The sequence below is a fragment of the Pelmatolapia mariae genome, linkage group LG7 (genome assembly GCF_036321145.2).
Source record: "Pelmatolapia mariae isolate MD_Pm_ZW linkage group LG7, Pm_UMD_F_2, whole genome shotgun sequence".
In the NCBI taxonomy this organism is placed as follows: domain Eukaryota; kingdom Metazoa; phylum Chordata; class Actinopteri; order Cichliformes; family Cichlidae; genus Pelmatolapia; species Pelmatolapia mariae.
Window position 1 is genome coordinate 41,940,097 of NC_086233.1, and position 121,885 is coordinate 42,061,981.

Here is a 121,885-nt window from a genome sequence, read left to right on the forward strand (position 1 = left end):
AAGTTTCATTATGAGAGTCTGAAAAGAGGATTATCCAGGCTAAGCACACTAGCTCATAATTTGTCAGTCACAAAGTATGAGCCAATGAATGAGCGCCATTCCTCTACAAATCCGTTTCACTTCGCAGGTCAGGTCCGGTTTCAAAACACCAAGCCGGTGATGCTGAAAATGCTGAGCTCGAGGTTTCAAAATGCAACTTCGTAAGCCACGAGCCTCTGTATACCAGCTATGTTTGACATAAAGCAAACAAAGCACACTGTGACTACATTTATTTATGCTGTAAAGTAGGGCATTTTGACATTGGAGTGTTTTGTTTCAACTAGCCTTTGGAACTGGCCTCAAGTGGCCATTAGAGGAACTGCAGTTTGCCACACTTGGAAGCTGGCTTTAATAGCCTTAGAGGTTGCTGCTTGGAAGCAGACTTTTGGATGTTTTGCAGTGTGTCTGGAGATCCCTTTTTAAAGAGGACCAGAAATGTATTTTATGCATTTCAATCATGCTAATAGTGTTAGTAAAAATAATTTTGCTTGAAGTAAAAAATAAAAGTGCCTACACAAAGCGACTTGGCATAGCCTTCCAGCTATGCAAAGTCACTACATAAGCCCCAGGGCTCACAACTCCCTGAGGCAGGCACAAAGGCGATGGTGGTTTTATGCGATGCTTACCCACTTAGAATAAATAAAGCGGCTGAAGTGACATGCTTTGAGTTTGTGTAGCTATAGGTGTAACACGTTGCCTCTTTAAGGCAGAAAATCCAGAGAGAGAGAGAGATAGTGCAGGGTGGGGGCTGGAGAGAAGAGGAGAGAAAAGTGGGAGCCAATAAGAGGCAGTGGGAGCAGACACAGTGTTTGTGACACCTTGTGGTGGAGCGTGAGGGGGTGGGAGAGTTTGAGAGAGAGAGAGAGAGAGAGAGAGAGAAAGGAGGGGGGCACCACTGGATAGAGAAAGAGAGAGAGAGGGAGAGATCAAAGCGAAAGAAGAGACAGAGGAGGAGAAACAAGGATGAGAGATAGCAGCATTGCAGCGAGAGCGAGCGAGCGAGAGCCCTTCCTGCCTTTGCAACGAGTGTTTACTCCACTTTTCCTGAGAGCCGGTTATCTCCCCTCTGCGTGAGTCATGGAAGTGATTTACTGTAGGTGAGTGGAGCGGCGCGGCAGCAGAAATACACAGATCTGTGTGTGTGTGCGTGTGTGTGTGGACCGTGGGGAGGTAAGATCGCTCCGTATCTCCCTGGATGTTATTTTCACAGTTTGGTCCCTTCATCCTCTTTTTCTTTCCCATCTCGTCGTGAGAAGCCGCACAACCAACTTCTGCGGAGTTTGGGTCTTGTTCAAACAGCCGCTTCTCCTCCTTTCCCCACATTTGTCCTCTCAGGCGTAGGATACTTTGTGCTCGTGCAGGCTGTACACACACTGTGTAAAGTGTGAAAGGCATGCTGCAGTCTCTCTCTGACAGTCTGAGCAGCATTTAGTGCTTCTGTATTGACAGTCGGACTCAACGGGACTGAGGGCTGGAAGAGGATGAGAGGGAGATGACTCAAATCTCTGCTTGAGGGACCTGGAGGGTAGCAGCATCAGCGATGATGATGTCGATCTGTAGAAGAGCAGAGATGGAGACAGAGAGAGAGAGGGAGGGAAAAAAAGAGATAATCTTGCACAAATAAGCCTTGGCTGCTTGTCAGATTTTTACACAGTATTTTTATGTCTGTGACAAAGCTGATGCCAAATGTGTGCATGTAGATCCTGTGTGATGGCTCCACAGCTGGATCTTCTCCCTGAGCATCTCTCTATGTCCCCACTAACTGAGGTGTGCAGCCTGTGGTTTTGTGTGTGTGTGTGTGTGTGTGTGTGTGTGTTTAAGGCAGGTGATCAGAGATTTGTGGCTCAGACATCCTGAGTGACAGCTGAGCTCTATCACAGCTTTCATCATGACTCAAGCTGGTAAACTGTAGCTCAGCTTGTGACACAACCCCCCCACCCCCCACCGTCATGAGGAAATAACCTGCCTTCATCTCATGGCTGGATTAGAGTGATTTACTGTCGCTCCCCGTTAGCCTGGATGTGTTTGTGTGGGGTCTGACCTATTATGGCACCTAATGGCCTCATATGTTATTTCCAAAAGGACATTGTCAAATGGTAAACACTGTTGTCAGCCACATCCAGCTGGACTGACAACACTTGTTATTAATGTTAGCTCTAGTTCTGACCCCTGTGAAAACTACTACTGGCAGAGGTGCTGGACAAGAATTAATAGACCCTTTAAAATTAGAAATTACATTTAGTGCAGACTGGATTTACCATCAGCCAGGATTTCCTTCACTCTTGCTAAAGGACAAATTTTTATCTTTTCTGGCTGGCCCACAAAGTAGTCCTCAACTCTTGATTGAATGTACAAAATATTAGGGTCACTGCCCTCGCATTGATCTTCAGGCCCTCTCTCCACATCCCTGTTTTCTTGCAGCTTAAAAATCCTTTTTCATTGATTCGTCTCCTCCTTTCTACCTGCACTCCCTCTGTTGTGATTCATATAGATTTAATACAGGGAATCAATGAAGGAAATGGCTGGATTGACCTCATCTGTGTTGTTTGTGGAAAGACAAAGAGCTTCTGACACCTTTTTAGATTCAGTTTGTTACCCTGTGAGAACTGCCCGGGACTTTTAAACAAACACATTCGCCTTCTTTTAAATTCGAGACATCATATGAAAGATTCAGGGGTGCAGACAGGTGAAATAGCTCACGCTCATGGATCGATGAACAGGCAGGGAAAAAAAGTGTAAATGAGAGAAGCAACAGAGCTAATAAATACGAATAGCAAGTTGTACCACGGTTGGTATTACTTACAAATCAGTGTCAGTCTGCTACCATCATATCGAGCGAGCAGAGCTAAATTGGGCAAATAAAGTTTTTGAAGCATGCACCGAATTTCTTGAGAGCAAAACAGTTTTTTTGTTTGCTTGTTTTTTACAGTACAGTCCTTTCATGTTCACTCACATCACTCACTGCACTTTGAGAAACAGGAGTACATTAAAAGTGCACTGCTGTCCTTAAAAGTGCAGTTTAAACAGTAAATGGACAAGTACTTATATAACACTTTTCTACTCTGAGCACTCAAAGCACTTTTTACTACAAGCCTCCTTTACCCGATCACACAAGCATTTTTTTTCTCTATATTCAAGTACCTTCTCTAATATTCACACCGCAATAGATGAATTGCAACCTAAGGATCTGCTGACATGCAGACTGTAGCTGGGCATCGAATCGTCAACCGACTGGTAGACAATCGGTCGCTCTACCTCCTGAGCCATAGCCGCCCAGTCAACACAGAAGTAGCCTGCAGGGTTAATTAGTGGTATCCAAAGTAATTAGGCGTGCAATCTCAAGGGTAAAAAAACACAAACAATGGTATACATGTTCCCAAGCAATAATAGGTGCATCATTGCACACTTTCATTTAGCTTTTATGATTAAATATAAAGTTTGGTAAAATATTAATGTTGCTCTTAGATTTTAAGATTTTTACATTTTACCATACAATAGTAGAGAGAAAACTCCAACAATGAGGTGACCCCATAAGTCAAGCACTTGGCAACAGTGGGAAGGAAAAACTCCCTTTTAACAGGAAGAAACCTCCAATAGAACAGGTTCAGGGAGGGGCAGCCATCTACCATGATGACCAGCTGGGCTGATGAGAGGGAGACGGGACAAAAGACAAGCTGTGGAAGTGAGCCAGAGATTAAATATTAACTAATTACTAAATGCAAAGTAGTAAGTTAAATAAAAAGCATTTGATTCAAGTCTCATATTGTGTTTCACTTCTATATTGGTGGCAGACTGTTAGCACTGTTGCCTCACAGCACGAAGGTTCTAGTTTCAGTGGGATCATTTCTCCCTAGGCCCGTTTGGTTTTCTCCAGTATAAAATAACAACTGAGAACAATGAATTGAGGTGAGGTTGGTAAGAGTAGAAATATGCTATATGAACTGCAGTGCATTTCCGAGGCTATGAATTTATAATTATAAAAATATGTACAGTTGATTATTACCCCAGTATGCAGTATTTTACTTTTTTTTTGTAAAAGATGCAGTTTTGTACTCTTACATTAAATTTTAAAATAGCCCTTCAAAGCTGTTCTCTATTGGGGAAAAAGATGTTTTCTGTCAATTATCTTATAGGATAGCACCCCAATGACAAGCTTTTGTACCTCTAATAGGACAATAAAGGAGCATTTTTAACACTCTCGTGACGCAACTTGTCTTCTGGTTACAAAATATGAAATGTCCACTCAAGATTTGTTTTATGTCTATGAATGTTCCTCAGTGCATTTTAAAATCTCAGTTGTCACGTTACACCTCTGTCTTTGAGAAATATTGTTAGTTAGTAAGAAAGCAGAAGTCTGATGGGAGCAATTAGACTTTTGCCAGTTCATAATAAATATTCACTTTCTTTGTCACTGAAACACAGTTAAGTGTTTATGCTTGCTCAAAAGCAGCACTAGGCGAGCCTTGCTGGTTGAAAAGTTTCACATTTGTTACCGACAGGAGGTGCTGGGTGTGGTAACACTTGTGCTGTAAGCACACGCAGCTAAAATGTCTTGGTGCTACATCACTGCAGCTGGTGTGAGAGTGGAAGTCAGCAAAAAACAAAGAAAATCTTGGTTGACTGAAATTGTAGCTTCTCTTCGATTGATTTATGTTGGATGGGTTTGTGGTTGTCATTAAATTAATTAAATCTCCTTCAATACACTGAGTGCACACTCAAGGCTTATTCACCAAAATTAATTAGAAATAAAAGTAAAAAGCTAGCATTTTAAGTGATATTACACCTTGTTATGATTACAGATTTGTACACCTGCCTATACACTGCTTAGTCAAATCCAGGTGTTTTTTGTAATGTAATCTTTTACATTACATTATTATGCTGAAGAAAAACAAACCTTTCTGAGTAATAAATCCCACACATGATATAATTCTTTATATATTTGATGAAAGAGGAGGCTTCTCTTGTAGCATGGTCTGCGTGTTGCTGCTGCTGGCAGGTACTGGGAAGCTGCTACAAACCTATAAATAAATCACACATATTGAAATATGTCAATTCTGCTGTGTTTACACTCAAAGCCTCGAGTGGTAAATGCAAGATGTGTTGAAACATCCGTACACAGACAAGTTAGCTTTCTGTTTTTAGAAGATATGGTGTGTGGCTTGCTGAGTTTGTGATATATAAAATGAGATTCAACTCGACTTTTTCTTTTTAATGGGGTCCGTCAGTTTGGAGATAAGTAAACTTTCTGCAAATTTAGGTTAGACTTGCAATGTTCATTAGGTTATCATGGACTGAGGAAGAAGGACCCAAATACATACCAAAACAAGTAAAACTGTGAAAACTGACTGTAAAAAGTCCATTAGGTACAAAAATCCAAATAGTCCCCCCAAAAAATAACTGGTGCTCTAAAAAAGAACTCAAGGACAGGCTGGGCTAATAGGGAATGAGCTAGGAAACTAAACACAGCTAAATCACATAAAGTAATGAACAATAGTTGAACTACAAAGATTAATCCAATGACATGACAGAGAAGGTAGAACTACGCAGCAAGTGACTACCACAATAAAACAGGAAACAGGAAACCCAAACATGAAAACTGAGACAGAGACTTAATTAAGACACAGGGAACACAGGGGCAGCAGGATAAACTGAAATACCGAATTATAAAATATTAACAAAACTAACCATGACCAGATCCCACATAGGTAAACTACAACAAAGATGAAAATAAACAGAAAGAAACCAACCTGGAACATTTTGGAATACAAAATATGAATCTCTAAATATCACAAATGCAAATACAAAAACTCAAATTCAGGCATGAAACCTGACGTAGGTTTGGTGTGTTCAAAGCTGTCACAATTTAGGGTGTTTAAAGTTTCTTTTTCCTGCATTACAAAATTAATGTATTGGTCTTATTCGGCTATTGCAGTTTCCATTATGTCCTTTTTAAAGTAACACATTGTCAGACCAACAAGGATGTGCTTGCACGAGAGCATGTCAACCAGCCAAGCTGTGAGACCTGAGACTATAGCAGGTCTTACAGGTTTAAGATAATGTTAAGCAGTTCTTTAACATAAAAAAATCAATAAAATAAAAAATAACAGTTTTGCTTGCTTTTAATCTCTGGGTCCCTTCTTTTGTCCTGTCTCTCTCCCTTAACCCCCAACCAATTTCTTTTTGTTAAAAGGGAGTTTTCTCTTCCCACCATCGCCAAGTACTTGCTTATCGGGGGTCATCTGATTGTTCGGGTTTTCTCCGTTTATTGGGTCTTTACCTTACAACATAAAACACCTTGAGGCAATATTTGTTTTTTATTTGGCACTAAAAAATGGAATCAAATTGGATTGAATTGAACTGAATTCTGCAAAAACAGAGTAGCTGAACATAAGCATATTTGAGTAGACAAAATCTGAAATTCAGTACATATTCCATTTTTTGATAGTTAACCTCCAATCAAATAAGTTTCACTTCTGAATCATTAAATGAATCATTTAATATCAGTAATTTTATGTTGTAGCTGATGCACAAAACACAATGCAGTACACAAACAACAAGGCTCAAACAGAACAGATATGTGAACAAAAGAAAAAAAGCATGTCAAAAAGAACCTCATAACTAGAAAAAAATAATGACAAAACAATTTCACAATGGAACAATAGAGAGTGTGTTTTGATGTGCCTTGGCCTTGAGTCGTCGCGCTCCTTTTCAGCTTTCTCTTCGACAAAATAAAGTGTGAAAAATATGGAAGGTGGGTGGACAGCCTACTTTTAAGCAAGCGAGCGAAGTCTACACGGCCATCTGCTCGCACCAGAATTTTCTTTTAATCAAGGCTGCAGCCCCACAAGAAGCAGACTCCCTCTCACTCCCACAATTTAGCATCTTGTATTAAGTGGGAACAGAACACTCAGCATAACATGGTAGCTACATCAAATCCAAGTTGAAATCCAAGAGTGGCTTTGGTGCCATAAACAGATGCTCCATTTGACAAATTAGTCAGAGATTTGCTGTTGGACGCTCGATGCTGATGCTTTTCCTGAGCAGCTTCCTTTTTTATTTTTAGATTCCTTTTCTAACTTTGTCACAAACACACTTTATGTTAGAGTTTTACTGAAATTCATTAAAAATGTGAATCGGATTCTTCGGATACACATTAAAGCGGAATATAACACATTTAAAACATAAGTATCTATGAATACACATTCAGAAGACAAAGTACTTTATTGCAGTGTTTCCCAACCACTGTGTCATGGCACATAGGTGTGCTGTGAGAAATGATCAGGTGTGCCATGCAAGATTATCTGGTTCCACCTGATTAGTGCTCTAAACGATCGGCGTAACGGGCAGAACAATTACATTCTCTTCCACTAGAGGCCAGTACAACTACCTGCTCTAATTAAATGGGTTGCCAACTGGCAGTAAAACAGAAGAAGACTAAGAAGAAATTACATAATAGTCATGCTGTGAGCTGACACAGCCCGTAATGGCGATAGATAAATATTTGAAAATAAAAAGTAATCAATCTGACCTGGGTCCTGGAGAAAATTCTGACCCAGATGAAGGCCCTAGTATGCGTAGTGGTCAGAAGAAAGCAAAAAATGGGATATTGGGGACAACCCGAGCCAATTCTGCTATACCTGGTGCGCGGGGAAAAATTATCAGTATGCTTTTTGTGACATTCTTGTTTGGTGGTGTGTGCCATGGCTCCAAAAAGTTGGGAAACACTGCTTTATTGTACATTTGGTGGTACAATAGCTTGCTACTGCGGCAGTACCCTCGTATGGACCTTCTTATTGTGGTAGAACCATTGTACCCTTAACAGAGAGTATTTGTTTGTACTTTTGTGGTTTGTCCTTTACAGACACCAGTCTTCAACTTCTAGTGGCAGTTTTCTATGTTTATGTAAAGCTACAAAAACTGACATTTAAAAAAAATGTATTCATTCATACACAGTGGTTTTCAAGTCTTACTAGCACCTATAGCACATTTGTATAGATCGTACCTGTAAGACAAAGTAAGTCTCATTTCATATGAGGTTCTAAACCATAATACTATATTACATTTAAGTTTATCAAATGCCCTATTTTATTAATATTTAACTAAGATCAAGATTAAAGAAAAAAAAGTTTTATATTATGATGTACGCTCACTTCAGAGTTACACCTTGCTAGTACCATGTCAGACCCCCTTTTTGCCTAATTGTCCTGAAGGTAAAAGATAAGCTTAAAATCTTAATTTTTTTAGCTCATTTTTGTAAACACAAAGACAGCATGGAGACAGCTACATCTTTTCCTTCCCATTGCAGATAACCTGAGAAGGGTAAACCTGTGTTTGTTAGTTTGTTTTGTATAAAATATGATTATAAATTCAGTCAAACATTAACAGATAACACAATAAACAGGTTAGGATAATCCTTTAATGGCCAGCACCCCTGTGGGTACACAGTACCGTACTTGTATTGTTTAATTCAATTCCATTCAATTTTATTTTATTTATACAGCGCCAAATCACAACAACAGTCACCTCAAGGCACTTTATATTGTAAGGTAGACCCTACAATAATACATACAGAGAAAAACCCAACAATCATATGACCCCCTATGAGCAAGCACTTTGGCGACAGTGGGAAGGAAAAACTCCCTTTTAACAGGAAGAAACCTCCAGCAGAACCAGACTCAGGGAGGGGCGGAGCCATCTGTCGCGACCGCTTGGCTTCTTAGGTGTTACGTAACGAAACACTTACCAGACACTTTATATCTTTCTAGAACAGGAACAATGTGCTATAAACATTCCTCAAATATTTTGGTTCATATTGACATGATAGCATCACACAGCTGCAGATTTGTTGGCTACACATCCATGATAAGAACCATACATGCATCACATCCCATAGGTGCTCTATTGAACTGAGTTCTGGTTACTGCAAAGATAATCTGAGTAGAAAGAACACAATGTCACGTTCAAGAGGATAATTTGAGCTTTGTGACAAGCTGTGTTATCCTGCTGGAAGCAGCCTTCAGACCATGGTACACTGTAGTCAAAAAGAGATGGACATGGTCAGCAACAATACCCAGGCATTGTTGTGCCTGTCTGAATTTTAGCTGCAGTTCCCTGATGTTAGCTAACAGGAGTGGCACCTGGTGTGGTTTTCGGCTGCTGTAGCCTATCAGCTTCAAGGTTTGACTTCAAGGTTCAAGGTTTACATTCAGAGCTCTTCTGCATTCCTTGGTTGCAACAAGTGGTTATTTGAATTACTCTTGCCTTCGAAGCACTCTGGCCAAGCTTCTTTGACCTCTGACAATAACAAGGGATTTTCAGCTAGTGCCAGCCACTGGATATTTTTTCTCACATTGTGTGGGAAATCCCAGCAGATAAGCAGTGTTTGAAATACTCAGACCAACCCGTCTGGTACCAACAGTCATGCTGCATTCAAAGTCCCTTAAATCTCCTTTCTTCCACATTCTAATTCTTGGTTTGAACTTCAGTAAGATGTCTTGATCATGTCAACATACCTAAATGCATTGAATTGCTGCAATGTAATTGGCTGATTAGATATGAGCGGTTGAACAGGTGTACCTAAAATGTCTGCTGTTACAGAGATGCTCAATAATGAGAGTGTTCTGTCTGAACACATACGCAATGTTTTGGGAAAAAAACATGTTCATCAGAGAAAATGCTGTTTGTGAAAGTCTAATGCTCAAGTCTGACTGAACATGCAGTCCTTAGTCTCTAATGGACAGACACTTCATTAGAGTGTGCGTGGGTGAAAGAACATTATAGTCTTTTAAATGATAAAAATAAAATGTGTCACCTTATATTTGTTTCTTTTCTGCTCTGTTTCTTTTTCCTTTCAGGCTGTCTTATTGTTGTGATTAAATCTGCCCCATGCCAGCCCAGAGAGCGTACACAGGGGACAAGCAGCACACAACCTGACCACATCAGCAGGCAGGTACTGGTTTTGTATTCTAACACTTGTAGTTTCTTTTTAAAAGTGCTTCAGGGTTCAGTATGTGAATGATTTTTTTTACACAATGTTGTCAAGTTTGTTGTAATCACACATTTTAATTGTTGCCACAAATGTGACTCTCGTCATCAGAACAGCACAGGCACTGCTAATCATTCTGTGTCATCATTTCTTCGAATGTGATAATTCGCAGCTGTAATTGTATGCAAAATCTGTGAATACTGTTTGTTCTGGAATTGGGCTGTGAATCAGAAGTCTAAAGAAAACAAGCAGAGTATCACTTTGATTTTTACAAACCCTTGAATACTTATCAGTTCTGACCTACCTGAGGCAAAAGGAGATGTGTTGAGAACTCAGATCCTGTGAGAACATTTTTCTGTTAATATCATTTTATTTGTATTTTGAAGCAGTGAAGAAGAGCATTTAGTTCTTTCAGGTTATGACAGTTTTTCTGGTTAATGTAACTAAAACCAAAACTAGGTGTAAAAAAAAACATTTTAGTTATATGAAAAAATATAAACAGAGGAAATGTCCTTGGTTTTGATCTTTTGCCAATTTGTCAGTTGCCTGTCGTGCCCTGTTGCCTTATTTAATGCCACTTAAAATTTTGCCAATGACAAAGACTTTATTATAATAACTAAAAAAGATGCATATGGTTGATGCTGCTCTTGCAAGCCACTTTGCAACCCACCTTCACCAGCACCTCTATTTCATGTTATTTCTGACTTGATCAGTGCCATTTCCAGTTGACTGTGAAGGCTGCTCTGTTCTTTGTGCCTGCTCTCCCTCCTTTTTAGACTTTCCAGGTAAAGCTTGCAGAATGGCAGGGAATTCCTAGAACAGAGCTATACCAAATATAACTGCAGATGAAATAATAGCCCCATTTTCTCTAAATGACTGCAACTTTAACAGTTAAACAGGCTCTACTGGTTTATACCTCAGAGTTCCATAATGTGGGTTAAAGGTTCATCAAAATTGATGCGTCTGAATCTAAATAGCATGTGTTCAACTTCCAAGCTATATTTCTCAGCAACACTACTGCTCTATATGATAAACACCCACAGCTGTTTGTGTCCAGTAAAAGGGAGACTTTTGACATGTATAAAGATTATTGGTGCTGATCGGGTATATGCAGTTGCTTCAGGGTGCGACCTTAATCTTTGCCTTTCCTGGAAGGAAAGTATATAGGAGATTTATGCTGCACTTATAATCTAACTTATATATCTAAATAAAGCTCATTTTCTTTCGTGCTAAGAGTTGGACGAAATGATTCACAATAAACATGAAGCTGCAATCAGCTTAGCTTAGTATAAAAACTCGAGATTGAGGAACAGATAACCCGCTGTAAGCTTTGAAGCTTCCCTCAAACTATTTTTTTTTGTTGGGTTTCAGTTAAGCTGCTTTTGACTCCTCCCTCGTCACAAAGGGTTGCTACAACAGGTAGCTCTGCATGTTTGATTTAGCACTTTTACACCAGATACCCTTCCTGATGCAACCCCAATGAGTATTTGTGTCTCCAGCTAGAATCAAACAGCAACCTTTTGTTTGCCAAGGAAGGTTTCAGACATGTCAGGTATCAGTAAATGTAAATGTTTCTCTGTTGCTGACTCTTTCAGATTGAGAGAAGGTATTGTCAACACCAACACTTTGGTCCAGAGTTCTTCTAAAGTAGACATTAAATTGTGAATGTATTTATTTGCTGAATTAGATAGTACTCTGGCAAATAACTTATAGCATTAAATGTATTACTCTGGGTCAATCCACGTGTACGATGACGTTTGATATTCTCCACAGGCTGCTTTGCTTTGCTGTAGCTTCTAATATACTAAACCATGTGGATGATTAATGGTCACATTCAGTACTTGTTTTAGTTTTCTTTCAGCTTAAGTGTTGATCGCTGCTAAGCGATTCCTGATAAAAAAATCAATAAAATGGGATACAGGGATGAATTAAAAAATACTTTTATTAACATGCAGCATGTATGTCTGCAAGGACAGGCATCCTGAAAACATTTAATTGGAGAACCACAGACCATAAAGTCTGTAAGTAATATTTCATCCAACAATCCACATATTGAAGTGGAACAGACCAATTATTAATTATTTAAGGGTACAGCTGGTATAGCTTTCCTGACTATTCTCAGATTAAGACCAACCAAGAACTGACTGCTAACAGCTTCTGTCTGTAACCAAAGCCTGATACATCATATTTATGTGGAACTGCTTGGAACTTCACTGTTGTCCCGAAACTATTAAAAACTCTTCCACATGTCATTAAGAGATATCTTCCTTCATTACCATAAATACATATCCTCCTGCCAAAAATGCTTCTCTTGGAAGAATACACTTAAATTAAAAATTCACAGGTCTACACTACCCAGTATGTTACAGTTTTCTGTTTTTTTTAAATACAGAAACTACATATTTTGTGAGTCTTGCACCATCGCCAATTTCCTTATTTTTATATAAAAATGGGAAATATGTGCAGTTATTTACTGAAGCATGTGGAAGCATAAATGGAAAAGAGTTTGTACAGTTCTAACAAGCTTGAAAGTCGATGTGTTCTGAACACCTTTCTTCTTCAACACAGTCTGAACTCTCTCAGGCAAGCTTTTCTGTAATATCATTAAGTAGTCCTGACGAATAGTTCTCCGGGCTTCTTGGAGGACATTCCAAAGCTCTTTAAAAGCTGCCTTTTGTTCTGTTCTCTGCTGAGAAGATCCCACACTGCTTCAGTAACGTTGAGATCCAGCTCTGGGAAGCTGATCCATAACTGATAATGTAGTGTGTGCTTTCCTATCCAAGTATGCATGCAATAACTTGAGAACAAAGCGACGTCGGATTTTTAAATTCATACCACAAGTGCATCTGCTGGGAGGCTGAGGGGTAGAACTGGCCGCTTCTGTATTTTTGCTGTTTCTGAACGACATGACTTTTGGATAATTTTCATTTGCTGTAATTTTTCTTAGGCTTCCCACTGCTTCTTTGTCCCCAGCTTGTCCAATTTCCCTATTATTTTTATACACTGCACACAATGATAGACATATCTAGTTTTCTTGATGCAAAAATATTATTTTATGTCACACCGTGTTATCCTTGACAATTTTCAAAGATTGAGCTAAAGAAATATGAACATATTTTTGGCTGCTAGTAACAAGTCCCTTGTTAGTTCCTTGCCGGTGCATCCCCTGGTGCCTTTGTCCATCCATCCATTCGCTTTCGCTTATCCTTTTCAGGGTTGCGGGGGGTGCTGGAGCCTATCCCAGTTGTCTTAGGGCGAGAGGCAGGGTACACCCTGGACAGGTCGCTAGTCTGTCGCAGAGCTAACACATAGACAGAGACAACCATTCACTGTCTTCTCATTCACTCCAGCAAACACACCTATAGGCAATTTAGTGTTAACCTAATTTAGTGTTTCCAGTTGACCTATCCCCACTAACTGCATGTCTTTGGACTGTGGGAGGAAGCCAGAGTACCCAGGGAGAACATGCAAACTCCGCACAGAAAGACGGTGGAATGGTGGAATTGAACTCAGGACCTTCTTGTGAGGCCACCATGCCAGTGTGCCTTTGTTTTTCTGTAATAATTCACAAGTTAGTGTTAAATATCTTAACAGACAAGAACAAAAATCATCTTCTGAACTTTTGGAAGCAAAATATGAAGAAATGAGACTTGTCTCATGATCTTTGCACAGTAATATATGTATTATCCTGTATGTCCCTGCACACCAGTAGGTGTGGAGTCCAAAATCCATTTAGAGTTGAAGTTAGATTGGGAAATGAAAAAAATAACTCAGTGCAAAAGTGCCAAAAACTGCAGTTACTCTGATGGTCATGTGATGGTCATGTGAGGCTGGCTCCAAAAGTATATCTATCACTCCAAATTGCCATCTCTGATATTTAGCCATGAGCAAACTCTAACCCTTTTGCGACTTCAAGAAGGAATAAGGGAGTGCCGCACCACTTAACAATATATTAAACTTTCAGCCTAAGAAAATAGATTTCAGTCCAAAACCTTAAACGATCATAATTAAAATGATATAAAACAGATTCATCTTTTGCTAAAATTAATTCTTCATTTTTGGGAGTTCTTTCATATTTCAGTAAGAAACGCTGGTGTGTATTTCTCCTTGTTGCAGGTTTGTTTAGAAGGCTATGATTACAAAATCTGCCTCGAGTCTGACTGAACTTTTATCCTGAAGTAAGATAAGGGTCAAAGGGAAACCAGGCATCATCAATAATACGTTTGTTGTCTCTGTCAGATTAGCTCTTTTATTTCGGTTGTGTTTCAAAGGCGTTTGGTCTGCCTCCCTCTAACTTTTGACAACTTAGAAGAGGAAGGCTTATTGTAGTCCCACAAGGCTTAATTATCCCTCCGTCTGATAACAACCTGGTAAGAGAGGAGGTCGGCCAGAATGAGAACAGGAACCAAGGGAGGGGTGGGGGTGGGGGTGGGGGGGTAGGATTAATGTAGATTGTCTGATATTACCTGGCCTCTGATCAAAAGACTGTGTTGGCAGGCGGAGCACATAATCCTCTTGATTTCGCCTGTCAGTGCCAAAAACTTCTGGTACTGTGTAGCTCAGTGGGTAGGGCAAGACATTACTGACCAGCCAATGGGAACTCTGCCATATCGTTTCAAAAAATACATATCTTAAAGCATGAATCATATAAAATATTTCATCAAAATGCACAGGTAAGTACTGACCTCACAGCCTTAGAGCAGAGTGATTTTTTTTTCCTGTCATTTTTGTATTTATAAATATTGACAAATTTTCGTATGATAGTACTAAGAGTTTTGTGGCATTTTAATATATCCATCCATTCTTACATTTTACTCGCTCTCTGTTGTATTATCTGTGGATCTTTGTGTCCAGAGAGAAAGCAATTTTGAGCAAATTTTCATCTTTAGTCATCATCTTTTTTTTCTCTTCTGAAGTGCATCTCTCTTGCAATAAGATGCAATGAGATGAAATATTATTAGAATGGGGTTTTTTTTTCAACTCAAGGACATTTTCTCAAAAAAAAGGAAAAAGAGACAAAAAAGTGATGTTTAAAAAAGAGAGCAGCTCAAAAGACACTGACAAAAGAAATGTTGATGATTAAGATAATTATGATGTGGGGCATTATATATAATAACTACTAGTAGCAGCTTACATACAAAAACCACCATATGCATATCTATGTATCTGTCTATGTATCATATATGTTTAATGCTAAGCTTACTGTGCAGTCAGACACATGAATATGTCCTCTATAGAAAACAAAGAGCAACTTGCAAACCATCTATCAAGTGCAGATCCTGATGCCACATTCTGATGGAGAATGTTTCTTTCAAAACCCCCTTTTTTATTTAGATCTGTGCTTTTGGCTTCCTTTAAAAAAAGTTTTGTGCATAATCTAGTTTGAAAAGAGAATCTATCCTTTGAAAGAGCTGTCCTAATGCTAAACTGCTTAATGGATAGAAAAAGCAGCAATTTGACTTTATACTCAGTAGTGCTGATCTGGCACCTAAAAGAGATCTACCCATATTTTGCAACATTACCAACCATGGTTAGTTACTATATCATGATAATTGATTTTTCTGACATTTGTCCCTATTCACATTAAGAAACTTTCCCACAGTGGATTCACCTCCATGCTGAAGGTTACATTTTAGAGATGATCTCAATCGATGATATATGATTATATCAGATAGGAGGAGAGGAGAGCCGAGCGTCCGTGTCTAATGATTCAAATAGCCGCTTTCACCTCTGTTGGGAAAAGTAATTATGAGAAAGTCACGTGAGGCTGAAAAAGGGAACGTGGATGAGGACAAGATCAGAGAAATGCACCATTCATCTTTTGTAAAAGAATTTTTTCCGTCTGAAAAATTGCGACATTTGTTGACAAGAAATTGTTTTGCATGCAAAGCAACAATTTAAAAGTCTAAAAAAGGGACGTTGATTATAAGAGGAACATAAAAGAAGAGATGAGAAGAGTTTGATTAAATTGTGTGCAAAGATAAAAATGTGCAAACTCATTGGAGTATGTAGGGGACACTGGGGTAGCATGTCCTATACAGTAGATCTGGAAATAACAAAGCGTTGTATGATGCAACACAAAGAAGGAACATTGCCAAAGTCTCCATTATTAAATGACTGTGAGCTCCTCTGTACAAACCTCAAAATTTTTAAGTTATATGACCTCTTAAACTGTTCAGAGATATATGCATCAAAAGTTGGTTCAAGGAAATAAACTTGCAACCTTTGTTCATTTGTTAGGAATGCTGCCATTGCTGTGCCTCACGTTTCCAGCTGAATTTTATTCACCAAATAGAATCGTGTCAGAAGTGTCAGAAGTCCAATTGTTATTCTAAGCAATGACAGGCCTTCTCTGCATCAAATCATAGCAAGACTCAAGGTTTCTGTGGAGGTGAGGCAATTCACTTTAAAACACTGTGAGGAAACTGGAACATTTGTTTCCCAAACACGATCAGGCAGGCTGAAAGTGACCACACCGTCAGAGGATCCAGACATTTAGCTGTATTGGCAGAGAGACGGAGAAGCAATTTGATCACAGATGATGTGAAAAATGCTTAATTTACCCTTATTAAGGGACTTCTTACAGATAATGTAAATAAAGAAGAAGAGTCAGAAGAAGGCTGTCCAGCAGAGGAGTTAGGGGCCTCTAAACCGCTTCTTTAGAGGCGGAAGGAAACAAGGTCAGATTGGCGAGGTAGTCTGAGACTAACATTTCACTGTGATTGACTGAAAAAATTGTCCTTTTTCCTGATGACTGAGGTTTTAGATTTTAGGTTAGTTTTAGATTACTGGCAGTAACAGCGAGGTGTGTGTAAGTGTTATCTACATTGAAACGAGTGGGGAGAATATTCAAATTTATGGCTATCATAATTTAGACCCCTGCAGTGAATCGACATCTTCCTGACCAAGGAGCATTACAGTCCTCGGAGTCATACTATTCTGACTGGTTTATATATTTATATATGAGTATTCATGCCTCAGACCAACGTGCGCTGACTGTCATGGACTGAAAAAGCAGCCACAAAAAAATCCGTCAGTCAGATTTTTCCTACAGAAATCAATATAAATGAATGATAAGCAATGATAATGCTGTTCATAATGAGCAAATTAGTTACTTAACAGTTCAGTAATCACTGAGTGGGCCATAAATTTGAAGCCAGAAGGACAATCAGATGGAAGCTTATCAATCCTCCATTTATATCAGCACCCTGCTGAACTGTGAAGAGCACACGAGTCAAACACATGGTCTGTGACATGTGTATGACGGTGTTTCAGATCAGGGATTATTGCATTAATTAGCATGGATATGCTCTTCAAAAATTGAAACCCGTCAGTGATTGGATCAGATAAGCATTTGACATTCAGAGCTTGCTTTTACCCCTCATTTTGCAAATCCCAGGGAGGATTTCATAACAGACGCCTGCCTGCTACTGAGCTCTCAAATTCTATTTTCTTCTTTTCCATTTTTACTGTCTGCAGTAGTGCTGTGCTGTGTATCAGTGTTAACTCGTTTTAGAGTAGTGCCATCATCTTTTCCTGCTGAATATCGAGTAGTATATCTAGACTGTATATAAAAGATGAATATAGCCTCTGGGTCTGAAAAGTGAAGCCAAAGGGGAGCTTCTTTAAACCTGCATTCTTCCTAATAACCAGCAGGGGGCGACTTGTTTGGTTTCAGAAAGAAGTTTGTGTACGGAAGTCAAGTGTCCTTTTGTTTTAGTTTCTGTTGGATTATTCTTGCCTTTTTCATTACTTTACACCTATGACTTAGTGAAACCCCGTCAACCTGAGTGATCTTTGTCCTCACCATCCTCTGTATTTTCAAACTGGATTGTGATGAGTGAAGAGTGGATCTGATTGTGATGTGCTGTTTATCTTGCAACCTATTAATCACAAGTCATTAGTCAATGGCCAATACCTTCTTTCTGAGTCTTTGAATTAACATAATTTAATAATGGTAATTCTCTTAGTATTACCCAAAAATGAATGACAGAGCCCATAATGTCACCAGAACATTTTTCATTAAGGTTAGAGTCAAGTCCTGTTTTCCCACAGACGTTTACAGGATCAGACGTCTTTTTGCAACCACAGGTATCACCTGCTGGTGGTCCAGCTTTCATATTATCTGGAGATGTAAGTGAACTTCAATGTCTCTTTTTGTGCTCTTAGTCCAAGTCTAAATCCTTTATTAAATGCACATCACTTTGTGATCAACAAATGCTTTCTATTCTGGATATTCCAGGCTCTGGCATTGTAGGTAACCCTTGTTTATTTTGAACTCTATCATGTTGTTCAGCGATAGTTTTTCTGTGTTTTGTACATTTTTGACAGGGTTATATTGTCTGAAACAGAACACAACAAATTTTCACTCTACTAAAATTACAGTTGAATGATTTTACAAATATGAGCACGCTGCCAGTCCTCTGACTACATATAACACTACAATTTTGACAATTTAACAAACAGTCCCACAAAAGAAGACATCATTGAGTAAAAATACATAAAAAAATCTGGTGCTGTTAGGGCTCACTCACTCAGACCAAAAAACAGGTTAGTGACCCCCTGGCAATCACAGTTGGCTAGGGAAAAAAACATTCCCCAATCAGTTGGTAAATGGTTGCTGGAGGTCCCTGGCTGCTGATACAGTATGTAAAACTGGTCACGAAGAGGGTGCTGCACCAAAAAACTGCTTGTAATTGGTTTAGGTGTTGGCAGGTTGCCATGGTTGGTTGTTGCATAGACAATGCCAGCTTGTCTGCAAACACTTGCCAACTGCTTACCAAGTAAGGAAATTGTTTATAGATATGTTGTCATCTTCCAGGCAAACTGTGGGGAACCACAGCAACCTGACAGTGACCTCCATACGCCTGTTTGCTTCAACTAGTAATAACCAACAGCCAGTCACCAACCAGCTGAGGAATACACATTTTTTTCTAGGAACCATGACTGCCAGGGGGGTAGCTGACCCTACTGGCTGAAAAATTATTAGTTCCTCCTCTTCAGCAAAATGTGTAGTCAATATGATAACCTTTGAACATTAGAAACTTTCAGCATTCATTCATTTTGATTGCAACAAGCACCAGCATCTGGACAGTTGGTAGTGCACTGCAAGTAGTGCAAGCTCAGGTAAGGCCACAGCTGTTCTAACTAAAACAAATAATTCCTTATTCGAGGAAGACATTTTGAGATGTCACGGTAGGAAGACCACATGTGTAAATTAACAATAGCAGATTCTTAACAGTTTCGGGTTATTTAAAAAACAATTTAAAGGACATTTTTTAATACTTAAGATTTATTTAACACTTTAAATAATAAGTATGATCAAATACTTTTTAACAAAAGAGAAATTCTTGGTAAAATGACTACATAAGTGATGTAAAGAAAGATTTACTTCTCTTTCCAGTGCCCTTCCATCTCGTGCTTTTCACCATCTATGTTGAGTCATTTCAGAAGAGAAAAACAGTAAAAGGCTCTTGAATTCTCAGAGTGAAAAGTTGCTGCCCATCTTCTTTTTTTTCCCCGACTGCCATATGTAGACAAAGAAAAGTATGCTGGCTTCTTTCATTCTATTATTCTGTTACCCTTGACTTCATTGAGTACTTCTTCTGCAAAGCAGCCCTTAAGGACATTTTAAAAGTAGAAGCATAAAGCAGAAATGCACTCAGGATCTAGCTTTAAGTGTGTCAAACTGCAATTTGAAATGAACTTTACACAACTAACCAGATATATTCTATGCTTACAATAAAATAGTGATTTTTCTTTTTTACTTTGGCCCTCCAGTATGTGAAATAAATTTGAGAAATGATTCTAGTTTGCATGTAAGTGACTGAGGGGGCCTTTGGGGTATTTTTAATCTGAAAAATATGTCCTACGCTAAATTGGTCAGTCTGTTTCTCTTATTCCTATTTCTCCCACAGTTGGCCCACTGGTGTGGCAATGATGATGGAAATTTTTATATATACTTTTTTAGCATTATAAGCTTTCATTGTATTGTAATTTTTCACTTCTAATCACTACATTGTAATCTTATGCAGTGAACTTCCTGACAGAACTAGAGTAGAAAGATTTATGGCTACAGAAGTCATTGATAGATGCTTATTGCCCAAAGACAGATATATCGATACATCAGGACTCTTTTAAGAGCTGGCAGCCCAGCCAATCTGAGCAATCAGGGTAGAAGGTATTTAGTCAGCGAGGTGACCGAGGACCTGAAAGCACTCCTGCATTAGTCTGTGGAGAGAGGCAATCCTTCCAAAAGGAAAACATTTTATGTAGCACTCCACCAATGTTTGTGTCTTTGTGGTAGAGTGGCTAGATGGAAGCCACTCCTCAGTAAAAGGCAGATGACAGCCAGCCTGGAGATTGCCAAAAGGCACCTGAAGGACTCTCAGACAATGAGACACAACATTTTCTGGTCTGAAGAAACAAAGATTGAACTCTTTTTTTCCTGAATGCCAAGTATCATGTCTGGAAGAAACCAGGCACAACTCATCACCCGTCCAATACCATTTCTACATTGAAGCATTGTGTGGGGATGTTTGTCAGTAGCAGGAACTGGGACACTGACTAGTCAGGGTTAAGGGAAAGATGAATGTAGCAATGTACAAAGATATCCTTGATGATGTCCTGCTCCAGAGCGCTCTAGACTTTCAACTAGGGCGAAAGTTCAGCTTCCAACAGGACAATGACCCTAAGCACACTACCAAGATAACAAAGTGAGTGGCTTCAGGACTATTGGGTAAACGACCACGAGTTAACCAGCCAGAGCCCAGACTTGAACCCACTCTAGAGAGATCTGAACATGTGTGTGCTCCGAACCTCCTGATCCTGAGTTTGAGAGGTTCTTCAAAGAAAAATGGAAGGAACTTCCCAAAAATAGGTGTTCCAAGTTTGTAGCATCATAGTCAAAGACTTCAGCATGTATTTGCTTCCAAAGGTGCTTCCAAAGTATTGAATCTAGGCTGTGAATACTTATGTACATGTTATATATGTTTTTTCCAATAATATTTTTTTTCACTTTGTCATTATGGGGTATTATGTGTAGAATTTGGAGGAGAAAAATGAATTTAATTGATTCTGGTATAAAGCTTTAACATGAAAAAATGTGGAAGAAGTAAAATGCTGGTAATATTTTCCAGATATACTCTGCTTTAAATTTTAGCCTCTTAAGGTTTCTCTTCTTCTCTGCGCCCTTTGACTACTATTTCTATTCTGTGATCAGTCCCCAGTTCATCTATTTTCGGGTGTTAAAATACTACCATATTAGTTATAAATTATATTTTAGTTACCAAAATAGTTTGGTTCCTTGACGGTCAATAAATGTAATTTGCGTAATGTTGGGTGAGCCTCACACACTTTCACAGTAGTTTGTGGTGACTTTTGTATCATTTTATACTATTTTCATTCCATTCACCATTCAGATTTGTCACACTGGATTGCAAAAAACAGGACGGTGATGACCAAAATTCCAAACTAGAGGTTTAAAAACAGTAGTCATCAAGTCACAACATAGGAACATTGACAGTAATTCAAGGAATGGGGAATTGAAAATGTTTAATTTTACAAGTATGCAAGATGCACCTGAATGCATCATTTTTTTCTGTCTGTTGAGACTTTGTTAGTTGGCTTTCAGGTTTCATTAAGAACACAGATTTCACAAGGTCTTCTGTTGATTCAGTCATTAAACTGTAGACGGTTTTAGTCACGTTTAACTTCGCAGCCGGTCGTGTTTGATAGGAAAGACACACGAAAGGAAAAGGTCGACCTCTACTATTTGTCTGTGAGTAGGTGGGACAAACTGCATTATTCAACACCAGACCCTATTTCTAAACACATTGTTTTCTACATATCACCCTTTCCTATCAGTGTTGGAATTCCCCTACTACACAAGACAAGCAAAGAAAAATAAAATCCATAAAAAGGTAAAGGATAAAAGCAGACAGCATACAGATTCAAATACAGTTTAACAGTAGAAGATTCTTTTCTTTCAGCTTGCAGGCATGCATAATATAAAGCAGAATGTGCTTAAACTGGGGCAGTATGGTTTGGCAATTGTTCTGACATTATTGCATGCAAAATGATGCAAAGTTTGCCTTGCTGCGATGTTTAAAGATCCCAGTTGGCAGCTATAGACAATACGCGGCTCCTCCAGTCCTAACAAGCTCAGCCTGTCTCTTCTGTTGGTGGCAGGTTTGCCAGACAGCCACACCTTGTGAAGGACCCAGTTTCAAAGTTTCCTGACAGATCCTTTTGATTATCGTGAATGTTGGCAGCATGAAACAAAAGGCATTACAGAGTTATTTTCTACGGGAACAAAGGCACTGGCTCACCACATTCTTAGAGCAGCTAGACTATAAAAAAATGAAACTCCCAACATACTTTAAAGGGGTTACAGTGGGAATTGCTCTTTAAAATTACTTTTCTTGTGTCAGATCTGATGGTTTGAATCCAGCTGTCCTCAAGCCAAGGTCTCTACAAATCAGAAAGAAGATGTCTGCGTGTTAGGATCTAAGCAATGTTAGGAGCTGGTGGTTTCTTGTAGTCTGCAACAATATTTAGATGGGTGGTCAGATACTGAACAACCATCCCTGTGAATATTGAGTAAACAGCTGTCTGTGTAGATTTGCATTCATCCGGGTTATACAGCCCGTTCTCACTGCCGAGGCGTAACATCCTGGCGATTTGTCACGTCCCGCGACGTTCCTGAGGAACGCGAAAGGTGACCTTCCGCATTCTTATGCTACGTGCCGGGTTATGGGTGAAATACAGTAGAATGACGGTCCCGCGGTAACATACGTTCCAGCCATGTATTCCAGCTCTAACCTTAACCAGCACTTTAATGATGTTAAATAGTGTTTTCCAAAGCGATTTAAGTAAAATGAACGAACATGTGTAGATTGATTCCAAACGGTTCTCATGTTTCCTCATTTTTTTCCGATCTTCCGTGTTGTGTGCCCGGAAGCGTAACATGTTGACAATTTGTCACCTAGCGTTGGGAGTGAGAACTTGTTGGGTTATAGTAGTGCTGAGAGCTTGAAAAAGGCAAATGGATATTTCGCCCGTCTTCCGAGAGGCTTCTTAACTTCTAGAACAGCCAGTGGCGAGTCCCAGGGACTGGGATGAGGGGGTCGGTCCAAACATCTTCATATTATGTTGCTATCAGCTCAAGTTCATTTGGGACTTGGCTGTACTTTCAGGTAACACCAGTGTACCAGCAAGTTGTGAAGACCCCGTTCCTATATGTAATGGCAGCTTGGCAATAGGCAAAGCTTCTTGAGTAAATGAAGTTCAGGCTAAAAAAAAAAAATCCATCAAGGTTAAAGGTCAACCAGCACCCACCCTAAAACACCTCAACGGCTACTTTAAGGTTTTAGATAAATACTGCAAAGGTTGAACATGCTTCATGTACATCCTGAATATAAATAAATGAAGACAGATACCTAATACTCAAGTTTGAGTATACTTTTATTTCTGCATGTTAAGGCAACTATAGTAAAACTAACTAACTAAATAAATAATATAAAAAATAAGGGAAGGAAGGAGGTGACATTCTGTGAATGAAACCTTCTTTCAGCTGCTCGCTTATTGACAAGATGTCACTCCTCATGTTTGATTTGGCAGATGCCATATGCCAGATGCACTTCTTAAAACAACCCTAAAGGGATCTGGGCTTCCTCCTGGGACTGAACCAGGAATCTTTTACTAGTTAGACAAGTGTGGTTTGCACACTTGTCTATTGGGCCACTGGGCAAACTTCAGAGACAAAGACTGCAAAAAAGTGCAATACAGAAAAAAGAACCCATGAAAGACACATATACATTAATAACTTTGCTCTCACATACTGTCAGCAAGATGTAGGAGCCCTACTTTGCCTCGCATTAAATTAACTTCTTTAAATTTGGTTACTGCACTTTCAGTTAGATATTCACTGTAATTAAAATTTCCCCCAAATGTGCGTAGTCTATAACTGAAAATCAAAGGTTGTAAAATGCACAGACGATCTCAAAATCAGTTAGAAGTCACATTTATAGACCGTGTGACTCAACAGGACCCCCTGCAGCGTGAAATGTAAACAGTGCCTGAACATAGTCACCTGTGCTGCCAGCATGTCTGCCTTACTGACATGGTTGGAAATAGGTGTTGTTTGTCTTCTAATACAATTTCTTAGGAGTTGTTGATCTCAAGAGTTCAAATATGCAAATTTCTTTCCAACTCAGCCTTGAAAAGTGAAGCAGCATCACTCCTTCATGAAAAAATGTAAATTTTCATCTTTATTTTTGCTCTGAATTGAACAGGTTTGTTTAATAGAGTTATGCCGTCATGCCATTTCACAGAGGAGCCCACAGTAGAGTGTTACATAAAGAGGTCTCCCTAAAGATGAGAAACAGAATCACAGTGGACAAGATATCTGTGTCTTTGAACAAAAAAGGTGCCAGATCAGATCACAAAGTGGAAGTGAGAACCGTACGAAAATGCATCACACATTACGAGATCAGTGAGAAAATCAGATTGAATTTAACCCTCTACATCCACACAAAGGTCCAATAAATAAGGTCATTGCAGGAAAAAAAGGGGGATATGAGGGAAGTATTGACTTTAGGAACAAAATTAGAATTGATCCAGTCAGCAGAGAGAAGATGGTTTACACTTCCTGCAGTGAATTGTTATACTCGTAGTCGAAGTAAACCTCTGGTAGAGCCATCCTCTCATTATTCTTCCAGGCAGGCGTGCAGTTCTCAGACTCGAAATGAGAGTAACTTCAGATGGCTTAAAAATCTTAATTGATGAAGCTGAGGTTGATGTGCAGGTCCTTCTCTGTCACTTTCTCTTCTCATCAAAACGGCGCCTCTGTGAAGAAAAACCGTCAAGGAGCGAGACTCTGCTGCTCTCTGCCAAGAAAGAAAAAATGAGAAACCCTTTCTCCCAGCACATCCACATCTCCACTTTAAAGCAGAAAGATAAACTGTGAGACTGTGGGATGTCCTCAGCTAATCCTTTTGAGAACACACAAACAAAATCCCACCCCAACAATCCTGTGTTAATGCTGATGAAATCTTTAGGAACAAGGAGGCTTACAGCAGCTAAGTATTAGCTGATTAATATTCATCTATTCATTTATTGCAACTAATTTAAAAAGAATTTAGAAGTGATGTAAGACAGTTTGGTTTAGCATTTCAACTTCTTTTCGTCTTAGAGGACCAAACAGCAAATCCTCTTATATAAAAGTCCGTAAGTCATGTTTTTTCTTTTTTCTAACTCAATTTATTATAGGTATATCCAGTCTAATCCAATCCACTCCAATTTCATCTAATCTGAAATATGAAATTCCCATCAAAACCGCTCAACAATCTTCATGTGACATTTTCACACACGTTAAAGGCTCATTTTATTACCGACAAACTGTGTCAGTCGGACAATTTTCGTGTCAGCATGATGAAGAAACCTCATGATGACAGTTTAAAACCCCTGGAGTCAGACATGTTTTCCAAAGTGAGACAGGAACATGTCAAATATAAATATGTTTGTGTGGATTTCATAAGATGTGTTTCACAGTGAGCACTGAAGTTCAGTCTTGACAACAAAATGTCACACTTAGCTTAAAGCTGCATCCATCCATCCATGCAAAATCCATCCATCCAAAATCTATAAGGCGAAAAAAAAGACTTGCTGTAAGCAATCAACCCTCCACCTGCAGCCTTCCCTATCTAGTTTAATTCCCTTCCATAAACATGGGCTTATGCATATGTTTCATAAACTAAGAACAAGCAAGTACTTTTTAGATTGTCCAGAATAAACAGGGCCCAACAGAGCTGTGGCCCTAAAACATTCATTGGGTAACAGTTACACAATTGTGTCTTTGATAGAAGTGGTCAGGATAATATATAAAAATCCATCCATCCATCCTCTGCTGCTTATCTGGGTCTAGGTCGCTAAGGCGGCAGTCTATAGAGATGCCCAGACCTCTACTCAGCCACCAGCCTCTAACTTTTCTGGGGGAATGCCAAGGCCTTCCCAAGCCAGCCAAAAGTCATAATCTCTTCTCCTCTTAGTTGCTTGAGGAGAGTTGAGAGTGTCCCACCAAAGAAGTGGAAGAGCCGTGGAAAGGGAGGTGTGGGCATCTCTTCATAGACTGCTGTTCCAATTCCCAAGGCCTAGACCGACGGCAAAAAATGGATGGATGGTGCAGATGGTGTCCTGTTGTTTGATAAAGCATCTGTCCTACTTTGTATTTTACTTGCTCAGTTTAGCAGGTCCACATGCATGCTGCTCCTTACACTTTAAACATTGTGCCTAACTCATGATATCATCTTTAATAGTAGTGGAGGGGGGTAACTTTATTATACCTGTTCCATAAATACAAGTCTGAATTTCAAAATTGTTATTTATCCATCTTCTTCTTGGCATGCAGTCATGATTTTGGTTATCATTACCTTGGGTGTTAATTTGAGCAGTAAAAGCGTGGAGGCTTTTCTTATCCCTTGAACGCTTCGTGACACTGCTGTCAGCCCACATTCATATCAGATATTTATTACGTCCAAGCAGAGATGTAAACAGTGATCCAAAAAATCAGACAGGAGCAGTAATTTGGAAACAAGCCCAAAAACCCACATTGTAAATGTAGCTAGAGAGTGCAGAAAAACAGCAAGCCATCATTTCTCAGCTGTCTGCCAAAAGTGTGCACAGGAAGCTGCTACTATAAGATGAACATAATAGAATGCTAATAAATCCTTTGGAGATCACCGGGAGTTCAGACTGATGTTTCCCAGAATGCTCATCAGTCAGACATGTGAGGGGTTGACTTGCTCCTGGAAAGCATCTTGTTTCACCGTTGCTTCGCTTCATCTCGTGAATAACTGCCATTCCTTTTTTTTTTTTTAGACTGATGTAAATAATTACAGACTGCAGCTATCATTTACAACTTCACTGTTACTCAGACTGGCAACTCATCACTCCTCCAGCGTTTTCCTGCTCACAATGTCCTGTTTTCTTAGGACATTCCCGACAGTCCTTGCTAGTTATCATCTTTACTGCGCTGCTGTAATGCATGAAAAATTATATAATTTAAAACACATACTGGTACTTAGCCATAGTTTTGTAGGTGTTACTTTGAATTTAATCCTCGTGAACTTAAGTTTATGAATGGACTTTTAAGCATCCTTTCATTAGTTTCAATGCACAAATCACTTGCTACATGTTTTTATATGAAACCTGAAAGGTCAAATGGCCAACATACTCATCCTTTCTCCAAGGGTTTGACTTGTCTTTGACTCTAATATAGAATATAATTTACAAAGTTATATTCAGCTACCAGTTCTGTCTACACACTGGTTGAAATCTGATCACTGCAAGGCCATAAAGCCGTTCGGTCATATTTCACGCTCTATAGATTACACTAGTCAAGACAGAAATGTGCCATCACAGGAAAGTTAGAAGTAGACAGATGAAACCATGCTGGAAACGCACCCCTCCACTGCACAGCTGAGGCACTGGATCTCCTCGTTGTGGAAGAGTTCAGAGTTTTTCCTGAAATATTTCTTCTGTCTGTTGCATTGCAGCAAAACAGGAGGAAGGTTTAATTTTTCACACAGTTTTTGCTTACTTGTTACTTTTTGATGAGCAAATCCTTGATTTCTTCATGACAGGACTCTACATAACAAAGATTTCTCATGGAATGCTCTGTGATTAACGGCAAAACTGTCATGTATCCAACTCCAGTCTAAACAGTGATGGGTTGGAACTAATCGGGAAAGAAAAAATATGACCAGGCAACATTAGGCCTACACAAAAACAACATTAATTAAAGATGGTAGTGATGATAATGATGATGAACAGTTGGTGGACTAATGCCAATAAAACTTAATTTGATTGTATAGAGTGATATTACTACAACTAAATAATGTCATTACCAGAGATGGGCAGTAACGCGTTACTGTAATTCGATTACTTTTTTCGAGTAACGAGTAAAGTAAGGGATTACTATTGCAAAAAAGGTAATTAGATTACTGTTACTTTCCCGTAAGCACGCTGCGTTACTGTGTTACTAAAACCGTGATTTTTTTGCGAGAGTGTCTCATGACAATGACGTAAGCGAGTGCGACGTTCGTGGCAACAGCTGTGTGCAGATCAACAATGGATAATATATCGAGTGCGGGAGAGAGTATGACGTGCAGCGTTTAAAGCGTGGAAGTACTGACCTTACTTTGAGTTTGATTCCGTAAAAAGTGACAAAAACATCAGCGTCCGCTGCTCACTGCGTGGGAAGAAAACTTCGAAACTTCCGAGCAAGCACCGACAGTACGCTGCCACGGGAATGAGAGACTCCCAGATCCTTCCACTGACCGCTGCAGCACACCTGCACCAGGGCAAACCTCCGCCTGCCCCACTCCTGCTATACAGGTGAAAATAGAGCAACAGGACCGCTAGTCTTTGATTTTATTTATTTTCTGCTGTGTTTTACGTGCATCTATTTGAAAGAGTGAGTGTAAACACAAAAAACGATTTTATTTTATATGCTGGAATGTGCAGAAAATAGGTTTAAATGTTAAACAAATTTCTTCCAGTCAGAGAATGTTGCATATAATTTAATGTTTGCTTCAGTTAAAAGATTAAAACTAATAAAACTAGTTTCAAAAAGAGACTTTTTCATTTGATTACATTTTATATGATGGATTATGCAGAAAAAATAGAATTGGGCTGAAAGATCTATTGCTTTATCACCTATTCAGGTTGTAAATCTTTTTTTTTTTAAGTAACTAAGTAACTAATTACTTTTGAAAATAAGTAATCAGTAAAGTAACGGGATTACTTTTGGGGGGAAGTAATCAGTAATTAGTTACTGATTACTTTTTTCAAGTAACTTGACCAACACTGGTCATTACAGTGGCATATAGCAGTCAAATTTAATGTGATGCAAGACCCCGTGGACTGTATCAACTGTAAAGCCACACCTGATGAACTGACAGGTCAGTTACATGTAGTCCTTAGTTGATGTGGGAACTCCTGCTTATTATTTTTTTAATGCTTGTAATCTTTTGAGCACAGCTTTGAGGCGATGAATGGGCTAAAAATGCCAGAAAGAGCTCATCAGGTATATTTGTAAATATATATACTTGAAAAATCACCTTAACTGGAGTTTAAATCTCTATTCTAATCCTTGCTTATGGCCATGACTGCAAATACTGAAAGAATGAGATCATGAAACGCAAACAGCTGGAATGAGTTTCCTTCATATGGGTTGAGCTTAAAGTAAGATAGGTGTTATAGTTTCTAGGGATGCACCGATCAACCAGCCAGGGACTTAATTTGGCCATTTTCCAGCTTTCTCGGTCCGAACCTATGAGCATCTGGTCAGCCTGCTGCTTACAATTATGAGCTGATTGTTTCATGCATACACAACATCCACACAGTGGCGCATGCAAATAGTTGCACACACACTCACAGCCACACACTAATATATTTATAGTGTTAAAGGTTGTCACAGTAAGTAAACACACAAAGTTTGTTTAAATAAAACCTGCAACAACACAATGAAAACGCTTGCGACAACAGACCGAATCAGACACGTAAATCCCCCTTACCTAGCTTAATATTTGAAAGAAGCTAACAAAGGGAAAGTGACTAAAGCCAAAGCCAAAGCTATCCAGAGCCAGCCACAAGCCAGCAGCAGGGATCAAAACAAAGGATCAAAATTTTCAAAGCAATTTTTTTTCATTATGAAAATAATATTTTGTATCAAACAATTTTTTTTCTTGATGTAATTCTCAGAAAGAAAATAGCAATGTGCTATTTGTCATGTGCCAAGAGAATTGCAATCCATGCATCTCTAATAGTTTCCAAGTTTGTGGGTTACCTCTAACCTATGGGAGAATTTTGAGATGCTATTAGGACAGTTTGCCCACAAATAGCCAATTAACAGCTGAAACAGGAAACATTTAAGCCAATCATGTTGTTACTCACAGTGAATGTTCTGTGTTCTGTATTACAACTATTTCTGCGTCATAGTAGACGGCATAGATTTCAACCTCTGATTGTGGTATAGTGACTTTTTTTTTCTTGTTCTTGGAGCCTGGGTCTGCCAGAGGTTTCTTCCTGTTAAAACATTTTTTTTCTTCCCACCGTATTTGCTCATTGTCCTCTGGTTGTTGAGGTTTTCAATCTACTATTGTAGGGTCTTTACATACCTCATGGTATCAAGCACTTTGAGGCAAATACTGTTGTGATTTGGCACTATATAAATAAAACAAGATTTATTTGAATTGAATTGCTTGTGTGGGATGAGTAGAGGTGGGTAGAGGCTAGGGCCATTAAGGAATGTATAATGTAATACATGCGTAGCAGAAGTACAACTTGCTTTTTAAACTTTATTTTTGTGCAAAGCCAACAAACTTTTAAACTGACTTTCCTGGTTTTGACGGACATTTCTATAAATGCACTTTTTATATCTTAGTGGCCATTGAAATTTAAGTTGTCTTTCCCCCCATTCATTTTCATACATGCTTTAAAATAACATCCACATTTTTTTTTCCATCCTTTGAGTTGCTACACTTGCTTCTAGAAATACTGACAAAAACCTTTGCTTACCCTGATACCACCACAACCTGACTCCAGATAGGCAGAAATGAACACACAGATGAACAAACACAAGAAATTTTATGGACTGTGCACTTTATATTGGAAGGTTAAAACAAAACCCTACAGGAGCACTGGTAGAAACCCAGTGATCTCCTGTGAGCACTCGCTAACAGTTGAAACTTGCATGTCCATTTATAGTTATAGTTAGTTAGGAGGACGGTGTATTTTTGTAGCTGTTAGCAGTACACGGTCACTTTGAGTGAAAGTGCGATACTTCGTCCTCATTTGAAGCCAAAGGATTTATCATGAGTCTGCTCTTTTAGCCTGCTGACTGACTGAACTCGTACATTTTTTTGTTTTTTGGTAGTGAGCTCAAGGTGACAGCTTGGATAAATAATAGTCTGAATGCTCTACTGGACTGAATAAGCGTCGAACATCAGACTTATTGTGGCATGCACTGACAACAGTTTGAATGGTGATGTCTTCTCATCACTGCTGTAATTAGTGAAATAGATTTGAACTGAAAACAGACTACAAAATCAGAATCTTCATAATCCTTCAAATTATTTAAATCAGTTGAGTGATCTTTGATTTCCATCCCTACTGTTCAGTTTCCTCCGTTCTGTCATCAGAACTCACTACGTGTCACATGGTGACGACTTGCTTTATATCACATGCTGTTTCCGCGCATCACTTCCTCTATAACACTTCTGAATTAGGACACCAAGCTGTAGTGTGAATCAAGCTCTATTTTTTGATGATGATCATATTTCTGGGGGGAAAAAAAATTGGGAATTTAAGTGACAGCGTGCGCTTCAGAGCAGAGCTTTGTGCGCTCTGACACCTCTCCCTCCTCTCGCTCTCTGTAGAGGTGTGGGATGATTTCAGAGTGAGCTGTATCGTTTCAGAGTCACAAAGATTCGGGCATCTCAATGCCACTCTTCCACTGAGCTCACACTGATGTTTCTATTACACTTGTCGCCATGGAGACCAACATCCTCTCCCCCATATTCTGCTGCATCTCTAAATCTTTTCTGTTTCCCACATATGTACCGCCCAAAGTAGTGGTAATGAGACTGCGCCCTTTTTAATGCTCTGTGCGGATTTCCCTTGTTCCTGCAAAACTGAGAGGAAGTGATGTGCTTTGAGAATACTTAATATCGTCTGTATTTCCCACTCAGGCAGTTTCATTTCAGATGTGAAATCTCACTGCGGGCAGCTAGTGCGTGTTTTGCACTGATGCAGCACACATTGTCATGCGTCTACAGTGACAAATGGCATTCTTCTCACCTTGGGGCATTGTTGACTTCTCACAGGAGGGCTGTTTGTTACTGAAAATGTGGTTCAGACTAGCTTGACACTTCCCAGAACAACCCCCACCCCTTGGTCTTTTCTCACGTGTTGAAATTTATTATTGGCAGGTCCTCGGTGATATCAGATCCCTTCGCCCTATTGCCCCACAGCAAGTCAAATGCAATAACAGCAGAATTGATTATATGTGGACCACAGAGCAGCACTCAGAAAATGTGTTTACTGTAGTCTCCCTCTCGTCTAAATGCCAAGAATCAGCTCTCAGCAGACGCTCGCCTGCCCGATGAATGTTTAATGAGTCACAGAGCTTCTATAACTGCCCGCACAAACACATTTTCACACAGGTAGATCAGCAGCGTGTCAGTCCTGAGGCATTAAAAAAAAGGGAAATGCAGGAAAGTATGTTTGCAGAGTTATGCCTGTTTCCTGGTTTAAACCCTGGACCAGCTAGATTGTGTTTTGATGATTAGCTTAGCAGGTAACTGGGAGCAATTCAATTATAGATTCATGTAATTATACACATATTCTTAAAATCTATATAGTTGATAAGAGTCATGCTGACAGATTTCTTTTATTTACTACAGAAGCATTTCACTGATCTGGCTAACTTGCTACTACAAAAACACAACCTCCTTGACAAAGGTAGTAATAATAATAATAATAATAGTAATAACAATAATAATAATTATTATTATTATATGATCCCTGGTACAGTGTTCCTGATGTGATGTAAAAAATCTAATATATTTTAATGTTTTCCTGCATTTTGTGCGACAAACAACATGTTATGTTGCTTGTAGCCGTCTGATAACACCTGCATCCTCAGTAAATTCTGCTGAAGTGCCCTTAAACCACACAGCAGTACCATCAAACTGTCCATCAATGAAACAATGACAGGATGAAATGGGAAGCAGCTGGATTCACCTATTTTAGTCCAGGACACTCACACTCTCAACACAAATATTTGAATCCTTTTTCCTCTCACAATGTTTTGGTGATTTATAGTTTTGTGTATTAATTTAGATTTTCTGGGGGGGGGGGGGTTGGGTTTTTTTTTACACCACATAACTTTCTTGCAGTAAAATATACTTGATTAAGAATTGACCTGCGATAAGCTCACAAAAGCTTTTAACAGAAGGAAATGCTGAGAGAATGAGGCTGTGAATTTTTCTCTTAGGTGATGGTGCTGGTGGTGTTAGAGTGCGACAGTTACCTGCAGAAGCGTCACGTGGACGTTATGTAACACCACACAGACTTTCTAACAAGGAGCTGGCAGGTTTTAAGAGTGTTTGAACTCTTATGCACTCTCACATGCACCTCTGTTGAGTAATGAGGGCTGCTGAGCATGTGTGAAATACACTAAAATTTCATCACATATGAAATTCCTTCTTTATTGTTTGTCAGATTTTCTGTCCCACTTCCTCTTGTCCTCTTTCTTCCCTTTACCTTTTTTTTCATCCTTTTCTTGGATTAAATGAACTGATTAATTTTGTATCTGCAATCTGGTCTTATAAATCCATATTTTAGTCACAGGAGAACACAGAAAACATTAAATGTTTATTGTGAGAAAATGTACCATTTTTGAAAAAAACATTTAGCTTATTTTAAATTGATGGCAGCTCTCAAAAAGGATTGGATGGGGCATGTAGCATCCTTGAATGCCACCCAATGCACGCTACACTCAGCTGCGTGTGTTGCAGATAGTGGGCTTACAGGATGTTACACCCATGCCTCTTCTTCACGCTGTGCCCAGCCAGGACCTATGGGCTAAGGCCACCAGAGGCAACCCTTGGGCACCCTCCCCAGGCCTGGCTCCAGGGTGGGGCCACAGTAACCTTATCCCAAACTGGTTCCATGGTTTGTGTCAGAGTTTTACCCCTGATACTGCTGGATAAACAGAAACTCACTCAGGAACGAGATCACACAGAGCTCAAGTTTTCACTCGCGAGAGGGAAGCAGTTGTCTCCAACCCACTTCAACTTGCTTTCCCCCTGCAGGTTGTTTTTATTGGTTACACACATGAATATTCATAAAGCTTGTTGCTGTATTACCTATGAGAAATTACTATAACTGGTTACAAAGTGTGATTGTGCTGTGCAAGCGTGATTGTGCTGTGCAAGCGTGATTGTGCTGTGCAAGCATGATTATACATTGTGTGTGGTTATATGATGGGAGTGCAGCTCTCCCAGATTGTTGTTGGTAGAATCTGTTCTTCTCAAGGCTGCTTGTTCCCCTTATCAATGTCATGCACGTATTCATATGCGTAGGTTACCTAGATAGCAAACAGAAGCATTCTAGCTTTCTAAATGGCATTGTGTAGCTTTTTAAATGGCAACCTACCGCACATACATTAAACCTAACAGTTTGCCTCTCAGAGGTTGCCTGATACTCTCTTCATCTGGCCCTTCATCCAGAACCAATTTGCCTTGGTCCTGTGCCCCCTCACAAGCCTGTCCTCCACCATGGTAAGGCGGTGATTCACGAGCATCTGACTTGCATGCCTCCTGGCTGGATTCTGGGTGAGGCCCCGGGACATACTGGAGAGATTAGATCTCTCAGATGGCCTGGGAACACCTGGGCTTTCACTTGGATAAGATGGAGGAGGCTGGGGGGAAGGAGGTCTGGGGTTCTCTGCTTAGGCTGCTGCCCTGTGGAAGAAAATACATGGGTGGGAACTGCAGTTGTTGGAAGGATGTTACATTATTACAATGTTAAACTATTGAAGAAAAATGAAAGTGTATACTATGCTGATACTATCAGAAGGTGACTGAACTACCATTAAAGAACAATAACAAAACCAAAACATTTAGATCTCTGTGGATTAAAGGTGTGGTATGGTGAAATTAGATACTACTGCACAAATCAAACAAACTAATACTACTACAGCCGTCAAAAAGGTCTGAAAATATATTATATATACTAAGCAGTCATTTAAGAGCAGTTTGGGGTGGAGAAGATCTTTGAAGAAGCATCCCATAGTTCCCAGTGAATATCAGATTTTTTTATCAGTTTTTTGCTATAAAGACCTGTACTACCATGGCAGTAATTTCTCACTGTGAGTCATTATATCTGCCACTAAATACTGCTGGACTCAGATAAACACCTAGAGCACAGATAGAGCTGAGACCTTTATGTGAACCAAGCACGAAGAAACCTGACCAAATGAAAACATCTCTTTCAAAATGTCTCTCTCTCTCTTACTCAGTTTTTAAGGTTAATCCTTTTGTATGTTTTGAAATGCTCTTAAATACCTTTGAGCAAGGCACCTGACCTGTTGTCCTTGTCAGTTCCCGGTGTACGTCTATAGCCGGCGCTGCTGAAAGCATCAAACCGACCAACTTTCCCTTGACAAATTAATGGAGGAAGAAAATGTTATCAAAGTCATCAAAGGCTATTAATGTTTCCAAGGCTACCATGTTTCTCAAAATGACCCAGCGCTACTCACTCCCCCGCTACCACCACAAAACCAACCACCTCCTAACATTTCTACAGAATTTTGTCATTTTCCGACATTCAGCTCAGCTTTGACATCCCAAAAACCTTGGGGAGAAAAAAGCTCACTGGGTTAGTAACCACGCCCCATCATTGATCCTGACACTACATAATAATCAGTCGAGCTTTTTGCATCCTGGCTCCAACGAAAAGACCGACACACTGAATGCAGAGAACGCTGATACAAGCAAGCCGGTTCTTTAATAATAATGAACCAAACTACTTTAAAAACATCTTTTAAACAATAATAGACATATTTATGCTTTAACCTTGTAGTCAGACAGGCTTTATTTCCCCCTTTGCTCAGAGCTGAAAGCTCTCATCTGCATAAGCTACATTTAAAATATACAGTATTTTCCACAGTTCTGCTGACTGACAGATGATGAAAGCGAAATATATTACAAAGTGTTTTTGAAGTCTACATCAGCGTTGAAACAGGCGTAATGTTTCCTGGGAGATTGATTTACTTTGAAACTCTTCTCCTTCTGTCATAACTTTGCTTGTATCAGTATTTTTTCCTATACGCTTACAGGCAGTTTGTTAGCATCAAGCAAAACAAGTTGAAGAGGCGGAAAATGATTTATATGAAAAATTAGCAGTATTAAAAATAATTTAGCCTTTGGCAGATGAAATAAACACTAACATCCTCTGCTTTCTGTACCTACAAATCTTCCCTTACATGTTAATGTTTTATCTTGATGTTAATTTCATCAATTCTACATTTAGAAGCTACCGACACCAACCGAACCCCTGGTGCTGGGGGCTTTGTAGATTGTACGCTTGACTTGTCAGAGCACTTTACACTGTGTGACTCTGGGAGAGAAATGTGGTGATGGTGGTGTTCAAAAGACTGGCCCCATTTTTCATTGTGAGATGCATCCACCAACAGCAAGATTTAGAGCTTTGGAGACAAAAGAGGCACTTCGGAAAACTCTGCAAGTGTTAGAAGTTTAGGATCAAAGAGAAACATAGATAGATGACCTGAGAGGCTCTCCTTGCATTTTATTCTTTGATTCTTGGGCTGCCGTTCACCGTACTGTTATTGCACTGCTGGATCTGACCAAAATAGATATCATACAGCCTGAAACTGGCTACAGCCAAGCTTTTGTTAGACTTGTCTCACACAGAGTAACATGCAATTAAATTGCAGGATTACTGATATGTCTGTACAGCAGGGGCGGGCAATTAATTTTCTCAAGGGGCTGCATGTGAAACTGGGACTGTTGTGGAGGGCCGCACCAATAAGCTAAATTCAGTTTTGCTCGGTATTCATTTTATCTCTTTATAAACTGCTACTGGTAAGAACAGATGTTACAATTAGGCAACGAAAATGGCATAGTACAAACTGCAACATTTTTTCACTACTAAATCAACATTTCCAAAACCAATTATGAAAAAAAATTGCATGTTTTTGTAAAATTTTGAAGACTTGCTATTTTGCTCATAGTTCAGTTACTTTATCTGCAGATTCTTTTTTTCTTTCAGTTCAGTCAATTTCAGTGTCTGAGGTAGGAAATGCGATGGACCGTCACGTGAACAGCAAATGTAAGATCTGCCTTCCATTCTGCATCTGAGAGTCCCGGATTATCCTTGCCTTTGTTTTCACAAAGCTCGTGAATTTCTGCTCTCATGTCCCATACTCTTTTTAGCCCAGGCTGAGCCACCTGACACCCGTGTGTTAGCCTATGTCACCATGTTCAGTCTCATTCTCCTCCAAAAGTGCAATAAACGGCCTTTATATATTCAGTGCTCTCCTCACCCTCATGAACATCAACAACATGATTAGTTTTCATCACTAACTTGCATAACACGTCCTAGTGTATAATACAATGCAAAAAAATATCCATTCATTGCTGGGTTCATTTGAGTAAATCTATCTTTCATCTACTTCAATAGGATGACATTTTTTCTTTTTCACATTTGCACACCCATTTGTTGTAACACCTGCCAGTTTGTCCCACTGCATGCTGGAACATTCAAATGTAATTATCAAATATAGAATATAATGTGGGTTTAATTCTAGGCTAGGCTAGGACTGAGTTTGTTTTTTGGTCCATGAATTTCTAGTTTCTAGCATTTTATGTGTTAGCACTAATCACATGTTATCTGTATCGCGCAGTCCATGGAAGCATCATACTAAGAAAACAAGTATTCTGAAGTGTAGCTAAAAATTTAGCACTCTTCCCTTGCATCCAAATATAGTAAATTCTGGCTCAAGAAAACAAAAACAAAACTAAAAAACAAAATGACAATGGCCAAAATGTCAAACTCAGCACTTCAAAGTGGTCATCCACAAATCATGTTTCCAGGGATTTGTCCATCTTTTATATGCAGTCTATGTAAAGACAAGTTCTTTAACTGGAAAGTATACAAGTATCAAGTCATGACATTTGAAGTAAAATGTTTGAGGTCTGAAGTAAACATTCGGACCAGAAATATGTAAACTTTTGCTGTTCTGTCATCCTACTTGTATTGTGAATTGAGACAAAGACCCCAAAACCTAAACGCAGGTCTAATATGCTGACTGTTTCCAAATTCTTGTCTGTGTATAAAAGTATTCCCTTGAAAACCTAGCTGACATTTTAGACATTCAGAACAAAAGTGAGAACATGTTACAGATTATTAGTGTAAGCATAAAACTTGCAGACAAATTCTAAAAACTGTCAATGTGGTTCACCCTCTCTATCATTAACAGACACATTACACTGCATCACATGTGACTTGAGCTTTTTACCACTCTTCTTGTGGAGCATGTCATGCGTAAAAAATGTTGCTGCAGTTAGCCACCCACTTGATGTCATCCCCCACTTAATTATACAAGTCAGGTTTCTAGAGATGAAAGTTTGGGTTGTCATATCTTGTTTTGATAGTTGTTTTTTACTGATACCACCCCTCAGAACTAAAACTTGCATCACCGCCTCCCTGCTATGTTTCCTTCTCTTCCCTTGGTTAAACAAAAAAAAAAAATCACAGCTGTCAAAAAAAGAAGCTAAACTTCAATTAACACTTTTCTTCCCACTCTTTACTGCAGCCCCTGTGCATGTCCTTTAGTTTAAATCATAAACTGATCATTTTTGAATGCATTAAATGAATTCAATAACTTGCATGAAGAAGTTGGTTTCTTGTCCAGAATAAAATCAGTTAGACGGCAAAACTCGACCAACAGCTGTGCAATCTAAACTGGTCTGCCTTGTTTGTCTCAGTGTTAGAATTTAATCCTCAACAATAATCTGAGGATTAGGATTAGGCAGAGACCTTGTTGCCATTTTTTACAACACTTCAGTGATGTTTCATTCCAAGCTGATGATGCTGTGACTTTGTCCCTGTACTATTTCAGCTGTCTGGTGGACTTCCATGTATTGTGTAGGCATGCAGCCTCAGCTTACAGCTCTTCACCTCTGCAGTTATGTCAATCATAACTAGCTAGCTCTCACTTCATATCAAAATGTGTGTAAACAATACATGGAATGCCACAACTGCTGCTTTATGTTAATTAGGCTGCAGCGCTTTTTCAAGGTGTTTATTCCGCATTTGATGTTGATGCAAACAAAGTTTTGTCACAAAGGCAAATTTTGGTGATCATAATTTATGTATGGATGACATACATAGACGCTGAACGTGACAAGTAAGGAAGAAGCAGGGTACAAACATACATAATGCTGGTTTTATGCTTGCCACGCCAAGCCATTTTTAAAATTCAAAGGTGTCACAATCACTCCCTTGGCAGTTTGAGTATTAAACTATGAAAATGTATAATCTATTGTGGAAAAAAAACAACAACAAAAAGACTGCTAGCAACACTCTGTGAATGTAAAGTTGCTTTTCCACAGTAACACGCACACTGTGTCAGAACAGAACAGCTGTTTGGCATAGGCCTGCTCTCCTTGCTTCAGCCTCTTAGTAGCCTAAAATTAACCCCACAGCAAGTCATACACACTGCTGCCACTGTGAGGAGAACAAGTGAAAGAAAGAGGGAGAAGCAGAGCACTGCCTGTGTTTTGGTCTGCCATAATTAGTGACTGAACTCAAGGGACAGATATAAGCTGAAACACTTAAAGTAAAAGTCGTAACATTTTCCTGATTCTTATTTATTCCTCATTTGTACATTTTTTTTCTTCTGGCTCATTCAGGGTGTTTTGTTTTTTGTACAGTTAGCAGTTGATTATGACAATAAACCATAAAGACATATGTATAACCGCTAGCTTTATAGTTGTTGCTTAAAAACATCTTAAAAACAATGCATATTCAAAAAATGTGATTAGCTTATGTGTATCTTGTTACTACCATATTCACCACATCAGAGAGTCATCTCTGTGTGCTGCAACCAAACATGCAGCATGAGTGCATGAATACTCCTCGCAGGTCTTGCAATTGCACATGTTCCCATTCATTTTTAATCACGTCTACCCCTCATGTACAACAGCAGGAAGATGGTAACTGTTGGAGTCTAAGAAACTTGCTGGCCGCCTCCACCTTGATGAATAAGTAAACACATCGAACCAGGCAGAGATGCAGTTGGTAAAATTCCCAGCTGGAAGCAAGAAGATTTGCTTTCTTCTGGAAGAAATGCTGTTTACTCGCTGATAATTCCACTGCTCGCACTCTCTGAACTCTATTAACATTTTCCTTTGAGTCTGGATTCCTGCATCAACTTTAATTCTGGTCGGGAGATTCAATTTTAGTGCCTCAATCATACTCAGAGCAACTCTAATTAAAACATATGCAAAAATCTTCTCGGTCTTGATAGTTGGCTTTTAATAAAGTGGCTTTTGCATAACTCTTTATTTACCTGAGTTTCTGATTCAAAGCGCCTGACATGCCTGCTGTGTTGTTAAATAACTACTCTGCCAATCTGCCAGAGATAGAGCAACAGTGGGTTTTTCCTGTTGAGAGATTGTGTTTAGTGTGTCCTCAGTGATTGAAGTGGGCAGAGAGAGTTTTTTAAGGGAATCTCATGCATTAAAAAATTACAAATGTGATAACAGGTGTTGCAAATTTGCTTATTTTTCCTTGGAGATGGGATTAGATTATTTTTAAACAAACTGGTTAGGCCGCTTTCTTTCTGCTAGATTTTAAATATATATATGTTTTAATATATATGTTACTGTTGTGTTTTAGCATTGCATGATATGCTCCATAGACCAATAATCCTGTTGCTCCTTTTTGTAGTCAAATCATAGATAGATAGATAGATAGATAGAGCTTTAAAAACAAATAATAGAACCTTGAAATCGACGCTGTACTTACCTGGCAGCCATGTAAAGATGCAAGTATTGGAGTAATACTGTCTCTCTTTTTGCTACCAGTCAAAATCTTTGCAGCTGCATTTTGAACACGTTGCAGGCAGAACAGACTTGACTGACAGTTGCCTAAATAGAGAGAGTTACAGTAATCAAGACATGACAAAATAAAAACATGGATAACTCTTTCCAGGTCCTTAGATGGTAAGATAAGTTTAAGTTTAAAAATGTTCTTAAGTTGGAAAAAACTGCCATGAAACAACTGAGTTTAGTCTTTTGTCCAGCTTGAGAGTAGAACTGAAAATGAAACCAAGGTTTTAAATGTGGAGAGGTACATTAGCTGATAGTGGGCACAAGTTATTTCTTATAAGACAGACTTGCGGTTGGCGAAAATTATAATCTCAATATTGTCGTGGTTTAGTTTGAGAACTAGGGCATCCAGCAGTTTATGTCACTAAGACAATCTGAAACTTTCTGCAATGTACCATCATCACCTGGCTTCAGAGAGAGATAGAACTGTGTATCAGCTGCATAACAGTGATATTTATCCAGAATACTGTGTGTATTCAAGAATGAGGACAACTGGTGGAAGACATAGTTCGGTGTAGGTTCTCAGTCATCTAGGTCATGGTAACCTAAGGAGCTTGGAAAGAACAGCGACTGCACTTCTGTAAGTTTCTTGAAGACCTTTCACCGCTCATCCAAGAAGCTTCTTCAGTTCTAAGACAGTGGAGGGTCCCAGATCTTTAAACCATACTGGGAGTTTTCCCTTAAGAGGGTTGTTGACCCACTTTTGATCATATGGCTCATCACATGTGCCAAGGTTTGAAAAAGTGTTTGGATCATTATCAGAAGAGGTTTCAGGCGAAACTATCGTGAGACCTTGCCTCAACTGATGCAAGATGGGAATGAATGTTGAGGTCCCTCGGAAGGGATCTCAAAACTGGATTGTAGGTGACAGGTGTAAGTGATTTTTGGCCACCCCCTCTGTTCAAAGATGGTTGTTCACATCGAACATAGATGGCTTCTTTCACTCCTCTGTCAAACCACCATCTGTCTCCTCTGTCCAAAATGTGAATATTGGCAACCTTGAAAGAGAAGAGGAAAGGAAGGAAGACGAGTTTCTCCAGAACCTTAGACAGAAATGGCAGCTTAGAAATCAGTCTTAAATTGCTTAGAACTGATAAATCCAAACCAGTTTTTTTAGAAGCGGCTAGACAATAGTTTAAGAGAATGAGGAACAGTCCCTTTGGAGACACTGCTATAACAATAGCGAGGATGTTGGGGTCAACTGTCTTCACCACATCTCTGAGAAATGGCGTAGGCAACACGTCCAGAGAGTAAGTAGTTGTTTTCATGTGCATGATTATATCAGTAAGATTAGCTAAGGAGACTGGTTTGAAATAAGTGAGAAAAGAAGAGCATGTTTGTGGCTCACAGGGGTCCTGAGATTAGAGCAGAATATTTGCTCTGATATTATCAATTTTTTTAGTAAAGAACCTTGTGTGTGTGAGGCAGTCTTAGCTATGGCTGTAGTGGCGGGATGCAGGACAGAATTAATTGTGTTAAATAGGACTTTAGGATTACCAGAATTCTTTGTAATAATCTTAGTGAAATATTTAGCTCTGTCTGCCTTGATGGTGCGCTAAGAGTTATTCAAATAGTCTCTAAACACATTCTACTTTTCTGTCTTACTGCACGAGTGGCATTATTTAACCAAGGTTGAGTTTTAGTTTATACCGTCTGCATTTGAAATGAGCAATTGAGTCCATAATGTTGGTGCGAGGTGAACTACAGCATGCAAGTAGCTCATCAGGAATATTGCAATGAATAGAACTTTCATTAATAAAGGAGCTGTAGCAAAAGCAGCAGAAAAATGGGGAAGGTTGAGACGTTTAGGACGTATTAAAAAGGGGGTGAGGGTTTGTTTAGGAGGTGAGTGAGGAATGGGAATATTGAAGAAAATGAGTTTATGATCAGATGGACATCAATCAAGATGAGGTCTGTGTGTCCTTGCTTGTATGTAGGGCCATTGACAGACTGGGTTAAATTAAATGACTCCAAAGTTGTAAAAATTCAGCAAACAAAGGTTTGGAGTGATAACACATGTAAATATTGAAGTTACCAAGAATTAGAAGCTTATCATTGGCGGCATTGTCACAAACGAAAAGTCTGAAAATTCCTGGATGAAATCTTTGATAAGAACACGTCTATACACTAAAGCACCGAGTACAGGAGAGGACAGATCCATCACGAACAGCTCTAGTTCAGAAGTACTGTAGTCTCTTCTGAGCATCACTCTGCATTCAAAGTGATCTCTGAAAACTGTTGTGGAGGTGGCCTGGCAACATGAGGTTGCCAGGTCACCTCCACAACCTGTTGTCGTGGAGGTGGTAACCTCGTGTGTTGAGGAAATTACAGTTTTCAGGAGTCAGTTTAACAAAAGGAGCTAAATCACCGGCTGGTAGCCAAATTTCTGTCATAAAAAAAGGCGAAACCATAGGAAACAAAGAGGTCATGGAATATGAAAGTCTTATTCACCACAGAACTTTCACTGAACACCATTTTAAGTGGCGGAGAATCCAGTCTAGTTGAGAAAAATGAGAGACTGTCCAGATGGATGGGACTTGCAGAAAAAGTCAGTTTCCCAAAAAATGAGTAAATACATGTATAGCGTGGGCTTCAAACGATCCCCAAGGGGGCACAGCACACATAAGTTTGGGGAGACAGCCGAGTCCTCGTATTTAGATGTAGAAGTTCAGATTTTGAATAGTGAAGCATTTCGCTATTCGCATAAAGGTCCAAGCTTTTGATATGGCTATAAAAACAGCACAGTCCAACAATAAAGCCAAGCAACACTCGGCAAGCATACATTTAAAAAGGGAGTCATAGTTTCTCTATTTGTTCACACAGCCAGGTTAAACCACGTTAGCCAACAAGCCACAGGGCTACGATTAACAAGCCGCTGCCAGAAAAGGAGTTGCAATTACCTGCTTGGCACTATGTATACCACCCACAGCTTGAGAAGCCAGATACTTGAGGTGCGTTAACCAACCAAACAGTAATATGTGGAAAAGAGCAGTGAGGGCTCGTGTTAGGCTGGTGAGTTAGGTGCTCAGAGGAGTTGATTAGCACGATAAATGATAAAGCCCAGGTTTTCCAGTCAAATCAAAGATAGTGCTCAAGGGCTAAATGGTACGTTAAATACTTTACAGTGAAAATAAAACAAAATCAAATAAACAAACATACAGAGAGCAGCGGCAGAAAAACGCCAGCAAACACTACTCCACTCGCTACGCCCACCTCCAGCTAGTATTTTGGTCTTAACAAGGGCAAGTGGGTTTTTTTTTTAACAAAGCAAAGGATTTACAACATAGCATTTCTAAACTAGTTTTCTTTAAGAAGGATAAATTATTTCTATTTGTAACAGAATGATTTTAGAAAGAATTAACAGGGTCAGTATAATTAGGCCTGTGAAAAACTGACCTTTGTATTGAGCCATAGCACAAACCAGTGCAGTACAATGCTTTAACTCTGTAATACTCAAAGCTTGTAAAACCAAGTTACAGCTGAGTGTTATCTTCCAATTTGCATACAGTAAGTTTGAGCTGTCACATGAGAAAGCATCAAACTTCAAACAAAAGATATTAATTTAGACTTGATAAAAGAATTGTTGATGTTCACAGAGCAAGAAATGAATATACAAAGTTATCACAGTGTTTCCAAGTGCCAAGACTGGATCATCATCAAGAAATTCATAGAGAGCAACACAGCACAGAACAAGTCTGGCAGAGATAGGAAGTGAGAGAGTTCAAAGACACCGGAAAAGAAATCTAGTGAGAGATGTGTCTGAAGACATCAGCCGAGACACGAGTGAATGACTTTGCTATAACCTATAGACAGTCACTATAACCTTACACAGAAATGGGCCGCAAAATTGCAGACCAAGAAAAACTCCACTTCTGCAGAAGAGACACCTTCAAACCAGACTGAAGTATGCTAAGAACAACCTGGAGAAAGATTATGGGTACTGGAAGCATGCCTGTTGGTCAGATGAGATTACATTAAAGCTCTTTGGTGGTGGTGGAGGTGCTGTTTATATTTGGAGAAAGAAAAAAAGAATACCATCCCCACAATGAGACATGGTGGTGGGATTATTATGCAGTGGGAATGCTTCAGCCCATCTGGAACCGAGAATCTTGTACAGGTGGAGGGAATCATGAAGAAAAAAAGACACGCAAAGATTTTGGAAAAAAAACCCTCAAGCAGTCAGCAGAGGTCTGGCTCTGGGTCACCACTTTGTCTTCCAATATGACATAGACCCAAAACCGTCACTTCAAGTAAATAACTACCTTCAGAAGACCAAGGTGAACGTTACGAACTGGGCTGCACAAATTCCACTGAAAACCTGTGACTGAAGTCCAAGTTCCATGCTACAAGACCATTAAATCTGGAAGAACTTGAGAGATTTGCCAAACAAGAATAGGCTGCAGTTTCTCAGGAGACACGTGTGAGACTTGTTGAAAAGTACAACAAATGACTGCCGGCTGTTATCCAGCAAAAAGAATACACAACTGACTATTATTATGAAGCAAATAATTACTTTTACCCTCTAGTTTGTATTTTTTGTGAAATAACTTTCTTTCATTGTGTAAAGTAAGCTTCCAAAATAAAGCTTGTTCTGATTAACGACACTTGGAAAACACTTTTTTTAAAAATACAAACACGGCTCAAAAAATAAATCTGCAGAAGATCAAAATTATTGGATAAAAAAGATCAACATGTACAGTATGTATTTTTTCAGCCAGCATGTACGCTTCAGTACTAGCTAATAGCAATTAATTTTTTAGCGTCCTGAATGGCAATTTAAGAGTAATTTTTGTTAAGTCACCAACAAAACATACATCTAATTTTTGTGTTTTTTTCATTTGGAAAGACAAACACAAAACAATGAGGCCAGGTGTCCCCGTAGTCTGTTTTTCAAAATAATTCCTACCATAAATGAGTGTGTGTAGTTTTAGTATGGTGACCACGGTGTAAACAGACTCCTCTGTAAATAAAAACTCAATGTTAAAAAAAAATTGCTTGCGTAAACATTTATCATGTTGAATATATCAGAAAACTTCATTGAAAAGAATCATTGAAAAACATGCAATGCGAAAACACTGAAATGTTCTGCCTTCATCAAAAGCTTTCCTGATGCCTGCTTTCCCGACACACCCACACACTCCAACCCACAAACACACAGCAGCGTCCGTGTCAGTTCATGTGCTGCCCTGGTGTCAACAAGCAAATGAACAATGGTGTTTACCAAATGGCTTTGTTGTTCAACACGCAGGCTTATTAAAATGGCATCTCATTACAGGCGCTGAGCAGCAGTTTTAAGAGATTATTTGCATTTTGTGAAACCACGTTCTCTTCATTATTATTCCGCATTGCATACGGATTTTCCGTGACCATAATAGCTGTTGATATTCATATTACAGGAAGCTTAGGAAATGGGTATGAAATGAGGCAAAGGCGGAGCTGCGATGGTGTACACACAGATGCTAAATTTTAAGCTTTCTTGCTTTTGACATTTCTGCTGCTAAAGTAATGAAATGTCCAAGAATTTATCTTCCACTGATCTTCTGTCAAGCCGAGGTTAACAAAAAGCACAAGATTCGTCTAGTAGCTGTTTTGTAGCTTTCAGTAAATTCCACTGATCTTCATAATTATCTTCAGTCAGCCAGCTATCCATAAACGCCAGACGTTCAAACTTCAATCATCTCAGAACACAATCACATCCTCTTATCTGCAATAGAGCATTTGATCGTATCTTACAAGCTCAGTCTTTTCTCTCAAGACAAATTACAGCATCAGTCAATTCAGAAAATGCACCAGAAAAACAACGTTTTTTTGCATCTAAATGAGAAAAAAAAGTTTTGGGGTTGTAGGAGTAATGTCTGACCGGATTGTTACATAGCAACAAATTCTGCACGGATAGTTGCTTGTGGTGGATGAATGAGAAGCTAATTATCATTTTACTGATTTTGCTTTAAAGTCAGACACAGTTCTCCGTGTTTTATTTCATACGAATTGTCAACTTGGTGTTATCACACTAATGATCATTGTATAACCCTGACAGTATGTCTTGCATGTCGTGCCAAACAAAATCTTTGAAACAGCTGACTTGAATGAGATGCTGTCATCTTGTCTATAAGATTGTCCAAATTTATGTGTGCATCAGTGCCTACAGCCTATTAACTGTTAATTAGCTTGGTGTGTTTATGGAAAACAATCCTAACAAGGAATTTGGAGTGTGTTGACCTGAGCTCACTAATGAGGTAGAAACCATTGTCTAATTAAATTCAGAAAATACGACCAAATGAGCTCTGATCTTTGGTGCTTAGCACTAATATGGTAACCTCCAACTTAAAAACAAAAACAAAACAAAAAACAGCAAAGACAAATATGACATAACTGAGTATTCAAAATCGCAATCAATAAAACAAAACAACACATGGCATCACCGTGGCTACATCTGTCTTTTAAACTCAGTGGTTAGTATATTAGTACCTGCTTTGCAGGTAGAACAACCTTAATTCTTCATGGCAGAAATTCAACAAGGTGCTGGAAACATTCCTCGAAGATTTCGGTCAATATTCACATGATAGCGTCACACAGTTGTTGCAGATTTATTGGCTGCACATCCATGATGAAATCTCCTGTTTCACCACATTCCAAAGGTGTTATATTGGATTGAAATCTAGCAACTGTAGGGGCTATTCGAGTACAGTGAACTCACTGTCACGTTCAAGAAACCAGTTTGAGATGATTTGAGCTTTGTGACGTGGCACATCATTCTGAATTATGTTGCAAACAAGATGGGTACACTGTGGTTATAAAAAAAATAACATGGTCAGCATCAATAGTCAGGTAGGCTGTAGCATTTAAAAATATGTACCAAGGGGCCTAAAATATCTCTCGCACCATCGCAACAACACTCCCAACCTGAACCACTAATATAAGGATGTATCCTTATAAAGCCCAGCAGCGCCTCCATTTCTTGAGGGTTTTGAGATGGAACAGGCTGCAGACTGACCTTCTAGTGTCCTTCTACCGTGCCACTACCGAGAGTGTGCTGGTGCACGCCATCTCTGTGTGGTACGCTGGTTGCACAACAGCTGACAAGAAGAGACTACAGAGGGTCATCAGAACTGCAGAGAAGGTGATCGGCTGTCCACTCCCCTCCCTGGACTTAATTGCCAGCTCAAGATGTCTCTCCAGAGCCAGGGCAATTATAAAGGACCACCCCTAACCACCACCTCTTCAACATCCTGCCCTCTGGAAAAAGGTTCAGATCCATCAGGTGCAAAACCAACAGACTAAAGAACAGCTTCTTTCCGTGGGCTGTCAGAACTCTTAATGCAAACTAAGAGTGTGTAAAGACTTCCCCAACACATCCACTCTGACACTGCTGTTGATCATCTATGTGCAATATCTCAGTCTCTCCATGTTCTATGCAATATTTTTGGCTCATGTGCAATATCCTTGGTATGTGCAATATTTTTCGGTCCTGTGCAATATTTTGGTCCCAGTAGAACTACCATCTCCACCCTAAATGACCATAGCCCCTCCACCCTTATTTAATTATTATATTATATAACTGCCCTTGTATACAGACCCACAATGTTTCTGTTTCAATGTTTCTTACACATACACCATGTATATAGTTTCACTCACATATTCACATAGCTTTTTATTTTATTTTTTTATTTTTTTCCCCCTCGTTGTATATTGGTTTCTCTTCTTCTTACTTTTGCACCTTTGTGGTCCAGCTACCCAATTTTGCTGTGCAAGAAACTGCACATTGACAATAAAAAGCTCTAAGTCTCTAAGTCTATCCGTTCTTTTGTGTTGCTTACACCAAATTCTGGTCATACCACAAAGAAACACTCAGGCGAATCAGTGTTTGTCCCCTCTTGTATTGTCCAATTTTGGGGACCCATGCAAATTGTAGTTTGCCGTGTTGTGTATTCTGTGCATTTGTTGCCTACCCATCAGGTTGAAGGTGTCTCCATTGACCTCATTAGCAAAGCTTTATTGCTCAGAGAACTGCTGCTAATCACTGGATTTTTCTCTGTTTTGGACCATTGTTATAAACCATGAAGATGGTTGTGTGAGAAAATCCCAGCAGATCAACAGTTTCTACCATGTTAAAGTCACTGAAATGACCTTCCACATACTTATGCTCACTTTGAACTTCAGCAGGTCATTTTAACCATGTCCACATGCATAAATGCATTATACCCAATAAACTATCTGGTAAATGTATAGGCTCTATGATAAAAACAAAAAAAAAATGTTGTAAGATACTAACTAATTTCATAACAATATTTTAATAAATATAATTATTAACAAGTGTTTTATGTTAATGCCCAGCTTTGCCTGAAGTTGATATCAAGTACAAAGGCAGTCTATTTTTAACTGGATTATTATGTTTTCTGACTGGCGATGATCACCTGTACATCACGTTTATCTGCTTACTGTGAGTTCATCTCAGCTTCACAGCACCAAAGAAAATAACAGCGTTATCACTATTTCAGTTTTTGCATTTTGGTTTTTGTCAGTGGCCGTACATTGAAGTTAGTCGAAATTTATTTTTAAAAAAGAGTAAAAGCTGGTTGAAGAACAGAGATCATACTTTAAAAAGATGTCATTCTTAAAAAGCCACAAACCATTGATGCTGCAAGGACGTTATCCTTTCAGTGGGTGTGTTTAAGACTTTTCTTTGATTGTTAAGTTTTTTTAGTAGTTTTGAATCTAGGAAATCAAGTGTAAACAGTTTTTATAGTAGCACAACACCCAAACACAGAAGAAAGAAAAAGAAAGAAGAGCAATCAAAAATAGAATATACTCTCAGTATGTTCATCAGGTACACCTGCTTAGCTTTTAATGCCCAAAAAAGTTACTCAAATTCACACTTGTTACAACCAACGTGTAGCAAACAGCATCTTTAAATAAACACAACATCCAGACTTGAAGCGATGGACTACAGCAGCAGCAGATCACACTGGGTGCCACTTCTGTCAGCTAAGAACAGGAAACTGTTTGCACGAACTCGCCAAAATCGGACAGTAGAGGATTGGAAAACGTTGCATGTCCTGAGTCTCAGCTCTGCATCAACATTCAGATAGAGTCAGAACATGCTGTAAACATCATGAAAGCACCGTTCAGGCTGGTGGTGATGATGTAATGGTGTGGGGGATATTTTTCTTGGCACACTTTGAACCCCTTAGTACCAACTACGCACCGTTTAAATGCAACAGCCTACGTGAGTATTTTTGCTGGCCACGTCCATCCCTTTATGGACACAGTGTGCCCATGCTCTGATGGCTGCTTTGAGGAGGACAAGGCGCCATGTTACAAAGCTCAAATCATTTCAAACTTGTTTCTTGAACATGACAGAGTTCACCGTACTCAGTCACCAGATCTCAGACCAATATTACACCTTTGTGATGTGGAGGAACAGGAAGTTTCCATCTGACTGTGCGTCTGACAAATCTACAAATGTGATTTCATGTAAATATGGACCAAAGTCTCTCACCTTGATGACCCCCTGTCATGAAGAACTTGTGCAGTTCTAAAGGCAAAAGGGGGACAAACCCAATACTAGCCAGATGTGTGACGAGTGAGTCAGTGATTATATTTAGATAAAAAGTCTACAAACAAAAGATTACAAAAGATTCAGCTTTTTACACCAAATTGTGCCTAATTATTTGATTATACTATCATGAGACTGTGACTGAATTGCATATCAGCATCACACAGAGACAACAAACAGTCCACAACAGAAATCAGCAATCAAATGAAAACCAAAAAAGCCTCCAGTATGTACTGATGGAAAACATTTAAACTGCAGCTTTTGGACTGTTGTTTTATGAACGGGTCTGTTGAGGTGTTTTTCCCCCATAGTTCTCTCCAGGTTCCCCTCAAAAAACAAAACATTTTTGATAATGATTCGTGTAATTGGGATATTAAAAAGGTGCAGCATGTAGCATTTGTGCTGAGCAGCAGATCTTAGTTGTTCATTGCGGGGACTGAATTTACCTTAAAGGGTAACTGCACCGATTTTACACATCAAAGTCTGTTTGCAGTTCTCGCACAGGGGGGTGAAGAGCACACGTTTGAAAAATGAAAAAAACAAAACAAAAGATCTGTGGATGGGGAGCTGCATAGTTAGAAAGACGTGAGCTTATCAGACCTCTGTAGACTGGACCTAATCTTCGCTTCAGGGTAGCAGGAAGTAGAATGCATGGAATAGAAAAGATGATATCTCTGCTCCTGCTTCTGCAGATTTTTTTTTCTTCCTTTTAAACAGTTGTGAGTTTAACTGGAGTGTTATGTGTAATCAAAGGGCCAAATTTTCCACAGCTCCAAAATATGTATACCTACTTAAAACTGTCTGAGTAAGATCAAGCAAGTATAGGATACTCGAGCTGTAGTAGTCCCAGTAACGGTCTCAGATTTTTGCCTAAAATAATCAGATCTCTGTGAGTTACTGCAAAGTGCAGATGCTCTGTATTAGTGATTAAAGTAGGCTTTCGCCCTAAGCACACATAATTCTCTACTTCTAAAGCATGATGTGTGCTGCAGGCCTGCAGTACATGTAAATTGCAGCTGGAGTGTATTTACCTTTCAGGTCATAGACGAACATAAAAGGCTTTTGCGGTCCCAGTGGTGGCGACTGTAATGAGGATGGGCTCTCCACAGCAGTCAGTGCTTTGACCCACATTAGCTCTCTGCCCAGGGCCCGCCGAGGCAGGATGGAGATAGAGAATAATAGCAGGATAGAGTGTGAGACGCACAATGTGTGTTAAATTATATTCACAAGAGTTCCACAAGACGGCATGAAGTTCATAAACTGGAGGGGATTTTAAAAAAGCCATTAAGAGCCCTTGGCACAGATTCCCAAGCACGTCTCAGCGCTATGATGATCTGTTCTAAATCACAAGTGAAACAACCCTACTGCAAAAGCATTGTCATTACTATTGTTCAGACTGCAGTGACTTTGAATGCAATAAATTTGATGTAACATCACTCACTCAGGGCGCTTTTATTTTGTTCAAGGTGACACACAAGGAACTCCTTTCATTTTAGGCTTTTTAGTGGGATAAAAGACTGAAATGGAAAAATCTGAGACATGTGACTGGAGTGCTAGCATTTTGCATGCTGGAAGTCACAAAAGCAACAAATTGAAGCTATATATGCTGTATCTAATCAGATTTTTAATCTATAATTATCAAACTAACGTAACAAGAAATCAGTGGGCACCGCTGTTAATGCCTATGCTAATGTGAAGCCAAAAACAGTCAGCAGCAAATCCACTATTTCCACATATTTGAACAAGTGTGAGGAAAAGACTGAGTTTGTTAAAAATAAATGAACTACACATTTATGAGATTTCTTTCTTTCTTTCTTTTTTTATCTTCAGCGGAAACAAATGGGCTGACTCCTTTATGCAGCAATATCAGACTGATCGTTTAAAAGATAAATGCTCTGTGTGATCATGAGCAAAAGGTTGTTCTTATTTTTGTTTTTGAAAATAAAATTATAGTGATAAGGAGTGTGGGAATATACTTTATATCTAGTTAAATCCACCTAACATCAACATTTTCTGAATTTCAAAAACAGTTTTAAATGTATCATCCACAGTCTAGAATATCAGCAGATGCAGAGTTATTTCTTTCTCTGCAAAATTTGAGAGATTTTTTGAAGTCATGCTGTCTGTAAGAAACAAACAAAAGAATTATTAAAAATGCAAATCTCACTATAGAAAATCAGTTTACACATATATAAGAGCTCATTTCAGCTGCAGATGACGATGGATGTGGTTTGGCATTGTCTTGCTGAAATATCCAATGCATTCCCTGAAAGACTTCATCAGACTGGAAGCATATGTTACTCCTGTATACTATAAACTTCTATATATAGCTTTCATATCATATGAAAGCTGCTCGAGTGCGTTCAGAGGCAGTAATGCCGCCCCATACAGTCAGAGATGCAGAGACCACAACAGAGTTTTCTACTTTGCCTCAATCTATTTTAAATGAGTTTTGGCCCAGAGAAGACAGAAGTGTTTCTGGATCATGCTCACACACGACTTCTTTACATGACAGAGCTTTAAACTGCATTGGTAGACGCCACGGTGAAGCGTGTTCACGGACAATGATATCTGGAAGCGTGGAAGAGTCCACACAATGATTTCCACGACAGAATCATGCCAGTTTTTAATGTGCGTCCAATATTGGTTTTCAGCCTTGTCCTTTGCACACAGACATTTTTCCAGATGTTATGTACTGTAGACTGTAACAGCCACTGAATTTGATAATAATAATAATAAGAAAGACGATGAAACAAATGCTCCACAGTTTGTAAATGCAGTTTTTTTAATCTCTGCCCATCTTTATCTCTGAGAAACTCTGCCTCTCTAGGATCATCTTTTTACACTCAATCTTGTCACTGACCTAATCTAAAATTGTCTCAGTTTTTTTGTGGGTTTTTTTGTCTGAGAATAAAATATGCATTTATGTGATTTGCCAGTCAATGCAATTCTGTTTTTATGTACATTTTACACAGTTCAACTTTTTTAGTGGTACGGTACTATAATGCCGTTTTGTCAGAGCGCACGTGTTTTAATGTTTCATACAAGATATCTTCCTGAGGGTGGTGTCTGGGCATACCAAGTTAATGCTCCCATTTTAGAATCAGAATCACCAGTGTGTGTTAGAAGGTTGGAGTGATGGTGGTGGAGGTGGGATGAGTTGGTTATTCAACCAGCAGGCTGTGGTTTGCATTCGTTGAGGATCTTTGTTTGGTTTAGGCAGTTAAACTGACTTATGTTATGTTTAGGAAAAGGTTGTTATGTGAGGGAAAATACACTGGGCTTGAAAAATGACATCATTACCCAGTCTGCGGCTGTGACAAAACTAATTGATGTTCCAGGAATGAACAAGCTTGAATACAAGTATCGGGCAATATTTGCCTTGTTGACTGATATCCGCCTGTCTCTAAATGGCTTTTATAGGAGTCACATGCTCATATTTATCTTTCGTGTCACATGAGTTTTGCACTGACTAAATGTTCGAATATAATGAAGACAGCGTGAAGAAAACAGACTTAAAACAGTTATTAAAGACATTTTTAAATGACAACACTTGAATTAAATAACAGGGGGGGGGGAAAATCCGCAAATAAATTATATCAATTCCAGTCATCATCCAAATTGATATAAACAATATGAACAATCAGTTTTGGAGTTTCACATCTAGGGAATCAGCAACGACTGAATCAGGAGGAAAAACGAGTATGACTCGAGTCTGCTGACAGTAGCATGTTGCTGTTTTCTTTTCCCTGAGAGGCATTTACAGCATTTGCCTCTAAGTGAAGCTCCTACTTTAAAACACACAATGAAAATAGAGAGCAGGAAAGAAAAAAAAAAAAGCTTGGCAATAAAACAGAGGAGATGTGTTTTGACTTTAACTTTTGTTCTGAAACCTATTAAAGATAAAATGGTGCCCCTTCACTGTGTTATACGGTACCTTTCTTTCATTTCTGCTTTTTCAACCTTAAGTATGACGATCATCCAGGCGCTAGCTGTCTCTGCTCTGTTTTAGTTGTGCCGTGCTTTGTGTGGCAGAAGCTAATTGAAGGGTAATTAGCTTCATGAGCTACACCTGGGCACAGTTAGCTGTAAAAGCCACTTTCTTCCTCCAAACCATCCCTCAGGCTCTTCCTGGCTTCCTGACTTTGCCCAGTGCGGTTCTTTTTCTTCCCGCGATTGTTTGTGCATGTAGTTCACTACTGACCTGCGGAAAAACACCCACTCTTAATTGAGTTATGTTTTAGTACATAAATTTTAATTTTCTAACTTACCACCGTGTCTTGTACCCCACTCCTTGTCGTCGTCCAAAAGCCCAGTTTGCACGGAGCTGAAGGGAGGGGTAATGTGGCTGAGAGCTATCTGTGATGAATGTCTTTACACAGCAGATGTGGTACAGTCTCTGCTAGTGTCATTAATTATTTTAAATCATCCGTGTTCATCGAGTCAATAATGAGCCAGCTGTCATGTATAAGAATACATCCCTGTGGAGTCTCTCAGCACTTTCTCTGCGGCAACAAGTATCTCATCCATCTTTTCCTGTCTAAATGTATACAGGCGAGAGTTTTGCTGAGCAAGCGGTTTCTGTTTCAGCATTTCACACAGTTACACGCGTTCCCACTTGGGAGCCTCCCAGTACAATCACAGTCTCCTAGTGCTGCTACTGACACTAATGGGGATTAAGTGCCTTGCTGAAGGGTACCTAGATGGGAGTTGTTGAATTCAAAGCATTTCTCATTTATTTTCTCTGATCACACTTTCACAGCACTTTTCACAACACACTCACTTATTAAAGCTTCAAAAGCTTGGCTCCTATAACTTTCATACAGGCTTCAGGCCTTCAATTTTCCAAATTATTCCCCAAATCATACTTTTTTTTTCCTTTTTTTTTTTTTTAAAGAAGCTCTAAATCTTCATTTTGGCTAGAGTTGGAATGAAGAACTAGGCACATTGGAGTTTGAAACAGAGAATGCATTGAATAAAAAAGCTCTAATATTTATGTCAGATTCATATTTGCTCCATATTTGGGTCTGAAGCTAAAATACTGACAATGTTCCCTCTAAGCTGCGCGCGTGCGCAATTGCGCAATGCTGGCACGGTCTCTGCGCAGAGAAAATCTGCGTTCCGCACACAAAAAAAATGGGATTAGTTGACAGGCTATGACAGCGTCCTTATGTGCCGACACCGGTGTTTTAGCTAGCAAAGCGATGTGGCTGATGTGGAGTGAAGCCATGTTAATGACAACGTGTACAACCACTGGAGATGTGAGCAGGACAGACGGAACAATTGTGTGGACTTTATACCAGTTTTTAAATTGTGTTGATAGGCCACGTAAAACCAGAGTTATGATAAAAAAAATATCTGCAATGTTTGTTTTCTTCCTGAATACTATCTTTGTTTATATTTACTGCGGGAAGAAACGGTAAAAACGGCGTTTGGCCCCTAGAGACAAAGCACGTACAAACTCCAAAACACTTGCAAACTCCAAAGCACTTGCAAAATCCAAAACACTTGCAAACTCCAAAACACAACGGAAGTGCTCCAGGATGCTAGGGGCAGTGTTGAGCTTTTGTTACCTAGTAACTACACAAGCCATGCAATGACCGGATTTGGGCTGTAGGCCGCATTTTAAGGCCGATTACGTCACAGCGACACGACGAAGGCTGTCCCAATTCAAAGGCTGCTCGAAATGCGGCCCTCAAATGCGTCCTTAATTTCCCTGAATTTTAAGGATGGGTCGGTGTAGCCTTCATGGCCCAACATACCCCAGATTTCATAGCGCGGCGGTGGTGTGGATAATTTTGCCGAAAAAACGGCGGAAGCAGAGCGGCCAAAGAGTAAACTTTCAGAAGTAAGTACTGAATATTAAGTCACTTATTTATGCGCAAATGTTTTTATAATGAAGAAATTAAAACATTACTGTTGGACACATGTTGGGAAAGTTATGTGACATTAGCTTGGTTTTAAAGCCTTTACTTAAAAATATTCGCCGTTCAATGGTCGACCTTAGTCTTACAGAGATGTGATGATTTCATGGATAATTAAAGTCAGTCATATATCCACAAACACAACAAGCTGAAAGTCAGTGATGCTGCTCGGTTTGCAGTCCTGAATATCACGGCACAAGCAGGATTCACTGCACTGTTAATGTTAGCTATGTTATATTGCTGCCTCTGTTCGGTGGTGTCGAGCCAAACGGACTTTAACGTGTGTTTGAACGAGCTGACGGTTCACTCGTTAAGCTGAAAGAAAGATGCTTTAATCACAGGAGTCACACATGTGTCCACTGGACCATCTGGGAACTCTTCTTGTTTAGCACTCGTAATAACACAAACACTAAATCCTCCTTCTCTTGTGCTGTTCTGTAGCAGTGTATACACCTGAGACTGTCACCTGTCTGTCTGTCCTGCACTCTCTCTCTGTTTCTTTCTCTCTGATTGTAGAATAAAAGTATGAACATGTATTTATAAGTTACACTTGTGTTTGAATCCTGCAGCTTATCACACATTTGATTTCCTTGTGTGACAACTGCAAGTGTCCAGAGTGAGGACAGACTGAGGGACCCACTGCTGCACATCATCTGTGAGGCTTTGCACCCCTGATGATCCACCAGGACAAACTCAGCAGTGTGTGAGGAAGAAGAGGAGGAAGAGCCAGCAGCAGCTGACAGATGGAGAGAATAGACAGACTGTTCCCTGTTTGTGAAGGACTGCTAGGAAAGTTTAACATAACTAATGTCTGTCCTGAATCAGTCTTATTAGGTAACCTTCAAATAATGTTATCATTCCAGTGTTTTCAGTGTGGGAGAAAGTACTCAGGGCCTTCAGGTTACACACTATGAAAGGCAGCAACAAGTTTAATGTTCAGAAACCTAAAGTATGTATCAGCAGCAGAATGGAGCTAAAAATAAATGTTTGTTTCAGTTCTATGAAGCTTTGAGTATTTTGGATTAGTAGTACTGCTGTGTTTGTTGCATCATATTGCTGTAATTGTTTATATGCTTTATATATTCTGAGGTAAGTTGATCTATAGTGTTACATCATATTCTATAAGGATGTTATGTGTTTGTAGACTTTCTGCCCAGTTTGACCCATTTAGCAGAAGTCAGTCTGTTTAAGGCTCTGATATCTATTCTGTATGACTTAAAGCAGTTATGACATGGTCTGATTTTCTCACCCAATAAAGGAATATTTCATATATCAGTCTACTCTTCATTTTATCAGAAACAGTTATCACAGCTCGTACATTTTCTTTTTATAAATATATGTAAGCAATGAGCCAAATTTAGTAATGCCAACATACTGAAGGAACAACATTTGTCTCTTATATATGATACACATATATATATATATTAGGGGTGCAACGATACTCGTATCGATATTGAACCGTTCGATACAGTGCTTTCGGTTCGGTACGCAAGTGTATCGATCAATACAAGATTTTTAATTTATTTTATCAACTTTTCTTCTGACGATGCTGTCTGTGTTGAGAGCTCAGTGGATCTGCGTTCGACTACTCCGCCTAGGCTGCACTGTCGAGCGCAGATCCACTGAACGCAGCGCAAGCTAGCAAGACAGAAGCTTAGCTCGTTGCAACATGGTAAATTGAACCTCCCCCGCCCTAATTCAGATCTGGCCTTTGGAACTATTTTGGTCTTCATGTGAAGTATGACCCTGAAGGTAAGCGCATCATGGACAAAAGTAAAACAGTATGTTGGATGTGCCACGCAGTGTTCAATTACATGGGTGGGAACTACTGCGTTAGTGCAGTTTGCTCGTTAACGTGTTGACGCTGTCCAGCCCCACGCACGGGCGATCCGCGGTAGCTCGTTAATGGAGATTTGCCGTGTTGTGGCGTTAACGTCATTTCAGATTAATGCTGACAGCACTAGTGGGAACACAACGAATATGACTGCACATTTACTCCGACATCATCCTAGTGCAAAGACAAGTGGAAGCAGACAAAAACAACAAGCACGCATGCTACAAACTTTACCCGAGTCATTTAGACAGCCGTTAGCGCATGATTCTCCTTATGGGGACCTGATATGTTTAATATGCTGCTGAGAGTATACCCCAGAAGAAGCGTATAGTATAGCTTTTATTTTGGAAAGAGCCATTTCTCTGTAATAAACTCTCTTTTCCAAAGATGAGGGATTTCTCCATCAGATATTAATTTTTTTATTACTTTGTCGTTTCAGCAACATTAAATTTAAAAACTGTACTTTTGAGTTAAAATATATATTTATAATTTTAATAAATGACAAATTAAAAAGGCATGAACATTTTTTTGTATCGAAAAAATATCGAACCGTGACACCAAAGTATCGAACCGAACCGAACCGTGAATTTTGTGTATCGTTGCACCCCTAATATATATATATATATATATATATATATATATATGCACTGTCAAAGATACTTGTCTTTGAGTGAAGATTTAAGGTGATAAGACATATAAATAACTGCAACTTGAATCTGTAAGCTCAGTATTTAACACAGAGTTCATGTTAACTGCCATAATAACTAATAATGATTAATATAATAACTATAATATTGGCCATATAATATTTACATTACCAAAGTGATATGACTTTAGTCTCATGAACAACATTAGCAAATTGTTATTTACTAACTAATCTTAAATGACTGTTCAGTACAGAAATGAAGCCCAAAAATCATGTTTTACTGTCCTGTGGTCTCAGCCTCAGATACATATCAAATCACACAAAGCTCTTGTAGAAACAAACAAACAAATGAACAAAATATGTTCTCCTTCGTTTCTGTCAAACAAAGTTGTATGACACGTTTCCAGCCGTTAGTATCATGGTTGCTAGGCAACCTGGGAAGCGCGTTGGTCATTGGTACTTCATGGCTTGTGTAGTTACTAGGTAACAAAAGCTCAACACTGCCCCTAGCGTCCTGGAGCACTTCCGTTGTGTTTTGGGGTTTGCAAGTGCTTTGGAGTTTGCAAGTGTTTTGGAGTTTGCAAGTGCTTTGGAGTTTGCAAGTGTTTTGGAGTTTGCAAGTGCTTTGGAGTTTGCAAGTCTTTTGGATTTTGCAAGTGCTTTGGAGTTTGCAAGTGCTTTGGAGTTTGCAAGTGTTTTGGAGTTTGCAAGTGCTTTGGATTTTGCAAGTGCTTTGGAGTTTGCAAGTCTTTTGGATTTTGCAAGTGCTTTGGAGTTTGCAAGTGCTTTGGAGTTTGCAAGTGTTTTGGAGTTTGCAAGTGCTTTGGAGTTTGCAAGTGCTTTGGAGTTTGCAAGTCTTTTGGAGTTTGCAAGTGCTTTGGAGTTTGCAAGTGCTTTGGATTTTGCAAGTGCTTTGGAGTTTGCAAGTCTTTTGGACTTTGCAAGTGCTTTGGAGTTTGCAAGTGCTTTGGAGTTTGCAAGTGCTTTGGAGTTTGCAAGTGCTTTGGAGTTTGCAAGTGCTTTGGAGTTTGCAAGTGCTTTGGAGTTTGCAAGTGTTTTGGAGTTTGTACGTGCTTTGTCTCTAGGGGCCACCGTAGGAAAACGCTCGAATGCACTCTCCACCTGTGAGCAAAAACAAAACCAAAAAAACCCTCCACTCTTTCCTATTGGTCGAAAAATGTACCATGTCGACCAATTAAAAAAATTATATGGCAACATGGCATTTAGTTGTTTAAGAAAGGGGGAAGTTTTAGGAGTGATGGCGGTGTTTTGAGATGTGAGAGATTTGCAACGTTTAGCGTGTTTGGAGTCTAAAGTTAGTGTGTTGTCTTGTGTAGTTAGTGTGTAGTGTAGTCAATAGTTTTGTTGTGTGCGTCAGAACAATGAGGCGACTGCTGAATGTTACAGGGGTTACAGGAGAGATACATCTCCTGTTGTCAGGCCTGCAGGTATCAGGCTGATGTTCTCCTTTATCTCATAGTGGACAGAAATTATTTTTTGGAGTGGCACAAATCATTTGTGTGGCATCAAATTTGATGCAGAACAGCTGATTGTTCTGTAAATAGTTTGAAATGTTTATTTAAAAAAACGCATTGGCTGCATTTTTAGGTAAACAGCTGCAAAAACAAACTTTGTTGTTTGCAAAACTCAGTTACTTTTTTGAAGAAGTAACTATATAAAATGGTAAATGGCCTGTATTTGTATAGTGCTTTACTAGTCCCTAAGGACCCCAAAGCGCTTTACACATCCAGTCATCCACCCATTCACGCACACATTCACACACTGGTGATGGCAAGCTACATTGCAGCCACAGCCACCCTGGGGCACACTGACAGAGGCGAGGCTGCCTGACACTGGCACCACCGGGCCCTCTGACCACCACCAGTAGGCAACGGGTGAAGTGTTTTGCCCAAGGACACAACGACCGAGACTGTCCAAGCCGGGGCTCGAACCAGCAACCTTCCGATTACAAGGCAAACTCCCAACTCTTGAAACACGATCGCCTATATAATTAATTGCCCCACATTGGTCATTATATACTGTATTTTGCAGACAGAGAGTTACAGTACTCTCTCCCAGACCACAGACTCATACTCATAATACAAGTCAGAGCTTTATTTTTTTTAAAAAAAGAAAGTTGTGTTTTCAAAATTGGAGTTCAAGTTATTTTTACTTCCAATAGTGTTAACATGCTACACAGGTCATGAACAAGATTTTTTTTAATTTTCATTGTAAGTGGGCTAAAGCAGTTAATTAAAAGTAGTCTAACATAAATGTAAATGCTGTAACTTGATTATTTTAATAAACCATGTAACTTGGATGGATTTGATTCTGGCGTGACCACAGTGCACACGTCTAATGTTGCTCACAGTGGTCCAGGGGACCGCTCAGCGAGTTTGTGTGTTCGCTCAGACACGTGAAAAATTAGAGGGAACATTGGTGCCAAAAGGTTTCATATGTTTGGAAACTACAGAGCTGTTGTTGCAGAAGCTCAAAGAGGACCCACCGACTGTACATACTTTCCATATTTAAATAATGTGTTGTGATAACCTGTGCATCTGCCAAGAGGATCAATATGGAAAAGAAATAGAAAAGGTTAACATTATAATTTATGAAAAAAATGCAAATGGGGCGTCTTTCACAAGCAGATACAAAACAAAAAAGTTGTAACTCAAGGTATAAAATACCCACCAGCCTAATATCATGGTAGCTTGGTGCTGTAATAGGATGCACCGCTGGAACAAGACAGTTTGTGAAATTCCTTCTTCTAAATATTCCACAATCGACTGTAAGTGATATTATGCGGTGGAAGCACTGAGGAACCACAGCCACTTCAGCTATAAAGTGGAAGACCATGTAAAGTTACAGAGGTGCATAGTGTGTAAAGTCACCAACGATCTGCTGACTCAGTAGCTGCATAGTTCCAGATCTTCTCCTGGCATAAACATCAGCTCAAAAACTCTCCACCAGAGCTCCGTGGCATGAGTTTATAGGGCTGAGCAACTCCTGTAGATGGCCCAGTACTTTTGTCCATATAGTGTAGCTCATTAACATTGTCTCACAGAACCCTCACTATCAGAGGAACCTACCTAATCAAACTAGTATATCCTGCGTCTTGACATATCTGCAGTATCCATTATGGGGTGTAAAAGGTGGCATTTGCTGACCTAAACTGCCTCAGTGTTTGACCTTGTTTTCCTGAAACTCTATCCCTTTAAATATTAACAGAAACTGAGATATCAGTAGTGTAAAGAAACTACTTCTTGAAGCTCCCTGAAGAAGATCAAGCAAGCTTGAAATTGCAACACTTAGGAGCTGCAAAGGCAAGCTGTGTTCTTTTTCACTTTTCCATATCAATTTAAATAAATCTTTCCCTGCTTTTTCTAATGACTGGGGATAAAAAGAAAGCGACAATATAGACAGTATAGACAATATATACATAGACAGATACATATATCCCATTTGGAAAGGAGATACAAAAGGAGGAAAAACTGAAACCCTGTCAGCTGGGCTATAAAAATGGCTTTGATTTCTGGCAGCTTGAATATGCAGTTCAAGAACAGTCACTCTAATTTAATAAATTTTGCTGCAATTCTCTGACTTCTCAGAACAATTCAGGACTACGTAAAATGTCTCCACGCTGTATTTGAAGCAGCATTTATTTAGTTTTCTCAAAAAATGTATTTTTCCTCCAAAAACCTTAGCCAGGACGACCTGGCTTCTAATACCTTTACGCATTGCAGCAATTTCCCTTTCTTTCCGTCGGTTTAAGAAAACACGTCAGGAAAAAAGGAAATTACCGCCGTTCTTGCTCTTTTTTTTTTTCCTGTTGTGTTTGTAAAACAAAAATATTACTGAGCAGGACAAATCTCCCCCTCATTTCTGTTTTTGGAGAGGCTGTTGTTAATGCGCAGCACTTAAGATAAACCCTCCTAGGACGCATAACAATTTTTAACGTTGGAACTCATTGGTATTCCCCTCTACCTGTTATTATTTCGCCGGCTCTAATCTAAAATGACTTCAGTCCTAGAAATGAGCTCACAGGGCAGACGCACTGATAATTTGCTGAGGGGGAGAAAAAAATAACAACTTGGCAGAGAAACATTTTAAACTAAAGCAAACACACTAACAAATGGCACTTATTTATTCACAGACGCACCTTCATTTCCATATAAATGTACGTGACCTATAAGGGGCCTGTTTGTTGTTTAGACGCACTGAGAGAAAGCAAACAAAAATCTAATTTCTCAGTATTTTCTCTTGCAGTGCAGGCATGTGGCTCTTATTTGGCCTTGTTGGATATTCTTTCATTGTCTCAATATCTGATGTTCGCAGGCTTCTATCTAAAACGACGGTTCCTGTGTGAGTTGGTGTGTAGGTGGAGGTGGTTTAGGGAAGACGTTCATAATATTGACTTACAGCCGTCGTTGTCTTTCCACTTATTTTCACCGCTGCATCTCTCAGGTGCCGCCGTGGAGCTTTTTCATGACAGAAACATAAAATGGCTTATTTCTCTTGCAGATGGCAGATCTTTTGTTTTTTTCTCCCCCACCTCTAAAATGGAACTCAAGCAATGAATAACACAATGAATAATAAGTTGTTTATTCAGTTATTGGGCCCAGCAGCAGGCCTTTGCCAAAATTGTCCCTGTCACCGGGGAGCTTGTGGTTTCTCACACTGAATGCTGCGTTTTCGTGTTACGAAACATCAAAATTAGAGAGCGTGTCCTGGGATGCTTAGTTTTTGTTTTTTTAGATGAGGTTCCAAATAGGACATACTGTATAGTCGGGGTGATTCTTTTTCGTTAGAAGACACTGAGCACATATCACCCCAAACAGGGCTGAGAGCGTTTGGTTTCTTTCAAGAGATGTCACTGATGTTTAATGACTTCTGAAACATCACCGGGCGTATGTTCCTACTGCACGCAAGCTAAACAGATGACCGACAGACCCCTGCACAAGCAGGTAGATTAATGACAGAAATTATCCATTAATAGCAGCCGTTTTGCATAATCCAATGATAAACCTTCAAAATGAGCCTTCTATAGCCTATTTGTGCCGTTGCCATTGGCCACATCTGTGATGTTGAGCAGCTCATCAGAATCTAATTAAAGATGGATATCCTTCCAGCTTTGTGATCAATACTCCAGGGCTGCAAAAACCAGCAATTATTATTTTTTGATTAAACCCTTAAGGCCTAGTTTGATGTAAAAATGGCTCAAAAACTGTGTGGCCAAAATGAACATTGAGCCCTGTTTGTTGGAGAAACTACTGGAACACAAAAAGTCTCTGAGCTAGCCTGAACCACGAAGTCAGATGATGATGAATCTAAACCAGAGCACGCAGCAGCCTTGTAACAGGGAATCAGTGTAGTACTGATGCTACTCAACCAGCTTTAAAAACTCTCAGTTCCAGCTCTTATGAAGTCATAGTGGTAGTGTTTTTATTAAATAACCTCGTCCTGATACAAGGACCACTTTGAAACAATTGGAAATAAATGTTTTTGGTCTGGCCTTTAGTGCTATTTATGCATCTATATTGTTTCGTAGAAGTTACCCAGTTTTAGTGATGTCGGCTGTAGAGATGCCTCCTTTTTCTGTGGAACAATGGGAGCAGCTGGCACTCTGTGTGGGTGAAAGTGTCATGGGATGGTAGCAGTGAACTGGTTCTAGTTAGAAATGGCTCCTATGTACTCAGTTGCAGACATGCACATAGACACTGTCATTCCTATTAGATTTTTTCCTACACAGAGCCTTGCATTCCAGTCTGTGGGTGTTAAAGGACAGCCCAGGTCACAGACAATAACATAGGATCAAATGCTGCTAGAGCCTCGCATTCCAATCCGGTAATGCCATTTACATCACTCTGACCCAAGTCGACCCTTAACACTGGTTTAAATCTGTTCACTGAGTTTCTGGATTTTTCCAAGTAACTGGGTCAGGATTTCTGGGAGTGATACACGGCTGTAGAGTTTTTCAACAAAACAATGAAGCTGGATCAATAGTAACACGGGCCACAGGAAAAACATGTATTTTTGAATTCGGAGTGAAACGCCCCTTTAAAGCTGCACTAATTAAATTTTTTAAAATTCAGTTTCTTGTATAGCAACTGTAGAACTATATAACTATAGAACAGGTGTTTCATATTATAAGGTAAAGATCCCACAATATTATAGAAAAGACCGCAGTGATCAGCTTTTCTATGAGCAAACTCTCTGTGACAGTGCAAAGGAAAAAAACAAACTCCCTTTTAACAGGAAGAAACCGACGGCTGAACCCGGCTCGAGGACGGGCATCCTTCTGCCATGACAGTTTGGGTGTGATGGGAATGAGAACAGAAGGGAGAGCATAGAGAAACCACAAATGAGGAGAAAAAGGACAAAACGCAGGCTACAGGAGACTAGACAGAACTTAGCGAAAAGGAGTGAGTGGAGGATGAGCCCACAGTGTATCTTAGCGTGGTGGCTCAAACATCCTAAGGACATACACAGCCTGAGGACAGCTTTGCAGATCACTGCTGTTGTAGATGTTAATGATAGTGTCACTATCTGGCTCTGGGATACTGTACTTGTGGTGTTGATGGTCCTGCAGAAGATGTTTGATGCTTTGTATCTTTGTGATTTGTAGTAACAAAGTTCTAAAGACACAATCTAAAAATTGGTCCTTTGCTGGGCTGTCTTTCACGTGTAGACACAACATTAGTTCATCCCTTGAATTAGTTTATTTTTTATGACTGAATAATTGATAGGTCAGTCGTTTATCAAAGGTTAAGCCCTTTCTTTCCAAGCGTGACTTGGAAAGTGTTATTCATGCCTTTATTACCTCACGTTTAGATTATTGTAATTCTCTTTTAATAGGGGTTGGGCAGGGCACTTTGTCACGCTTGCAATTAGTGCAAAATGCTGCGGCACGATTTTTAACTGGCAGAAGGAAATTTGATCACATCACTCCGATTTTGGCCTCTCTACACTGGCTTCCAATTGAATTTAGGATCCGTTTTAAAGTCCTTTTATTGGTTTTTAAATCTCTAAATGGTCTGGCACCTGTTTATTTGTCTGACTTGTTGAAGCCCCACGTCCCCACTCGTTCCCTTTGGTCAGCTGAGCAGTTGCTGCTTTCGGTCCCAAAGTCACGGCTGAAACTTAGAGGAGACCGAGCGTTCTCTGTTGCAGCGCCGATGCTTTGGAATAACCTTCCTCTCCATATTAGACAGGCTACATCAGTGCCAGTTTTTAAGTCTTTATTAAAAACCTATTTTTATTCCCTGGCTTTTAACTCTGTGGGTAACTGATTGATTTTTTATTTTTATTTTTATTTTTTTTGTTATTGTTATTGCTATGTCTGTTTTTTATTACTATGTGCATATTAGTATTGTACAGCACTTTGGTCTACCAGGTGTGTTTTTAAAGTGCTATATAAATAAATGATGATGATGATGATGATGAAATGGCTTAACAAGCAAAAAACAGTCCTCTTAAAATTAGCAGGTGCAAGGACTGGACTGAAAATGAAAAAACAGTCAATGTCCAAAGAAAAACTTTGAAATCCTGGAGAGCTATTGCTCAAGACCACAAATAACAAGCCTGTGTGGAGGCACAATATGAAGAAATCTGGGGCAGGTCAAGAAATTGCACAGTACTGTATGGAATTACTGCAGTCCAGTCTAATAAAAAGAAGGCATTTACTGTTCAGTGTCACTCTGACACAGACTGTCTGCAGTGTTGACAATGTGACGCGGATAAAAATAGGCAGAGATTTGCTTAATGTGGGAGTTAAAGGACATCCCCAGGTCACAGACAGTACGAATGGATCAAATGTTACTAGCTTGACAACGGAGAGGGTTACCATCTGACTTCACAGTTCCCTCTGCTCCACAAAGCTTTTTAGTGTCTGTATTTCTATGGCTTACACCTTTTAATGCAAAAAAGAAGCAAAAGCCGAAGCACACAGAGACTTACCTTGGTTAGGTTTTTCTCTGGAATTAGTGGCGTTGGCAACAAGAGTGTAAATATTGGCCATAAACATGTCAAGTGCCAGGCAACAACATCTCAAATGAATACTAATGTTACTGGTAGATGCATAAAAAGGTGATAACACATCAGCCATAACAGCCAGAGAAGGTGATAACATCTTACTGTTATAGTTATAGTTTGCACGCCTACCACCAGAAGCCATAAAGACATTTTTCCTTATTTAATACAACAGATGTCATTTTTGAATGATTTAATCAATTGTAAATCCTTTAAAATGTTACAAGTTTCTGAAAAGCTCTTTGAAGTTTATTCAGTGCAAACACAGAGTTTAGTTTGAACTGAGAAATTTTCCTATTATTTTTTTTTCTTTCCAGCAAATTGAGCAACCTCACTCACTACGAGCAGTCACGATTACCCCTCTTTTGTTTTCTTTAACAACTCTGCCTTGCCTGTGATTTTCTTCCTTTATGTGTTTTCCTTCTTTATATGTCATGTTTTATTCTTCTTAATTAAAGAATTTTAAAAAAGAGAATCTCTGAGGTGGAAAAATTGTCACATAAGAATCTGAAACCTGTGAGTATTGGGCTTTTTTGGAAAGATAAATTACATAAAGCAGCTCTGTTAACAAAAATAAATAGAAATGTTGTAAATTTACAAAATGGTTTATTGGCAACTCCTATCAGCACTTTCAGGACTTCTTTTCCAGTTAAACATGAGGTCAGCATACCTTGCTCTGTAGTCTTCACAATGCACAAATTAAATTACAGCTCCTGATTAAAACAGATCACGAGTCCTTGTTATTCTATTACCGTAAGTCTTCCACTAATCCTTCATAACGATGTTGTAATCCCAGTGTTCACAGGGATTGAAATAAAACCGAAATTACTTTGCCAAGCTCTCATAAAGTTTTATTTGCTTTTTGATGTCTACATTTCTGTTTTATCTGTCATGTTCAGCAGTGAGAGACGTGATCATGAGGGTAATGTGGAAGTCCATGGACAAGATGAGGTGCTTCAGGAAACGATCCGTCTTCCCTTTCCTCGGCTTTCTCATCGCCTTTCTGCTCTTTTTCAACCTTTATATGGATGATGGATATGTGCTGGTAACTTTAATCATGTTGTTGTTTGTTTTGTTTTTTGAAATTTTGACTCTTCTGCCTAAAGTGTTCCTACAGGTGTTACTCTTTGTGTTTGCATGTTTGTGTGTGATTTAGGAGGCTGAAAAAAGACAGCTAGGAGAGACGCTGATCCATCCTCCGAACTCTGAAAGATATGTGCACACGTTCAGAGACTTGTCCAATTTCTCTGGGACTATTAACGTGACGTACCGCTACCTTGCGGGGCTTCCTTTACCACGTAAAAGTAGGCATTTCTACCAGATACCAGTTTGAATTCATTTTTACTTCGAACAGGAAAATATTTACTGACTGAACTAACTGTTTTTCACTGTTGGAACAGAGTACCTCACCATTGGCTTGTCGTCGGTCAAGAGGAAAAAGGGAAACTACCTCCTGGAAACGATCAAATCCATATTTGATCAGTCCAGTTACGAGGAACTGAAAGAGATTGTGGTTGTCGTCCATCTGGCGGACTTCGACCTGGTCTGGTGTGAGAACCTGGTGCAGGAAATCACCAGGAAGTTTGCACACCACATCATAGCTGGACGTCTCTTAGTAATCCAAGCTCCAGAGGAGTACTATCCGTCTCTGGACGGATTGAAAAGGAACTACAACGACCCAGAGGACAGGGTCCGTTTCCGCTCTAAGCAGAACGTGGACTACGCTTTCCTGCTCAACTTCTGCACAAACCTCTCCGACTTCTACATGATGTTAGAGGACGATGTGCGCTGCTCCAGGAACTTCCTGACGGCACTGAAGAAGGTGATCACCTCCAGAGAAGGTTCCTACTGGGTGATGTTGGAATTCTCCAAGCTGGGCTACATCGGGAAGCTGTATCACTCCAGAGACCTGCCGCGCTTGGCTCATTTCCTGCTCATGTTCTACCAGGAAATGCCCTGCGACTGGCTCCTCATCCACTTCAGAGGCCTGCTGGCACAGAAGGACGTGATCCGCTTCAAGCCTTCACTGTTCCAGCACATGGGCTACTACTCCTCTTATAAGGGTGCCGAGAACAAGCTGAAGGACGATGACTTTGAGGAAGACTCCATAGACATTCCCGACAACCCCCCCGCCAGCCTTTACACAAACATCAATGTCTTTGAAAACTATGACGCCACCAAGGCTTACAGCAGTATTGTTGATGAGTATTTTTGGGGGAAACCTCCGTGCACTGGAGACTTCTTTATCATAATCTTTAACAAACCAACAAAAATCACCAGAATTAAAATCCTGACCGGCACAGAGGACAGACAAAATGACATTCTTCACCACGGAGCTCTGGAAGTGGGCCAGAAGTCTGTGGACACCAAACAGGGCAGGCAGTGCACATCCTACATCACACTGGGGGAGTTTAAAGTTGGAAACATTGAGATTAACAATGTGGACCACAAGATAGGCTTTGATATTGAGTGCGTACGAATTGTCATCACTGCCAGCCAGAAAGAATGGCTCATCATAAGAAGTGTCAGTTTATGGACCGCGCAGCCTGTCGCTCAAATATAGAAATAAAGCTTTTTAAATGATTCTCTGCTCGTGGTGATTTTGGATGCAGATGCTGTGACTTCATTCGGGACTTCTACTGTTTGCTGAATTCAAATCAATCCACATTTTTCTTGGGTTGGCCAGAGATCTGCTGTATGTTTTCATTGTGATGTATTAAACTGACTGATGTGTACAGTATGGAGCTTTTATACTTCTGTTCATTTTCAGAAAATCTGTGTATAAAAATATTCAAACTTGGCTGGTATTATCTCTCTTTTTTTCAATTAGTGAACCCCAAGGGTTTTTCCACAGAGTCTGTGCTTCAAAAGATAAACTTGCTGCTTACTTTTTGAATCCACAGTGGGGGGCAAAATACACAAGTGTAAAATAAACAAAAACATTTTTATGGCACAAAGACTCATCAGCTCCCTTTTTTTTTTAGTATTGTCTAAAAGAAGTGAGCAGGAGCATAGAATAGCTGTTACCTACATCTAATATTAAACACAGTTTTCAAAAAATATAGGGAAGGATTTTCAAAGTTCATTAACTGTGCGTGATGTGTGGAATGAGGACTTCTAAGTTCCTGAGATAGAGCTGTCTGACAATCTGTTAATGATTTACAAAAAAGAAGGTTCCACCTGCTGTTCAGTGTAAGTACATGCCTAAAAAAGAGAAGTCAAGCTGTGTAATACTGTTTAAAAAAATATTCAGACGATCATCATCCCTGAATTGAGTAAAAAGAATCTACCACCTGTGTGAGGTTACTCTAACAAATGCAAAATGAACTGGCAAAAAATTTAGATGGGCAAGAAATTTAATTAATCCTAGAACACTATCGCTATAAATAGTAACACAATCACTAATGCCGGGTGATTTTTACCCGATATAATATGACCAACAAAAAGTACTTTTCATCAAAATATATCAAACACATGACAAATCAGAGTGGTCAGCTTTTACTTTCAACTGTGCCATGTCTAACAAAATGAAAAAAGTGTCATGGGGGGATGCTAAAGTAATGCTCCAAAATTACAGAAAAATCTGGAATTCAAGAACAAAAAATTCCTAAAAAAAAAAAAAATGACGCTGGAAAGCTGGTCTTTGATACACCCATTCCTGGGACATTTGAGACTTCCCTGGTGAAGACACAATCTCCTCGACACACTAACAGCTGCAGGAGAGAGAAATCATGTAAATGTATTTGCTCGGGTGAAAATCACCCAGTGATAGTGTTCTAGGGTTAAATACTATAATATTAACTACAAGCTCTCGTTTTTGTCATTAGGTAATTTTTTGGTGAGTTTTAAACGAATCTGTGAGATTTGACAAATATGCTCTTTGGAGTACTTTGCTGCCACCTTGTGGTAAATTATAAAAATAACAACGGAAAATATACAGATTACCTATTGACCTAAGAGGTACATATATCAGAAAATATGACCAAAATAGTGCATTGAAGGTGTATAGACTGTTATTAATTATAATAATAGTCTATACACTATAGTGTAATTACAAGTAAAATAAAGAGTAACTTTAAAAAATCATATAACTCTAACAGGCAGTGCAGAAAGTGAGGCACCTAAATTTTAATGTCATAATTTACACCCTCTGTTTCATGCAGCGATATGTCAAAATCTACAAAGCAAGAGTAAACCACAGTTTTGTCCTGAAGAGCAATATCAGAATTATACATAAAGTGTGAAATGTGCCATAGTATGTTTTTTGTATGCGGTACCACGGGCCACACTTTGAGAAACCTGGCTCTATAGAGTGAAAAAAGCTTAAATTATTAAATATTTATATTTTAGCATAATACCATTTTGGAACTTTTTATAGTAAATCTTTGTGTGTGTGTGTGTGTGTGTGTGTGTGTGTGTGTGTGTGTGTGTGTACGGGTTCGTACTATCCTGGTGGGGACCAAAATCTGACTTTTACTATCCTGGTGGGGACTTTCTGCACCGTGGGGACCAAAATCCAGGTCCCCTCGGGGTTGAAAGCAATTTTCACACTCAAAATGCGGTTTTACTGTCAGGGTTACAATTAGGTTATGGTTAGGTTTAGGGTAAGGGTTAGGGTTAGGCATTCATTTTTAATGGTTAGGGTTAGGGTAAGGGGCTAGGGAAAGCATTATGTCAATGGGATGTCCCCACGAGGATAGCAAACCAGACATGTGTGTGTGTGTGTGTGTGTGTGTGTGTGTGGCCCAGAAAGATTCACAATTTTGCCTGAAGATGCTTCACCATCTGGGAAACTTATGGGACATAATTCTTCTTTCAGGATGAACAGATATGCAAATAAATATTATGCATAGTAAACAGAAGGAATATCATTACGCTGCAGAGACGCAGGGCTGACTGTAAATAAACAAAGTGCAACCATGTATGAAGCACAGTAAGCCATGAAGAATGTCCCTGCTCTGGTCGGAGAGTGTTACAGGTGTTGCCTGCGCTGCAGCTTCTCCTCTGCGTGAGTCCCCTTCAGGTGTTGAGGTTGCCAGAAATAAACAGATGGCATGATTACTGATGGAGCCAAACACCAAATGAGTTTTCAGCTCACAAGAACTAAGTTCAATGCTTTTCCTTCATTTTTATTCATCCTGTGCACATCCTAAACCTCATTTTCAGCAGCAATCTTCTGGGACTTTCCCCCTCATGCTTCGGTTCAGTTGTAAGTGTTTCTTCACCTTTTTGAGGCTTGAGGCTTACATTATATTCACTTATATCTGTCCCCAGGTAGCTTCCAGTCTAATGTATTGTCCCTTTCATCCTCTCCTCATCACATTCTCTACCTCCTCTTGCTTTTTTAAAAAATCACCTTCTGCTGCCCTGACCTCCTACCATCATGTGCAATCCAAATCACTCTCCCATCAGCGTCCCCCTGCACTTTTATGAGAAAGATGACAGAACCACTATTTTTCAACCTTATACCAGACATCTGATCATTAATATTCCTATTTCTTCAATTACTTGGAAATATTAGGACCTGACAAGTTAAAAAATTGTGAGCATGAATTTTTTTGACTGTGCATGACAATAAAACTTAATTCTGTGCGTCAACATGGTTGTCTAGAAATTATAATGTACAGTCATGTGAAAAGCTAAGTACACCTTTAATGCTCTGCACTTGATTAACTAATCATCAAGTGTGACCACCTCTGTGAAAACAAAAGCTAGTAGTTTGCAGGTCTGGAGCATTCAGGCATGTGTAAAAGCAACACCATAATCTTCTCAGGAGTGGACGTCTTAGCAAACTCATGCCAAGATCAGACTGTGCAATGTTCAGAAAAACTGCAAAAAAAACCAAGAACTACATCTCACTCTATTGGTCTCAGTTAGCATGTAAAATGTTAAAGTTCATGAGAGCAAAATTGGAAAAAGTATGGCTTGTTTGGAATCCTTCCCAGAAAGCCTCTTCTCTCTGAAAAGAACATGGCAACATGGCGTAGATCTGCAAAGTTACTAATCTAAACAAACAGATGAGACCAACATTTGGCCATAATGCACAGAACCAAACACAGCATATCAGCACAAACAGCTCACACTGACTGTCAAGCACAGTGTTGGAGGAATGATTGTTTTGCAGCCACAGAATCTGGGCACCATGCAGTCAACCGTGAATGCCTCTGTATGCCAAAGTATTCTAAAATCAGATGTGAGGCCATTTGTTTTGCCCAGACTGGGTCATGCAGGACGAGGATGCAGCTCAGGAGAGCAGATCATCTACTTGTTGGAAGGTTGGTGCTTCAAACTCTGACTGCTCCAGTCTGCATGCCAAAGTATTCTTGGGCAAAATATTGAACCCTAAATTCCTCTGATGCATTTATTGAATTCAATTCAATTCAGTTTTATTTATATAGCGCCAAATCACAATAACAGTCGCCTCAAGGCGCTTTATATTGTAAGGTAGACCCTACAATAATACATATAGAGAAAAACCCAACAATCAAATGAAATGATTGATCGTACTGGAGTACGAATGTGCGTGAATGTTAGATAGAAAGCACTTAGGTGTAGAAAAAAGTGCTAGTATGAATGGGTATGAATGGGTGACATGTTGTATAAAGCGCCTTCAGGGCTTAAGTAGAGCAGAAAAGTGCCATATCAACCAGTCTGTTTAACACAACATCGGCAAATCTAAAACAGAATGGCTGAAAAAGAAAAGTCACAGTCCAGACTTAAACCTGATGAAATGTGACATTGAAAGCTTAAGAGAGCTGTGCATATCCAAATACCTGCAAACCTCAATGAACTAAAGCAGTGCGATTGATAAAAGACATGTTTTGGATGTCATTCAGTGAACATTATTAGTGGTAATGAGCCCCTCTAGATAAGAGCCAGTAGAGGGCTTATACACCTGCTAGTCAGTCAGAAGGTTTTTATCATCCATTCACATGAAGGACCACTAACAGCAGCACCGGCAGACTCCAGTCCTGCTAAACATTCTCCCGAGACTGTTAATGTGAAAGAGCAACTTGATAAAGCAGATAACTGTTTTGTTTTGAGCATTTCCTTCTCCACCTTTTCACACCTTTTCACTAAAAGGATGAGCGTACTTTGCCATCATCGCTGACCAAAGTACAATTAATGAGTCCAGTGCAGTTTTATTTATATAGCAGTAATTCACCATAACAATCCTCTCAAAGTGTGTTCTATGTTACAGTAAAGATCCTACAGAAAGAACCACAGTGCTCAAGAATCACTACAGTTATTCACAGACTGTATATAGCATGCAGTCTGGGCTCTAGATAAAGAAATATATTCCAGAAAGGATTCACATTATTGGTGCTAAAAGTGCTAAATATGTGTTAATAAACACAAATAAACATGTTTCAATGAATAAACTAAACTATTTTTCTTACCTTTATCTCAGTGATGAGGACAACATTCACTGTCGATCGCTGGCCATATCTGACTCTGTTTTATCTCTAGATAAACTTTTAAACTTTAATTTTGGTGAGCTGGCTGCAATTTTGACACCTTTTGTCCAAGACAATACTGATGAAGCACAAGAAGAAAAATATGATGCCCTCATGTGCGGGTCTCAGGAGATTAAGAGCATTGATATCTGGCTGGTGTTATTTGTATGTATGAATCCATGCAATATATTTAAAATGACACTGCAGAAATAACAGTAACATTAAAAATATATTTGGTGCAGCCAAAGTCATCTAATCTAACTGTTAAAACCTTTGCATCAGAAATAACAGACTAGGAAATAAAAAGCACAAGTTTTTTTCATGAATGCTGGATGAAGTTCACTGAAGATGCATAAAGACAAACAGAATCAGTGGATGATTCTGGTGGCAGCATTCTTATTTTAATGTGTTTTATAAAACACAACTACACAACTTTCTTGGATCTGTATTTTCTTCAGCATAATAAACTGAGGTGGGGAAAAGAAAAACTGTACACCAACAATAAAAAAACAAACAAACCCCAAAACAAAACAGATATTAACTAAGAGCAATCAGTTACTTTTCCGTTTCATAATGTCAGAATTTCTGGTACATATAGCATTCATTCACACAAAGATCTTAATGGATCTTTGTTTGTTTATTTGTTTACACTGTTTGTTTGGGGGGGGGGGGGGGGGGTACTGTACTTCACGATAAGATGGTCCTATATTGTTTAATCTCTAAGGAAATGTAGGAAAGTTGGCTTGGTTCCTGTTTTTTGTTTAGTTTTTTAAAATTATTTTATTATTAGTTATATTTATGTTACTTTATTTATTTATTTATTGTTATTTTGACTAATAAATACTACAGCAGACATTCAGTAAGTTTTTTTTTTTAAAATCCAGATCATTCTTGAATGTATACAGTGGGGGGAAAATGATAGGGAACGAAATAATTTATAGACCAAACTTATTATTTATTTTGAATCTTTTCAAAACAAGTTTCAGAAGCGGGTAAATGTTGTGTAGGCCTAATATTTATTCAATTAATTATTTGTTTGTTTGTTTATTAATAATCTTATTATTATTATTACTAACGCAAACGACTGACGTAAGGTCGTCACACTCCAACGTCATGAAGCCGCGCCAGTGTTGTTGTACCAAGACAAACAGAAGCTAAAAGCGAGGCTAGTGGTGAAATTTGGATGGTGCCTCCTACGTGGACTCTGCACTGTTTGGTAAGAAGCACCTACGTGTCACAGTTGCAGCAGAGGATCATATTTATCCCATTTTTTATTTATTTATTTTCTACGTTTCGCTTCTTCTGGTATTGGTTAAGTTTCAAGCAAAGTAATGCAGCTAGCTGTTAGCAGAGTGCGCCTCAGTAATATTACGCTGTTACTACAGTTGTGAAGTTTAAACTGAGGTTTACTGTCTGGAGAGGTCTAAACTCTGCAGCTGTAAGTACTATAAGTACTTTCGAAGAAGGAGCGCTGCTGCTATTCGGTTCTTACGTTGAAGTCTAAAATAAACGCCCATGTTTTTAGCGGCGCTGGATGTTGATGCTAATTTAGCTAATACAGCAGAGCTGATGCCCCTGCGAGCATTTGGCTGTTTATGTTTTTATGACTTATAGATTATAGTCAGGTCTCCGTGAGGTTTGACACATCGATATGTTCTATGTATGCATGCAGCCACAGGAAGTCTCGAGGTAGTTGGTGGGAGAGGATGAGTTTGTTATTATCTGATACTCATCTAAGTGTTTTTAATTATCTAGTCGTGTTTTATTAATATTCTGTCCCTTTCCAACTAAGTTTTAAAGGGATTACTGGTGTAATAGTAACTTTTTAGACGAGCAAATGCAAAAATAAAAATCAAAAGCCGGGGCGAACAACTATAACAGTAAAGTACACAAGAGAATTCAGTTAAAAGCAATACACAAACCATTGTGAAACCATAAGTGATGATGAAAGGAAAAGCGCAAAAGACAAACAATATCATGTGAAAGCTATCTGATAAACGTGTTTCTTATGCCGGGCTCACACTGTGCGATTTTTTCAGTCGCGCGATTCAGCTCCTGCTCAAACTGTACGATGGACTCGCAGGGGTGAGAAGTTCATAGGTCACGATGCAGGGTCTCACACTATACGGCCCGATGCTCTGATGCGACCTGAGTGCTCACACTGTGCGTCCATAAAAATGAAGGTTATAACAGAAAATCTGTCGCTCGCTCTCCCTCTCTGTCTTTCACTCACACAGACACGCACCACCACCATCAACTTTGCTAAATTGCTAATGAAAAACATTGATCAAGCAGCTGTGATTGAGCAGCAATGTAAATCCAACTATTTTCACGGTTGTTGTGGTCGTGATAATTTTGTGAGGCCACATCGAAAAGGCTCGGGTGAGCTTGCCAGAGTTCTACAAGTTGTGCCTCCATCGCTTGTGTCCAGATCACACGCTGCACAGCCGTGCTGCGCCGTCTTTTTCGCTGACATTTGTGTTTGCGCGTGCGCAGTGTGAGAAGCTGCGGTGACACCCTCGCGACGGTCGGGAGGATTTCAAACATGTTTGAAATCCTCCCGACCAAGCGATTGATGATCGGGAGCTGCTCGTGAGGTGTTAATCGCTTCTCGTTACCCCACGTAGACTACACGATGCACGACGCACGATGAAGGACAAACTCGGGCCGATCGACAAAACGGTCGCACGACTCAAAAATCGGCTCAAAATGGGCCAAAAATCGCACAGTGTGAGCCCGGCATTAGAAGGACTAGATGCATAGATTTAAGCCAAAAATGTGGGATGGCCAAGAAAGCCCAGCTGTGAAGCTAAGGCTGCATACCGGCTCATTTGGGGCCAATATCTGGTGTAGGAAGCAAGGACCCAAACGTGCTTTAAAAGTCAGCTCTAAAATGTACAGAGAGCCAGTAAAGAAAAGCAAAGACTTTGGTGATGTGACACCGTCCACTAAGAAGCCGAGCTGTTGCATTCTGAACCAGCTGAATGTGAGAGGGTGACCTTTAATTAATCCCAGACAGAAAGGTACACTTCTTTATCTTGGTCCTATGCCTTTTGCTCCTTTTTGAAATTTTGGTTTGTTAAATTCTGGGTCTTGGTATGCTTCATGTACTTGCCATATTTTCTAAGGCCTACGATCATCTGTGCCACAGCATAATCTTTTAATATAGATGAATGCACACTTCATTTTTGTATGTTCACAATATTTTGTATGTCTTTCTTTAACTAAAATATTAATCTAAGGCACAAATAATTTAAGGCAATGATTTCCCACCAGGTTTGGAAGAACTGAATGAGGTGCTGCCCTTTGCCTCTGCTCTTGTGTGAGTTCTACTGCTGCCGGGATGGGTCAGCAGATCTCAGGTCAGGCGGTGATGAACCATCTGCCTGAGAAGCTGGTGAAACATGCCGGATTGGTTCGTGACAGTGGCTACCTAAGCTACGAGGAGTTTCTAGCAAGAGTGGCTGAACTTAATGACGTGTAAGTCTGTTAAAGATGATTAGCTTTCCAGTACAACAAATAGCTTTTCTTTAAGGCAAACAGTTTTTTTGCAGAATGGATAGGTGGAGAAACTTGACCTGTTTCACAAAGTGTACCTTTGGGCTAGTTTTACATGGACTCTTCAGATTGAGCGCTGGCATCAGTACTTTTATGACATGTGGGATTCGGCCTTCCTTATTCCCCCAACATTAGACACAGTTCTGCCAGTTTACCTTTAGCTTACAAACTCCTAGAGGTAATAGCTGCAAGGCATGATAATGCAGCAGAAGGTGGAGTAGAGAAAGGTTTTGTTACAGCATTTCTGAAAAAAAGATAAATGTGACAACAAAATAAACAGCACAGTGCAGTGTTATTGATGAAAATTATCATTGAAAACCCCTGGAAAAGAAGGAGCAATGACAATAGGTTTTTTAACATTCATCATGATGAGAAATAAATCAAAAATCTGCGTGTTTTATGGAGGATGGTTGGAATGGTTTATGGAGATAAACATAACCTTTTCCCCTCTCTCCTGCGTCTCTCTCAGTACGGCCAAGCTAGCTGCTGGACAGCAGAAGCACCTACTGTTTGAGGTGCAGCCAGGATCTGATGCTACAGCCTTGTGGAAAGTGGCTGTCAGGGTTGTGTGTACCAAGGTGAGACCAAAGAGCCTTCCCCACATGCCAACAGAGGCATCTGCCCACACATTTATGACAGAGAGGGACAGATGTGAGTGAAACCATACTCCTGTAAATTGTGTTTATATGTGGAAACCGTGCTCTGAGGGATATCCTGGGATGTCTGCAAGTGTTAAAACCAATTTGTTGTTTGGAAATGGACTTCTATCAGAATTATGTTTACTATTTCACAAAAATCAAGCCCTTTCTGGGAATCATAATAATATTACAGGGTAGGTGAGGGTAATAGATCTCTGGCAGTTTAACTCATTGTTCCACATCGGTTTTTAACTTAATGTAATGTAACACTGCCACTGACCAGGCCAAACAAAAATAGAAAGTTTTTGTTTCTTCATAATTAATATGAAGAAACAAAAAGTTGTGTATGTAGTTCCATTTGTTTGTGTCTGTCTGTTAGGTGTCAACTGTCCGCAGTTTCCAAGATATCATTTTCAAATTTTGTGTGATGGTAGATACTAATAACAACTTGAGTCATAACATGACACCATAAAGTTCCACAAAATCACATACTGCATGAATAGATGTTAAAATCTCGTGTTTTTACAGGTTATAGAAGCTAAAAGATGTCAGCCAATTCTGCTCCAATCATATGGTTAAGATAATAAAATGCACAATTATAGTATGTAATGCTTCAAGGTCAAAGTTTAGGATCACATGAATTAGGAAAAAGCTTTAGTTTCCATCGGATCATTTCCAGATTCTAAAGCAGTATAATAATCATTGAGTAGCATAAGCACTTCCTTTCTTTGAACTCTTTAAAACATTATTTTTAATACATTATAATCACAATGAACAACAAGATTAATATGCTACACTAGATTTCCATATTAACATATTCCATATTATGCTCACATCAGCACAAATGATCTATGAGAACTACTTACATCAGCACGTTTTTATGAAAACATCACAGTTTTAGTATAACCTTTGCCCTTTGGTGGGAGTTGCTCTGTGGGTGCTCTTGTGATTGAATTTGCTTCCTTCCAGATCAATAAGGAGAATGGCATGGTTGAAGCATCGCGGATCATGAACCTGTATCAGTTCATCCAACTCTATCGTGACATCACCAGCCAGGCAGCCGAAGTGTTGTCTGTAGAGGGTGCCACTAAGGGCCCCTCAACCGAGCTTCCCTCCACTGACTCCTGCCAGGCCAGCATGTGGATGGGCAGGTCAGTTACCAGGAAATGGACAGCTATGATATAAAGTGCACACACAACAATTAGATTTTCATGATGTTTTTTAATAGTGAAGATGGACAGGGATTATGGGAAAAGAGAGCAGTGGTACAACATGCATCAGAGGTCTTTGTTCAGTGAATGCACTCACTTGTAATCACTGCCAGATTTTGAAGGCGAGTTTTGCTACAACAGACCTGAAAAAATAATGAGTATTGGACTTTTATTTGTCAGCTGAGCAGTAATGATGTTTGTGAACATATGCGCTATTAAAAATGTTACACTTGAGCAAATATCAATGCTGTTTCCAGCTTTAGCCTCCAAGTGCCCAAAATGTAGTTTCCTTGCTCAGCACAGGTGTTACTGATGCAATACTACAGAAAATGTTTTTTAATGCCCCACCATCTGCATGAATTATATATTTTTAAGGGTTTTTTTGTTTTTGTTTTTTAACAGCTGAGCGATTCCTTATTCTGTAAAGTTGAGGGGGGCAGTGACTGATGGGTCATTTTAAGGCTTTTACACATTTTTATAACTCCGAGAGATATTTATCCTCAGGCGAATCCTGAGCATAAAGAAGTGTTTCTAAAACACTTCTTTATGCTTTTTCTTTTCTTTTCTAAAAAATGAAAAGAAAGTGTGCCTAGCACTAAAGAAAATAATGAAATTGTTTTCCCCTCTTCCGTATACATTTCCATGCAGAGTGAAGCAGCTGACCGATGAAGAGGAGTGTTGCATCTGCATGGATGGAAAATCTGACCTCATCCTGCCCTGTGCACATAGCTTCTGTCAGAAATGCATTGATAAATGGTGAGATAATCAAATAAGCTTGAATTATTTGAATTCATCTATAGCGTTGTAAAACGTTAAATTACACACCTTCTGTTTCTGTAGGAGTGGCCAGAGCCGAAATTGCCCAATCTGCCGTCTGCAAGTGACTGCTGCCAATGAATCGTGGGTAATGTCTGATATCCCCACAGAGGATGACATAGCCGGCTACATCCTCAACCTGGCTGATGAGGCGGGCCACCCACACAGGCCTTAACATGCAGAATACTGAGCCAAGTAGATAGCAAAGGGAAATATACCCACTTCAGTAGACTTTACATACTGAAACACAAAACACCACTTTCACTGAGAGGTTTCTTTTTTTCCCCCCTAAAGAGCAAAACAGAAAAGAATCCAGCAGGTTTCTTCTCTTTATATTCTTTGTGACAGCTTCTGAAAATCTCCTCTTTTAAGTCCTAAAAATCCCAGGATGCTTTTTGAAACCAGAGTATTGTTGATGTGATACTTCATGGAGTTTTGTGATATGTTGTTTGAAGTGAAAACATCTTTTATTTGTATATTACAATAAATTGTAACATTTTAATGGAACCCAGAATAACCAAATGTTGCTTAAAGTACTAACTGAAGAAGAGGTGGTTGGGGTTAACTAGGCACTTTATAAAACAAATGCTGATACATGTTGAAATTGCCTTCCTTCAATATGAATGAGAGAGACACAGTTGCACTTTCTTGTAAAGTTTGATAAGTATGACTCTCATTCATATCATTTAAATCATCACTTTGACATTTTGGGAAACTGTCTTGTTTGCTGTCCAGGGAAAGTCAGATGTCTGTAAATGTAGGACAGCAGTTAGATTATCCTCATACAAAGACTGGAAACAAGGAGAAAGGGCCGGCTGTAGCCAGTGTTATTAAATCATCTTTTAATATGTTATATTTAACTATATCTAAATGTGAAAAATAGAGAAATTTAAAGATGAATTTGTGCTGTAGACTGATTCATGGCTAAGTTGCTTCATGAAGTCCCTGCAGGACTGTTTTCAACTTTTGGACAGCATCGGGCTCTTTTGTAGTCTCTGTGCTAAATTTGGGAAGTGACCTTGCAGTGAACATATAGACAGTAAATTGGTATTGATCAAATCTTAAACCTCTGGCAAAGAGCAAATAAGCAATTTTTCCCAAAATGTCCTATTCTTCCTTCATGTGCAAATCCAAGACACCAAACATACTTGTCGTATTTGCCAGGGCTTCTGGACAAGCAGTAAAGTGAAAATTTATGTTCCATCTATAAAGCTGTTTGGATGTCTGTGCAATGTATCCCTGCATGTTTGTACCCCACATGACATGGACCATGAGCTGTGTTATGTGAATCTGTACTAAAATCCTGTTCTGGTGCAGTTCAGGACACAGGACTGAATAGTCTCATGTGATTTTAATGACTTGGCTCGTTGTGGTGTCTTAACTGTTGTAAATCACCTTTGCCTGTCACATAAGCTGTTCTCCTCTTTTTACTTTTATGAATTTTTTTCTAATTATTTTTCTCTCATCTTTATTTACACTATTTTATTATGAATTCTGTAGAAATCTTTTAGTTTGCACTCCCAAAACTGCACTCTGTGCTTCGACGTGACTGTAATTAAAAGCAACTTAATGACTGAGAGAGGGGCAGCTTGTAGGGGAACAGTGAGTAAAATCACTGAAATTGTGTTATGTTTTTTTGTTTCCCCCTGGGTCTAACCGATCCCTTGTGGCACTTTCAGTTTAAGTTGACATAGCTGTGACACTCGAAGTTGATTATTCCGGAAATATTTCATTAAATGTGAATGTGTATGAACCTTATAGATTTCATTTCTGTTTCACTCAAATCCAATTCTTCATTTAAAATTGTATTAAAGAAATGACTTATTTTGATCTTTGTTGTGTGAAGTTCAGTGAATTCTTCAGTTTAGCATTTTTTCACGTTTATTTTAACAATTTATTCCATATATGAGTCTATAGTTTTGAAATATCAGTAATATTTCTGTTCTGTTCATTTTGTTTATCTATCAAATGACATTTTGACACCTCACTTCTCTGGGTGTTTGTGCGTAGTTGATGGAGATGATTATATCTGTCTTCATAAATGTTATTTTGACACTTTAATCCTTTCATTCAAGCTGAAATATACACACCCCAGAGATGTGCAGCAGTAACAGAAGTCTTTTACAAGCTCTTTAGCGAACTGTGTCTGATCTTGTTGCATGACTGCATGGTCCGTTCAGAAAAATGTCAAAGAAAGTTTTTAATATTTACATTATAAAGATTATGAACATGTCTATACTAACCTATTTCATATTTTTAAACATGCCCTAAAAACATAAACTGCTGTGTAATGTGATGTTGCAACCATAAGATGGTAGCATTATCCTGTATTCCTTCTGGAGTCCTGGCATAGTACAGACATTGTATTTGTTATAGTGAATGAAGGGAGGTGTAATAACAGAAGCATTCTTACTGTTTTATCCTTAATAAACAGATACTCACTTTTTTGCACTTTATGACTGTTGAATTGAAAGTTTTTACAACTTTTGTTAATAAGTTGTATAATATGCAATAAACTGTATAAACTACATTTTTATACAGCTTATTCTGTTTGGAAACAAGATTTTTTTTTGGCAATAAAAGCCTAAGTGATGTAGCCTACTGTATCAGATTGGTGTTAAGATGTAAAGGAAAAAATCATAAATGCTTAATCTTATGAGTTTTACATGGCTAACATTGGCATTGTTTTACAGGTTTGAATATGTAAACTCAATGGCAGTGTGGGACATTTCATTTTAAAATAAAAAAAGAGTGAAACCTAGTTGTTCATGTGGTTTACATGTTAACCATACCCCTCCGCGAATCGCTACCTTATCGTGGTGGAGTGGTTTGTGTGTCCCAGGGATCCCAGGGGATATTTTGTCCGGGGGCTTTTCCCCCTGGTAGGGCTTCTCACTGAGGCAGTTAAACAATTCCAGACCCAGAGCCTGACAGAGCACCTCGGGTGGATGAGGTCCGACCTGAGTTCCTGAAGATTCTGGATGTCGTAGGACTGTCTTGGTTGACATGCCTCTACAATGTTGCGTGGAGATCAGGGGCGGTACCTCTGGATTGGAAGACCAGGATGGTGGTTCCCATGTTTACCGGACCGCAGGGTGTGTTCCAACTATAGGGGGATCACACTCCCCAGCCTCCCTGGGAAAGTCTATGCCAGGGTGCTGGAAAGGAGAGTTCGTCCGTTAGTCGGATACAGGAGAAACAATGCTGTTTTCGTCCTGGTCGTGCAACATTGGACCAGCTCTTTATCCTCTCAAGGATACTTGAGGGTGCATGTGAATTTGCCCAACCAGTCTATATGTGTTTTGTGGACTTGGAGAAGGCATTCGAGCGTGTCCCTCAGAGTGTCCTGTGGGAGGTGCTTTGGGAGTATGCGGTGTCTGGCCCATTGTTACGGGCCATTTGATCCTTATATAACCATTACAAGAGCTTTGTCTGCAAATCCGGCAATAAGTCGAACTTGTTCCCGGTGGGTGAAGAACTCCACCAGAGCTGACCGATTCTGTTCATAATTTTTATATACAGAATTTCTAGGCGTAGCCAAGTGGTGGAAGGCTGTAGTGATGTGGTTCTGTTGGCTTCATCAGGTGATGGTCTCCAGCTTGCACCGGAACGGTTTGCAGCCGAGTGTGAAGCGGTGGGAATGAGGATCGGCACCTTCAAATCTGAAAAGGGTGGAGTACCCACTCTGGGTCAGGAACGAGTTCCTCCCCCAAGTGGAGTAGATTAAGTATCTTAGGTCCTTGTTCACGAGTGACAGGAGAAGGGAACGGGAGATTGACAGACGGATTGTTGCTGCACCTGCAGTGATGTAGACGTTGTACTGGTCCATTGTGGTGAAGAGAGAGCTGAATGTAAAAGCAAAGCTCTCAATTTACCGGTCGATCTACGTTCCCTCACCTGTGGTCATGAGGTGTGGGTAGTGATCGAATGAACGAGATCGCGGATACAAGCGGTGGCAATGGGGTTCCTACGAAGGGGGGCTGGCCTCTCCCTTAAAGATGGGGTGAGAAGTTCAGCCATCCGGGAGGGGCTCAGAGTAGAGCCGGTGCTCCTCCACATCGAAAGGAGCCAGTTGAGGTGGTTCGGGCATCTGATAAGGATGCCTTCTGGATGGTTTCCAGGCATGTCCCACCAGGAGGAGGCCCCGGGGCACACCCAGGACATGCTGGAGAGATCATATCTTTCGGCTGGCCTGGGAACACCTTGGTGTCCCTCCTGATAAGCTGGAGGAGGTGGCCGGGGGAGGGCCTTCTCTGCTTAGGCTGCTGCCCCCGCGAGCTGGCCCTGGATAAGCCGAAGAAGATGGATGGGGACAAAAAATGATAAAAAAAAACAAACAAAAAAACTGGCAACTGCCAGTGCTACCCCTCAGCCTCCTACTAGACCTTGTTCTCAAGTTACTGCATTCACAAGATTCTCTGACTTTGAGGTCGAGGTCACTGAGATTCAAATTTATCCAATATTTTTAGTTGTTGCACCAATTTGAAGCTCTTACATCACCTTATTCTTAGGTTATCATATTCATAAGATTTTTCATAAAACTTGACCTTTGACCATGACCTTGAGGTCGAAGTCACTGAGATTCTAACTTATCTGATTTTTTTGTAGTTACACCTATGGTATCAATTTGAAGCTCCTACACTGCCTCGTTCTTGAGTTATTGAGAACACCTAACTCACAAACTAAGGTGTGCAAGCTTCTTGCCCACCCGCCCAGCAGAGTGATAACAATACCCTATCATAGCTTTTACGGAGGTAAAGACACAGTGAAGCCAAGGATTACTGAGAATTCAAATTGCAATACCTTTAATACCTACAGCATGTTCCAGTTGCTGTAATAAACTATTGCTAACAGTACCCAATGCTCTACTGAGGTCTAGCAGGACAAGTACAGAAATGAGTCCACTGTCAGAGGCCATAAGAAGATCATTTGTAACCTCCACTAACATTGTTTCTGTAAATAATCAGTTAGCTGTTTTACAACCCATCTTTCAAGAATTTTGTATTTTTCATGAGACAGTTGTGACAGCTAGGATTTGCACCAGGAACTTAAGCACTGTTGCCTCAGAGCAATAATCACTTCACCACCACAGTGTCCTGCTTCAGATGTTCCTGTGTCAAGGCACTCTCTGACTTCTGTATAACCTTTGTTCCTTATGTGTGCCATGTGTGATCACTCCTGTGCTGTTTTACTATGACTGTTCAAAGACCAGCATGTATCTGTTTTTGCAGTAAGTCACTGCAAGTCACAAATCTTTGGCTTTTTATAAGATTTAATTAGTTACAGATACAGCTATTCTTAACCTGTGACCATTAAAGTGCTGCAAATAACTAGCTTACCAAATGGCTCGGGTAAATACGTTAGAGGGTTACCTAGGCAACCGGAAACTTTGCTAGACCAACCGCCAGCTTCATCCTCCACTTGGAAAAAATTCTGCCTCTGTTGGTTTGCGAGTGTTACTGGTGCTTTTAACATAACACCGGGATGGGTCAGCAGATCTCAGGTCAGGGAGTTATGAACCAGCTCCGTCAGAAGCTGGAGAAATGTTTAGAATTGGTTCGTGACAGTCGCTACCTAACTTACGAGGAGTTCCTGGGAAGACTGGCTGAACTTAATGACATGTAAGTGACAGGTCGTTAAAGACAGCTTTAGAGAACAGCAAGTGGCTTTTCTTTAACATAAAACAGTTTTGTGAAGAATGAACAGGCGGACAAACTTAACCTAGTTCAAAAGTGTACCTTTGGGCTGATTTTACGTAGACTCTTCCATTTGAGAGCTAGCTTCAGTACTTTTATGATATCTGGGATTTGACCTTCCTTATTTTCTACCATTTCTGCTAGTTTACTAGCTAGGTTTTTTAGCTTACAAGCCCCTGGAGGTAATAACTGCAAGACAAGATAGTGCAGCTGAAGGTGAAATAAACACACAAAGTGAACAGCACAAAGCAGTGTTTTTAAGTATTAGTAATGAAAATACATTTTTGAAATTCAACATGATGAAAAATAAATATAAAAATTCTTTTATGAATATTGTGGCACTGCTTTGTCATTTGGCTGAATGGTTTATGGAGAGAAACATAACTTCTCCCCTCTCTCATTCTTCTCTCTCAGTACTGCTGAGCAGCAGAACGACCTGCTGTTTGAGGTGCAGCCAGGATCTGATGCTACAGCCTTGTGGAAGGTGGCTGTCAGGGTTGTGTGTACCAAGGTGAGACCAAAGAGCCTTCCCCACATGCCAACAGAGGCATCTGCACACACATTTATGACAGAGAGGGACAGATGTGAGTGAAACCATACTCCTGTAAATGTTTATATGTGAAAACCGTGTGCTAAGGGATAGCCAAGGGGAAAGGTAATTTTAACATCAGCCTACTGCCCCTAGAGAAATACATCCTGTAATAGATTGCTGATAGCATCTATCAGCTTGGATTAAAAAACCCTGCTGGGCTTGAGAAGCCTGTCATTGGTGGGTTATAGCCAGCTATTTTAGCACAGTGTAAGGCTGAAACTGCATGCATTACCAGTCATTGAGTCACATGATTGCCTTTTCTTCCTCACAGATCAGTAAGGAGAATGGCATGGTGGAAGCATCGCAGATCATGAACCTGTATCAGTTCATCAAGCTGTATCATGACATCACCAGCCAGGCAACTGAGGTGCCGTCTGCAAAGAGCCCCTCTACTGAGCTTCCCTCCACTGACTCCTGCCAGGCCAGTAGGTCAGGCAGCCATGACATAAAGCATACATTTTATAGCACATTCAGCAATTATAAGTACTTTTATTACTTTATTTGATAGTGAAAATGGACAGGAAATAGGGGGAAAGAGAGCATGGGAACAACATACAGCAAAGGTCATTGCAGCCAAATCAAAGTGGGACCTCACTACCTGGGCATGTTGGTGGTCTAAAAACTTAGCTGTTGGGTTACCATTTTAAAAAAGCTATTTAAAAGGTTTCAGCTAAAGCTTTTCTGGACAATTTAACCACAAGTTGGTCGTTGTTTTGTTTGGAACAAAGAAGAAAGAGTCCTTTATAGGCTTTAAAGGTTTTGGTGCCTCAGGACGAACATGTGTGATCCCCAGCTCCCACAGATTCTTATGCAAATGCATTCAGTCCGTTTGAATACACCCACTTGATCTTATATTTGCCAGCTGGGCAGTAATGATAATGTTTGAACATACGTGCCATTAAAACCATTACACTTGTGCTAATAACAAATGTTGTGTTTCCAGCCCGAATCTCCAAGCGGCCTAACAATGCAGTTAATGCATTTTTTCCTACTCACCACAGGTGTCAGTGCTGTAAGACTACAGAAATGCCCCACAATCTGCATAAATTATATAATTTCTTTGCAGCAGAGTGATTTCTCATCCAGATGCAAAGCTCGGGGGCTGACTGATGGGTCGTGTTAAAACTTTCACACATTTTTAGAACACAGAGGGATATTATTTTCTCAGGTTAATCCCTTGATTGCAAACCCTCAGGATTTATCAGACATATTTCTATTAAAAAAGGTAGAAAAGCTCATTTAAGTTGCCTTCCTCTGTAGATAAATAATAAAACAGTTTATGTTTTCTCGGTATACAAGCAGCAATTGATGAATTGATGATGAAAAATTGTTACTGAAAAACATAAACTTCCTGTTATTCACACACACACAGTAATTATTTCACACCCTCTTCTGTTTCTGTAGGAGTGGCCAGAGCCTAAGCGACTTAGCGTGTCATCTGCAAGTGACTGCTGCAAGCGAATCGTGGGTAATATCTGATCTTCAGAGACTACTTCCCTAATGTGACTAATGAGGGAGGCCACCCATACATGCTTTAAAATGTCAAATACTTAGCTAAGTACATAGAAAATGGCGATATACCCACATAAGAAGACTTTTTCCTCCTAAAGAGCAAGATTTCTTCTCTTTATATTCTTTGTATTCTTTGTGACAGCTTCTGAAAATGGAAATCTCCTCTTTTAAGTCCTACAAATCCCAGGATGCTTTTTGAAACCAGTTTTGTGATATGTTGTTTGAAGTGAAAAATAAATCTGTATTTGTATATTACAATAAATTGTAACATTTTAATGGAACACAGAATAACCGAATTTTGCTTACAGTATTACTGAAGAAGAGGTGGTTGGGGTTAACTAAGCACTTCATAAAACAAATGCTGATACATGTTGACATTGCCTTCCTTCGATATGAATGAGAGAGAGACACAGTTGCACTTTCTTGTAAAGTTTGATAAGTATGACTCTTGTTCATATCATTTAAATCATCACAGAAACAGACAGTTTGCTGTCCAGGGAAAGTCAGATGTCTGTTAATGTAGGACAGCAGTTAGATTATCCTCATACAAAGACTGGAAACAAGGAGAAAGGGCCGGCTATAGCCAGTGTTGTTAAATCATCTTTTAATATGTTATATTTAACTATATCTAATTTGTTTAATATGACTGATTCATGGCTAAGTTGCTTCATAAAGTCTCTGCAGGACTGTTTTCAACTTTTGGACAGCATCAGGCTCTTTTCATTCTGTTTGTAGTCTCTGTGCTAAATTTGGGAAGTGACCTTGCAGTGAACATACAGACAGTAAATTGGTATTGATCAAATTTTAAACCTCTGGCAAAGAGCAAATAAGCAATTTTTCCCAAAATGTCCTATTCTTCCTTCATGTGCAAATCCAAGACACCAAACATACTTGTCGTATTTGCCAGGGCTTCTGGACAAGCAGTAAAGTGAAAATTTATGTTCCATCTATAAAGCTGTTTGGATGTCTGTGCAATGTATCCCTGCATGTTTGTACCCCACATGACATGGACCATGAGCTGTGTTATGTGAATCTGTACTAAAATCCTGTTCTGGTGCAGTTCAGGACACAGGACTGAATAGTCTCATGTGATTTTAATGACTTGGCTCGTTGTGGTGTCTTAACTGTTGTAAATCACCTTTGCCTGTCAGCTGTGCTGATTTCTCTAAAAGTGTTTACATTTATTTGTTAAGATGATTTTAATCTGACTGTTGTAGAAATATTTTCCATCCATCCAAGTTAATATCATATATAATTTACAGTTATGTGTTAAAATTGTTTTGTTTAAGTGGATTTAAAGTGTTGATTTTATTAAATGTAAATATGCAGTAGCATATCATAAAATGTTATCTGGCAATTTTATCCATTCATTCGTTGAGATTTTACAGGCTCAAAAGATGTGCAGCTCTTTCAACAAGTTCTTCAGAAAACGGCATCTGATCTTGTGGTTACATGACTGTGTGGTCAGGTCAGCAAGTGTTCCAAAAAATTTTAAATTTTAAAACTTACGTACGGGGGCCCCACAGGGAACGGTTCTGGCTCCGTTCCTCTTCACCATCTACACTGCAGACTTCTCCCACAACTCCACCCAGTGCTTCCTGCAGAAGTTCTCTGATGACTCTGCTATAGTCGGCCTCATCACTGATGGGGACGACAAGGAGTACAGAGGACTGACTCAGAACTTTGTGGACTGGTGCCAGCTGAACTACCTCCAGATCAATGCCAGTAAAACCAAGGAGCTGGTGGTAGACTTCCGCAGGCACAAACATCCTCCACTGCAACCACTGAACATCCAAGGTATGGACATTGAGACTGTGGACAGCTACAGGTACCTTGGTGTTCATCTGAACAACAAACTGGACTGGACTCATAACTCAGACGCCCTCTACAGGAAAGGGCAGAGCAGGCTGTACCTGCTGCGGAGACTCAGGTCGTTTGGAGTGGAAGGCCCACTCATGAAGACCTTCTATGACTCTTTGGTGGCCTCAGCCATCTTTTATGGTGTGGTCTGCTGGGGTGGCAGCATCTCTGCTGGGGACAGGAAGAGACTGAACAGGCTGATCCGAAGGGCCAGCTCTGTTCTAGGATGCCCTCTGGACCCAGTGGAGGTGGTGAGTGACAGGAGAATGGTGGCTAAGCTGTCATCCCTGTTGGACAACATCTCCCACCCCATGCATAAGACTGTGACAGCACTGAGCAGCTCCTTCAGTGGGAGACTGCGGCACCCACGGTGTGGGACGGAGAGATTTCGCAGGTCTTTCCTCCCCACTGCTGTCAGACTCCACAACAAAGACTTTAACTGATCATACACACACATCCACAAATGTGCAATAACACAAATGTGCAATAATCTTTCTGGCACCGTTGTATTTTTCACTCTGTTGTATATAGCATTTGTATTCTATTTTTATCCTATTGTATATTTTATTCTATTTTATTCTACTGTATATAGTATTCTATTTTTATTCTATTCTGTACAGTTGTGTACTGTATTTATTCTTATTTTATTTTATTCTAATTGTCCTTCATAACTTTTGCACTGTCCACTTCCTGCTGTGACAAAACAAATTTCCCACGTGTGGGACTAATAAAGGTCATCTTATCTTATCTTATCTTAAAGACCATACCTGCATCTAAATCTACATAAACCAGTTTCATATTTTTAAACATGCCCTAAAACATAAACTGCTGTGTAGGATGTATATGATGTTGCAACCATGAGGTGGCAGCATTATCCTGCATTGCTTCTGAAAGGAGTCCAAGCATCAGTAAAGGCTACTTTTTATTTGAAAGTGGGTGAAAAGAAGTGTAATAAAACAGATGCGTTCTTATAGCATTATCATTAATAAAAAGATGCTCACTATCACTAAAAAGTAAAATTTCTGTACAGTCTCCCTTTAATCAAGCCAAGTAATTAAATGTTCAAAACAAAACAACAAACCCTGTTTAACTGTTTCAAGTCAACTCACTACAGTCTAAATAGTTGATGTAAATAGTTGATGTCATAGCCACTGTCAGTGTGGGGCCTCTGATGAACGTAAAGGCAAAATTCAGAGTCTTCAGTTATTGAGTTTTAAGTGGCTCACATTAGCATTGTTCTGCAGGTCTGAACAGTGGCTGTGTGGGAGGTTCATTTAGAAATAAGAGTAAAAACTACTTCTTTGTGTGGTTTAATGACTGCACATAAAAAGCCAAAGGTTATTGAGAATTTAAAGTGATAACATTTGCAAATGGGCATATGGGGATCATTTTTGACCTGTTATTTTGCGTCTGACCTTCAGAGGCCAGAGCTGCTCTGACAGAAGCAATGTCTGCTATGTTAAAAAGTTTGTCTTAGTGTCTTTGTATCAACTTTGCAAAACGATTATTATCTAACATGCTGCCTTCAGGTTTGGGCACTGTTTCATGACTGAAAGTTATTGATTGACTTATCCCTAATGACTAGTCCTTCCACTTGGTTTAGGTTCAAATTAAAAAAAAAAACAAAAAGAAAGAAAAATTAAAAAGGGAAAAATAAGATATATTGTTTTTGTTTTTTAATTGAACTTTGTGACAAGGTATTACCTTTCAAGATTTAACGTCCTCAAAAGCCTTCAAAAGTTAAGGTTACACATAAGCTGCTGAGAGACTGTCAGTTTTTTTTAATTATTTATTTATTTTTTAAACATCAGCTAGCATTCTTATCAAATTAGTGTCAGATGTTTGGCTTCAAAAGAGATTCAGAAATATTTGCTGACATCACGATCCCTCTTCTGCAATTAGAAATTTGTATTCCTGATCACAACTGTGCCTGCTTCCGCTATCATGATGATAAAACACTCACATGTGTGGAAGGTTTTGAAACCTATCCCCTTGCATGCCGTGTGCAGACAGCAGACGATTGCTCAGTTTAAACAGCATCTGTTTCCTCTGTAACTTATTGGCAGGTTGGTTCAAAGACAGTTCATGACAAACATCTCTGACATTTCTGTAGCCTTTATTTTAGGAATGGAAAACTATTTAAAAATGACATCACATATATAAAAAGAAAATTCTAAACAGTTACATGTTTGTGAGTGTAACGCAGGTCTTAAATACAGATTTCACTGTAACGGTTTACCTGGCCTTTCATTAACGTCTGTCAAAATTATGCTCGTGCCTGAAATCCATGCACACGGCATAGTCTGACCCCAAACGTATATTATCTTCAAGCAGAGAACATGCAGAACAAAAATCAGTTGTTGCTTTCTAACTTTTAAACCATTTCACCCTTCTTAATGTGTCAATCCAATAGCCACATCCACAGTAAACAACTTGCAAAATGAAAATAGACTGTTATTCTAATGAAACGATATACATGCTGACTGGAAGGTGTTACAATCACATTTTCATTTTGTGACACGAGGTCAAAACACCGCCACCTTTACCCACAAGCATCAAATATGTAGAAAACACTCCATTTTTTCCTAATAAGCATCAGGAACATTTAGAGAGGGTGTTTAAAACATTGTGCTGTCTAGCCTGTGCCCCTTTATCCCTGTGTGACATATCCAAGCACAGTTTGTGTTGGTGTGTTCGGTCACTGAGCTGAACTGTGGCCGAACTCGGTTTTCACTGCATCCACTAGAAAACTGAGCTCATTGCACAGAGTCTCGTAGCGATAGGCCATGCGGATTTGTGCTACATTTGTCCGCCTGATGTCATTGCCCTTCGGTCCATCCTGTAGGTAGTTGGGCCCAATGAAGTGTTTCTTCTCCTATAGGGAGCACGGTTAAAAAGATGTAAGTTGGAAAGTTGCAAATAGATATAATATTTTCCAGAATTAACTCATTGTGGGGTTTGGATTTCATAAAAAAAAAGAAAAAAAGAAAAGAGAGAGATTGCACAGAATAAATATGCAGTCAATGAAGTCAGTACTATTGGACTGTCAGACAGTCTCTTATCTAGCTTTTCAGTGGTAATAGGATCTGTACTAATCTGAAGGACATATTTTAGGGTTCTTCTTGGACGTGCCGATTGACATTTTCGTGAGCAATAATTTAATTGTAAAAGTTTTTGAAAAAAATTATTGGAATATTGTAGAATTTTGGGGAAATTAGTTAGCTTTCAGTAAGTCTGCACTGCTATTTAGTGCCTCAAAAAAGTATTTGACCCCTCATTTGGGTTACACAAAGAGAACCCAAATACAGCAAAAAAGCAGTTTTTGAATGATGATTCCATTTATTAACACAAAAACAAACCTATCTGACCCCATGTGAAAAAAGTAATTACCCCTAAACCTAATAACTGGTTGTTAACTACAGTCAGTCATGAGCAATAACTGGCAATGAGTCTTTCAAATCGCTGTGGGGAAATGTTTGTTCACTCTTCGTTGCTGATTTGCTTTAATTCAGTTCCACTGGAATGTTTTTGAGCATGAACGGCATGTTTGAGATCATGCCAATGCAACTCAATTGAATTTAAGTGCAGACTTTGATTGAACCGCATTAAAACCTTTGTTTTAGTATTTTTGAGCAGTGCAGCTGATGGTGTGTTTGAGATCATCGTCCTGCTGTTTAAACCCAAGTCAGTTTGAACTTCAGGGCATGAATAATAATGAAAAGTCATCCAGCTCCTGAAGAAGCAAAGCAGCACCAGACCATCACACACACTACCACTACCACGACTGTTTGTATAAAAACTTTTTTTTTTTAATGAAATGCTGTTTGTTTTACACCAGAAGTAACAGGATTTCAAACTTCCAAAAAGTCCTGCTTTTGTCTTTTTAAACAACCCTGGCAGCAGATCAACTTGAGTTCATGTTTAATACAAAAGTTTGGGACAAAAAAATAAAGAAGTTTTTAGTTTATCTATTATTTTATCCATTGTATCTGTTTTCAAACGCATCATTTTACAATAAGGACTTTTAAAGAGAGTTATGCATCCCCTAAACAAAAGGTCTGACCTTACCTCATGTGAGAGGCCGCTCTGCAGGACACTGTTCCTGGCAATCTCACACAAATCACAAGTGCTCAGCTTCCACAGCTGAGCTGCAATGGCATACTCCTCCATCAAGGCCTCCTGAAATATTTCAAAAAAACTGATATTAACAAATGAAATGTTATGATTAGGCTGGCAGGTCTATTTGTACAGCATCCTTCAAGAAGAGAGACATTTCTTGTATTTCTCTGTGCACCACATACTGACAGTGATTATTCGATTAGTCTCACAGATGTCACCAGACTGGAGCAAATTACTGTGATCAAAGTGACTGTGAAAAGGTAAATAAAAAATTCTCCTGTGTTTCTGACCTTGGTGTAGTGGAACTGCATGGGGTCGTCGGTGGACAGGGACACACACAGGCCCTTGTGCAGAAACTCTCTCAGGGGGTTCTTGGAGTACTCCAGGAACAGGCTGTTGTTGCTCAGTGGAGACATGGCAATTGGGACCTGAGCCAGGTAGTATAGATACTGCAACACTGGGCTCTGGGGAGGAGACACAACATAGTAATGCGAGTAGAACAATTTTGTTTTGTTATTTTCATTTTATTTGTGGGAAAACATAATGAAATTACAAGCAGAACAAGTAGAAGTTCAAGGGAAACTTTTTGTAGATGGTGCAGACACGCAAGTCTTCCTAATTATAAGAAGTTATTCAAAACTAAGCGTTAAATCAATATTGACTTTCTCATCAAAATTCAAAAGGTTTTTGTCCTGCAAAGTTTTTGAGTTGTATATTGTCTTTTTTTCCTTGGAGATGTGCATAAGTAGATGACAAGATGTTTAAATGGTGCTTTTAGAAACCATATCATATGTTATGACACAACAAACCTTGGGCTATGGAGCCCAGAAGATGGCAGCACCCCCTCTCTCTCTGTGACAGAGAAAAAGCTTTAAACATGCACTCAGGAAAGTGCTTGTATGGAGGCTGTGTCCATGTAAACTGACATAACTGACTGGAGCAACATGTAGCCACATTCTTTGCACAGGCATTTGGATGTTAAGGGCTGCAGCGCTAATCTTAGCAACACTTGTCATACTAATCTAATGTCGTCTGTGTGCAATAATGCAATGTGTTCCAAATTTGAGCAGTATTGAAAACATGATGCAATTATTAGAGAATGTGATTAACTGTTTTAAATCTTTCCTACATATGTGTACATGCAGTGTTTAACCTCATCTGTTGGCTGTTTATTTTTCTCTTTACATTTAGTCGGATATTATATTACACAGCAGGACTTCTCTGGTGTTTAGACATCAACTGGATGGTAAATGGTATTCTACCCAACACATCTTACTCAAGCAAGCTGTTTTTATTCTCCCATGAGCACATCAGAGAGGGACTTGGGGTTCGGCAAGATGCTGAAATGAAGCTTAATGCAAAGCTAAAATGTGACAGCTAAAAACAAGCACTCGTGTGGATTAGCGTGTCACTGCTCGTTACTGATGGACCTGTTTGCAGAAAATATCATCTGCCAGCATCTTGTGCCATCAGCAAACACAAGACGCTGAGTATCAAACCTCAATATGATTTTAAGGTTTTAACCTTCTTAAGGTTGAGTCCATGGGAGATGTTGTCAGCTGTCAGGAAGGCGGAGACAAGATGAGTGATGGAACCTGCCTCTCCACAGTGGGGACGGAACAGGAAGGTGTTCAGTCCTCGTTGCCTGTAGAGAGATCCATAATTACTTTGTGCACTACTACATGGAAGCCATGTAGCATTAAATGAGATTAATGGGCAGGGCTTACTTGCGGAGGTTGTTGAGAACCATTATGTTGGCATACATGTAGAACAGATAATAGGTATAGGGAGGGTTGTCATCTGTGGTCCATGCCTCAGGCTTCGGGCTCTTGTAAGAGAACATGTGGTCGCTGTGTTTAGATTCGTCATCCACGCTGTCAAATCCCGTCACCTACAGGAAAACAGATTCACATCAGCACATTTGCAAAACATAAAGTATATATAACACAACACTGAAATGAATGGACAGACGTGGATACATTTGTTTGTTTCCTTGCAGTTCATTGAAACAATGAATCATTTCAGTGGAATTCACCAAAACGAGCTCCAAAGTTTCTAAGAAAATGTCCTTTGGACTGAGGAGAAAGAGCTGGAGCTTTTTGGCCACCCCCATCAGCTCTTTGTTTAAAGGAAAAATGAACCCTTATAAGAAAAGAACACCAAGCCTACTGTGAAACATGTAAGGGGATGCTTTTGGGGCAGCTTTGTTTCATCTGGCACAGGAAACCTATAATCTGGGCAGAGCACAATGAAGTCTCAAAAGTGCCAAGGCATGCTGGTGTGAAAAATACTGCCCAGTGTCAGAAAGCTCAACCTCAGTCGCAGGTCATGGATAATGACCCAATACATGCAGCTAAAAGCATGTATAGCTGGGAATAAAACTTTGGACTATTCTTAAATGGCACTCCATAAGACAGGATCTTAATCCTATTAAGCATCTATGGAAACATCTGAAAGTGCAGTCTGCAGTCAGCATCCTTCAAACCTGAGAGAGTGGCCAAACTACCTGTTGTTTGGAAATGCAGACGTCTTATTGTGAAGTACAGAGATCACTTGTTGGTACTGATGGCTGCAAAAGGTGTTGCCACAAAGTATTATATTAAGGCCACCACCTTGTTTTTTGTCCTGCCATTTTCATTTTGTTAAGTAGCATAAAATAATCATCTGATTCTTATGTGAGCTGATATAAGAATCAGATGATTATGTTTTTTGTTTTTTAAATTGTGGAAAGGTCCCATTAAATTTTTTTCATGTCTGTATATGGTTGCTATTGCACATTAAAACTTCTCCCTTTTGACACTTACATATTTTAAGAACACGTGGACCGCTTTGTGCTTTTGAGGGTTGATTGTAGCCTCAAAGAGGGGGCGGAACACATTCTCCAGTATCTTGGCAAAGCTTGGGATTAATTTCTTTGACTTGAAAATGTCACTGCAAGACAAGATGAGCAAATTTAACCCATCTTCCAGCATGTGACACAAACATTTTACAGTTTGTCTGCTTATTGAAAACAGCTGACTGAGAAGTGTAATTATTCAGAACCCAATTATGCTGGATTTAGCCTTCAGTTGATGCTTACTAAATCCTGGGCACTTGGATCATCCATCTCATGTTGGGTGAGTGGACCTTATGCTGGATGAACCACGTTGCTAGGCTCTCCCACTCGCTCGCAGAGCGGCCGTAAATTGACAGACGGGGCTCGGCATGTTGGTATTTGCTCTCCTCCAGCTCTGCAGCGACTTCCTGAAACGGATAACAAACCACAGGAAGAAACAGGATGTTTCTTGATAAAGCAGAAGTGACTAGTTGTAACTGCTCAGTGGACAGATATGGCAACACTTTGTGTCTGTGCTGTTTCCAAGTTTCAGCAAAGTGCTTTTTACTGCATATTCCAAAGCATCGCTTAGATGAGCAGCACTACCAGTGCGTGTGAGGCATATATATAACTTATTCCAATTCATAATAAAATATGATTCAAATCTTTGCACGTGTAGTAACATTTGATTGCATCAAAATGTCACAGTTACTCCGCATGCACAACACCAGGGCCTTAAAAAGTAAAAGCAGCTTTATGGAATTCAGCCATTGTTCATTTCATTATTTATGTTTGGGCTTTTTCTACAGTGATGTCATAATGTCTAGAAAAAAATATGGGAACCAAACTGGGAACATCCTGAACATATGAGTTAGCATCTTATAATTTAATCTCTGGGGATGGTGGCCTGTATTTCATTGCTTTAAGTGTAGCCAGTTTATATCCAGGTCAGTTTCCTCCTTTTCTGTGGGATCAGTTCAAGTTGCACTGATAAAAATGTCAATTGTAGTCAAACAACAGGCTACAGTTTCAAGTTTAAACATGAGTAAATGCAATGTTTCCCCACACATAGGCTTTATTAGGTCAGGCCTCACAGATATATTTGTTGGCTTGCTTTAGCATTTTGTATATCTTTTGTCTGAATGGGGGAAAAAAAGGCCTTCATGCTTTTCATGACAGCTGGCTCTATTAACTAGTTGTCCTCATTATTATTCAGCTACTAACAGGATCTTGTAAAGCTCAATATGAGGCTGTAGCTGGCATTGGTAGTGCTTGTTCTGCACTGTAGATCAACTGGCACACTGAGACTGCAAACCAGGGCAAGAACTGTACATCTGTAGCTCTAAATGAATTTATACTTAATAGAGATTCACTTGAGAGGCAGCTGATAATGTCCTTCAGTTATTTGTCTCAAAGAGACTGACAGAAGAAAAGTATAAATGTCATTATTTAATTGTTGAATTGCATCTGTGCCTCCTATTTTGTCGCCATCAAGGGGAATCTGGATCTGTTTAAATATTGAATAATGTAAAGTAGTTCCTTTTTCTGCTCTCCACCTTGACTATTTACCTGCACACACGCATGTCAAACATGACAAGCCAAAACAAGAGCAAATAAATTCTGCATGTAGTTTGGTGCCTTTACATAATTTCAGCTTAACTACAGCTAAGCAGGCCTTCAAGTGGTGTTAGTGCTTTAACACATACTGTACCTTAATGAGACGTGCAAAGTATTCTCCTTTGATGTAGTTGTCCGTTTTCAGGTAAATCTCCCGCAGTTCGCTGGCCCCCACAGGGTTGTATTTTGAGTTGAACTTATCAAACCGATGAAAGGTTTGCCTTCCCTAGAAGAATAATTGATCGGTCAGACAGTGAGGCTCATGCAGCGCAGTGGTGATCACAACATTTTTTAATTTCATTAAAGTGACTGCAGCAGAAATTAACAGGAACTGTTAAGCTGTTTGTAAAGATAAACAACCAAACGGTCATTTATAGTCACTGAGTTATTGCCTCATCTGTTTGCATCAAGGACAATTTCTATTCATACAAGGTAATGCTGACATAGGAACAAGTAGAAAGGCAGAAAGCTTTGAGTTCTCTTACAGCGTGCACGTCCAGAGAGTCTACAGTGAGGTCGTATGGGTCCATGTGGAGGCTGTCAAAGACTTCCTTGAGTGTGAGCTTCTTATTGCCTTTTTCCAAGACCACTCGCTCTGCTTCACTCTGGTATGTGGTCTGTATGAATCTCAGCAGATGCTTCTGGTTCATGCAAGCGGCAGCATGTATATGTGTGTCCACCTGTGTTTGACACAAGTCAGACAGTGGCACGGGGTTTACTGGACAACTCAAATACCACTTTATAGGGATGCTGTATTTATACTGAGAGCACTAAAGTTATGAATAGCTGCCGCTCTAAGTGCGTCAGCCCCTCTCCTCTGTCTGTGGCATCGCAGACTCAGCAGAAACATTTCAGCCAACCTTTCTAACGTTGTAGAAGTCTCTGTGTGGGACACTTTTTAGCTCTTTTAGCTCCGCCATTTCATTCAGCATTTCATGCAGGTAGAATTTGGAGCCCAGGAAGTTCAGCCGTCTGTGGCAGTAGGATTTTCTGCGAAGCAAAGTAACGAAACAGTTACTTTGCTTGTAATAAATGTCATTCAGTATCAGTCAAAAGGTTTGTAATGTCAATCTGTTAGAAATATTGACTAAGCTTTTGCACTCACGTTGGGCCGTCAGCTATCATTGCAAGTACATGGCTCAGGTCTATAGCAAAGGTCTCGAGGTCGGGGTAAGGAAGGCTGTAAGCTTGCTCTTGTTTCAGGGCCTCAGCATTCTCATAAACATGAATTATACCATCCTTTATCTGCAGCTCATAGTTCAGGTCTTCAGGAATACCCTCCGTGGAGTATGGGTCCTCCCCTTCACGAGGGTAAGGCCAGATGTCTGCAGATGATGACAGCAGTTCAATCAGTAGTTATTTCACATTTGCAGAAACTCACTCTCATATTCTGAAAGTGTATTTTTCCTTATTTTCTACCACATACAAATATACTGTTACATTAACAATTGCTCCTATTGAATACTGGCAATTTCAAATAAGGATGTCAGCCTCATCAAAGACAGCAAATATCCTTAATGCCCTCAGTTCAGGCTCAAAGCTCTGGCCACACACCTGCTATTTAGACCTTCTGTTTATGAGGGAGATCCAATCAGAAGAAAGATTTTGTGGGGGCAGGTAAAGGAGCTAAGATGGCTCGTTTCACACAGTGAGATGTACCCAGGGGCTGAGATAAAGAAGTATTGTTTTGAAGTGTCCAAAATCATGCAAAGCTTCTCTGGTGAAGTGGAAGAAAAAGTAACTGGAAATGAGTCGAATGTCAGGCATTGCCCAATCAGATTTGAGCTCTGATATTTCCATGCTTGTATAACCTTCCCAGTGTATTCAGGAAGGGTGAAATTATACACTATCTTTTATTTATTTTTCACTTAAACCTAAACATTGGCTTTTAATTATGACTGAGTTTTGTTTTGTTCTCTTTGTGTGTTTGTTTTACTTTTTACTTTGTACAGCAAGTAACAACAAGTGATTGAATTTGAACTTTAATGTATCAAAATGAGCAAAAATTATATCACATAGTAAGATATTTTAAGGCTGGTAAACTTTATTACACTGGAGTTATATTTAAGATTGTACATTTTCTTTATCTGTTGTCTGGAGTCTTCTCAGGTTCTGTTTCTGACGACATTATCTGTTGTCAGAAACAGGCTGACTGACCTTGGCTCACAGACACTTCACACCATCTCTGGCACACATACAGAGAGGTCTTAAATTAGCTCTGCATAGAATAGTTGGCACACAGTAAGTTTTATCTTTATCTCCAATACACAACTAAACATCAAACCATTAGTGAGTTGTTTAAACTGGTCTGAGCACTTTTATTGAATATTAGAGTTGGCATCCATCGTAAATTTAATATTGTTTCTGCTCTCTGTGTGAATTGTTTGAGGTTAACGGTGAACTGAAACCTGAACCCTTAATATTAATGGTCTTGCTCATTTCCCTCTCCATGTCGGAGTATTTCATTGGTTAGTTGAGCTGGTTAAACACCTGCACTTGCGCATGCTGTACATAACCTCTTGCTGTGTGTGAGCGAGTAGAGAGTAGATGGAAAATTACAAAACGTGCACTTTTGCAGGAAGATTAAATTGGACATTTTTGACACCAAAAAGGAAAGGTTTGGTAAACCTGGCAGGACTTCATCCTCTTCTAGCCACCTCTCATTTTCAGCATTTCGCAGGAACAGGGCAGTGGTCCTTGGAAATCGGTGGTAGGCCAGCCTGGAGTACTTCTCTCGGATGAACAGGGCTTTGAGGAGACCCTTGGTTGCTTGCTCATAGTCCTCAACTGTGATCTGGAAACATCGTGAGGTTGTTAATTTTTGACTTTTGTTTGTGTTTAACCACGGTGTCTTAAAGGTTCAAGATGGCCTTTAAAGATTGCAATAATCTATTTAAACTATGGCACCTAGCTAAATGAGGGATCTCTTCTGTTGCCCTGTCAGCTTACAGCCATGAATGAAGTTTGAACAAGAAAAGAACAATTGGAATGTTTTTCTTTTTCTTGTGTGAAAATGTCATTTTATAATTATAGAGTGGATCGACTTTTTAATTCTGGGTAAAGATATGTCTCTCATAGGCCAAATATGCATTTTAACAAATCATTGGTCTGAATTTAAAAATTTGTTCTTTTTTTATGGTATGTTTCCTCACTAGGCTGTGGTCCATCTTTTATATTTCAACATATGGACTATTCTCTTTGATTACCCCTGCACAGTAATCTCCACCGATGGTAACTCTCTGGAAGTCTGGGAAAGAGTCTGAAATCAAAGATTCAGCAGTGGCGGGTGTTTGCACTGGGGTAGGTGTCCAATCAGGAGGCATCTGCAAAGATACCGACTGTGACCGCTTCAACTTGAAACTCTTCTTCCTAGTTACACAGAGGGAAAAGAAGCAAGCACTATTTATGCTGAGTATTTTTTGTTGGTTTTATTTGTTCTGTTTTGGCTATCCAGAAAGAGAGACATGTTCAGTTAAGCATGTTTCTAATCCATACCTCTTAACTGACTCCTGAGACTGCTGTTCAGCCATCTCCTTTTGCAGCTCCTTCTCTCTAGTCTCTTTCAGACCAATGGGACAGTCTTCTGGGACAGTAAACAGAGCCAGAGTATCCTTGCTGTCTTCCTCCTTCAGAGCAGAGGCGTACACCTTCTCTGCCATCAGACGAACCCTCTCATCCACCTCGTGTATTGACACTTTTGGGAAAAGGCGTGGTAAATCTAGAAAAAATTTGAGAACATTTTTTTAGCAACTACCTGTATTTTTCTTACCAGTAAAAGTAGTGTTTAAAAATTTAATCAAATCATATTTCAGAATGCTTCTGTCATTCCAATACTGGTCATTATTAGTCGGAGTAGAGTTATGTCATAATTATGTTTGAAATCTGAAATGGAACAAAATACTGACATGTTATAACTCGTCTCATAAACGGGTTAAAATATGGGAGTGCTTAAAGAAGAAATAACATTATCTTAGTAATGACAGTAAATATGAATACCAGAAACATAACCCGGAGTGAGGACGGTGGGTTGTGAAGGCGTTTTCCAGCTTCTCATTTCAACACACAGACCAGAGAACGTGTCTTGAGTGGTGCTGGAATTAAATAATTTGCAGTGCTATGCTTTTTTATTAATAAGTGTTATAAAGTCATATAGTGTAGTATTGAGTGGACACAGCCCTGAAAAATAAAGGCATTAGATCATGTGTCCTTGGGGAGTAGAAAGCTGTAGACGCTCGCTCACACTTGCCTTGGAAAAAGTAGATAAGAGGGGACCATCTCTAGTGGAAAGTTACTAACACACTGTTGTTTAGACTTGAATGAGAGAGCTTCTGTAATAAAACTGTTAGGGGCACACCACCATTTTGAGATCCACGGCAACGTGCCATGCAGGACGCATCTCCCTTCTAGAAGTAATGTGAAAGAGAAATAAAGTGTTAAATGGTCTACTGAGCAGTGTTTTGTCTTCCATCGGATGCCTCTGAGGAATAAAAAGAACTCGGTAAAGTGTTGATCTTTAACAGTGGCTAACTCGTGTTTCAGTGCTTGCTGCCAGTGCAACAGGTAAGTTACAGTAAACAAATTTGTGTGTCCAAGTCTGGCCGCGTGTTCTGAGAGCACGCCGCACTGAGGACGGTATGTGACAGCAGGAAAAGCAACAACACTGAAAGCTCCTGCTTACACAGTGTACCTCTGTTGGTGCATCGCTGTGTGTTAATTAGATGTGTCTAAAGTGCTGTGATGATAAGCAAGATATTTTTATGTAGGAAATATCATGTTGATGGAACTTGTGAAATCAGAGCTGCGTAAACGTTTGCAAAACAAAAATTACATAATGATTCGTGAGGTTGTTTTGGTTTTTTTTTTTTTTTTTTTTATATTTATGGTTGTCATCATCCTTACTGGTATATTGTGACACCATTAGCTTCATGTTTATTTTGTAATAAATAATATACAGTCAGGGACACTTCATTAGGTTGCACCTCGTTCCAGGTTGGAACAACTTTAACTCTTTGTGGCACGCATTCAACAAACTGCTGGAAACATTCCTCAGAGATTTTGGTCCATATTGGCTTCATAGCATCGCACAGCTGCTGTAAATATGGAGGCTACCAATCTGTTCCACCACATCCCAAAGGTTCCCTGTCGGATTGAGGTCCGGGGACTGTGGAGGCCGTTGGAGTGCAATGTGGTCAAGAAATTAGTTTGAGATAATCTGAACTCTGTGACATGCTGCACTATCCTGCTGCAAGCAACCATCAGAAGATGGTACATTGTAAACTTTACACTGTAATACAGGCTTTGAAATGGTCAGAATTTAAACACATTACTGTTTAAAATGTAGTGTTTCAGTAATGATCAGTTGGTGCTAAGATATGCCACACCATTACTCCACCACCACTACTTTGACCCACTGATCCAAGGCAGGATAAATCTGTGCTTTCATGGTGTTTATGCTAAAAAAAACTGAGACAGACCAGGCAACATTTTTCCAGTCTTCCGTTGTCCACTTTTGATGACCATGTGTGAACTGTAGCCTCAGTTTCCTGTGGCACCTGGTGTGATCTTACTTACTGTTGGCTTCCTATCAGCCTGTAGCAGCCTGGCCACTCCCCTCCGATTTTGCCCAGAGAACTGCCGTTCAAACCATCCTCTGTAAACCCTAGAGATATATGTGTGGGAAAATCCCAGCAGAAAAGCGGCTTCAAAAATACTCGCCTGTCTGGCACCAACAAACGTGCCACATACAAACATGTGGAAAAGCACAGCTGTTGAAGTGTATATTATCATTGGCGCTGCAGTTTGCCCTGGGAAGTCAGTCTTTCCTTATTTTGACATTTACCATGTAATATTATCAGAAGGTTAGTTCAGGTTCATGCAAATATTGATTGGCTTATGTTATATTGTTTTAGATTTGCAAGGGTGTCAGACTTGATACAGGTCTGCTGTTGAATGGTAGGCATCAGTAAAGTACATTCAAGAATCTTCAGACAGATATCCTGTATGTAGTTCACAGGATTTTTCCAGGCTTGTAAATGGAAAGGAAATATTTGACCCCGTTGTTAGAGCAGCAGTTATGAGCATGCCATCATTTTGGGTCTCAAGGCTTTTTGGTGGGAAAACAGTCAAGTTTATTTGTATTAATCTCATTCTCTCATACATGCATGGCATGCCATTTCTGAACTCAGGACCCCCCTGATCTTGTATTTTCAGCAGATGAATGACAGCAGATTGGTTTTATATTTTTTTAATAGCTTCTCCCCCTTGTTCAATTCCCACAGTGTGACAGCTACTGTTGCTACCCAACATCCCATCATCAGTCGAGATGTTTGGATATTCCGATCACCGTGTCATCACTGTCACTACGGATATTAACGTTGCAGTCCATGGAGGTCACTGGGACACATCCAGAATATATCCATGTGAGGATACTGGAATCAACAAGCACACGATAGCACATGCAGCTCCAGTGTATCAGATGCCAAACTTCTCAGCTGCACACTGCATCCCTACTGGTTTACACAACACTCTGTCTGAAACCTCTGAGTGATCTGGAATTCTTCACAGATGATACCGTTAACATTTGCCCTCACACTGACACGCTTGCTGCCTGTTCCTTGGCTAGCACATTTTGGGAGCTGCTGTTTCTGATGAGCCTTTCAGCACGTGCACTCTCTCCCTGCTGGAACAGCTCAGCAGTCTCTTGGATGACCTTGATGTATTACACCCCCCAGTTATAAAAACCTAACATTCACAAAGCCTCTGACTATGTTGGAAACGTCAATTAAACTGAAATTCTGAAATATTATGATAAAATTTCAATTTTGGAATGATTTTTATGTTTTCAGTGTGTAACACAAAAAGAAAAAAAAAATCAATAAAATGTGCCAGTATTTCATAATACTCACTTATAGTATAGATAAATATCCACCTGTTTCCTCAGCTAAAGACTGCTGTACTTATAGCATCACTCAGAAAGTCAAATCTATCTGCTTCTGTGCCTCAGACAGTAGCCACTGAATAAACATCTTTGAAACTCTTCTTTGAAATTATTCTTTGAATAGTTGTCATCACATTTCACAGTCTTTTTTTAATAGAAACATAAAATCTGTTGGGGTAGCACTATCTGTCTCTTACCTTCTGTTGTGATTTGGGCCATGTTTGGCTCTTTCAGTCTCTGCCTGTTGAGTCAGGTATTTCAGCTTTCACGTATCTGGTTCTGTCTCTTGTGGACGCCTTACCTCTTAGCTTTGGCACTGCCACTTCTACAGGTATGGCACTCAGTGGCAGGACTTACAAAACATCTGAGTGCTGCTGACACAACACCTATGTAAACTCTCCTGAGTTCTGGTGACTGTATATTTCTTGTATCTGTGATGCTTCTCTTCAGGGTTTTCTCTCTGACTGACTCTGTCGGGCTTTGCTCTGCTGTTTATTTGGTCCACTGCCTGTATGTATGATGCAGCTGCTAGTTGTTGTTGTTGTTGTATTGAGTGTCCTTCTATCTCTATTTTAGGGTATTGAGCGCGTCAGGGTAACATGGGCTGCTAATCCAAGCTGGTATGTCACAACTGGCTGCTAACATGTGAGCTCTGATCTGTGATATGGGGCAGTAGGGCAAAAAGTAAGTACTGGCAGCTACAGTCACTGTGTTTACCATGTAAACACTAAAGTAAGGGAAAAAAGCCATCAAACCTAGCTGGCCCTGTAGGAAAAAGTAATGATCTCCTCTTGCTAAATTATTAATGAACTGTGAGTAACAGACTTCTTGGAAAACTGAGTTCATTTTCACGAGCCACACCCAGGCGTGACAACAGCCAGACCTGTTGAACCAACAAATCATTTATAGAGGTATGTTAGCAGGCTAAAGACCTCAAACACACATCATGCTGCAATTTAAAGAAACTCAAGAAGGTTTTTCGAAGGTTTTGGGACTCTAGCGTACCACAGTGAGAGCCATTACCCACAAATGGAGAACACCTGGAACAGTGGTGAAGCTTCCTGGGAGTGGTCGGCCTACCAGAACTGCTCCAAGAGTGCATCGATAACTCATCCAGGTGGCCACAAAAGATCCCAGAACAACATCCAAAGAACTGCGGGCCTCACTTTCCTCAGTTAAGATTTGAGTTCACGATTCAATAATAAGAAAATGGGGGAAAAAAAGAAAGAGTTCCAGGTGAAAACCACTGCTGACCAAAAGAAAACTCATCTCACATTTACCAAAAAAGGCCTTTTAGGTATTTTAAGACAAGATATTCTGTGGATTAATGAGAACATCATTCCCACAGTCAAGTTGTTGTGGTAGTGTCATCTGGACTTGTTTCCTACTTTGGGACCTGGAGCTCAGCTGAAGCACTTGGGTTACTGTGGCGTAAATAAGCCATGGCGGGACCACAGGTTGTTGCTTTGAGCCATTTTTATTTGCTTTTTACATGCAACACACCAAAAAAAAAAAAAAAACACCAGCAACTGAGTCCCCGTGTTTTAACAGGCGGGCGTGATTACGGATGCCGTGCAGGTGAGTCCGCATGGCACCGCCGACCACGCCTCACCAGAGTTATGCAGCCAGACAATGATCCAAAACACATCAAGTAGTCCATTTTACATACTTAATTATATTTCTATTAGAGATCATTCATAAAAGCATTTGCATAGGAAAGAATCTGAAGAACACGAGTATGAACTTTACTGCAGTAAAAGGAAGCACATTGCTGGTAACAGTCTATCTTTGTATGCAAATTATTTAACAGAAAGCCTGTTAAATGTTAAATACGGGTAATACACCTGTTTGTACATTAGAAATCGCCAGAAAAGGACAATGAAAGAAACCTAACAAAGTATAAAAGAAGCTGCAGGGTTTGGCCAGAACTGTTTGAGAAAGACAGATTTCATGGAAAAACAACTGCCTGAACCTGTTTGCATGGTTAGTTGGAATCATCTGTTCACTGCCCTCACTTTTAGCACACCTATATGGAGCGCGCACTGTTCGAAAAAGCCACTCAAGGTTGCAGACAGCAGACAGTTTAACTTTAACCGGTGTGTGAACAGATGCGTGATAAACCGTGTAATAGCTGCATTTGAATATGTGGGAGTGAGATGAATGCCTGTGTTACTTTAGTGAGACCACAGTTCGTTGTGCTTTTGTATATTATGTTTGTCCTGCATGGTTTTATTTACTCACCTTTTCCCATGCATGGTGTCGACTGTTGCTTCAAAAGGGCCATGTTGATTTTCTTACTCATTTTGAGTTGACCTAGAAGAAACAAAGCTTTCATAAATAACACTGTACACATATGTTGTTCAGTAAGGCAGCATTTACTCAAACTTGACATTGGTTAAAGGTGTCATTTAATGGCTCCTAGCAAAGCAGTACAGCCTTATCTTGCATCACAATCCCTTCTTCCTTACTTTTGTTTGCTAGTGTGACGGCCACACCTGAAGTCACACCCCGAGCACCATGAATTTACACAACATTGACTTGACTGTTTGAGTTATCGTAGTTTTTGAAATGCTCGTGTATTATGCTTCGATTTAACTTGGAATTTGTTGAAAGGAAGTCAGGGAACTGGAAAGTGGGGAGGTGTGCGTCAGGAAGGACAAAAAGTCTGTGACAAGTCAAACATGGAGATCATCAAGAATGAGATTTCCATACCGGAGCGTCTGTGGTACTGTTAGCGGACAGGGTGACGGTGGAAACTGTGCTGCTGTTGGCCGGACCCGATAGAAGGGAGACATGCAGAGGAGTTGTGACAGGAGGATGCAAGGGATAGTGTGAAGTGGAGGAAAATGATCCAATGTGGCAACCCATAAAGGGAGTAGCCAAAAGAAGAAGTTGAAATGCATTACTTGTATTTGAAGTGTTCACATCATGTTAAAAGAGGGAAGTTTTAGGGATCATCAGCCAATATTTAAGCTCCCATTTTTGTTTAGCTTTGGTTTGTTTAGCTTGAGTTTGGTTTTATTTAAGCAGTTAGTTTTGTTATTTTACTTTGTTATTTTATGTTGCCATCATAAATTGAATGTAGCTGTTTACTTGACATATTTTAAGGGACTGGAACGATAATTTGACTTTTGTAAAATGATGTATTTTGTGTTTTGGGCAAAACGTTAGTTTAAAAAAAAAAAACAACATCCCACTTAATTAGTTTTGTTTGCATTGAACAACTGTCATTTCAGTAAATTGCTGACAAAAACTGCTCTAACCAGTATGGCCATTGTTGGGACACCTTTGGGAGTGTCTTGTGCTGTGTGGAACCAGAATGAAGGAGGTGGATCCTTAATGCCTTTAGATTTGACTTGACAGAGTTGGTGGTTGCTTGATCAGATTGGAATCTGGGAAGTTTCGAGGCTAAATTAATGTCTTTGGCTGTTGTGTTTCACAAGCTGTTCCTTAGAAGTTTTTTTTTAATGTTGTGTTAGTTTAGGGTTTATAATTCTATCTATACATTACACAACATTACATTACACACAGTTTTGCGTGTCTCAAAGTTCTATACCAGCATGCAGTGTCAGTGTTGTCACAACATCCATGTGAAAAGTCCTATAGTCATTTTTTAGTATAGAATGCCATTTACATTAATTTTAAACATGAACAATAGAATTAAAAAATATCCACATAACGCATTAGCAGTTAAAGACTGAAAAGAGCTCATTTCAGAAACATTACTTTCCTGGTATGTGCAGACAGTTGCTGAGCATCAGATGCAAGTGCTGATTCTATAACACATTTTAACCACTTAACTATGTGTTGAAGTGTAACTTTAAAAAAAAAAAAAAAATTAATTTCTCTATCACCAGTTCACACCCGTTATGAGAACTCCTTTTATAATTTCAGATTAAAGGCTACAACATTGTAAACTCAACTATCTAGCAGTTTTCTGTGAAGTAGTATTTGGTGCCAGAGGGTAAAAAAAGAAGTCATTTTTAACAGGAAGTGACATCTAATAGAACCAGGCTCAGGTATTCACAATGCCAACATGACTCAATCCTGTGAGCTGCCATCAGGTGTTATCTCAGTGTTGTAGTGGATTATACTTAAGGAGGTAGCTCATAGCTGTCTAGAAGAATTTGTCTAAACAATACAAAAATAATTGAATCATTAACAAATTACCTGATTGAAAGAACGTGAATGAATAAAATCTGTCTGATATTCCAGATCTCACATAAAAGCTAAAGTTGTAACAAGCTAAAAGTAGCAATCATGTGGCTTCACAGTTATGTTGCTTTGTTGGTGTAAACAGCCCAGAGAAAACAACAGCATATCAGTGCAAAAACTCCAAAGGTATGTGCAAACTAAGCATTTCAAAGGAGATTCTGACAACTTGGCACTTGTGGGAAACTTGTCGTTGCCACAGTGTCTTCTTTGAAGTGCATGAACTGTTCAAGCATGCACCATGTGCCATGCATAAGCTCATTAGTGTCATTTGACTAGATCTATATCACGGGTTTGTCTCTTTCTAGGGTGTAACGCAGTCTTGTATTTATTCTTCTACAACAGAATAAACAGAATGAATACCACCCAGTCCTATTTTTAAGGCAGTTAGTCAGCATCTAGTTTTGTTTGGGTTTTTTCCATTTATTTTTATATTTGTTACCTAAGACACATGTTGGTACCTGTTGGGAAATGTGTGGCTGCCGTACTTGATCGGGCTTGTTTTGGACTGTGTTGTAAAGAAAGCAAGAATACATCCACAGAAATGCTGTGAATTCAACATTAGGAGCAAAGTTTCAGAATAAAAGAAAAAAGAAACATTTTGATGTCAGGCAGCAGTGTTAACCACAGCTAAGTGTTGCTTTAAAAAAAAAACAAAAGTTTGACTGTGCCTTAAGATTGCAGTTTAAGATATCATTTATTTTGTTTTAATACCTATAGATGCTCACTCCTTTGGAAGCCAAAAAAGCAAAAAGAAAAAGAAATATGCACCTTCATATTAAGATATTTAATCTATATGCAAACTATATCTAGGTATGTGTGCCAGAGCTCACCATGCAAATGAGGTAAGTGCTAAAAGCAATGCTGGTGTGTTGATAATGACATAAAGTTAATATAAACAATGGAAACACAAAGAATCATTATGACTGCCGTGTACTTACTGTTGGCAGGGCTTTGCACAAAGCTAAAACTTCCTGGGACTGTAGAGACCGTTGTCAGGTGTTTGAAGCCTTGTCAGTGCAGGTTCCAGCAGACACCGGGCTGGTTCGGGCTGTCACTGCCGGGTTGAAGCATGAAGGAGGTACAAAGTTGGTGTTGCAAACAAGGAAGTAATCTGCATCAGTGTTGTTTGGCAGTAGAGGAAGTGCAGGAGGAAGCGTTTGTATGAACCAGCAGTTCTGTGTCACTTTTTTAAAAGCCTCGAGACTTCATAAGCCCCACCCCTCTTTGTGAACTTAAGTTGTATGTGTAATTCACTGGGCTGGCGACAAGTCACCGTCTCCTTTTAGGGTATTTGATTTCAGAAAGTAAGTGTGTGTGTGTGTGTGTGTGTGTGTGTGTGTGTGTGTGTGTGTGTGTGTGTATAGCAACAAATATAAACAAACATGGGGAAGTTACTTTTTTTTCTATAAAAGGATTGCTTTCTCCACCACTTTGAAAAGAGAAGTAAATTTCGACAATCATGGGGGGAAAACGGTTTTGTTTTTTTTATTTATTTAAGGTTCCTGTGACCAAGGTCAAGATGTTCGATCCTGACCTGGTCAAGAGAGCACTGATATATAAGGACCCTGATTTAGAAATGGTGGTGTGTGTGTGTGTGTGTGTGTGTGTGTGTGTGTGTGTGTGTGTGTGTGTGTGTGTGTGGCATACCACTGCTACACACTTGTCTGAAATACTAGTAAACTGGTCCTGAGTATGCTCAGCATAAGGTAATGCTACAGTAATGCTTGCAACACCACCATCTGGACAGTGAAGGAAAATTCATTCTCCTCGGTTGGCTAGATAATTTTTTTTAAAGCCTTATACTCCTTTGTGTATTCATGATACTTCTTCTAAAAAAAACGGAGTATTTTATCTCTCTTTCTTTTACGTGACACATTTAAAACTCTAAAGTCGCAGTTCTTCAGGTTTATGGTCCTATGCTGCTGTAGCATACAGTGCCACAGCAGCTGCGCATTCAGCAGGTGGACAGGTCAAACTGGTCAAACTTCAAATTTAGGGTGACTCTAAATTTATAAAATGTTGATATTACTTTAACATTGGTGCACTGCAGTTTGTTATTTTTTTATTAGCAGTGTTGAGCAACTTACTTTGATAAAGTAATTAGCCCTTTCACGCATAGTGGTCACTACAGTGGACAGCTATGTAAAGGCTGTTTTCTTGTATTGGTGTCAGTGTTGATGTTATACTTGCACATAAACAACTACAATGGACACTGATGTGTCACTCCATACCCTGCCGCCCACTGGTTGTTTAATGTGACTATAGATGTATGACGTGTTTCATTGTAATTATTGTTATTTAACTCTGTCATGAATAAATTATGACAACCTCAATCAGGATTTTTTTTCTTAAGTATTTTTATTCATCTTTTCATGCCTAAAGATGAATAAAAAGCAAAAAATCCTGATTGAGGTTGTCATAATTCATGCATGACAGGGTTAATTATAGTTATTAGTTACTTCTTCAGAAAAGTAACTGTTAGTAACTGAGTTACAATATTATTGTAAATTTTAGAAACCTATGCTCAACTTTTGCAAACAACAAAGTTATATGCAGCTATTTACATAAAAACACAGCCAAAGCGTGTTTTTGTTTTTTTGGTTTTTTTTTATAACCATTTCCAACTATTTGTGGAACAATCAGTCGTTCTGCATCAAATAAGATCCCACATAAATTATTTTTGCCACTTCAAATAATAATTTCTGTCCACTATAAGATAAATGAGAACATAAGCCTGATACCTGCAGGCCTGAAAGCAGGAGGTGTATCACTCGTCCTGTTTACATGGTTTTTGTTTTTGCTTGCAAGCTGAGAGTGCTTTCGAGCGCTCTCCATAGAAAACGCTGTTTTTACAGTTTCTTCCTGCAGTAAACATAACGATAGTATTCAGGAAAAACATTATGTACATTTTTTAGCATAACTGGTTTTACGTGGCTTATCAACACAATTTAAAAACTGGTATAAAGTTTGAAGTCCGAACTTTTAACACAAAAATGGAGACTCGGGGTTGTCTTGTGTTGACATAGCATCATGTTGCCCATCTGTTAATAGCTTGTAGACCCACCTTTAGCACAAATTAGCTGAAGCAATCATTTTCTGTATGACATATCAGTCTCTCAGATTGTTGTGGAGAAATCTTGGCTCACTCATCTTTTCAGCGTTGCTTCACTTCATTGACATTTGCAGACATGCGTTAATGCACTTAAGGTCCCGGTTCAGTTTATTATCTATGTGTTCTCCAAGGTATTTATGGTCCAAGGTATTTATGTATATATCCTGGACAGGGAGGAATGCTGGTTTGAGCGGGGAGTCAAGAAGGCCATTTACGTGAAACAGGAAAGACATCTTTCACCATCTTACAATGCTGTGACTGCAGCCATTCCCCAACTCTGTGAGTAGTACTCATGAAAATGTGTATATTAATGATCAAGGAACTGACCTCACAGCCCATTGTTCCTTCAGTGGGCTGGTTTCAGTCATCGTGCAAATGTACTGTTTATAAGACTGGGGAAACCTGCAGTCAGCTGAGACTGAGGAAGTCACTTGGATGAGTGATGTAACGTTTCTCCCACTGAAAAAGCTAAACCCAGATAAACAATGCATTTTTTGGGACTCACTTTGCTCATAGGCTTATCCAGATGGGCAAACGCAACTGACACGATTGTGCAGGTAGATGATGGCGTCCTCAGCTCTGAAGCAGCTGTTTGGTTTTTCTTATTTCATTTAAACCAAGCTTTAGACATCAGACAGATGGCCTCATATTTGACTCTATTCATGGTCAACCCAATGACTCCAAAAGCTTTGCCTCTTGGGATTGTATTAACATGTACCTGAATGCTCCAGACCAGCAAACTGACAGAATTTCTGTTTTTATTGAGGCACTCAAACTTGCTGTTGATCAGTTAATTAGGTGCACTTGATTAACAGCACCTGGTTGTTACCTAACCTTTGAATTCCTATAGTAGCAATAAGACTACGCTTAGTTTTACATGCACAGCTTCTGCAATTCGGCTTTTACTGTGTTTCCTGATATGTAAATCCTTAGAAATGAAAGGGTATACTTTGACCAGTTTCAAGATACTGCACATGCAAAGTGTTGATGAACCACTCCAACATCTTTATTTTGTGGACAGGATATATCATGAATCTTCCACTTGGCAGAAATGGAAAATGTAACCCAGGCTGTTTTTATCGCAGTGCTTGTTGCAAAGTTCAGTTGGCCCAAATAGTTCTTCACTGGACTTGACAAGAGGAAGAAAACTTCACATGTCTGTGTGCCATTTGCTCATTACTTGCACATTAAATAACACAGGCAACAGCAATGGGTGAAATATGAGCTTTTTATAATTGAATATTTCAAATGTTTGTAGGATTCTTTGCAAACAAACCCATAGCAAAGCCAGAGACCATCATAGCATTTAATCCTCCTAGAGGGGAAGTTGATATTTTTATGTCAAATTTATGTCATTTATGTCAAATCTGTTTATCATTTCAGGGCACTGTGACCACTCAGCATACAGGGAGGTGTGTGTGTGTGTGTGTGTGTGTGTGTGTGTGTGTGTGTGTGTGTGTGTGTGTGTGTGTGTGAGTGTGTGTGTGTGTGTGTGTGTGTGGGTTGGGTGGGGGGTCACATTCCACAGTGATTATATCTTTCTAGCCCTCATGTAAGTGTTTCTAATATATAAAAGAGCGCACCACTCTCCTCTCCATTAAGCAGAACTTGGACTGTCTTTGCCAAAACGTAATTTATTGTCCCGAGAGATCGAACTTACACAATCCGAGCAACATGTTTACCCAATACAAATGTAATTTTAGTACATGTGTGTCTTGAGACAGTGCAGGTGATGAGTAGTGCTATTTTTAGAATGGAATGTAAACCACTGGGTCACATATTTTGCTCTCAATATGACTCAGAGTTTGATTTTATTAAACAGCACACGCAATCCTTAAATGACAAGGGACACGCCATGTATTTCCCCCTAACACGAACGCACACACACACACAAGGTAAATAATTGATGTGGATCACAGAATAAAGGTTTCTTCAAGTTTATTTTATTGTTTTATTTGTTCATTTATTACTGAAAATTATTACAGTTCGAATAAGTAAAATTCGAAGCAAGACATTAATCCGGTTCAGTAATACCTTTTCAAGTAATTTCAGCTGAATTGTGAGCAAATGATTATGATTTATAACATTCAAATATAGGAGGCGATAAATGTCAAACCTAACATTTAACACACCAAAGTAGATGCTTTGAAATGGCTTGGTCTGCATTTGTTACACATAAGCCCGCTGCAAAGCTAGATGGCAGCACAGCACTTTCATCAGCTCATCAATCCTTCTCCTTCCCTTTAAGTGAAAGCTCAGCCCCAAACTAAAAGGCCTGCTTTGCTTCAGGTGCAGATAAATATCCATAAGACATGTTAAATATGAGTAAGTTCCAAAGAGGTGTAATCAAGTGAAGGCAAATGGTACAATTCATTGTTTAGATACATACATAGAAATAAAAAAGCAAAACAAAAAAATTGACACATTTCAGATACATCAGATACTTCACTGAAGTTAAACTAAAGATGTTTAATATGTAGTTTTGTTGCTGGAAATTATAGTTACATACATTATAAGGTAGTCTTTCATATTTTAACATATAAGGTACATATTTTATATGTTTATCTATATATAAAAATTGTAGCTAACAAGCAATTCAGTACATTCAGTTCAGTTTTGTGAGGATTCTGCATTTGATAGTTTGGGGCCCAGTAATGCTGATTCCTTGAAGAAAAAGTAAAATAAAAAGGCTCCCTTGTTACAGAATGTGTTCCTCCAAGCTTTGTGTTTCGGAGAAGATCCTCATGAACTGTCTTCTGTCTCAGCTGCCAAGCTCGCTTTGGATGCTGAAGAAGAGACAGACATTCTTGTCAAGTCCCATAGGTCTGGCTTGAATTCATCAATAAATCAAACACTTGTTCAGAGACACTGAAACCTGAACCTAAGCATGTGCACACAAATGTCTCAGTTTGATTTATTTCAATCTTCCTTTCATCCAGAGTGGTTTGAGCTTCCTCTGATGGGCTGTGCAGATGTAGCAGCCAGTCTTTCGCTATATCTAGCTCTGAATCTGTGGAATAAAAGTTCTGCGTGGACTTATCTTCATCTGCAGTGCTCACATAACCCCAACAGGGACTCTCCTTTGCTTTCTCATGCCTGCCTTAGGCCACCGTGTGTGTGCTTTTGGGGTTGCTGACTCGCTGACCAGTTTCCGTGCTCCATCTATGCGTTCCTGTCTCCAGGACGAGCTGAGTGGCATCCGGGAGTGAGCGGCGGCGACGTCCATAGCCATTCCGTCCCATCTTTGATTTAGGAGCAGTGCTGTCTGTTTCATCGTTCTTCTTTATCTGGATCAATCGGTGGAACAAGTCGTGGTATATACATGTGATTAGGAGGCAACCAGATTGACTTGACGTTGACCTCCTGGACCTTATATTTAGGCCAAAACTGGAAAAAAGGGGAAGATTTACTGCTTTAGAGGTGCTGTTAAGTCTAACTTGGCAACACATAATAAGTTCACAGTGTGTAAAATCCTAAATGTTTCATATCTAGATTTTTGCATGTTTTATCCAGTAGGGAATGGATCATTTTCAGACTTCATTTGTAGCGTCTTAAACAAAAATAGATGCTTCAAAATTTTGAATTTTAACACTTTTAAAATTTGAACACCTCTAGCGTCAGACAGCTTTCATACACATAAATGACAACCACGGGGGTATTCTAAGTAGGGAAATAACTAGGAGCACACTAAATGACTATGTGACTCTAGGTCACCAATCCAATGTCTTGTTACCTTGATGGGGTTGGGAGAGTTTTGGCAAGCCTGTCCCGCTGCAGTCCACTTAAGTGTTGGTCATCGCCTGTCACTAAGCGACTGCGCAAGTCTCTCTTCATATGGCTCTGCAGCCATACTCTAGACCTGCCACAAAGAACAAAGAGGTTGTTAACCACAGAACTTCAACTCTGTCACATTATCACTCATGTTAAGTGATTTAAAGCCAGTTTAGCTCATGTTGTTTGAAAACCTTTCCAAGATTTTTCTATGTCATTAATGTATATTGACACAAATCTAAATGGTGAATGGGTTTTTATATAGTGCTTTTCTACTCTACTCAACCACTCAAAGCACTTTATACAATCTAAATATGTTCATACACACGCACATGTAGTGAGTAAAAGGAAATTGCAATGAATAAATGCCAAAGACATTCAGAGACAGTGTCCACTGAAGACACTACAACTTTGCCCATTATGAAATGTAGTGCTGAAGTAGCTATACTATATTCAAGTTTTAAAAAAAAACCCATATATATATCATTATTGGCTTAATAATCCCTTATGTCAAGAAAAAACTAAAATTCAGAATCTACTTGGCATAAAAGTTCCTTGTGTTACCAACAGTGGGCATCTTATTCTACTAGATGAATGTAGAATGAACACAATGTTCTTGGAGGGTTCTTTTGTCAGGCAGCTTACCTTTTTCTCAGGCTGGTGTTGGTCTCTCCTGTGGCCCCTTTTACCAATGGCAGGACTGTGGTGAAAACACAGCAGCAGATGATGGTGTGCAGAGATAATCTCATGTTGGCTGGGAGCTGCCAATGGTAAACAGACAGAAATGGCACTGAAGCGGTCATGTCTTATCTATTACCACAACATCTGAGTGATGAAGCTCTTTTAGACAAATTATTGCAGTAACATGTAGATTTTTCTGCACAGAACAGCATCAGTAAATAAAAATATTTTCTTCCAGTGATTCAGAATTTTTTCACCAATTTTGAAGAATTTAAATTCTTTACAAAACTTACTCAAATAGAAATCAGCGACAAATTCACTTACCTCTGGCTCTAGTTTGTGTTGTGATGTACAAAATTAATGGTGCACATCCAAGTGTGTTCTTTACTACTTTAGCTTAAAGACTTTACCATGAGTTGAAGTCTGAAGTTTATGCTGCTAACATGAGAGGCTTTATAGTAGAAGGGAGGGAGTTGTACCTGAATGCCATACCCAGTGGGAGGGACTGTGGGACAGTTCATGTCAACCCCATCCACCCCACATGTACAGTCAGTCAGACCAAAAACACGTAGATAGAGACTATAATCGACACAGCAGTCCGCAAATAGCGTGACTAATAGATACTTACATAATTCTGATTTATTACCCCACCCCCCACCTCTCTCTTTGAGAAAGTGTTGAAAGAATTTTTTGCATTTCAGGGGTTTTGCAAATTGACCTAACTACATTGCTTCTCTCTGTCAAAGGTTTGTATTTGATTGTGCAAATGGAAGACTTGTTTGCAAGTCCATTTACATATTTTTGGTCTTTTCTTTCAGCAACTGTGAAGGAATCGGTTGTTTAGATGGGTTAACAGAGGACACTCTGTGGTCTTGCATGCTTTAAGGCAGTTATTTTGGGTTTAAATGTGTTAATAACTGAAATAAATTGAAATGTGTGTGTTGGATGGCTCCGTTTGAGTGTTAGCGAGCCATCTGTTAGTTTTAAATAGCTGCAAAAAGCTAACCATGTGTAAATTAGCGCTGTGCTGTTATGGCAACCGCATGCAGTGTGGCAATTTAGGAAAGAAGAGTGTGCTTTTGTGCACTTCCAAGTGATCTCTTAAATCGTTCAAAGTGCTGCTCTCAATCACTGGTAGCTGCTTGCAGGCATCCTAATTAAGGAAGCGTATAAAGGTTAAACATGTTTTTCGATCTCTGTCCGCTACAGCTAACGTTTTCAGATATTTAAGAGGCCGATCTTTGCATCAAAACTGCAAATTACCAAAATAAAGAAAACAAAAAACTTGGTTAGGTCTCCAGTTTGGGGATGTAGCTGCCAGGCATGTACTCTATGTTGAATGATCAGAAACCATAAAATGGGGCATTGCATGCTTCATTAATTAGTGGTGCAATATGAAAAAATTATAAGAGCTAACGGCTAAAGTTAGCTATTAAATGTATTATTTAATTTACTACAATATTAAACTTAAAATCAGCTTGACTTGAAAAAGATGTCACATATCACACCCCACACCATGCTTCTATGGATTTGATCTATTTCTGATTGCAGTGCATTTCTACAACACGCACTATTTTTAACACAAGCCAAAGTCCAGGAAAAGGGAGTTCACTCCCTTCCACAGAAAATACTGCCCGTAAACTGCCTTACATGTCTTTTTGGCAGCCTGTCCTTTTCTTCCATGTAAAACATTTGAGTAATGATCTCTTTAGTGGCTAGTTTGGAGCATCCTTAAAAAAAAGAATGAGTAACTGCCTCACAGTGTGCCAATTTTACATCCTTGAAAGAACCGATTCTGTTAACTCAACTATAAATGCCTTCGCCACAAGCAAAGTAGGCCAGATGTTCAGTTGTTTGATGGGCCTTTATGTCCCCACAGTAATTTTTTTTTAAAGTACAGTGTGTGGCTAATGGCACTGTAGGTTTTGGTGGTGTGCTCCCAGGCTGGTGAAACGCCATGTTAAAAATTGTGGAAACGTTAAGATTTGAAGCCAGTAAACACGGACTGTGTGTAGATTACTGTTTATTTTCTCTCTAAGCTGAGCTGCCTTTTTGTTGGCACACCCTGATGGTACAAATACTTAAATAAATGATCACAATACAAGTAGTATTGAAAATGGTAAAGCCATCGCATGAACGCATGCATCTGTCTTTCTTCTGGGTCCAATTGTGGTTCCAACTGTGTGTTGCATATACACAGGCTTATTACGCACTGAAATTGAAACTGCACCTCCTGTGGTAGTGGCAACAACAGGCTTAAAAGCAAAGCTATACAGGTGTGGTAAAATGAATCATTTGTGCTGTGTTCTAGAGGCCTTGTTCCTGTATCCCCCATAGAAGTTCATAGTCTTTGCTGTTGCTTGTGTTTCAACAGCTGCATATATTGTGAATGCTAACCTGACACTTGCTGTGGCGGGTTAAGAGCAATGGGCGTAGACGTTTTCTTGTTTCTAAATACAACGTGTAAAGATCAAGCTTAAGACTGTGATATCTAGTCTAGGCGTACAGTATGTTATTTTTATTTTCTACTTATTTTTAAAAACCATATACAGTATGTGAGGATTTTACAAATAAAAAAACTGACAATAGTGTGGAAGGACAGATGTTCTAAATGGGACAGCAAATAATGGTAAGAGAATGTTATTCCCACCAACTCTTACACTAACTCCTGTGGGGCCAAAGTTGATTTTGTTCTTCTGGATGTAACATTTTCAGTGGGAGAAACATTTCGTCACTCATCCAAGTGACTAAGTGGAGACTGAAGAAGTCACTTGGATGAGTGACAAAACATTTCTTCCACTGAAAATTCCTCATCCAGAAGAACAGAATCAGCTTTTGGGGATTTACAAAAAAATGGTACAATTCTAAAAACGAGAGAAAGTATCAGGGGAGCTTTCCACTGGAGTAGACAGTTTGTGCTTCATAGCTATCTACCAGACAGTTTGCACCGAATCTCAAAATAAATGCTGCGTTTTGTTTTTTTCCCAGAGCAGTGTATAATATATGTTTTTGGTGAAACGCTGCCCCTTAGTGGTGAGTTTTATTTAGTTGAAGTTTGCATAGGGTAATTGCAAAAAGTGCCTTTTTATAGAGAAAGTTAGGAGATATCATTTCTAAATACCCTAGTATAATATAATACTGCAATACTATCCTACTAAAAGCTATAGCACATTACTAAACAAATATTCAACAGTGACTCTGTTTAATAAACTATGACAAACAAGCTTCTTTTAAAAGCAGTGAAGACATTTTCCACAGCCTCTATTGCTGCGTCTTTTGATGAACTGTATTAGTAGTAGTAGATTAAAAGTTCTTCCCAGCTTGTTCATAATATCTTGCCTTCAACATGTATTGACCTGCAAGCAGCTGATGTAACTTTTGCCCATTAGAAATGCAGCGATACTTCTTTACGTCCGGAGGCTGCATTTTTAGAAGCTTTGTACCACTGTCAGGTGTCAGCTTTGTGGTCTATCGGAGCTTAGATGCCAAGAGTACATGTACACAGTGGTGTCATGGCAACGCCACTGCAGCTTTCACGGGCCAAAAGATGAGTCAGTGATCTGTTTTAACGTGATCCCTTCCCGTTCTTAAATTAGTTGTACTTTATTTGCTTTGCAAGCTGTTGGCACATTTCCTGCTGCAGAATTTCAGTTTTCCAAAACAAAGTGCACTAATGATAAAAATCTAACCACCTATGGCCAAACGGCTGTTGTATTCAAATCAGTTAGTCTTTTGTTGTTGTTGTTGTTCATTAATACATTTTGACAAGTTCAAAGACAGTGTAGTGTTTGGTTTGGAGACGGGTAAATCTGATACACTTCCACAGCCAAGGGTCAGTAGAACACAGTGTGAGCTCACTTTTGGCAGACATCCATTATGTGATATTCATGGTCTATTCATAGTTACTTATTTCACTCTGTTTTTATTACTACTGAGATAAAAGGGCAGGCACTGTAGGAATTTTATTAACTCTTTATTTGCTCTGGTATGCAATAGCCTTCTTCCTGGAATTGTGCTTTCCTAAATGTGGGGCCCTTACATTCCTTTTTGTTCCTTTCCAACCAACGGAAAGTTACAATATGAGGGGTTTTTTCTGTTTAGAAAACAGACACACAGATTACACAGATTACAATCAATCAATCAGTTATAGATACTCATGATTTCAACTTGTTATGTGTATAAAGCACACCTGTCCACAAATCCATTTCTTCCATTTCATTTTTTGTTTTGTTTTTTCAGTAGCATTTAATGACTTATTTTTCCTGTTTTTTGTCTGCCTAGCCAATAAAGCAAGAAAAAAAAAACAAGCTACATTAATGGATATATTATTTAATTCAAATCACCTCACCTGGCACTTTGTTATGTGTCCCTGTTCAACTTTTAGTTAACATGAGTATTGATTTAGGTAACTCCTAAAGTGACGGGTTGGTCTGAGTGTTACTGAATCTACTGGGATTTTCCCCACACAAGCATCTATAAGGTTTATAGAAAATGGAGAAAGAGAAGAAGATATGAGAAAGAAGATAGAGAAAATATGATGCCAGAGATGAGATGAGATGAGA

The 121,885-nt window shown here is 39.4% G+C and overlaps 5 protein-coding genes across 7 annotated transcripts; 3 read left to right on the forward strand and 2 right to left on the reverse strand.

Annotated features, from left to right (window-relative positions):
* Positions 1-947: 947 nt before the first annotated feature.
* LOC134632283 (alpha-1,3-mannosyl-glycoprotein 4-beta-N-acetylglucosaminyltransferase C-like) lies at positions 948-69,490 on the forward strand. 3 transcript variants are annotated; one of them, XM_063480945.1, is made up of 5 exons: positions 948-1,136; positions 9,894-9,988; positions 67,616-67,761; positions 67,873-68,020; positions 68,117-69,490. In XM_063480945.1, exons 3-5 carry the CDS (start codon positions 67,633-67,635, stop codon positions 69,277-69,279), a joined length of 1,440 nt encoding a protein of 479 aa, XP_063337015.1. In that variant the 5' UTR covers positions 948-1,136; positions 9,894-9,988; positions 67,616-67,632; the 3' UTR covers positions 69,280-69,490. The 3 variants fall into 3 exon arrangements, with proteins under 3 accessions (XP_063337015.1, XP_063337018.1, XP_063337017.1); XM_063480948.1 differs by having other exon boundaries at positions 67,619-67,761; XM_063480947.1 differs by having other exon boundaries at positions 9,894-9,984.
* A 5,792-nt stretch (positions 69,491-75,282) lies between these two features.
* On the forward strand, positions 75,283-82,226 carry LOC134631130 (RING finger protein 141). Its single transcript, XM_063479144.1, has 6 exons — positions 75,283-75,389; positions 77,450-77,653; positions 78,201-78,309; positions 79,339-79,520; positions 80,229-80,336; positions 80,421-82,226. The coding sequence occupies exons 2-6, from the start codon at positions 77,517-77,519 to the stop codon at positions 80,569-80,571; spliced, it is 687 nt and encodes a 228-aa protein (XP_063335214.1). The 5' UTR covers positions 75,283-75,389; positions 77,450-77,516; the 3' UTR covers positions 80,572-82,226.
* A 3,654-nt stretch (positions 82,227-85,880) lies between these two features.
* Positions 85,881-88,105, forward strand: LOC134631780 (RING finger protein 141-like). Its single transcript, XM_063480333.1, has 4 exons — positions 85,881-86,017; positions 86,507-86,603; positions 86,956-87,109; positions 88,089-88,105. The coding sequence occupies exons 1-4, from the start codon at positions 85,881-85,883 to the stop codon at positions 88,103-88,105; spliced, it is 405 nt and encodes a 134-aa protein (XP_063336403.1).
* A 3,813-nt stretch (positions 88,106-91,918) lies between these two features.
* Positions 91,919-110,885, reverse strand: ampd3b (adenosine monophosphate deaminase 3b). The gene is made up of 16 exons (XM_063480949.1): positions 110,698-110,885; positions 107,786-107,857; positions 102,103-102,325; positions 101,814-101,976; positions 101,236-101,401; positions 99,713-99,932; positions 99,468-99,597; positions 99,093-99,287; positions 98,702-98,833; positions 97,255-97,418; positions 96,980-97,106; positions 95,903-96,066; positions 95,700-95,820; positions 94,466-94,639; positions 94,125-94,235; positions 91,919-92,931 (listed from the first exon to the last, which is right to left on the reverse strand). Exons 2-16 carry the CDS (start codon positions 107,844-107,846, stop codon positions 92,755-92,757), a joined length of 2,328 nt encoding a protein of 775 aa, XP_063337019.1. The 5' UTR covers positions 107,847-107,857; positions 110,698-110,885; the 3' UTR covers positions 91,919-92,754.
* Positions 110,886-115,972: 5,087 nt separating this feature from the next.
* Positions 115,973-117,391, reverse strand: admb (adrenomedullin b). Its single transcript, XM_063480334.1, has 3 exons — positions 117,288-117,391; positions 116,605-116,730; positions 115,973-116,258 (listed from the first exon to the last, which is right to left on the reverse strand). The coding sequence occupies exons 1-3, from the start codon at positions 117,389-117,391 to the stop codon at positions 115,973-115,975; spliced, it is 516 nt and encodes a 171-aa protein (XP_063336404.1).
* Positions 117,392-121,885: the final 4,494 nt, after the last annotated feature.

Bases quoted from the DNA above. Each gene is read 5' to 3' on its own strand.
- LOC134632283 (XM_063480945.1), top strand. From the start codon at position 67,633: ATGAGGGTAATGTGGAAGTCCATGGACAAGATGAGGTGCTTCAGGAAA. The intron at 67,762-67,872 runs GTAACTTTAATC...TGTGTGATTTAG, and splicing joins TGGATGATGGATATGTGCTG to GAGGCTGAAAAAAGACAGCT. The intron at 68,021-68,116 runs GTAGGCATTTCT...CTGTTGGAACAG, and splicing joins GCTTCCTTTACCACGTAAAA to AGTACCTCACCATTGGCTTG.
- LOC134631130 (XM_063479144.1), top strand. From the start codon at position 77,517: ATGGGTCAGCAGATCTCAGGTCAGGCGGTGATGAACCATCTGCCTGAG. The intron at 77,654-78,200 runs GTAAGTCTGTTA...CGTCTCTCTCAG, and splicing joins GTGGCTGAACTTAATGACGT to TACGGCCAAGCTAGCTGCTG. The intron at 80,337-80,420 runs GTGAGATAATCA...CTGTTTCTGTAG, and splicing joins CAGAAATGCATTGATAAATG to GAGTGGCCAGAGCCGAAATT.
- LOC134631780 (XM_063480333.1), top strand. From the start codon at position 85,881: ATGGGTCAGCAGATCTCAGGTCAGGGAGTTATGAACCAGCTCCGTCAG. The intron at 86,018-86,506 runs GTAAGTGACAGG...CTTCTCTCTCAG, and splicing joins CTGGCTGAACTTAATGACAT to TACTGCTGAGCAGCAGAACG. The intron at 86,604-86,955 runs GTGAGACCAAAG...TCTTCCTCACAG, and splicing joins TCAGGGTTGTGTGTACCAAG to ATCAGTAAGGAGAATGGCAT.
- ampd3b (XM_063480949.1), bottom strand. From the start codon at position 107,846: ATGAGTAAGAAAATCAACATGGCCCTTTTGAAGCAACAGTCGACACCA. The intron at 99,933-101,235 runs GTTTACCAAACC...CATCATCTGCAG, and splicing joins AGAGGATGAAGTCCTGCCAG to ACATCTGGCCTTACCCTCGT. The intron at 97,419-98,701 runs GTACAGTATGTG...TATCCGTTTCAG, and splicing joins ACTTTGCACGTCTCATTAAG to GAAGTCGCTGCAGAGCTGGA.
- admb (XM_063480334.1), bottom strand. From the start codon at position 117,391: ATGAGATTATCTCTGCACACCATCATCTGCTGCTGTGTTTTCACCACA. The intron at 116,731-117,287 runs GTAAGCTGCCTG...TCTTTGTGGCAG, and splicing joins AACACCAGCCTGAGAAAAAG to GTCTAGAGTATGGCTGCAGA. The intron at 116,259-116,604 runs GTAACAAGACAT...CCTTTTTTCCAG, and splicing joins ACTCTCCCAACCCCATCAAG to TTTTGGCCTAAATATAAGGT.